Raw genomic sequence first — 144,179 nt, 5'->3', positions numbered from 1 at the left:
GATGTTTTTGAGCATATTTTAAGTTCCCTATACTTTAACTTTATATTAGAGCCTTGAAATGGGGTTAACGGGGCTTAAAAGTGCAAAACAATCAAGTTTTACAAATGCAGGGACCATTTTTGAAATTTCTGGCAGATACATTGAACTTGGTCCACTTTTGAGATTTGATGGTTTTAAACCCATGGTTTTGCAATACCATGGGCTGATATTTAATGGTTATTACAATTCTATGGGCTCATATTAGGGGCTCCCATGGTTTTACAAAACCATGGGCACATGTGTACGGTTGAGATTAAATCACGTTTTACGACGAACGATCTTAACGGTTCCATGAAATCTATAAATACCCCACACCCATTTCATTCTTCCTCACATTTGAATCTGATTCTACACTCTCTAAGTGGAAGTATATGCTTCCTACTTGAGAGTGAATCGGGTTCGAATCTTGCGGGGACCTTCTGTAAGTATTCTTTCGCGCTTATCGTTCGTTTTAGCGTTAAAGTCAAACTGCGTTTGACTTTTTGCATTGATCAGTTTATGGTCAACGCGAAGTTTGTTTGAACTTCATAACGTGAGCGTAATCACGATGGTTATGGTCCCTAGTGACTATACCCACTGATTTCCACGTTATCTAGGCTCAGTGACGAGTCGTAGTTTCGGCCAAAATGCGTTTCCTCGCGTATTTTGTAACCAAACTACTCTAGGGTATTAAAACCGTTTGTTTTAATACCAAACCTGTTTTCTAACTTTACTAAACATGTTCTAGCATGTTTAGCTCGTCGCTTTTAGATTTGTGCTTGTCTAGGGTCGTAAAGGTAAGCGATCTAAAGAATCGCTTATACTTTCGAACCCGACCCGTTTGGCCGATCATTAGGATCCGACCAAACACATTAGGTGACCATAGTTGTATAGGGAATAACCTTCCGAGGTTATGTCTTATGGTCACGTCGTTTAAGTAGTTGTATGATAAGTAGTTCTTATGCCTTAGGTAAATTACCAAAATAACCTTTTTACGCATAAATTCATTTTAAGCATATGTGACCTAAATTTTGACATCTAAACTGATTAGGCAACTATATTAGACATGTCAAGGCATATTCTACTTGTCATAGGACTAGTTAGGCGGTCCGAACGCGTTTTACGCGAACGATGCGTTAAAGTGGCATAAGCTACCTAAACGGGTCGTAACGGGTCAAAAGCACTTAGGTTAGGTTTCATTTTCGTATGTAGGCTTTGTTGAACCATATCATATAAGTTCCCATACTCATTTGGTTTACGAAACCTCATACTATCCAATCTCCCGATTTAGGTCCGGTTATTTATGTAGTTATCTATATAGGGTGCCGTTTGATTTCCGTGATCCCTCTAGCTTTGCTTGGTTGTTGTTCAAGACTTCTAAGCACCCTCAAGTGAGTACATAGACCCCTCTTTTATTGTTTTCCAAACATTTTGGGGTGAAACACATGTGCCTACTTGTTACTTTCATGATTTCATGCTTTTATATCATATACTTGCTATGTTCAATAGTACACTATTAGTACATGATTTTATTATGTTTTTGCTATGCATGCCCATTGTGTGCATACTTAGTACCTCGTTTTACATAACATTTCATGCTACGTATGTTCATCATACTTAGTACATTTTACATCACATGCTATGTATGTTCATCATACTTCGTACATTTTACATCACATGCTATGTATGTTCATCATACTTAGTACATTTTACATCACATGCTATGTATGTCCATTGTGTGCATACTTAGTACATTGTTTTACATGACATTTTATGCTATGTATGTTCATCATACTTAGTACATTTTACATCACATGCTATGTATGCCCATTGTGTGCATACTTAGTACATCGTTTTACAAGACATGTTATGCTTTGTATCATGCTATGTATGTCCATCCATCGCATACTTAGTACATTGTTTGTGCATTCTTACCTATGGTTTAGTGATTACATATTTCACTTGCCATACATGACATTTTGTTTACACATTACTCGATTGACATTTGACAACGGTTTAGACATGGGCAATTTACATTGGTGGTTTATGTGGGTAAGTGATTTGAGTAACGAGATGTGTGTAATGTGATACAAGCATGGTGGATATGCCGCTGGTACTTCCTATATATAAGTGCTTGTATTATATTACATGGCGTAGCGTTATTTAAATCATTCATTTGGATTTATACATTTTTACACAAATAACATATTTTTCACAACACATTGTTTTACAAAACAGTTTGTTTTATACAAACTCATTTTTACTTGGTTATTCATTTAACCTTACATCATTCTTTTAACTATACATATCTATTATCGATTTTCAAACGTTTTATAAAAGCAAACACTTAAACTGGATTCATGACAAGTTTTTGGTTAAACATTTTCTTAAACCTAAGTCATGGATCCTATTTTTCATAAAACCTATGTACTCGCCGGCATTTTTATGCTGACGTATTTTCACATGTGTTTCAGGTACAATAGTTGATGATATTTGATGATGATATTGATGCATGCTCACATAGGATTGGACGAGACCTAAGTGACATTAAAAGATGCAAGACTAGTTAATTTTTGTTATGTTTCTTTATTGTTAAGACATTGTAACTCATTTAATTCAATAAAACGAAATTTGTTTAATCCATGGTTGTGAAACAATGATTCTGTTACAACACCCCCCGACGTTTCCGCCACGTTTTGTTGTTTTACGTGGTTGGGGTGTGACATTTAGCTATGATTCTAAACATGCGTACCTGGCTCGGGTCAAAGCTAAAACCCGTTTTAACACCACATCAATTAAATTGCAAACTAATAGCACTGCAATTCCTTATGCTATTCACCCTGTGATCATAATACTTGGCCAAAATTCATTAGTTGAAAATGTCAAATGGTGACATCGTCACCATTCAACCCATTTGGTCTAACGACCATTTTACTCTCATGAGATGGTATTTATTTACCATCTCGTCCATCTAATCCATTCCGGTTTACACCGTTCAATCATTTTGCTAAAAAAATCTTTTCCTAATTCATTTGTCACATCATGTTTTACGCTTTTGAGCGCCTTTTTCAAAAAAAATTGTTTGTTCATTTAGCTCGTAGCAAAATTATCGTATTACCCTTTTTACTCATTTAAGTTTACGCCATAATATATCATATCGTTTCTTAAAACTCTTTGTTTATTCGGTCCACACATGACTGAATCAATGTTTTGCTACTTTTACTTATTCCGACCCGTATTGTTACGACTCGGATTACCATCACCAAGCTACCGTTTCATCTTATCCATAACTACTACAACAAGCAGGTGATCTAATAGTAAAGTATAAGCTTTACTTACCTTGCGCTCCAATACACTTTTCCTTCATTCGTGACCTTTTTGACTCGTTTCTTCTCCAAGCTTCCACCTAACTTTTCTCGCGTCAAACTGTTATTTATAATTCGCAAGACGGTTAGATTAGTCATCATTAATTTCGACTATTCGATCTTACGGATTTTACGTCGAAATTACTATTCGACTTCAATGTTGGTTAGTTTGACTTTCGAAAGTCAACTACCTTCAATCATATTATATGCACAATTAAGCTCAATCAACCTCGTTTAGAACCCATATTATGCTATATTACACGTAATTAGTCAAGTTAGCCAATTACGCGTTTCTTTCATATTCTATTTATGTCAACATTCATTTGGGCATTTTAGCAAACACCTTGCGGGCAAGATGCTTATACATCTTTTATCTAATTTATCACTAACTTTTAACGAGGTTTTTAATCATCAAAACTAAGCCCTTTGTCTAATGTTCATGAACAATATTAAGAACTTGGATCATAACATCAGTTTTTTTTTCACAATTTAATATACATCATCAAATGTTCATCACAATAATATAAAACCCACTTAGCACACATATGGGTAATCACCAAATCATTCAAGTCATAGCATCATATGTGTGATTTTCACTTAGGGTTTAGCTCCTAAGCATGTATTCATCACTAATTTAGCCATAGCTTCTCTAATCCATACATAATTCACGAATATGATGATTACTCAAATTTTACAACTTCACGAATCATCAAATTTTTACATACCTCATGATCCCCTAGTTTGGGTGATCATTAATTCACGTCCGGTTGTGAATTTGAGCTTCGTTTGGCCCTTCAATTGGATGGATTTGTTGGAAGTTAGGGTTTTGGCTCTAGAGCCTTCTCCTCTAGTCGATCACGCACACACACTTGTGTGTGTGTGTTGTGTTTTGTTTTTCTTTTAAATAAACCAACTTCCAAGTTATCCACATTAGTCCCTCGTGTTTTGGCTAGTTATTAAGTTAGCCACAACCTAATTCTTTCTAACAATATTCCCACTTGTTAACTAGGTTAAACATTCCTAGTTATCTTAGTAGGTTCAGGGAATTTATGACTTGGTATATTTTAAGTCCCGTTAACTCAGGCCTTTTATCCATTTTATTTTCTTAAAAGCTCTTATTCGCTTTTTAATTAATATTAGGATTATTTATTTGAATCCTAATATTTATTGTCACAACCCCCGATCCCTTATACAAACACAGGAACGGGCGGCCGCGAGCCAGTTTCGGTGGTATCAGGTATTGTCTAATTCGGCAGCGGAATTTTCATCAGGACCGTAGTTAGGAAATATTTGATTAGAGTAAGATACCACATTTTTATAATATTAAACACATGGGATAAAACCCAAGTTTGCAGTACACACATTTTCATAGGAATAAATCCTATTTTATTTAATAAAAACATCTATTTTATTTTAGGTAACTTTATTGCCACTTTTCCAAGCCTTCAGTGCTCTCCAGCTGCCTTTATTGGCTTCACACTAAGTTACCTGAAACAAGTGTTTAAAACATTTTATCAGCAGGAAATACTGGTGAGTGAATCCCAGTTGAATCAAGTTTAATTAAAAACCATTGTACAACATTGAGGGCGCATCCGCAATTACATTTGTTTCCAAGTTATATCAATTACCACCACACGGTACTGTCGTTCCGACTTATGGTCATGTTACTCCTATCCAAGTTGTAACAAATTTTGTATACAAAACCCCAAATTACCGACTGTAATTGTATTCTTACAAATACTCAATAACTGCTATTCGCATGGAAAGATATTTAAGGTTTTGTAAAAACAGTTCACAAAATAGGTTTACAAAAAGAGGATAAAGTCACAAAAAGGTTTATACAAAAAAGAAGGATTACTCACATTGCTATTATAGGGCCTTTCTTTGTGATTCCCTGGTTATAATCTAATTAAATAAACAATGCACACGCGTTAGTATAATAACTCATTTTAACATTAGTAATACCATCCCCGAGACGGCATTCTAACGACTACGTTGGGCAGAACCACAACAGCCGTTACGGAACCCTAGATCAATCGGGCAGAGTATATAATACGTATCCAGGGGTTATGATACTTACAATGAGGGGGGGGATTATACCCGTGTATAATGCCTACACTTTAGAATTGAGAGAAAGAAAACGATTTTGAACGAATTCCAATGAAGATCCGATGGCCTGCTTATATAGTGCTTCACCTGGGTTTTCTCGTGGCCCGCGTAAAATAAGGCAAGGCCTTACGCGGCCTGCGTCAACTCTAGTCAACGCGTAGCTGGGCTGGGTCATCGAGTAGGTTTGCCGGGTGTTGGGCCACGTGGCCGCACCGGGCTGCGCCACCTTTTTAGCCTCTCGCGGCCCGCCTAAGGGTTATGGGGTACCTTACGCGGCCCGCCTCAACTTAAATTTCATATTTTTAATTAAATTTAATAATATTTAGGGTATTCGGGGCCCGTTTTCGCGTATGGGGTGTATTTTGGGACCTATTGGGATATTTTAAAATATATTAGGGTGTCAGAAAAATATTCGGGAGGGTTGTTATATTTTGGGTATAACTCCTGGGTTATTTAATAAAATATATAGTGCACTCACATTAAGTATAGTAACCTAATTTTACTTTATCCCTACGTCACGAGACAGAACCCCAACGAATTTAGGCAAAGCCTTGACATACGTTACGGGGCCCTACGTCAATCGGACAGGGCATCAGTGATCAGGGGCTACCATACTTAAAACGGGGCAGGGCTTTATTATTATTATTATTATTATGGGTGAAAGTAATAATAATAGAATATAGACTTTGAAAGAGAGTGGGCGAGAGATGGCATAAAGTTTAAGCATCTGGGAGCTCCTATTTATACAAAATGCTAGACTTGGGGAAAAAGTTTGAATTTATTGGATGTAGACACGTATCAGAATGAATGAATTAATTGCATGGAGACACATATTGATTTATTTATGATTCATATATTGATTAAATATAATGATATTTCGTTTGGGATCCACAGGTGTTCGGTCAACAATCAAATGCATCTATATTTCAAATGAGGTTTTATATGTAAATTTTATTAATTATTATTTTATTATTATAATTAATTTATCTGCTTCACTCATTTGGCACTTATAACTTTAAAAGCATAACGATTTATAAAATGCTGAATATACCATTAGAACAAGAATAATTTTATCTACATTTTGAAGCGGGCTTCATTAAAAACAGAGCATGTTCAAATATAATGTATTTTTATCTACATTTTGAAGCGGGCTTCATTAAACGGTTCCTACGCTTGCCCAAAATATCTCATATTTCTATTGGTCAACTTACCCATGATGCATCCTTTTAATAACATAAGTTTTTATATATATTATATAAATAAAATTTTAGGGAATGTTACATTTACCGGGTTACTTTTACCACTAACAGTACTTTACCCGTCTATTAATATTAACGGGGTTTGATTACCAAACCTAATTTCGGGATGTTACACTAATGCAGTGTCTAAGGCTATAGACTAAGTCTACTCTCTAATGCAAACCTAGTTCACTATAACCATTGGCTCTGATACCAATATGTCACACCCTCAAATTCCACATGCAGAGTTCTACCACGAGGCATGTGACAAACGAGGATCACAGTCATTTTTTTTGGGTAAAGGTTAATAAGGATCAAGTCATTAGTGATATTGAACGACCACTATATGGGTTTTAAAAAAAATATTTTCCTGTTTGCTCATTCATGAGAAAATACTATTTATACAAATTAGTTGTGGAAGCGTAAACAATTACAAAATCATAATGGCTAATGTAGTTTAAAGTTGTGTCTAAATATTTGATGAAAACAATGCAACTCCAAAATGCATCCTAGTCCTGATGTGTGCTACCTTAGCAACATGAGAAAGAGATGCAAGAACAAGTGTCAACACATAATGATGAGTGAGTTCACAGGTTTCGGATTATAGTTATAAAGTAGGTTGTTTCTCAAGAATTTTCCACTGTTCCAAACCCGAAACTATAAGTCGAAGTGTTTAGCAGTTACTTGTTGTATTTGTAGGTAGCTAACCTAAGTCATGTCAACAAAGTGTTCGATCCGAAGATGACGTTGCTGCCCCTGTTGTGCCAGGTTGATGCGTGTTGTGTGTTATAGGTTTTTATATATATTTTATGCCATTTTTACACTTTTTAGCCAAGTTTTAAATTTTTAAAACATGATATTTACTCACACTAAACACACATATGGGTAAGTGCACCCATCGTGGACGTAGTATAGTGTTGGTAAGATACCGAGGTCGTCCAAGGACACAAGAGCTTTTAGTACCGGTTTATCCTCAACGTCTAATCAAATCAAAAAGGTTAGAAAAAATAAACTAGAAAAATAAAACTAACTAAAATGCTGAAAATAAAATAAAAATAAAAACAGATAGACAAGATGAATCACTTGGATCCGACTCGTGTGTAGTGTAACCTTTGATTATTTTCGCACTTTTGCACTTGTTTAAGAGATTATCTTAGTTATTGTAGTAGGCCCCTCTTTTGAAGATGACGTTACCCTCAACCCAGTAGTTTGAGTCAGCAAGGATACAATCCTAAAGGGTCAGATTATTGAAAGATAATTAATTAAGTTATTAATGCATAATGTGGTAGGCCCCTCTTTTGAAGGCGACGTTACCCTCGTCTAAGTAGTCTGAGTCAGCAAGGATACAGTCCTAAGTAACCGGGTTAAAGTTTTAATAGTAGTTTAACTTATGAGGGGATCAAAGAGTTTGGACCCCCGCCATCCAATACCGGTGGGTATTGAAGGAGGTCCTACTAAATTTGACCCAGGTCCTTTGCAGGATCCATACACTCTGAACAATGGCAAGACTCTTATCAAACCGTTCCCTTAACCCCCGACCAGGTAGCCAACATACCTCCATATAGACCGTGGAGATATGAATGGTGAAAATATTTTATTTTATATAGACAGCAAAATAATGCCAAGACACCACGGACAAACGATAAGGAAGAATCACCTTCAACATAAGAAACTAGTAATTAAAGTCATTAATACAAAACCAATTAAAAAGTGCAAAAGATTAAAAATAAAAAGTATTACACTAAACATTTGTCTTCACCAAGTGATGTAAGAGACTTAGGCAAACATGGCCTTTGATTGTCACGAACTCTTACGATCAATCTTGGATGCCAAGACGACTCACACACTCTATGATGGACAATGGATGATAGTGGTGGATGATGGTGTTGTGATGGTGGTGGGTGGTGGGTGAAGTGTGAGAGAGGTGGTGTGCCAAGGGATGAGTTGCAAGAGCTCCAAGCACTCCTATTTATAGGCTGTACAGAAGCTCGGGCACGGCCCCGTGTCCATCCTTCTCTCTTTCTTCATTAAATGCAGTTTGTCTGCATTAGTTGACCACGCCCCCGTGTCCGCTGAGCACGACCCCGTGTGCAGAAGCGTATCTGTACTATCAAGATTTGCCTGGATTCAGCGAATCTTATAGTTGACCACGGTCCCGTGTCCGCTGAGCACGGCCCCATGGTGGGCGATGGAAGCTTCTACAACTTTGTCTTTTCTGCTGACAATTGGGCACCCCTCATGCTCACTAAGCACGGGGAGTGTTCAGTCTTCTATCTTCTTGTTTTGCTTAGGAAGATGCTGTCGGGAGGTCGGGCATGCCACGTTTTCTCCTTTTCTTGCATTTATGTTAGATTTAGCTGTTTTTTTTTGCTTCTTTTGTTTATTTGAGCTCATTTAATTTAATCCTGAAAATACAAAAGGAAGACAAAAATGAAACTTTTTCCAACATTAGTACTAAAAAAGGGTTAGTTTTATACCACAATTGACATAATTTATATGTTGCATTTTGTGCACATCAAATACCCCCACACTTGAATCTTTGCTTGTCCTCAAGCAAAATTCTTTATAATGTGGCTTTTTCACTCCCAAATGGAATGGGTAGAAGAGAAGGTTTTTTTCGACTTGTCATTGAGTGTCGGGATTTCCAAGATTCTTTATTAAGCTTTATTTTTATTTATTTACAATCCAATTCGTCATGATTTATTAAAACGTTTCATAAGATAAATTACTTATTAGGGCATAACATGCCTTTTTAAAATTCCATTTATATACAAGTTCACATACCTCACGGGGGATCACTAAACACTCGGCCGAATGTGTATTTTTAGTGGATCACTCGAGAGCGGTATGGAACTTACTCCTACCATAAGCTTGCCAAGCAATCAATCCTCCTCTTTTTTTTAACTATATACCTTTGTAAATATCAAGAGTACTTTTTCGGTGAAGGGTTAGGCTTGGGCTAAAGGTGGGTGGTTGGGTTAGTGGTTAGTAAAAGGGCGAAAAGCGTAAAAAGCATCGGTTTTTGAAAGACTTTTTATTTTTGACAATTTATTTTGATGAACCATTCCTTTCAAACAAAGTTAGTTTTTTTTTTCTGATGAACTTGTTTGTTTATTTGGTTTCATCGTATCATTCATTTTTTTTCAACATAAGTCATAAGAAAAACCGAGCTTTGTTACTAAAAGAAAGGGTTAAAATAAAGAGGGTTTTGGTGGGTAAAAAGGGTGTTTGTTTTTGGGTTTAGAAATGAAAAGGTTTAGTCTCAAAGGGGTTAACTAGGGGGATTTTGGGTAGGTGGTAAAAAAAATTGAAAAATAATGGTGTAGAAAGAAAAAGGGTTAGTCCTAATTCCTCCATCATTTACTTACTCGGGTTTAAGTTGGTAAGAACCGAGAATGCATTGTCGTGGAAAGTACTAGAGTCGTAAGAACCAAGCGGCTATTCACACAAGAAACAAAAAATGAGCATTTAGTGTAAAGATATGTATTTGTATGCTCAATAAAGGCTCAAAACTCACTTTTGTGGGAATGGGTTTTTATGTGATCAAGTATATATAATCAAATTTTAACTAAGCTTATCATGCCTTTCCATAATTTTCTTATGTTGGTTCTTTTTATCACGACGCTATCGGTTGTAAATTTGTAAAAATATAACTTTGTTAGAACTTGAAGTTCCCAACTTAAACCTAGACAAGTAAAAAGAAATTGAAAATTTTTGAAAAAATTTGGGGTGATTAGCGGTTCCAATAGAGTTTTGTGTAAGGCTTGTTAATTAGGTCTTGTAAGATTCAAGGTTTTAGCATCCCCCCACACTTAAATTACACATTGTCCTCAATGTGTCCCAAAAATAAGTTTTTAGGTTGATTGAATGTGTAAAAGGGTGTTAAAAGCAAAATTTTATGTTACTGGTACTCTAGACACGGCCCCGTGGTGACCAGGCACGGCCCTGTGTTCAAGTGCCAGTAACAAAAGTTTGTAAAAAGAAACAGAAGCTTGGACATGGGGGCGTGTTTAGTGAACACGGCCCGTGTCCAGTTACCTGAACTGGGCGTTTTCTGCAGATTGTGCAGCACGGGGCCGTGTCGGGTGGACATGGGCCGTGCTGAACTTGCTGTAATGAAGAAATTTTGTCGGGAAGCTCTGTTTTCATACATGGGGTGATGTTTCTCGTTTCCCTTGTCATCCTTCACCATCCCGAGTGTATTTTATTCCTGAAAATTAAAATTAAACTAAAAATTAATCTAAGCTAAATTAAGGATAGTTCCGCGGAATGACCGGGTCATCCAAACTCGAATCAATGACCTTCATGTAATTGACCGGGTCATCGTCCTCTACTCTCTTCCCAACCCCAAACTTCACTTCCTTATCCCCAAACTTCAAAGTAAGTGTCCCGTCATTCATGTCTACCAATGCTTGTGCAGTGGCTAGAAATGGCCTCCCTAGTATGAGGGGGACTTCGGTGTCCTCTTCCATATCTAGTATGACAAAGTCGGCCGGGTAGACGAAATTCTCGACTTTGACCAATAGATTTTCAGCGACACCTTGCGGGTATTTGACGGATCTGTCGGCAAGTTGTATACTCATCTTGGTAGGGCTTGTTTTTCCTAGGCCGAGTCGTTTGAACATTGATGCAGGCATGAGGTTAATGCTAGCCCCAAGGTCGGCTAGTGCATTACGAACGGGGGATTCCCCGATCGAGCAAGGAATCGTGAAGCTTCCAGGATCAATCTTCTTTTGTGGGAGTTTGTTGAGTACAAGGGCGAAGCATTCTTCGCCTAAATTAACTAATTGCAATGATTCAATTTTCCTTTTATGAGTGAGGAAGTCCCACATGAATTTTGAGTATTTAGGCATTTGAGTTAGGACTTCGATAAATGGAATATTAACATGCAATTGTTTTAGTAAATTTTTGAATTTTGCGAATTACTCATTGGTCTTTTGGCGAATTAACCTACCGGGGTATGGAATCGAAGGAGCCTTGGTAGGCTCTTGAATTGGAGGAGAAGTCTTCTCTTGTTGGGGCGGTGTTGTGCTTCCCTCAGTTGGCGGTGGTGGAGCCTCATCGGAACCCACGGTACGATTTCTCAATGTTATGAGATGGACTTGTGCTTTTGGGTTTGTTTCGGTATTACTTGGTAACGCGCCTTGTGGTCTCTCGGAGAAATTTTGAGCTAATTGATTTATTTGTTTTTCAATGTTTTGTATACTAGCTTGTTGATTTCTAAAATTCGATTCCAATTGTTGAAATCGATCCGAGTTTTTCTTTTCAGTATCGGAGATGAGGCGAGATACAATATCTTCAAGCCTTTCTCGTCCACCTTGTTGTTGAGAGAAATTTTGTAACTCGTTTCTTCTTGGTTGTTGAAAGTTTGTTCGTTGGTTTAGGTTTTGTTGGTTACTACTATTGCCGGGTTCTCTCCAACCAAGGTTAGGGTGGTTACGCCATCCTTGGTTGTAGGTACCCGTTGGAGGACCCGACGGCCTAGGTCTGTTATCAATGTAGTTTACCAACTCCGGTTGATCATCTGTTTCTTTCATACAACTCCAACTTTCATGTGGCCCACCACACCCTTCACAAGCCATAACCGAGACTGTTTTTGTCATTTCTAACTTTTTTAGTTTTGAAGAGAGGGCCTTGATTTGGGCTTGTAAAGAAGTGCTTTCATCAACCTTCTGGGCGCCCGGGGTAATAGATTTATTGCCCCGGGGAGTGTGCCACTGAAAATTGGTTTGAGCAATTTCCTGAATTTGATTGTACATTTCATGTGGGCGGCGATTACCTAAAAGTCCCCCGGAGCTAGAGTCAAGCGTTTGTCTTGTGTGTGGCAACAACCCATTGTAGAAAGTGGATACTTGTTGCCATACCGCAAGACCGTGATGAGGACACTTTCTCAATAGCTCCTTGAACCTTTCCCAAGTTTCATATAAGGATTCCCCATCCTCTTGTGAATATGTATTAATTTCAGTCATTAATTTAGCCGTTTTAGCGGGAGGGAAGTACTTATATAGAAACTTTTGGGCTAGGTCATCCCAGGTGTTTACCGAGCCAACTGGGAGGGCATTGAGCCAAACCTTTGCTCGGTCCTTTAGTGAAAATGGAAACATTCGAAGGTGGATGGCGTCGTTTGATGCTCCATTGATCCGAATGGTATCACATATTTCTAAGAAATTAGTAATATGTAGATGGGGATCCTCGTCCGCAAGCCCATGGAAGGTTGCAGAGTTTTGAAGCATTTGTATCAAATGTGGCCGAAGTTCGAAGTTGTTAGCTTCGACATTCGGTGCATTGTAGCGGCGCCGAGATTTCCTACGGTGGGACGTAGGTAATCCATGAGGGTACGTTGATTCGCCATGGGAAGTGGGTCCCCCGAGACTTTCTCCTGGTTTTTAGCTTTGAGTCTTTTTCTGAGAAAGCGTTCGGGTTCTTCTAGAGGTTCTTTTATGTCTCTACTAGAACTGGAGCTCATACACTATGTAGAAAGTTCAGATGTGGCGCCTGGGTTCCAAGTCTTGCAGTGGAAACAAAAATGTTGGTCAGAAGGTTCACCACGGCCCCGTGCTCATCGAACACGGCCCGTGGTCGGACATACAGTGATTGTTTTCCGGATCCCTGTTACTGGGGAATTGGACACGGCCCTGTGTTGCACCGACACGGCCCCGTGCTCAACTCTCTGTAACTCGGAAAATAAAAATTGCCAGTAATAATGCTGGGCACAGCCCGTGTCCGACCAGGCATGGCCCGTGCTGAGCCCTGCAGAATCTAAAAAATCAAGAAAATCCTAAAAAAAATATAAAAATAAAAAAAATTGATTAGGCCGCTGATTCCTAACTTTCTTAAAATCCTTGTGTCCCTAGCAACGGCGCCAAAAACTTGATGTGTGTCATGTGTTATAGGTTTTTATATATACTTTAAGCCCTTTTTACACTTTTTAGCCAAGTTTTAAATTTATAAAACACGATATTTACTCACACTAAACACACATATGGGCAAGTGCACCCATCTTGGACGTAGTATAGTGAGGTCGTCCAAGGACACAAGAGCTTTTAGTACCGGTTTATCCTCAACGTCTAATCAAATCAAAAAGGTTAGAAAAAATAAACTAGAAAAATAAAACTAACTAAAATGCTAAAAATAAAATAAAAATAAAAACAGATAGACAAGATGAATCACTTGGATCCAACTCGTGTGTAGTGTAACCTTTGATTATTTTCGCACTTTTGCACTTGTTTAAGAGATTATCTTAGTTATTGTAGTAGGCCCCTCTTTTGAAGATGACGTTACCCTCAACCCAGTAGTTTGAGTCAGCAAGGATACAATCCTAAAGGGTCAGATTACTGAAAGATAATTAATTAAGTTATTAATGCATAATGTGGTAGGCCCCACTTTTGAAGGCAACGTTACCCTCGTCTAAGTAGTCTGAGTCAGCAAGGATACAGTCCTAAGTAGCCGGGTTAAAGTTTTAATAGTAGTTTAACTTATGAGGGGATCAAAGAGTTTGGACCCCCGCCATCCAATACCGGTGGGTATTGAAGGAGGTCCTACTAAATTTGACCCAGGTCCTTTGCAGGATCTATACACTGAACAATGGCAAGACTCTTACCAAACCGTTCCCTTAACCCCCGACCAGGTAGCCAACATACCTCCATATAGACCGTGGAGATATGAATGGTGAAAATCTTTTATTTTATATAGACAGTAGGACAAACGATAAGGAAGAATCACCTTCAACATAAGAAACTAGTAATTAAAGTCATTAATACAAACCAATTAAAAAGTGCAAAAGATTAAAAATTAAAAGTATTACACTAAACACTTGTCTTCAACAAGTGATGTAAGAGACTTAGGCAAACATGGCCTTTGATTGTCAAGAACTCTTACGAGCAATCTTGGATCCCGAGACGACTCACACACTCTATGATGGACAATGGATGATGGTGTTGTGATGGTGGTGGGTGGTGGGTGAAGTGTGAGTGAGGTGGTGTGCCAAGGGATGAGTTGCAAGGGCTCCAGGCACTCCTATTTATAGGCTGAACAAAAGCTCGGGCACGACCCCGTGTCCATTAGGCACGGCCCCGTGTCCATCCTTCTCTCTTTCTTCATTATATGCAGTTTGTCTGCATTAGTTGACCACGCCCCCCGTGTTCGCTAAGCACGACCCCGTGTGCAGAAGCATATCTGTACTATCAAGATTTGCCTGGATTCCGCGAATCTTATAGTTGACCACGGCCCCGTGTCCGCTGAGCACGGCCCCGTGATAGGCGATGGAAGCTTCTATAACTTTGTCTTTTCTGCTGACACTTGGGCACGCCCCCGTGCTCACTGAGCACGAGGCGTGTTAAGTCTTCTGTCTTCTTGTTTTGCTTGGGAAGATGTTGTCAGGAGGTCGGGCATTCCACGTTTGCTCCTTTTCTTGCATATATGTTAGATTTAGCTGCTTTTTTTGCTTCTTTTGTTTATTTGAGCTCGTTTAATCCTGAAAATACAAAAGGAAGACAAAAGCACATTTTTTTCCAACATTAGTACTAAAAAGGGGTTAGTTTTATGCCACAATTGATATAATTTATATGTTGCATTTTGTGCATATCACAGGTCTATCACCAACCATGGCTAAGGGTTAGGCAAATTCTACACCCGTGACCATCAACGTTCTGTCTAGCTGGCGCAACCAACTCGAGTGGGGCTTGTCGGGTCCAGTAGTACTACTAAAAATTCCCTCGCTAGAATCCAATACTAACGGTATCGTAAGGTTTAAGGGGACTAACATGTGATAAATGCTACTTTGTGACCATAACTAATATAACAAAAACTCTAACAGTTGTGACGTTACCTTACCGTAACGTTATGACATTACTTTACCGTAATGTAGTGCATGCTTTCTCTCCTTGTGTTTTAAAAACATTTAAAAGAGTAGGGGCTGTGAACTCACCTTTGATAGCTCGGTTAGACTTTAAAGTGATTATTAGTTGAGGTTGGTCAATCACGTCCTAATATGATTACCATCTAGTTTATTAGTGCGCTCACGAAGGACACGAAATCCCTACACGTATCTAACAAGTATCATGCAATCACGTTGATAACTTACATATATATGTCACATATATATTTTCATTCAAACGGTATATGTAAAGGTATATATAGATGGTCATAGCACACCACAACTTTAACAACATTCAAGTTGACATTAAACCCGTTCGATCATTCTCAGATAGCACAACTAACATTTAGATGCACACATTGCGACTTATTACGTTTCAGCTTTAATACCCAAAACTGGGCTGTTTTCGGGTATTTTTATAAAATAGTTACAGGTCAGGAAAAATTCCCAAAAAAAATACACGACATGTGAAAAGGTCTCAGTGGGTGGTTTCTGTAAAATTTTCAAAGTCTAATTCTTTGCAGATTTTACGTAAAAATTCAAGCAATGGACAGTTGTCTGAATTGTTACGATTCCTACCCCTGCCCACCGTTTATTTTATTTAAAAATCACCGAGTCTCCAAACGAGGTGATTCCAGTTGGAGAACTTCAGTTACTCGCACATTTTCTACATTTTAAATTTAGTAATTTATTTCCCATTATTCCCTTAGATATGACTTAAACCGTGACCTGCAATTTCTGCAGAAAATGGACAGCCCAGCGCACTGTAACAAAAAGAACCCATTTAAAATAGCAAACGACATCAGAAAATTATGATTCCAGCGCCATTTGAACCGTATTTAGAAACTCTATTTTGTGGACTTAAGAAAATCTTGTTTTCGATATGTTATGACCTGGTTACAGCCAAGCCAACGGAAGTTGGCTGCAAATTCCGGACAGACGCGGTTTTCAGTTATAACTTCGTAAAAGAAGTTTCCGGATCCGTTTATCATATTCTCATCTTAACATTACCCTAACTTATTAATCATAGCAGGTTTATAAGTCACTTTGTATCAAATTCATTATGCGTATCTATCAATATCATCATCATACGACATCCTAAACCCTAATATATATTTATTTCAAGACTAATCATGCATCCCTATGTATATATCATCATCAACACATGTATACAACACATAACATCAACACATATATCATCATCAACACAAACGCAGCCACATATACTCATAGAATCGCAAACCGAACAACTACCAAGAACACTAACCTTGAATCAAAGTATGAGAGGACTAGAGAGGGAGAGAGAGTAGCGATTGAGAGGGGGGGAGGTGTTCTTCTGCCGTCACACCAAGGGGGGAAAAAGGATTAGGGTTTTTTTTCTTGGAGGAGATAGAGATGGGGGCTAGGGTTTGCTAAATGACGAGGAAGAAGAGGAGTTAGACATTTAAACCTAGGGTTTTGAGTAGGTGGTTATAGGTAGGCTAGGTGCAGAATGCGTAAACGAACCCACTTAACATCACACGTCTCGATTATTTGTCGTTCATTAAATTATAAAATAACTATATTGAATAACTAGTTATTAATCCGATTAAAACGAATATATGAACTATATATATGTTATATATAAAACATATAACAATATGTAGGGTCAATACCGTTTCGCTAAAGTTGTCGGTTAAACGACTCGTTGCACGCATCGTAGTTTGGTATTACACGTTGTTATTATATATATTAAATAATAATCCATAATATTTCTACAGTTAACTTTCTATAGTTAACCGGTGTCGAAAATACCGGTTGTCACATATTATCATCTTGGACATTGTGTCATCTTGAACTTGTTCTTCGAGTCGAACGACTTCGGTCGTAACCATCACTAGATATATACATAAATGCATCAACAATAAATCATTCCAATATCGAACACATACCTCACATTTTAATTAAAAAAATAAAAAATAAATAAACATAATTTGATTATATGCATATTATTTTGTATATAAACTAGTCCCGTACCCGCGCGATGCGGCGACGACGACTTTTTGCAAGGGGGAGCCACACATCGCATTGTGATACTCGTTTTCGGTAGTTTTCTTATTCATATGATATTTTATTGTGGCATCATTGTGAACTGTTTGCATTGTTCGGTTGTTTAGATTATTATCCTCAATCGACATGGAGGTTATCGATTAGTCTATTTTATTAGCCAATCCGTTTTCGGTTATAGATTTGGTTTATTCAATTAGATTGACAGCTTTTGGTTTGATTCATCCAAATTCACGATGCAACGGAAAACACAACACTTGTTTATATTCGCTAAATTTAGAAGGTCATTATTTGAAGTTTACATTCTTTTTTTTTAACGGCAAATGACATTATATTCATCACCAATTATATACAATATTTGGTAAGTAAGATACCAGACCAATACATTATACATGAACTCCCACAATTTCTCCTACTAACTGGTGTATTATAATCATCACCAATTATATACAACATTTGAAGTTTACATTCTTCTCATCTGGATAGTTGATGACAAACTGCATGAGCAATCGAGTTAGGTATCGGTTTACTATGCAAGGTTGTGTAGATAAATATGATACTTATTGTAACTTTTTATAGCCTCTAATCACCAGTTATATCATATCCTTTAAATCTCAAACTTCCCTTTGGATTGTCAATTAATAATACCTGTCACATCTTTTTATATATTTTTCGTTTCTTTGACGATATTTAAAAGGTTATTTACGTTTGTAAATCAAACAATACAGTTTACCGTCATTAAAAAATTAAAAGCGACAAATGATAGGGAAGAGTTTTAGGATACTAATTATTACTTGTAATAAAGCAAATTAGTATACTATTAAAACCCGTTATATTTTTTAACTAGTGAACCAGTTGTAACAATTTAAAGATATGTGATTTGGTTTAAGCATTAAGTATCATATGAGTCTTTAAACAATTTATAGATATGTGATTTGGTTTAACCATTAATTTTCAGATGAGTCTTTAAACAATTTAAAATATGTGGTTTAACCATGAAGTATCAGATGAGGCACAAAAGATATCTACAATGAAATAGATAAACTGGTCATTGAGCAAGCTGGCCGAGCAAGCCTTAGCTCAAGCAGGTGGTCGAAAATAAAGTCATCTCGAGCTAACAAGTTAAATTCAAATAAGCCATTTGTTATTTTGCAAGACACAAAATAAAAGGGTTAGACATGGCAAAAGGGTCAAAAGGTCAGGAATTCAATAAACTTGTGGGGTTTTTTCTAAGCAGTTCCTCGTATATATTTATTTGATGTCGTACCGATGTGGGATAATCTTAGTTTCTCCACTCCAATCTAAAGCATCTACTGGGAAAAGATGAAGCTAGTTTCATGAAGAGCATCCACGAATTTCTAAACATACTTTTTATTGATGGCTTACACTTTCTGTATCTAAAGTTCAACTTTTACAAATGGAAAACAATTCATATTCGATTTTTTTTTTTACTGCAGTGCAACTCTTAAACATCCAGCCCAGTTCATCTTTTACAATTACAATTCAACTGTAAAATATACAAATCAAGTACAACAATTCATCTTCTACAAAATCCAATTTCGTCTTTCTATAAAGTAGGAACGCTGCGATTGCTGCGCCGCGCTCGCTACTTCAGACATCTGCATGCTGCAGTCGGACTCTTGTTGGAATACCAATGTTGTCCATTGTGGAAGAGAAAGAGGCCTGCCATTGTTTAGCTTTGACCTTTTGGTTCATGTACAATGTATGTGTATTGACGTTTGTGTTGTATGTGTATGTGTATGTGTCAGTGAATCTGCATGCTATATGGTTTGTAGTGTCACAAGTGTAAAGAAGAAGAATAGAGCCCATGTTAGGTGATTGAAACATGTTGCTGAAGCTGCAAAAACAGTGGAAAATAACATTAGAATTCACCAAATTACAAAATAACAAAATCTGTATCCCAAATTAATCCATTTTGAAATGACTTAGTTAAGAGTCTAGAAATGATGTGGCTAATTAAGAGTCTAGAAAAAAGCCTTCATGTTCATACAAGTCATGTTTAAATAAAAATGATGGACCCTTGAACCCCAAAATAGAACCTTTTGTTAAACATTTTAAAGATTTGCAGTTGCACTTTTTAATACAGTTTCCATTTCTAATAGAAGAATATAAATAAAAAAAAATCTAGAAAATATTATATACAAATAAAAACACATAGACCAAGGTCTCTAAAGAGAAAAAAGATCATTTTTAACTAATGCCTAGCTTTAAATAGAACTAAAAAGCAAACCGATGGCTAATGGGTGTGGGGCTTGTCCCCGGGACGGCGAGCCACGTCGAGGGCCAGCTACACCGCCACCTCCTGCCGCGCCGCGTCATATTCGTCCTCCCCAAGCCGTGCTCGACGTCCCTCACTTCTTTATCCAACACACAAATATACATATATACATATAGCCAACAGCAAAGACAAGAGTAACAAGTCAAAATTATAGCCATTGTATTTTAAACCCATTGTATAATGTATAACAACAAAGAAAAGGGTGACAAGTCAAAATTATAGCCAACACCAATTACAGAGCTTATTAGTCACACTTATGACTAAACAAAAACACTCAGATATGAACAAAATCAGTAAGTTTGGAATTTAAAGGAACCCTACTCTTTATCTTACTCCAGCACAATAATACTCGAGCTCGAGCTCACATTTTTAGCTCGAATAAGAAATCGAGTCAACTTGAGCCAATTTTTTTAGAAATCGAGCTAACTTGGATCCGTTTTGCAAAAGACCCTTATCGAAATGAGATGACCAAAGCCCTACTTTGCAGATGGATCCGGTTATGACGCAAACGGAAATGACAACAAAAATGACTACCAAATCTATTAGATGGAGAGATTGACAGCAAAAACAAACGACTACCAAATCTATTAGATCGAGAACGGAAATGACAGCAAAAACTTGGATCCGATTATGACGCAAACGGAAATGACAGCAAAAACCAAGATCTGTATAAAAAAATGTACAAAATACAAAATACCACTCATCAATCCATCAACCAAATCAACCCATTTTTGTTCCTGCACTTCCATCTCTATACCTTGCAAATTACATTTACACCCCTGAAATTTCAACAATTTACAGTTTCTACATAACTTTAAAAGGATAACGACTTACCAGCCCAATGCTTCTTCTTTAGGAAGATTTCGATTATACAATGGAAGCTCAAATAGAAAGCAGCTTTGACCCAAGATGGCAAGCTTCCACTGAGACAGTGGAATCCGAGGACTGAAAACACAAAAAATGCACAATATTTCTAATTTTTTAAAAAAATATCAGAAAACAATTTCTTTAGTATTTCGAAGTGAAAGATATCATTACTGAACCTTGTAGTCTTTTTATAGTGTCGGTATCCCGCCACGTTTCCATACTTTTTATCTCCAGACTCCTGATTTCATGTTCTAACAGATTTGATTAACCAATGTATGAATGATAACAATATTAAACTATATATAACAAATATTTATAAAAAAAAAAAAAAAAAACCGAACCTCGAGCAATGGTATCCCGCTAATAAAAAGAAGCAATAATTGAGATGCCAATAGACCACATAATCCACCCGATTATGTCTCGTGCTTCAATATGGGGATCCGAGTCACTCGCATTGACAATTGTCACAGGTAGACTTACTGTCCAAACCCTTATAGCCTGCCATAAAAACAATTATTGTTAGTTAATTAATTACAATAATGGGAAACATAAACCAGTTTTGCAGGAAATTACATTTATTATATAAACTCTATGAAGTTAATAATAATATAACCTGAAAAATCCAGAAAACAACCAATTTGCCAAAATTACTACGCATTTCGTCGAAACGTCGATCTTCACCCCAATTCAAGATTCTGCAAGAAATGTGAAAGAATAAAACTATAAGGATGAAAGTTAAAGAGTAGTTATACGATGTTTAACTATATAACTGCATCCATAATGCATCAGTAGAAACAATCCAAGGCGAAGACCCCATACTACTACAAGGAAACTCAAAACCACCTGAAATGCACAATAATAATATGAATATACATAGGGTGAATAAGCATGTACCCATCTCCGCCTTGATAGCTTCCATACCCAACCTCTCGGTTCCCATGTCTGTCCCAAACACTACTTTTTCTTTAAGGGCATCAAATTGTTCCTTACAGCCTCTATTTCCTGTTGAATGGCAAAGAAATAAAACTCAATATTTTAAATTATATAATCCAAAATCTAAACTGTTTTGGTTGAATAAATCTTTGTGGAATGACTTATGAAAGATTTTGGACAATTATTCAAAAACAAACTATGACATTAATGAAGTGGATTTTCATTAGAAATTACGACTTTACTACAAATTAGAACCTTGTGCAAAAATGACCATACAGCTAGAATTATAGAAATTAGGGTTACACCACCAGCTTACCCGCTATAATAATCCCTTGGCAAGTAAATGTCCTTTAAAGGACCAAAGTGTCCAAATGGCCTCCGAAGATCCTCAAGGCCTGCATTAAAAAGCACATCAGATGTCATTAACACTTGTAGCTACGCTAAGAAAAGCAAACCCAAATTCAATGTAAAAAAATTATTAACGTATCCATGAAGAGATCAGCACAGTACTAATATCCACATGTATAAAAAGACACCAAATAAAGTAAAAAAATAATAAAAAAAAAACTATTTAATACTTCCAAGTTGTTGGAAAATTAAAAAAATCTGAGAAATGAATCAAATTCAAAGCCTCACCCAATACCCATCAAGAGATATAATGTCAAAATTGTCACAATATATTATTAAATCAATACAATGCACAAAATGAACTAAGATTCCGAACCAAAAGACTTGTTGGGAGATCTCTTCCAAGACTACCACCACCGTAGCGTCATTCCTGGTCACTCCAAATAAGACTTTCCGCCTCTCACACCCCACAGCCCCAACAACCTCATGGAATCTACATACATTCCCTAAATTACGCACACGCAAAATCAATCAATCAAAAAAAATTAACAGAAAAGTTCGTACAATGTTCAAAAAGCCAAAAATAAAAACCTCAAACAATATCAAAATCAATTTGTAAAACACAAAGTCCAGAACAAAAGCACTACCTTCGAGCCCTGTTTCTTAACCAGGTTGTATCCACTCCAATTGCTGGATATGTTCCCCCTGCAACCGCTCCGACCCGTAATCTATCGTACATCTCAATTAATTGGGTTTTCAACCTCCAATTTACAAGTATAAGAATGTTTGCTGGAACAAAAATAGAATGTTTGGTGGAACAAAAATAAGAAGTTATAGGATAAACTTGTTCTCACCTTGAAGAAAGATGGTTCAATAGCTACCAATGGATCTAATTGTAAACAATAAACGGCATCCATGTTCCCAACAATGATAGTTTAGATGATGAAGATGATACCTGCACCGGTGGTTCAGCCTCCGATGGCTTTATCTTCGCCGAAATCCTAGTCTCCTCCACCAGAGCTCAGGTGTCGGAACCACTGCATTACAACCGGTAGTGGTCACAATGATTACAGAAAATTGTAATAACGAAAGATTTTCAAGATTCCTAGAACAAAGGTTGCAGACCTTCAACGATCTTGTCATGAAACGGCATCTGATGAGAGATCTGGCATGATGTTCTTGAGTCGTAGAGCGAGAGAGAGAGAGAGAGAAGATATGGAGTTTTGTGACATCTGAGTTGTGAGAGAGAAGGAATGGGAAAGGTGGATCCGTGTGAACACAAAAACAGCCGTCAGATTATGATCCGTGTGAAAAAGTGAAAGACAATGGACGGCTCTTGATGGATCCGGGTGAAGGGTAAAAGTATTGTGTTTCTTTATGCCTTAAGACTTGTACATTGTGCATTGAGGGTGTTTTCAACACATTGCCGAATTACCATTCTGTCCTTCCTATATCCTTATTAAAGTAGTATAGAATATGAAATGGTTATCAGTTATACATACTCCTTTTTTTAAAATGAATAATTATTTCAAGAGTATAAAACAAATACATATGCACAAAACCTAAAAAATATATATGCACAAAACCTCAATCAACTGAACTGAAAAACATACATTTGTGGGAATTTGTCCAATTGCGTTCTTCATTTATGCCCTAGAGAGTATAAAACATACCAAGTGAGCTTTCTTGTGACAACCCGAAATCTAGAACCTTTCGTTGTGTCGTGATGTAACTTGTTTGTACATTATGTGACTAGTGACTGACTAAACTTAATGATAACGTGAATCTTTATGTGATATGTGCTTTGTTATGTGTGCATTGGTATGTATATATGTATGTGTTATATGCGAGTCGAGACCATGACTCGCAACCGGGCGGTTGCGAGTGGGCCTTTGGGCCGTAACCGGTTTGGGCCGAAACCCCAAGCCCAACCCGAAACATCCCTTGGTATATATACCCCACCTTTCCCCACTTTCCCTCATTTCATACACAACACACAAACACACTTCTCCTATTTTCTCTCAAACTAGAAAACCCCAAAACAACATTCCATCTCTTCCTATTTTCGGACCAAGCAAGGATCTCGGACAAGGACTCGGTCAAGACCACTAACTCGGACACTCCATCTTCTCGGTTCTTTTCCTTGTTTACGGCTTCTTCTTCTCAAACCGGTTAGTGTTCTATTTTGTGTGTAGAAATTTTGTGTGATATATGAACTAGAAAATGTTTGGTTAGAAACAAGATGCATGATTCTTAGGTTGGTTTGTAAAGCTTGACAATATGTGGTAACATGTTTAAAAATGGTTAGAAAATGGTAGTCTAAGAGTATTCATGGCTAACCAATCTATGCTTCATTGTCCTTGCAAAATGATGTTGTTAAATATGAGATTTCGGCTACAAACATGTGTGTTTCTTGTTCTTACATGATGATCTTGCTAGAAATATGTGAGTTTTGGTTCAAAAATGTGTGATTATGTTGGCATGAAAACCCTAGAAAACTTTGAATATAGGATGAACTTGTTGAATATGGTTTGAAGGTTTTTTTAAAAATGGCAAAGTTTGATCTATTTTCATGGTTGGTCAGTTTAGGAAAAGTGTTAGTGGAACCTTATTGGCTGTTTCCTAATCTGGGTCTGATTGCATAGTACTTATTGGACTGATAGATCTGCATCATCACGTGTACATGAAAAAGACAGCATTCCGACTCGCAACCGCACCGTTTCGACTCGCAACCAAGGCAAGACGACTCGAGACCACGTAGTTGCGACTCGCAATCATAGCATGACAACTCGAAACCTCATGATTGCGACTCGAGACTACGACGGTTGCGACTCGCAACCACAGCATGATGACTCGAGACCACACGGTTGCGACTCGCAACCATAACGTGACAAGCCGAGATCTCCTGGTTACGACTCGAGACCATCTGGTTGCGAGTGGGCTGCTCACTTTGGTTATTGGGCCATTGTGTGTATCATGGGCTATCTGTTAAATGGACTATGTGTCACTGTGTTCTGTTTGAATGTGTGAATGTTAGGGCCGGCCCAATAACCCCATGACTGTTTGTATTGTTTTGCATATTACGTGCCAGTTATGTGTATAGTTTTTACGCGATTGCTTGTGCACCAAACCTGACCTATACCGGTAACCATGTTAGGACGTGGTGACCAGCGTGTTTGACAAGTAACATAAATCTACCGAGCAACCCAAGGTGAGTTCACAACTTAAAAGCATGCGTCCCGGTGGTTTGGGACACGAGACTAACAACCCTATCCCCTGGTAAAAGGGGATACCATTTACATACTTTCCCTGGTTATTGGGAACAAAACTTACTTTTCCTTCCCTGGTATTGGGAAACCTTTTGGACAATCCTATCCCCTGGTAAAAGGGGATACCATTTACATACTTTCCCTGGTTATTGGGAACACAACTTACTTTTCCTTCCCGGGTATTGGGAAACCTTTTGGTTAATTACTGTTTATACGGATTGCAACTAACGGCACTAAACGAAACTCTATCACTCAAGTCCCTACTACAAATACCGATTAGTCGCCGGGTTAGGCGAGCGGGTTATTAGTTGATAGCGCTATTTAGGTGTTTACCAGCCTCACACCGTGCCCTGGTTTGGGACGGGCGTGAACTAATAGACTCAGAAATCCGTCAATGATGATAGAACATTGACATCGGGGCATCCTGCGGATACGCAACGGTTACCTAGTGTTCGGTATTGGAAAAACAGTTTAGTCGCTAACTTTTGGGGTAGCTCCCCAGGGCATGTATAAACGGGTAAATTAACCGGTGAAACAAGTTTTTGGTAATTAAAACTGGACAACTAGTGAACTCACTCAGCATTATTGTTGACCCCTTACTGCATGCTTTGCAGGTAACCAATGATTCAGGAGCTGCTGCTTGGGGATGTGTAGTGTTCGTCAAACCCGTGTGTTGGGATAACTGTTTTGAACAACGAACTGTCTTTAAAACTATTTTGGTTTATGCTTCCGCTGTTTTGTTAAACTAATTACCAAACCTAAACTCTGATATTGCTAATTACTACGGATATTAAATATTTCTTAAATGCTCAGTATAATTGGTGGCTGGATCCTGGTCAGTCACGCCCCCGAAGCGGGTGTTATCCGCAGGTGGAATTTGGGGGTGTGACAGATTGGTATCAGAGCCATTGGTTATAGTGAACTTGGTTTTAAAAAGGGGAAAATCTTTTTGGAGAAAACCAGACTATAACCCGTGACTCGTGACGACACTACACTCCAAGTACAAGGCTCAACACTTTTAACCTCATAGCTCGGACCAGTGTTTACTTGTTTGCTTACTTTATGTTTCCTGTTTCGCTATACGTACTAGTATGCCTAACTAGTGAACGCCCACATACGATATTGCATGTGATTGCACGTTAGCACACCAATATGAATTCCTGAACACTTTCTCGTATCATGTGATTGATAGGGTGGTAATTCCCTAAACCTCCGTGACTTACACTACTTAATACTCTTTGAAATCTACTCGAGTGTGGGGAACCATTTGACATGAGTTAAGAGGAGCTGAGATGAACATGCAAATCACAATATTATTGTGGGTGCACACATAATAATATAGTGGGGTGGATGTAAGTCCCAGTGAGGCTTAACAAGTGAAGAAGGGGTTCCGTTTCGTTATCTGTATGATGAGAAACACAACAGTCCATAGGAACCGTAGCAGTGATTGTCTCCTACTCGAACACGGTCTTTTCACTTCTCACTGCACCCCTTTCGAACCTCGATGCTATCGAGTATTACCTGAACACCCATATGAACGCCTAGCGAACTGTGTAGAACATTAGGTGCTTGTATGAACATCCCTGGGATGGATGTTGAAACGACAATGATTGGACTATATCCTTCTCACCTTTCTTCGCTTGCTGGAACTTAACGTGTTGACGTCTTAAATCCCGAAGTGCGATCACTCCTGCAACACTATCTCAACATACCGTGTATTAATCAGTCAAGAGGATAGACGTAGTACCTTACTGGCTTCAGCATTTGAACGACCCTAGTCACCGACAACGAGCATCAGCGAATTGACTCCAATCGAACCCTTAACCCTAGTCAGCGGCTCATAGGAGCCAGCTCTTACGAATCAGTCGGGCCATAAGCGATGACAATTGACAATGGTGCGGAAACGCGTAACGGCCAGCTCAATAAGTACACCTTGGGACGCGGCACGGAAACGCGACAAGATGGACTTGTCAGTGAAGGATCGTAGCGCACCATTTCAAGCAACGACATCAGAAACAACAGTCGCGACAACATCAAGGTCAACAACCAGGGGAATGATGATAGTAATGGGAGTCCTCGCAACCGTAACAACAACATTGGAAATGATGCTCGTGGAAGGGCATTTAGGATTGGCGCAGGCGACGCCAGGCGTAGTAGCAACATGGTAGCTTGTATGGGTAGTTGTTTGCTTCATCTCTATTCTGCTTGACCCTGATACTTCTTGAAACCGAACCAGATGTGGAATCGACTGATGGCAAGTCAAATAGAATCTCAAAAGTTCGTTAGGATGTAAACACGACCTTGTGGGACGAGTGTCCGATGTCGACCTTCCTTCTACCACCCTCGATGGTTACAACGCAGTAGTTAGTGTGAATTGGTTACCCAGGAATCGCGCGAATATACCCGGTGAGGAGAAAACTTTGTGTGGAGAATCGGCAATTGTTCTAAAGCATCAGAGTAGTTCAATAGTTAGCGCCATCTCAGCTGTGGAGGCCAGAAGTGTCTACAGAGAGATTACTCCGCTGTGTTAGCAACCGCTACGGATGTTAAGGCTAAGGAAAAGTGGATCGAGGATCCACCAGTTGTTCGTTGTTTCTCTCGGCGTGCTATCCGAGGAACATTCAGTTTTTCTTCTGAAAATTTGTTAGGCGGAATCTCAGTTTGATCTCACGTCTGAGGCAGCCCTGATTACTTGTACCTTTACCATTTTGCGCCAGGAAGGTCGCAAGATCTATCAAAGCAACTATAGGAACTGTTGGACAGGAGTTTTGTAGGGTCTAGTTCTTCGCTTTGGGGGAGCCCCACTTATCCTAGGGAAGATGGGCCTTTTCGTGTGTATACTGACTATTAAGAACTCATCAAGGTGACAGCCCATAACCGTTTGTCTCGATCCCGTATTGGCAACCTGTTGACCAGTTACATGGGTCATGCTCCTATGTGAAGATTGAGTAGCGAACGAACTAACATCAGATGGAAGTCCAAATGGAGGATGTTCCTAAAACGGCATAGCGAACGCAATAAGGCCATTTCCAGGAAACACCGGATGAATCATTCCATGACCTTTTGGGGTGAACAACCCACCAGCTGCTTTATGGATCACACTGCAACTGTGTTTATCTAGTACGTTTTGAATCACTTCTAGGAGAAAGGGGCACCATGAACAACACTTGTATTCCATTGTAGAGCTTCTAGGGGAGGAGCGTCTACGTGCGAAGTCTACCTAAGTATGACTTCAGGATTCGGGAAGTACACATTTTCTTTTTATCAAACAACGAAGTGGGAATACACATGGATCTCGCTAAGATCCATTTGGTTAGGAACTGATCAACATCAAAGATCCCTTCGAGGATACAGGAGTTTCTTGGTCCCACTAGATATTATCGCAGCTTAATCACAAGATTTTCGAAGGTCGCACAGCTTAAGTCTCGTTGGCACAGCAGGGTGTTGTGTTCGTGAAAGACCAAAACAGGAGGACGTCTTTTCAGCTTTCGAATCCCAACTTTGTAATGCACTGAGCATCATCTTCACCCTAGGGTACGGGTGATCTAGCGGTATACCATGATGCTTCGAATCAGGATCCCAGTTACACACGGATGCAACGCGAGAAGGTTATTGCTTACGCCTCTCGACAACTTAGGACGCACGAAAGGAACTACACAACGCTTGATTTGGAACTGGGAGCAGTGATCTTCGCACTTAAGTTATGACGGCATTACCTATACGGAACCAAGTACGCCATCTACACCGACCACGGAAGTTTAGAACACATATTCAAGCAGAAGGAACTAAATATGCGACAGCGACGATGGGTCGGACTGCTGAATGATTACGAGTGCCAGGTATCACCCGGGCAAGGCCAATGTAGTGGCAGACGACCTCAGTCGGAAGGACACTACGCCTAAGCGCGTAAGAGCTTTACAACTCACGATCCATTCTAGTCTACCTTCGCAAATACGAGCTGCTCAGATAGAAGCACTGAAACCAGAGAACGTTAGAGCTGAAGCCCTACGCGGGTCAAGGCAACACTTAGAACAGAAGGAAGACGGTGCTTATTATGTAACAGGACGCATTTGGGTCCCACTCTATGGCGACTTACGAGAACTAGCGATGAATGAAGCGCACAAATCTCGCTACTCAGTACACCCTGGTTCGGACAAGATGTACCACGATATTAAGACTACGTATTGGTGGCCTAGCATGAAGGCCCACATAGCAACTTACGTCAGCAAGTGTTTGACTTGTGCGCGAGTCAAGACGGAATATCAGAAACCCTCAGGCCTACTCCAACAACCAGAGATACCACAATGGAAATGGGAGTAAATTTCCATGGATTTCGTTACTGGCCTACCTAGATCACAGCGCGGAAACGACACTATCTGGGTGATCGTGGATCGACTCACGAAATCCGCACACTTCTTGGCAATCGAAGACAACAGATGAATTCTCCACTCTGGCGAAGATATACCTCAAGGAAGTGGTTTCGAGGCACGGGGTGCCCACCTCTATCATCTCTGATCGAGATGCACGTTTTACTTCGGAACTGTGACAAGCAATGCACAAGTCTTTTGGCTCACGTTTAGTTATGAGCACAGCATATCACCCACAGACGGACAGGCAATCCGAACGCGCTATTCAAACATTAGAAGACATGCTTCGCGCTTGTGTAAACGACTTTGGCAACAGCCGGGAAAGGCATCTGCCACTCGTGGAATTCTCGTATAATAACAGCTACCACACCAGCATTAAAGCTGCTCCGTTTGAGGCACTGTACGGACGTAAATGCCGGTCACCTCTTTGTTGGGCAGAGGTGGGGGATAGTCAAATCACTGGTCCAGAACATGTGGTAGACACTACTGAGCGGATTGCTCAAATACGACAACGCATGGCGGCCGCTCGTGACCGTCAGAAGGCCTACGCCGATAAGGGCAGGAAACCACTTGAGCTCCAGGTTGGGGAGCGGGTATCACTCAAAGTTTCACCCTGGAAGGGTGTGGTTCGTTTTGGTAAACGAGGCAAACTCAACCCACGGTACGTTGGACCTTTCGAAATCCTTGAGAAAATAGGCAAGGTGGCCTACAGACTGAACTTACCAGCAGAACTCGGTGCAGTTCACAACGTTTTCCATGTGTCAAATCTGAAGAAGTGTCTGTCAGATGAGACGCACGTAGTTCCTCTGAAGGAACTCACGATCGACGAACAGTTGAAATTCGTCGAAGAACCTGTCGAAATCACGGACCAGGATGTTAAGGTCCTCAAGAGCACTAGAATACCCCTTGTTCGAGTTCGTTGGAACTCACGTCGCGGCCCAGAGTTCACCTGGGAGCGCGAAGATCGGATGAAACAAAAATATCCCCAACTGTTTGAGAACAGTACAAACGCTACTGAGGCTGAAGCTACGGAATTTCGGGACGAAATTCCAGATCAACGGGGGGTGGATGTGACACCCCAGGATAACCGGGAAAAACTTACAACTTGACTAGCTTCCTCAGTGAGTGCCATCAAATTTCGGGACGAAATTTCTTTCAACTTGGGGATGATGTGACAACCCGAAATCTAGAACCTTTCGTTGTGTCGTGATGTAACTTGTTTGTACATTATGTGACTAGTGACTGACTAAACTTAATGATAACGTGAATCTTTATGTGATATGTGCTTTGTTATGTGTGCATTGGTATGTATATATGTATGTGTTATATGCGAGTCGAGACCATGACTCGCAACCGGGCGGTTGCGAGTGGGCCTTTGGGCCGTAACCGGTTTGGGCCGAAACCCCAAGCCCAACCCGAAACATCCCTTGGTATATATACCCCACCTTTCCCCACTTTCCCTCATTTCATACACAACACACAAACACACTTCTCCTATTTTCTCTCAAACTAGAAAACCCCAAAACAACATTCCATCTCTTCCTATTTTCGGACCAAGCAAGGATCTCGGACAAGGACTCGGTCAAGACCACTAACTCGGACACTCCATCTTCTCGGTTCTTTTCCTTGTTTACGGCTTCTTCTTCTCAAACCGGTTAGTGTTCTATTTTGTGTGTAGAAATTTTGTGTGATATATGAACTAGAAAATGTTTGGTTAGAAACAAGATGCATGATTCTTAGGTTGGTTTGTAAAGCTTGACAATATGTGGTAACATGTTTAAAAATGGTTAGAAAATGGTAGTCTAAGAGTATTCATGGCTAACCAATCTATGCTTCATTGTCCTTGCAAAATGATGTTGTTAAATATGAGATTTCGGCTACAAACATGTGTGTTTCTTGTTCTTACATGATGATCTTGCTAGAAATATGTGAGTTTTGGTTCAAAAATGTGTGATTATGTTGGCATGAAAACCCTAGAAAACTTTGAATATAGGATGAACTTGTTGAATATGGTTTGAAGGTTTTTTTAAAAATGGCAAAGTTTGATCTATTTTCATGGTTGGTCAGTTTAGGAAAAGTGTTAGTGGAACCTTATTGGCTGTTTCCTAATCTGGGTCTGATTGCATAGTACTTATTGGACTGATAGATCTGCATCATCACGTGTACATGAAAAAGACAGCATTCCGACTCGCAACCGCACCGTTTCGACTCGCAACCAAGGCAAGACGACTCGAGACCACGTAGTTGCGACTCGCAATCATAGCATGACAACTCGAAACCTCATGATTGCGACTCGAGACTACGACGGTTGCGACTCGCAACCACAGCATGATGACTCGAGACCACACGGTTGCGACTCGCAACCATAACGTGACAAGCCGAGATCTCCTGGTTACGACTCGAGACCATCTGGTTGCGAGTGGGCTGCTCACTTTGGTTATTGGGCCATTGTGTGTATCATGGGCTATCTGTTAAATGGACTATGTGTCACTGTGTTCTGTTTGAATGTGTGAATGTTAGGGCCGGCCCAATAACCCCATGACTGTTTGTATTGTTTTGCATATTACGTGCCAGTTATGTGTATAGTTTTTACGCGATTGCTTGTGCACCAAACCTGACCTATACCGGTAACCATGTTAGGACGTGGTGACCAGCGTGTTTGACAAGTAACATAAATCTACCGAGCAACCCAAGGTGAGTTCACAACTTAAAAGCATGCGTCCCGGTGGTTTGGGACACGAGACTAACAACCCTATCCCCTGGTAAAAGGGGATACCATTTACATACTTTCCCTGGTTATTGGGAACAAAACTTACTTTTCCTTCCCTGGTATTGGGAAACCTTTTGGACAATCCTATCCCCTGGTAAAAGGGGATACCATTTACATACTTTCCCTGGTTATTGGGAACACAACTTACTTTTCCTTCCCGGGTATTGGGAAACCTTTTGGTTAATTACTGTTTATACGGATTGCAACTAACGGCACTAAACGAAACTCTATCACTCAAGTCCCTACTACAAATACCGATTAGTCGCCGGGTTAGGCGAGCGGGTTATTAGTTGATAGCGCTATTTAGGTGTTTACCAGCCTCACACCGTGCCCTGGTTTGGGACGGGCGTGAACTAATAGACTCAGAAATCCGTCAATGATGATAGAACATTGACATCGGGGCATCCTGCGGATACGCAACGGTTACCTAGTGTTCGGTATTGGAAAAACAGTTTAGTCGCTAACTTTTGGGGTAGCTCCCCAGGGCATGTATAAACGGGTAAATTAACCGGTGAAACAAGTTTTTGGTAATTAAAACTGGACAACTAGTGAACTCACTCAGCATTATTGTTGACCCCTTACTGCATGCTTTGCAGGTAACCAATGATTCAGGAGCTGCTGCTTGGGGATGTGTAGTGTTCGTCAAACCCGTGTGTTGGGATAACTGTTTTGAACAACGAACTGTCTTTAAAACTATTTTGGTTTATGCTTCCGCTGTTTTGTTAAACTAATTACCAAACCTAAACTCTGATATTGCTAATTACTACGGATATTAAATATTTCTTAAATGCTCAGTATAATTGGTGGCTGGATCCTGGTCAGTCACGCCCCCGAAGCGGGTGTTATCCGCAGGTGGAATTTGGGGGTGTGACATTTCTTTAGTAGACCATTCATCTCTAATATTAGCGCGATAATAGCACATGACAGTACCAAGAAAAATATAAACAGAAGAAATCAATTCAATCAACATGGCTCCAGTTGTGATGAAATCTGCATGCCTGGGATAATACTGATTGCTAAGCTTCCAATCAGTAATGCACCTGTTAAAAACTTTGCAGCATTTACCCACCTGCCCTAAAACAACATAAACACAGATTCAATTGCATATTCAATAGAAATCAACGTTAATTTGGGTAACAGGTCAAAATGGAAGACCTTTTAGAGGGCAAATGGGTCCGTTCGAGTTTGGACAATGATATCCACTGCTTATGTAGATGGAACAAAAGATATAGATAAATGCAGACAAACCCCAATATTCATTGGCGAAGGTATTGTGAGTAGGGTTAATGAAGATAATGCTGTTACTAGCTATACAGTTGTGAGAGTAGAAGAGCTCAACTCACCCTCAAATTATCTCAGTTTAGACATGTATTCATCTGAAACCGGGGAATGGATTGATTATAGGTTGCCTTGTCTTAATCCGGTGCAGCTCCTGTAAGATTTAATGGGACTCTTCATTGGTTTGTTTATGATCATGGTATTGTTGCTTTTGATCCTTTTAAGGATCCCAAATCTTGTCGACTAATCACGTTTCATCAATCTATGTACCTTTTGGAAAGCTAGGGACCAAATCCAAAATTTTGGTAAACCATAGGGAGTAGGGACCATCAGTGTACTTTACACTCATTTTTAATTCACCTATTTGACCCGTCAAAAATTAAACACGGCTCGAATCGACCCATTCATAAGAAAACGGGTCAAAACTGCCACCTCCTTTAAAAAGGTCGACAAATCTTCAAAACACGTAAATTTTAATTTATAAACACGAACCTTGGTGGGTCCTGCCGCATTACCCTTGTATACATCTTTGCTTATGGACTTCAACAACATCTTGGTGGGTCCTGCCGCATTACCCTTGCAGACATCTTTGCTTATGGACTTCAACAACATCACTGTGGCCCACTCGGGTGGCCCTTTTTCCAAAGATCTTTTAACTCGGTTTCTTATTTTTGCTCCCACGTTTGTTGGTTGCTTTCTTATGGGTTCTAGAAGCTTAATCCACTTAGTACATTTGTTATCATTTCTCTTTTTCTCAATGGCAGAGCTGTTAATATTAAGATCTTTTTTTATCTATGATAAAGTCGACAATTCTACTCTTCACGGAAGAAAACACTTTCTTTGATGCCTCTGCTAGAACCTGAGAACAACAATTTTTTTTTTATCTCAAATGGTAAGAATGGATGGTAGAAACCAAAAACATAAATAAATTCCAGTTAGCAAACATTTATAATATATATAGGGGGAGGATCAGATGAGAAGACAATGAATTTAAAAAGAAAAGGGTATAATGGTAACACATGAAATAGTTTAAAACTTTTACATTAATTATTTTCTCTCTAATTAATTATTTAATTTCATTTTATCCTACACACATAAAATTTTATCCTACATATGTCGAATTTTATACTATACATGTCGAAATTTATCCTACACATCTCGTAATTTATCCTACACACCTCGTAATTAATTTATCTTGCCCTCTAATTTTTTGGGAATATATATAGAGAGGGTGGAGTTCGGCTACAAAGTCCAAATTTCCTAAAAGTGTAAAAAGTTATAAAACACTATAATTTCAGCCATAAAACACACCTAAAAACCCACAAATAACATAGTGAAGATTACTAAACACTCATTTTTAATTCACTTATTTAACCCGTCAAAAATTAAACACGGCTCGAATCGGCCCATTCATAAGAAAAGGGGTCAAAACTGCCACCTCCTTAAAAAGGTCGACAAATCTTCAAAACACGTGAATTATAAACACGAACCTTGGTGGGTCCTGCCGCATTACCCTTGTAGACATCTTTGCTTATGGACTTCAACAACATCTCTGTGGCCCACTCGGGTGGCCCTTTTTCCAAAGATCTTTTAACTCGGTTTCTTATTTTTGCTCCCACGTTTGTTGGTTGCTTTCTTATGGGTTCTAGAAGCTTAATCCACTCAGTACATTGGATTTGGTAAACCATAGGATTATGCTGACAGGGATGCTCAAAGTAAGGTTAGGCATGATGGGCTTTATCGATTATGTGATGGGTGTCAAGGAAAGCTTTGGTTTTTTCAAGTGGCGCCTGATTTGATAGATTAAGAGAAAGGAGAATGGTGTTCAATTTTTACGGTGACCTGTAGTGATCTCTCATCTTCTGATCCTGAGTTGAAAAGCAGGTTGATGAAAGCTATTTTTCTCCCATTATATCTTTCCGTCTATTTGATCTGGATATTGTTTATATGAGGTGTGTGGAGCTTTCTAGCCATCCGATCACAACACTAATCAACTGTCACCATTAGGCCTTATATGAGCGCTCCGGATTGTGAGCAATAGCAACGACATTAATAATGTTGCCACTAAAAAGGTCGCCACTAATGCGCATGCTTCTTGTAGTGTCTTTGTGGCGTCATATAGTATGCAGAACAGAAGGCTGGATGTTGCTTGTAAACCTACTGGTGTTGTTGATGCCCTCTCATGGCGTGTGGTGGTGCCATTTGTGATTCCAAGATGGCCAACACCATTTCCTATTCCTCCTCTTCCATAGAAAGTGGTTATGCCAGAAGTTATTCCTAATTAATTTCTGTATTCATTTATGAGTGAGTGTTTCCGATAACTTGAGTTTTGAAATGTTGTTATGTGTTTTTATTTTACGAAAGTAAGTATTAAGGATGCTAATCATCTTAGCTGGTCATGAAAGGTTTTTATGCTTAACAGGTCATATCCAGAATTTTGATGCCCCAATTGTTATGTGTATTTGCAGTTCTTCACCAACAATGGACCATTTGGTCGTAAGCAGAGCGGTTAGCAAATTCAAAGACTGGTAAGCAAAAATAAAAAAGATAGCAAATGCGACCGTTTTGCGACCTTAAATGAACATGTTTGGTCTTAAAATGGTTGCAACAGGGATTTTCTCAATATCCTAAAGACTAGGCTGAGATTTTCTCACATGTTTGTGATTTTTTTCTCAGACTTTGTGAAATTTCTCAAACTTTTTGAAACATGTAAGAGTTTTTTTATTTGATCACAGCTGAAATTTGTGACTTTTAGGACGAATCGTGTTTGTAACCTGTTTCAAGTATTTGATGCTACTAATATTGGGATTTATAGAGCATGATTCGAACCTCATCCCCATATCTAGCCAACTTTGTGATGCAATTATGATTACTAAATGCTAATTATCAATTTTCCATAAAGGTTTGGTTATGATCATACCTCGAAACAATGGATCGGCCGATCAAGACATCTTCCACCGATCAAGACGCCGAATTGCGTCATCCAGAATTCGATGGTTGCGCTCTCGATTTCAAGCGTCAACTCTTAAATAAGTCACTTCGAATCTAAAGCTTAGGAAAACGTCATCTAAGTTGAAACGAATGAAGGTGGTGAAGTATATAGAAATCAAATGCCATGGATTACAAGCTTTCTAGGTTATTTTGCTTTCCGCCGTTATCAAACCTTAAATCTGAATAGTGGGATTTGGTAGCTGTCAAAACCCTAGAGGAGTAGATGACAAAAGCGGAACTTAGCGAGGCTTAAATAGAAGGGACTATGACTAGTTTGAACCAGGTCATTGAGCTTCTTTATTTGTGAGTTTATTAAAACCAATAATAAGATAAACTTCAGTTGAAAATTGAAAAGCGTTATATTATATAATGGGACAATAATAAAGTTAGAGACTCCATGTCACACCCCGATTTTCGGTTTAGCGGAAGCATCGCGAGGTGTGGCCAGAGCGATAATCATAGCATTCAACCAAGTAAACAACACATGTAAATTATAACAAGTTGTCCATCCATACATTTATTTAAAGCAAATTTACAACTATACGTTTGTTCGAAAAAGTACTACAGTTGACATCATTGTACCAAAACACAAGTTTCCAAATACATTATTTCAAACATAAGGACCAAACACAAGGTAACATCCCACGGCTTGACTTGACATTCCCATGAACATACTTTCCAAAGGCCATCCACTAGTTACCTGTAATACATGTTAGTTTTGAAAAACGTCAAAAAAGGTTGGTGAATTCATGTTATTAGTTTTTCGTAACAAATGAATCTTTAAAACATTTGAAATAGTAACTTCGTTATTTATAGCTTAAATGAAATCCGTGTGATCATTAGTGTTTAGCTAGGACACTAATCTGTATGCCAGAATAGGAGGCAACCAAACCTGGACTAAATTAAGTGGTGTCCGAGACACTAGTTTTAGGCACAATAGCACTCTGTAACGATCTGTTATTGTTGTCGTTCAGAGTGGGCTCGTCACACCCAATAGATCTATCCCATTGTTCCTCGGTTCTTGTTTTTTCATTAATGGCCCCTTTATTTAAAACACCTATTCGCATATGATCTAGTCGGTTTCATCATTTCCCAGTTATACAAATCATAACATGTATACATCCCCGAGCATTTAAAACTATAAAAATGTTTAAATAAAAGGGGAAAATATGAACTCACAAATTTATGTTCCAAGCAAATCTCTATTAGATTTCAGATTCTTCGTTTGTTTCTCAACCTACATGTGTTCTAACCTCATTAGACACTTAGGTTTATGTTTGTCTTTCATATAAGTAATTCATCTTCACTTTCGTTTTTGGTTGTTGTATTCGTTTGCTTTCTTTGTTTATGTTTACATATATATATATATATATATATATATATATATATGTATATATATATCTTCCACATATATATTCTATTTAGTTTAAGTTTTGAATGGGCCTAGTCCATGAGTTAGATATGAAAGTCTAACTCAAATGTTTAGTATATATGGGCCTAGCCCAATTGCCTTTGTATGTGTGTGCCTAGCCCATTTTATTCAACTAGTGTGGGCCTTGCCCAAATAAATTTGTTTAAAGTGGATAAGCCCAATTTAATTTACAAAAGTGGGCTTAGCCCAATGTGTTCTTATAAGAGTGGGCTTAGCCCAAAATAGTTTATAAAATGTGGGCTTTAGTCCAATTTTACTTAAAAAGATTAGTTAGTCCAATTTAGTTTTAAAAGATGAATTAGCCTATATGGTTAATTTATTTGGGTTGATCCATATTTATTACTTACTAGTAAAAATAATAATAATAATAAATTATAACACTTTTAGTTTAATAGAACTAATAAATATTTTGTATAAGTTACTTTTATAAATAGTAGTAAAAATAAAGTGAGTGTCGGTTCGCTTGTTTGTTTTTCATCGTTTCCTTCATGTCGTTTTGGTTCCTCTACGTCGCTCGATTCATTCGTTTTGTCCGTCTTGTTTATGTTATTTATTTCATCCGTGCCATATATCTTATTTTGTCTGATTTGTCAAAAGTGTCCGAATTGTCCAAAGTGTCTGAATTTTGTTTATGTCCAAGGATGGACATCCCATTTTTATATTTTGGTTTTTCAAGTGTTAGTATATATTTTTGTACTTTGTGTAACTGTATATTTTTGTATTTATTACTACATGAACTAAATACATAATATACATACAAAATATAAATATGATAATTGATGAACTTTTTAAGTATATATTTTTATCTAAAATATATACTGTGCCATTTTTAGTTTAGGAATCTTTATAAAATGTGAACTTATAACTTCTTGTCTGAAAATCCGTTTCATCAAATTTAAAGATCCCAAGTTGTTTTCTAGTCACCAAATCCTTCGTTTAACACCTTTTGATCGTAATTTTATAAAAATTTTGCCAAAGTTCCACTTAAACTATGGACTTTTCCCAAGTTTAAACAAACTTGTTTTTAAATCATCTTCAACTCAAAATATCATCAAGTATCAAGAATCATCCTATCTTGACAACAAAGTGTTATGAACATGTTGTAGTCTCCATCTTTTCCAAAAAGGAAACTGTATTTATGATTTTTGCCAAAAATTTGTAGATCATAATATATTTAAAAACCCATATTTTAGGTGACATATGAAGTCATTTTAAGTATATACATGGGTTCAAAACTCTTCTATTAACAAGTTTCATGTCCATGATCTTTCCAGAAATAGAAACTTTATTCATTCATTTCAACAAAAATTTAAGTTCTTGGGTTTTAAATAGTTATTCATGTCTCCTATCATGTGTGTAACTATTTTAAGAATAAAAATCCATTTTCATAACATTTTGTTGTGAATCTTGCTAGATCTAAACATGTCACACCCTGTCTTTTGCGGAAGCGTATGATGTGTGACTAGCTTGTTATCATTGCATTCAATCATAATAAACAACTACATGATTTAAAACGATGTTCATCCATTCAGAAATTTTGAGTATTACAAACACTTGATATTTAAGTTTTAAAACACAACCTTCATCTGGGTTACAATTCAACAATAGTGGATGACATCTAAACTTGTAGACTACTTCTAGTTACGACACTTGCGCCCAAGATCCATCATGTCACCTGAAATACATGTAATTTTGGAAAACATCAACATAAAGTTGAGCGAGTTCATGCGTTTTGCATACCATGTATCAAAACATGGTATGTATCTTGTTTAAATAAAGTATTCTTGTATAAATCAAGTTTTCCTGTGTACGCCACGTACTAATTGTACTAATTGAATGTTTGTACAAAGACATTAAGGCATGTGAGGACATATGGAGCATTAGTGTTGGCTCCTTTAAGGCATGTGAGGACTTATGGAGCATTAGTGTTGGCTCCTCTAAGACATGTGAGAACATATGGAGCATTAGTGTTGGCTCCTTTACTGTGTCGATTACCCTCGACTGTGTCGATTAACCTCGACTGGGACTCCGAAGCACTACTAGGTACTAGTTTTGACCATGAGTGGGGTTCGGCCATACCCGTTAGATCTAACCCTCGTCCCTAATTACTGAATGTTTTTAATGGCTTGGTACTAGTTTTCACCAAGACTTTATGGCATTTTTAGTATTAAGTCTATGCTCACATGATCTAGTATTTTCTAGGCATTTCTCAAAGCACATCATACTCGGTCCTCGTTCTCACCAAGTGTGCTTCTCGTATTTTTGTATTCTCAATTCGTATCGCACTTGGTACTCGTTCTCACGAAGAGTGCTTCTTGTATTTTTACCACTTGTAAAAATTGTAATATTTGTAACATGTGTTTCACCCCCGAGAGTTATAAAACCAAAAACAGTTAAAGAAAAGGGGGAGCATGAACTCACAACTTTGCGTTCCTTGCGTCGTAAACTTCACCGGATTTGCTTTGCTAGCGTCGTGACCTAAACGTGTTTTATTAACGTTAGTCACTAGACTTGTGTCGCACAAGTACAAGTCACTATCTTTTGTGTACGTATTCTTGTGTTAAAAATAATTTATATTTTTAACTAAGTGTCTTACTTATATTATTTTTCCGAAAAATAAATATAAGTATTTTGTATTTTGCACTTTGCACCCGAATTATGTATTTTGTCTGAATATGTTTTATGTGTATTTGCAAGTCCTGATATTCTAGCACGTATTATATATACCACATATGTCTAGCACAAAGTTTAGTAATTAACAAATATATATACTTTTCCTCAGATAACATACTCGACATTTAGACACGCAAATTACAACTTATGTCATTTCAACTTAAATATCCAAAACTGGACTGTTTTCGAGCATTTTAATAAAATAGTTAACTTATTCCAAAAATTTCCAAATTTTTACAGAATATCTCAAACGATCCAATCTTATTGTGTAAAAATACTGGAGTCCGGTTCATTGCCAGTATTTTATAAAAAATCATTTTCCGGACTGCAATCAGATTTATTATTTTCTGACTGCAGCCCACAGAATAATTCACTAAAAATTCATTGTAAGTCGGATTGACGAAATTCCAGTGGGACAATTACTACGACATCAGTATCCATCTACAATACCAGTTTCATGATCTAACTCTACAAAGAACTCAAGTTATGACAGAAAACAGAATGTATATTTTCAGCAGAAAAATGCAGCTCTAGCTGCTGTTACGGAATGACACTTTAAAAATAGTAAACAAAGTCCAAAAATTATGATTCCAGTGCCATTAGAACCGTATTTCATAATACATAAATCTAGGCTTCAGAAAATACATTTTTCGTTGAGTTACGGTCTGGTTACAGCCAGTTAAAGGCGGCTGGAAATGCAGATCAGCAAGCTGTTTTCAGTCTTTTAACATTATGAAGTGTGTTCGATTGATTCCGTTAACATGTTTAGCGATCATAATGATACTTACAGCAGATTATCACTTATATATGTTAGATTTATCATGCATTAACATATTTCATCATCATTTTTAACAATACTTTATCATATGTTAGATGATGTTCAAGACTTGCTTAAGTTCTTTAGAGTTTTTATGTGTTTGATCTTTAAGCATCATTAACCACTTAAATAACAAGTAAAATACAAGGATCTAAGTGCTTACCACTAGCACAAGGCTAGGGGAGTTCGAGTGTAGAAAAGTGGTGGATAAAAGAAAACGAGAGCGGTCCTTCAACTTCCGAAAGCTCCAAGCTTCCTAACTTAGTTCCTTTCACCTCTAGATCACCATGGAATGCATGAAGGATGGTTGAAAATGGAGGTGATGTGGTGGGGTGTTGAGGCCGTAGCCATGGAGGAGAGGAGAGAGTTTGAGGTGTGTTGAGTTGTTGGGGAATGATGGTTATGTTGTAGTTTAAGGTTTTTATAATAATCCTCCTAGCATATGGCATATGTTGTTGGAATATTCCATGGCACATCTTATAAAATATAGCAATAAAATCCCATGTGGGTCCCTTGCCTCCCAACCGTCCAACATGGGGGGGGGGGAAGATTACTAGTTACGTTTCAACTAGATAGTGATCTAGTTACAGTTTATGTAATTAGTTAGGGTTATATGTGTCATGATGTTTTAGGATGTGTTATGGTGTTTGGGGACCCTAACTAGCTTAGAAAAATAAGAACATTGCTTCTAGCAATATTTTGGTGTTCCGGGTAATATCTGGTTGTTCGGTTGGATACCGGTTCGTTAAAGTGCTAAATTGCACCGTTTAGTGTCTTTCAAGTATCTTTTGTGACACTTTCAATTCCCGACACTTAGGGAAGTATTCTGGATGATAAATCATCATTTCTGCATAATATTTCATTGTCATAATGCTGATTATAGCTGAATTTAAATAAATTCTGCACTTAAAGTGCGTTTCGTGTGCTTTTTAGTGCGTATTTTAGCTTCCGGATGGTATATATGTAAACCCTTGTATGTATTCTTGGGTTGTAGTGCATTCTTGACGTTGGACCTACACCTATGCTCCAATTCTAATGTCAGACTGCTTTCTACAGTTCTGTTGACACGATGTGTCTTACCGGTGAGTTTACTAATATTTTTGACGCAACGCTATCATAAGGTAATTCTTGTAGCATATATCATGTATGAATTCACTTGTATGGAATTCAGAAATTTATTTGTCAGGTAAACCAGATCATGCACAGTCATTAAAGCACATATCACTATTCATTTAGTGTACGGAATGTACGGAAAAGTAACGGTTGTCACAGTCCCCCCGTTAAAAGAATTTCGTCCCAAAATTCAAGCGATGCCACCGGTCGCAGGGGAGTTGGGAAACCAATATGGTCACTTAGATTCATGATTTGTCTTTTTGTTCACATGAACTCTCTGGGTCATGTCATGAATTCTATCATACTCAAGCAAATTGATCATGTCTTTTCTTTTCGGTGTCTTGTGGACTCTTGGTCCAGAACCTCAACAGGTTTCTATAGTATTGCGGACTCTTGGTCCAAAACCACAACAAGTTTCTATAGTATTGTGGACTCTTGGTCCAAAACCTCAATAGGTTTCTATAGTTTGTCATTGACGTGAATCTTATTTGTGGGAACTATGACTGTTCCTTAAGTCAGATTCCTCTAAAGACTAGACGCATGAATGTGTCGCGATCACTACTGATTTTTCCTGGAAGTTTCATCTTGTGCGCAATGGTTCTGATCCCTACACCGGGGATTCAACCTTTTCGTTTTCCAAATCACACTATGCGGCTCTCATTTTAGTCATACTTCTTGTCTCAATTTCTTACGGTTTCTGCCACTCATCGGCGTAATCTTTCTGTATCTCACGGGCTGTCTCGATATGATCACATATCTGAATGACCTTGCCTCTAGATTTTCCCGAACTATCGCGGGTCAGTAGATTGTTTATCTCCAGTCTCCATCCAACATGACGGGGGTTAACTTTTTACGTCCCATCTAAAGCTTCACATGAAGTGGTTTAGACGGCGGCGTGATAAATACTGTTGTAGGAAGACTCCACTAAGAGCTAGTGAGTGTTCCCACTTTTTATCAAAGTTTATCACACAAGCACGCATCTTGTTCATACAGTCTGCATCGTTCAACAGCACAGTTCATATTCGAGTTCTTACGATCATCGGTGTGCTGCAACCCTTGTGATCAGTAAGGATCGTGCAGCGTTTTCTTTCAGGTAATGACGTCCAGTTTGCGGCGCGTAATTACTGTATCCATCTCAAGATCTTTTCTCATGATCCCTTAATCAATGTGCCGCGTATGCAATATTGTGGTCTCGTTGCATCGGCGTACAATCGAGACTTTGTCGAGAGGCGTCACATAATTGCAACTCTAGCTCCTTAGCTCTTGGTTGCAGGGGTGGCATGAATTTCGTTCTCATCCACCATGTAACTTAAAGTTCTCACTTCGCGAATTCGAAATCCGCTTTTCGTCATCATAGCGCCTAACTGTTCTTTCTCTAAGAGTTGCAAGGTAAATTGCAGTTGTTGCTTACGACCTTCCTTGGTCGTTGGCCATATAAGAATGTAGTCAATAAGTATAATCATGATTTATCCATGTATGGCTTACACGTTCGATTCATGAGGTCCATGAATATTGAATATTGGTGATGCATGTGTTAAGCCAAATGGTACGACAAGGAACTCGTAACGTTCGAAGTGAGTCCTAAAGGTCATTTTAGGGATATTTCCTTCTTGTATTCACCGTTGCGGACATCCTGTCCTCAAGTTGATCCTTGGGTGGTAACTAGGATCTTACGATTTTGTCTGCTTTTGTTATCAGTCCTTGGCAAAGGATTCTGATTCTCAATTCTCTGGAATTTATGCAAAATGGAACTGTCAACTTTCTCCTCATATCCTTAACTAAGGGCGTCATGTCCTTAATTTCCTCTGTCTGACAGCTCTTGCTGTTATGTCCGAAGCTCATGCTTTACCTACGAAGCTAGTCGGTAAGACGTCATTCGGCATGGTGCTGCTCTTGGCACGAGGTTTATCCTAACCTCCTCTTATTGTTGCGGAGGAGCGTTCCTGGCAAGTCTTTAGAAAAGGCTACTGGAACTTCTTCCATCACGGGGATGTTCTCAGGCTCTGCAGTCTACTCGAAGGCGTTTCTATGCCTCTTCGACCAACGAAGGATGTCGTTGATCCGCCGCCTTATGGGGTCTAGCATCCTTGTGCCTATTGTAGGAAAGTTGGGTTTCATCATTCGCAAGAGGGATGCGTCTGATTTTTCTCATATCGGACGACTTCAGCTGTATACTTGGACTTCCGATCCATGTAGACTATCATATTATGACTTCACGTGTCAATGGTAACAAAAGTTCTGGCCCTTTGAGTCCCTAAGTACAATCCTTGATTGCTTCAAATGTTTAAACTAGCCTTCTATCTGCCCATTTCCGTAACCGCATCTGGATCCTGGCGTGCTTCACGAGTTTCGATCGTGAAAACCCTTCCTTGCTTGTTTCTTCTTTGGGCAATCTTTCCTAAAGTGCCCTGTTTCACCACATCTGTAGCAACCTGGTATTCTCTTATTTCTTCCATCTGGGTCCTTCGCCCAACAGGCATCCTTGTTGTGCCCTTCTTTCCCACACTTTCCACACCTAGGCCTCAGACATCGACCTTTATGGTGAAAAGTGCATTCCTCGCACCTCGGCTTAGTTCCCGAGTAAATCTTGTCACCAACTTTATTAGTGGTTCCAGAAGCTTTCCTGTCATGCAGTGGGTTCACTTTCTTTCTTTTGTTTGCTTTCGAGCTTCCACAGCTGACTTGGGTGCTCATCTTTAGATTTGACGACTTCCTCTTCTTGTTGCCGGATGACTCCACATGAGTCTCTTCCTTGTTACCCTCAAATTCTGAAAATTTTCCCGCACGTAGAGCCTCTTCAGTAAGAGTGACACTCATATCGATAGCCTCTGCGATGGTTGAGGGCTTTGAGGTAGTAACCATGCCCCTGATCTGGGGTGCAAGTCCCCAAATGAATCGTTCAATCCTTTTGAATTCCGGTTTGACTAAGTAGGGGACGACTCTAGACAAGTCGTGAAATCGATGGACGTATTCAGGAATCTTCGGTCCGTCCATTTTCAAATTCCAGAACTCCACCTCAAGCTTCTGGATTTCAGCCCTAGAACAGTATTTCTTCTCCATCATTTCTTTGAGCTCGTCCCAGCTCAGTGCATAAGCAGCATCTGCACCAAGGGTCTGAACCTGAAGGTTCCACCAGGAGAGTGCGCCATCTAGAAATAACCGTGCGATATAGGTAACACTCTGTTGGGGTGAACAGTTACTCATTCTTAGAATGGAGTCAGTCTTTTCTGTCCAACGTACAAATGCAACGGCACCTCCTGTGCCATCAAAATTCAGTGGCCTGCAGTCCAGGAATTGTTTATAGGTGCAGCCAGTTGGAGGGTTATTTCCAGTAGTGCCATCACTGTGCTTAGAGCGGAGGGCTTCATGTCGTGCAATTGCCTGTGAGATGCGTTCTTGCATCTCGGCTTCTTTTCTTGGTAGCGTACTGGTGTTTGTGTCTCGCCTGGGCGGCATTCTCTTCTGCCAACATGGTATGAAGTAGGTTAGACAACATTCCGATTGTCTATGAGGTACACAGCACCATAAGCCTTCATGTGATCACCCAATTTCACATGTAGATATAATCAATGTATGAGCGAGGAAACAGTTGCTGAGCCTTCACATAGGCTTGCCAACTTGGCTTATTGTTTGTAATAAAATGAACTTGAGGCTACATTGCCTTGGTCATTCAAGTTTTAGTTATTTCCCGCTACATTGGTTTTCTTAGGTCTTTAGCTTTACTGGTGCGTATATTTTCCCTTAGAGGGGGTTGCTAAAATGTAGGAGTGATAGAGAGTGTAAGGTCGCTGAATCTTTTGAATGTTACTCATCTTCACTTGCTTAAATGTCGTTTTCTCAAACGCCTCGTACGCAGGTAGAAGTGTCAGTCACGAAGTAGGCTGAGACAGGCTTCCTACTTTCTAACGTGCTAAAGCACTGCTCTATGTGTTGTTCTACCAGATGAAGGTGAGGACACCTATAGATTGAATTTGGTGTGGTTTTCATTAGCTTGACCCGCAGAGTCCACCAGGATTTCTGTGCACTACAAGTCGTTATTACGTGGGCCCCCGTGATAATAAATTGTCTTGCACAGTTACCCCAATTTTCTCTCGTCCAAGAAGATTCGATCTAGGAGGGGAAACTACTGTCCTTATACCTTTGTCATGGAAAGGACCATTGCGGTGGTCCATGCGCTAACATTCGTTATCGTTACGCGCGTGTGGGCACGATGATTAGATGAAATAGGAATAGAGAGAATTCCTAGTAGTTGGAGGGGCACCTTCGTGATGAATACTTCATCTCCCTTTTCTGGTCAAGTATGTCGTCAATCTTGCTTCACATAAGCCACATGGATTCTCGTCCCGTTGATTAAGAGTTCGTTCAAGGTTGCCGCCTCTGCCTCGTCATCATCACCGTAGTCTGGCATCTTCGCGTTCGAGGGAGAAGAGCAGCCATTTCCTACGGAAGCGAGCTCAGAATCTTGTCTGGTAATCACTCCCAGCCATGAGCTTTGCAAAGGATGCGAGGTCGGTAGCTTCATCGTGTGAGTTACGTATATTAATAGAAGTCGGAGTCGAAATTATCTTATTCACGTCAATAATCATTCCGTACACTTATTTGTATGTATGTATGTATATCAGTAACACATATGCTACATAGCATAATCAAGCAATTTAATGTATCATATCACGTATAACTCTCGTTTTTTTTGGGGGGTCATTTTGTCTTTGGCAAGTCTAACTCGTGTAGACTATGCCTTAATTGGCATCTTATTTTAAGGGTATTCCTCACTAATGTCCTTGCCTTGTCTCTTTTTGAAAAGTGTTTGACTCATGGATCTTGGCGCTTTCGTGAATGCAATGAAAACCTTTTTGTAAAACGTTTTCGTGAGAGAACTCTAGTGATTGTAGTCTAGACTCGAGAATGAATCCTAGTTCACTACAATCGAAGCTCTGATACCAAACTGTCACACCCTATCTTTTGCGGAAGCGTATGATGTGTGACTAGCTTGTTATCATTGCATTCAATCATAATAAACAACTACATGATTTAAAACGATGTTCATCCATTCGGAAAATTTTGAGTATTACAAACACTTGATATTTAAGTTTTAAAACACAACCTTCATCTGGGTTCAATTCAACAAAAGTGGATGACATCTAAACTTGTAGACTACTTCTAGTTACGACACTTGCGCCCAAGATCCATCCTGTCACCTGAAATACATGTAATTTTGGAAAACATCAACATAAAGTTGAACGAGTTCATGCGTTTTGCATACCATGTATGAAAACATGGTATGTATCTTGTTTAAATAAAGTATTCTTGTATAAATCAAGTTTTCTTGTGTACGCCACGTACTAATTGAATGTTTGCACAAAGACATTAAGGCATGTGAGGATATATGGAGCATTTGTGTTGGCTACTTTAAGGCATGTGAGGACTTATGGAGCATTAGTGTTGGCTCCTTTAAGACATGTGAGAACATATGGAGCATTAGTGTTGGCTCCTTTACTGTGTCGATTACCCTCGACTGTGTCGATTTCCCTTGACTGTGTCGATTACCCTCGACTGTGTCGATTACCCTCGACTGTGTCGATTACCCTCGACTGGGACTCCGAAGCACTACTAGGTACTAGTTTTGACCATAGGTGGGGTTCGGTCGTACCCGTTAGATCTAACCCTCGTCCCTAATTACTTAATGTTTTTAATGGCTTGGTACTAGTTTTCACCAAGACTTTATGGCATTTTTAGTATTAAGTCTATGCTCACATGATCTAGTATTTTCTAGGCATTTCTCAAAGCACATCATACTCGGTCCTCGTTCTCACCAAGTGTGCTTCTCGTATTTTTGTATTCTCAATTCGTATTGCACTGGGTACTCGTTCTCACCAAGAGTGCTTCTTGTATTTTTACCACTTATAAAAAATGTAATATTTGTAACATGTATTTCACCCCCGAGTTATAAAACCAAAAACAGTTAAAGAAAAGGGGGAGCATGAACTCACAACTTTACGTTCCTTGCGTCGTAAACTTCACCGGATTTGCTTTGCTAGCGTCGTGACCTAAACGTGTTTTATTAACGTTAGTCACTAGACTTGTGTCGCACAAGTACAAGTCACTATCTTTTGTGTACGTATTCTTGTGTTAAAAACAAGTTATATTTTTAACTAAGTGTCTTACTTATATTATTTTTCCTAAAAATAAATATAAGTATTTTGTATTTTGCACTTTGCACCCGAATTATGTATTTTGTCTGAATATGTTGTATGTGTATTTGCAAGTCCTAATATTCTAGCACGTATTATACATACCGCATACGTCTAGCACAAAGTTTAGTAATTAAAAATATATATACTTTTCCTCAGATAACATACTCGACATTTAGACACGCAAATTACAACTTATGTCATTTCAACTTAAATATCCAAAACTGGACTGTTTTCGAGCATTTTAATAAAATAGTTAACTTATTCCAAAAATTTCCAAATTTTTACACAATATCTCAAACGATCGAAATTTTATTGTGTAAAAATATCGGAGTCCAGTTCATTGCCAATATTTTATAAAAAATCATTTTCCCGACTGCAATCAGATTCATTATTTTCTAACTGCAGCCCACGGAATAATTCACTAAAAATTCATTGTAAGTCGGATTGACGAAATTCCAGTGGGACAATTACTACGACATCAGTATCCATCTACAGTACCAGTTTCATGATCTACCTCTACACAGAACTCAAGTTAGGACAGAAAATAGAACGTATATTTTCAGCAGAAAAATGCCGCTCTAGCTGCTGTTACGTAATGACACTTGAAAAATAGTAAACAAAGTCAAAAAATTACGATTCCAGTGCCATTAGAACCGTATTTCATAATACATAAATATAGGCTTCAGAAAATACATTTTTTGTTGAGTTACGGTGTGGTTACAGCCAGTTAAAGGCGGCTGGAAATGCAGATCAGCAAGCTATTTTCAGTCTTTTAACATTATGAAGTGTGTTCGATTGATTCCGTTAACATGTTTAGCGATCATAATGATACTTACAGCAGATTATCACTTATATATGTTAGATTTATCATGCATTAGCATATTTCATCATCATTTTTAACACTACTTTATCATATGTTAGATGATGTTCAAGACTTGCTTAACTTCTTTAGAGTTTTTATGTGTTTGATCTTTAAGCATCATTAACCACTTAAATAACAAGTAAAATACAAGGATCTAAGTGCTTACCACTAGCACAAGGCTAGGGGAGTTCGAGTGTAGAAAAGTGGTGGATAAAAGAAAACGAGAGCGGTCCTTCAACTTTCGAAAGCTCCAATCTTCCTAACTTAGTTCCTTTCACCTCTAGATCACCATGGAATGCATGAAGGATGGTTGAAAATGGAGGTGATGTGATGGGGTGTTGAGGCCGTAGCCATGGAGGAGAGGAGAGAGTTTGAGGTGTGTTGAGTTGTTGGGGAATGATGGTTATGTTGTAGTTTAAGGTTTTTATAATAATCCTCCTAGCATATGGCATATGTGGTTGGAATATTCCATGGCACATCTTATAAAATATAGCAATAAAATCCCATGTGGGTCCCTTGCATCCCAACCGTCCAACATGGGGGGGAAGATTACTAGTTACGTTTCAACTAGATAGTTAGTGATCTAGTTAGAGTTTTATGTAATTAGTTAGGGTTATATGTGTCATGATGTTTTAGGATGTGTTATTGTGTTTGGGGACCCTAACTAGCTTAGAAAAATGAGAACATTGCTTCTAGCAATATTTTGGTGTTCCGGGTAATAACCGGTTGTTCGGTTGGATACCGGTTCGTTAAAGTGCTTAATTGCACCGTTTAGTGTCTTTCAAGTATCTTTTGTGACACTTTCAATTCCCGACACTTAGGGAAGTATTCTAGATGATAAATCATCATTTCTGCATAATATTTCATTGTCATAACGCTGATTATAGCTGAATTTAAATAAATTCTTCACTTAAAGTGCGTTTCGGGTGCTTTTTAGTGCGTATTTTAGCTTCCGGATGGTATATATGTAAACCCTTGTATGTATTCTTGGGTTGTAGTGCATTCTTGACGTTGGACCTACACCTAGGCTCCAATTCTAGTGTCTGACTGCTTTCTGTAGTTCTGTTGACACGATTTGTCTTACCGGTGAGTTTACTAATATTTTTAACGCAACGCTATCATAAGGTAATTCTTGTAGCATATATCATGTATGAATTTACTTGTATCGAATTCAGAAATTTATTTGTCTGGTAAACCAGATCATGCGCAGTCATTAAAGCACAGATCACTGTTCATTTAGTGTACGGAATGTACGAAAAGTGACGGTTATCACAAAACATGCATGTGTTTAGATCATATTTTTGTACATGAACATACAAGATTCAGAATCACTACGATAAACTACTTCAAGTTCATCCAAAATCACTAAGAAATTATAAGATCATAATAATGGTTTTAGTTTTTCTTATTGTTTTTCAATTGGGTTTGTTATATATGATTCCAGATGTACTTGTTTATTAAGAAAATCAAGAGTTATGAGAATGTAGGATTTAGTTATGATTCTTACAAATTTGCTGATATAAACCAGATGAAGATATGAAGATGGTGATGATCCAAGAACTCCAAGACTTGCTAATATGCTTCAAATGTATTCTCAAGCTTCACCAAGGTCTTGAATCATCCAAGCTAGCTTGATAATAATGTGTTGTAAATTTTTGAAAGTGAAGTTGGATGTGGCGGTGTTCTGGCCGAAAATTGGAGAGAGAGAGAGAGAGAGAGAGAGAGCAAGGTGATGAAAAGGTTTTCGAGTTTGTTGGAAAATGGAAGAAGATGGATTGTTTAGAGGATTCTGCTTGATCTTGTTCTTCCACTAATCATCAAATTCGGCTTCCAACACAACAACTAGAGATGAGTGGGCAAAAGGGGGACCCACCCCAAACCGTGAATCATAAGGGGGGGGGGGTGTTTTGTATTTTTTTTAATCTTGTTTAAATTTTTAAACTTCAAGATCTTGTTTATTTTATATAACAATTTCTATAAACTTTGAATGTCCTTTCGGTGGGGTCGAGGTCCAGAAAAGCTTTGGCTCGTTCAGCGGTTCCTGGCAGCTCAGCAAGACTCGCGAAATTTTTCACTGAAAAAAGAAAGCAAATCAATAGATGGTCTGAATGTAAACAGGTGATAAACAAAAATCCCATCTCCTACCCTTTGAGATCCACCTAAGAGGCAAAGTGTCCCCCTCCGGCAAAGAATCTCTCTTAACAAAGAAAAACTGATTCTTCCAAGAAGAATCATTTTTCATAGTTTTTAAGACAGGGATTGGTTGGTGGGGCTTAGACTTGAACATAAATCAGTTAGAACCGTGGGTAACAAAGGTGTACAGATAAGCCAACTCATGGGCGTCGAACTGCAATCCCTCTTTTCCGATGACTTCTTCAATGTTAAAAAGAGCTCCCCATAGCATCGGTATCACTTGACTAAAACTCATGCCAGTGTATTCGAAGAAGCTCTGGGTTAAAGGGGGAAAAGGATATGAAACCCTAGGAGAAAAGGGAGTGCATGGAAATAAATCCATGCTTCCAAGACGGCATCGCTTCGTGCAAATGGATCAACGGGTCGGAAAACAGTTTTTAAAGGAAAGCAAGATTTCAGGTTTTGGATTTCTGGATCTGTGAACTTACAGATCTTAAGAGATAGGTCTTTTAATAGGTTTTGTGATTTGGGTGAATCATCGGACTTTCTTTCTGGAACCAGATTTTGGTGAGGAATGAGTATGCATCTTTGCCGAAATTCTAATTTTTTTAGAAAAGAGAAGAGAGAAGGAGAAAGCTATACATGAGTGATAAAACTGGTGGGGGAATTATGATGATTGATCTTCGGATTTTAAAAGAATGGGAGTTAGCAATTCCCTATAAGTCGCTATGATGTTTCATAGCCTGAGCGAGTCCAATCGTCTGCCAAAACGGCTAATTTGAATTTAAATGAATTTGCCACCTGTGACCATAATCACAACCGCCATATTGGAGGCAATTGTTAGGGCTGATTTTCATTCTTTATGGATTAGTGATCCTTATGTGTATCCGTGATATGTGATCCTTAAAATATGCAGCGGGTACCGGAAGGATCAAGGATCGTTAGCTCATATAACAGTTTCTAATAATTGTCTTCGGTATGTTGTTATAATTTTATGCAGGTAACTAGGTGGACTTGGTCAAGCTGGAATATCGTGGAATATGCTTGGAATTAAGCACGTGCAAATGTGGAATTAAACGTTATGGGCGATCATGGGAACTTACATAATTCTCGTTTAGTTAGTTATTTGATATTTCTAAATATAATTATGGGATTTTGAGCTCATTTAGATATAGACACGACACCCGCACACTCTCGCAACATTCAAACTGCTCTCAACACTCTAGTGATCGGTAGTTTCCATCACCCGAGGTTTTTTGTACCGGAGATCTTCTAAAGATCAAGGGCTTTTTCCTGGTATAAATCTCGGTATTCATTGTCATTTACACTTTAAAATCATTTACATTGTTGTTCAAACACATAAGCACTCTACCTCACAAACAAAATTTGGTTACATTATCCTTAAACTGATTTTTGACCAAAACATATTGTTCTAAACGATAGTCTTCATGTCTTCACTTCAAACGACGGTCATAGCATGTATCTTCCAAGCTATACACATGCATGCATGAGTATATAAATATCCAAAGGATGGTGTTGCATGTGAAGTTCCAAACAAGAGCATGATGTAATACAAGTGATACCCATGTACATCATTTATGCGATGGCCATTATACACTATGGTTTTGAATTACCACACCTTAAACCATGGTGTCATGTAGTTTGGTCTATTATCATCTTGGACTTTGTGTCATCTTGAACTTGTTCTTCGAGTCGAACGACTTCGGTCGTAACCGGACATCAGTAGATATATACATAAATGCATCAACAATAAATCATTCCAATTTCGAACACATACCTCACATTTTAATTAAAAAAATAAAATATAAATAAACATAATTTGATTATATGCATATTATTTTGTATATAAATTATGAAATGGTTATCAGTTATACAAACTCCTTTTTTAAAATGAATAATTATTTCAAGACATAATAATAGTAAGGTATAAAACAAATACATATGCACAAAACCTCAATCAACTGAAGTGAAAAACATACATTTGTGGGAATTTGTCCAATTGCATTCCTCATTTATGCCCTAGAGAGTATAAGACATACCAAGTGAACTTTCTTTAGTAGACCATTCATCTCTAATATTAGCGCGATAATAGCACATGACGGTACCAAGAAAAATATTAGCGCGATAATAGCACATGACTGGGATAATACGGATTGCTAAGCTTCCAATCAGTAATGCATCTGTTAAAAACTTTGCAGCATTTACCCACCTGCCCTAAAACAACATAAACACAGATTCAATTCAGTGCATATCCAATAGAAATCAACGTTAATTTGGGTAACGGGTCAAAATGGAAGACCTTTTAGAGGGCAAACGGGTCCGTTCGAGATGGACAATGATATCTAATGCTTATGTAGATGGAATAAAAGATACAGATAAATGCAGACAAACCCCAATATTCATTGGGGAAGGTATTGTGAGTAGGGTTAATGAAGATAATTCTGTTACTAGCTATACAGTTGTGAGAGTAGAACAGCTCAACTCACCCTCAAATTATCTCAGTTTAGACATGTATTCATCTGAAACCGGGGAATGGATTGATTATAGGTTGCCTTGTCTTAATCCGGTGCAGCTCCTGTAAGATTTAATGGGACTCTTCATTGGTTTGTTTATGATCATGGTATGGTTGATTTTGATCCTTATAAGGATCCCAAATCTTGTCGACTAATCACGTTTCAAGCTGACAGGGATGCTCAAAGTAAGGTTAGGGATGATGGGCTTTATCGATTATGTGATGGGTGCCAAGGAAAGCTTCGGTTTTATCAAGTGGCGCCTGATGCGAGTTCATTTTACTGTTTTAGTAAGTGGGATTTGATAGATTATGAGAAAGGAGAATGGTATTCAATTTTTACGGTGACCTGTAGTGATCTCTCATCTTCTGATCCTGAGTTGAAAAGCTGGTTGATGAAAGCTACTTTTCTCCCATTATATCTTTCCGTCTATTTGATCTGGATATTGTTTATAGGGATTTTTACATATTTCACCCTTCTAAACTGGCTTATTACGTATCTCCCCAAATAAAAAAAAACAATTACATATTTCCCATCCCTAACCCATATATATTACATATTTCCCCTTATCATTAAAAACACTCTTATTAAATGACTATTTTACTCTTAATGAACTATTAAATGAATCATATTTCCCATTTCTAGTATCATCAATTAATTACATATCTCCCCAATTCATGTAGTTTTTTTATTAATTCTTCTACTTGCTACTATTCTCAAACAATACCATAATAATCATAATAAAAATCCAAAGAATGCATTAAGAAATACCTGAATATCTCTTATGCAACCTTCACAAAACATGTGACCGCACCTTGTGGCCATCTGTTCAACTAGCGGCCCCATGCAAATTGGACACTCGAAGGTAGGTGGCTGCAGTTATAGTAATAAATCAATTTTAAATGATATGTTCATTTATAGCCAAAAAACTAAATAAAGTACTTGCAGCATTTAATCACAACGACACTAATCAAATAACAATAAATTGTTACTAAAAAGCCATAGCACACAAGCAAGACAGCCCTTTAAGCATCAATCATTATAGCATCTCCCTCAAATCAAATACACATACACACAACACATATGTTTGTTTACACACAGAGAACATTACCATTGAACTACTAGCTCCTAGTGGAAAGTAGATCATGTTGCTTTGCCTGTCAGCATACTTTTCCCTTTTGGAGAAGAACGCTAAAACTGGTTGAAGAGAGACTAAGACTAGTGTTATTTTGTCTAATTTTTGTAGATTCTAAGTTGGAGATATATGTAATTGATTGATGATATTAGAAATGAAAAATATGTAAATATTCATTTAATAGCTCATTAAGGGTAAAATAGTCATTTAATAAGAGTTTTTAATGAAAAGGGGAAATATGTAATATATATGGGTTAGGGAGGGGAAATATGTAATTGTTTTTTTTTTTTATTTGGGGAAACACGTAATACGTCAGATTAGGAGGGGGAAATATGTAAACACTAATCAACTGTCACCATTAGCCCTTATATGAGCGCTCCGGATTGTGAGCAATAGCAACAACATTAATGATGTTGCCACTAAAAAGGTCGCCACTAATGCTCATGTTTCTTGTAGTGTCTTTGTGGCGTCATATAGTATGCGGAACAGAAGGCTGAATGTTGCTTGTAAATGCCCTCTCATGGCGTGTGATGGTGCCATTTGTGATTCCAAGATGGCCAACACCATTTCCTATTCCTTCTGTTCCATAGAAAGTGGTTATGCCAGAAGTTATTCCTAATTAATTTTTGTGTTCAATTATGAGTGTGTGTTTCCGATAACTTGAGTTTTGAAATGTTGTTATGTGTTTTTATTTTACCAAAGTAAGTGTTATTAAGGATGCTAATCATCTTAGCTGGTCATGAAAGGTTTTTATGCTTGCCAGGTCATATCCAGAAGTTTGATGCTCCAATTGTTATGTGTATTTGCAGTTCTACACCAACAATGGACCATTTGGTCGTAAGCAGAGCTGTTAGCAAATTCAAAGACTGGTATGCAAAAATAAAAAAGAGAGCAATTGCAACGATTTTGTGACCTTAAATGAAAATGTTTAGTCTTAGAATGGTTGCAACAGGGAAATTGCAACCGTTTTCCGGCCTTATACGTGGTCGCAAAAGGCCAGTTTTCTAGCTGTGTGTGTATGTGGATGCGTCAAAACACAATTAGAAAGCATTGTAGAAAACCATCACCTGCTAATTAACAATTTTCCTATATTAGAATAAATATAAGCTAGATATATTAGTTAGTATAATGTATTTATTTATATAGTTTAGTTTTATTATATGTAGTGGCGGTTATGCATCCAACCGTCAAATATATATGTATGTGTGAATCATAGATATGATTTTCCAATTCGAAATATACGAACATCATTCTTTCATTCCCCAAACACCCTAATCTGCATTCTTATCTCAATAAAGTGGTATCAGAGCCACAACGATCCACACTTACTAATATTCGCTGCAATTCTTATCAATTTTTATTCTCTCTCGTTCAAATGACAACATCAAATGGTGGGATTTAAACTCAGATCCCAAAAATGTTGGGACAAAATTATTATCATTGGCACATACAGATGAAGGTTTTATTAGAATCACAAGATCTGTGGACCAGTGTAGAAGAAGGATACAATCAACTGGCGGCCGGGGCATCAGAAAATGATCAAAATGCTCACAGGGAGAAAGTGAAGAAGGACAAGAAAGCGCTTCATAAGGCATACAGACAAGAAAGCGCTTCATAAGGTAGTGAATGAAACTGTGTTTGAACGAATCGCAACGAGCAAAACATCCAAAGAAGCGTGGAACATCCTTCACAAGGCATACAGATGAGAACATAGAGTCAAAACGGTAAAATTACAAACCCTAAGATGTGAGTTTGATGCATTACGAATGAAAGACAGTGAAACTATAGAAGAATATATGAATCGGTTGTAGTAGCCATAGAAGAGTCAAAAGACATGACAGCCATGTCGACAGAAGAGTTACTAGGGATTTTCAATCTCATGAACTAAGCTTAAAACAATATGATGATGCACCTGTCAAACAAGCATTTCAAATACAAAGCCAGAACCAGAACCGATCAAGATTTTTCAGATCGGATTTCAATGGAAAAGCAAGAGGCAGGGGAAGAGGAAGGTTTAGCGGACGAATCCGCTATTATAATTGTCAAAAACTAGGGCACACGACACGTTTTTGTCAAAAAGGGGACGAGAATGATAAGAGCAACAATGCTCTGTTACATGAAGATGAGCCGGAAGAAGGGACGATGAAACTCTATTTATGATCTTTAACGTAGAAGAGATAACCAAAGAGGATTGCTGGTATTTAGATAGTGGATGTAGCAATCATATGACCGGCAACAAGAGTCTATTCATTTCACTAAATGAATCAGAAAAGAAGGAAGTAAGAACCGGAGACAACAAGAGGCTCAATGTATTAGGAAGTGGTGATGTAGCCATCAAAGTAAGAGGAGTAGAGAAAAGAGTACCAAACGTTTTCTATGTTGAAGGTCTAAAACATAACTTATTAAGTGTGGGACAACTAGTGCAAAAAGGTTATGAAGTAAACTTTCATAATCTTGAGTGTATTATCAAAGATCCAACAGGAAAGCACATGGGAACAGTTAGGATGACAGGAAACAAAATGTTTCCATTAAAGTTAAACTATGATGTTACCCCAAGAGTTTGCAATGTAATGACACAAGACATCTCAGTATTGTGGCATTGACGATATGGTCACATAAACTTCGAGACATTACACAACATGGGAGAAAAGGAAGTAGTAAAAGGTTTACCAAAGATGGCTTCCAAATCATCACAAAGCATATGTGAAGGATGCTTGTTTGGAAAACATGCTCGAAAGGCATTTCCTAAACAAGCAACATGGCATGCTACCAAGCCTTTGCAATTAGTACACTCCGATATATGTGGACCGATGAGAACTACATCTATAGGTGGATGTAGATACTTCATCACCTTTATAGACGATTTCTCAAAAACATGGGTGTATTTTTTGAAACTAAAATCTGAGGCTTTAACAAAGTTTAAGAACTTTAAAAGATTGGTAGAGAATCAAGCAGATGCTAAGATAAAGACCATACGCACAGATAGAGGAGCTTACATAATTCTCGTGGAATATTCTTGGAATTAAGCACGTGCAAATATGGAATTAACCGTTATGGGCGATCATGGGAGCTTACATAATTCTCGTTTAGTTAGTTATTTGATATTTCTAAATATAATTATGGGATTTTGAGCTCATCTAGATATAGAACACGACACTCACACACTCTCGCAACATTCAAACTACTCTACACTCTAGTGATCGGTAGTTTCCATCACCCGAGCTAGGTTTTTTGTACTGGATCTCTTCTAAAGATCAAGGGCATTTTCCTCGTATAAATCTCGGTGTTCATTATTATTTACACTTTAAAATCATTTACATTGTTTTTTAAACACATTAGCACTCGACCTCACAAACAAAATTTGGTTACATTATCCTTAAACTGATTTTTGACCAAAAAATATTGTTCTAAACGAAAGTCTTCATGTCTTCACTTCAAACGACGGTCATAGCATGTATCTTCAAAGCCATACACATGCATGCATGAGTATATAAATATCCAAAGGATGGTGTTGCATGTGATGTTCCAAACAAGAGCATGATGTAATACGTTCGTAGCTGGACTATTTGTAGATGGGGCTCTGTCATGGTGGAACTTTCAGGTTCAGGCAATGGGCGAGACTATTGCGTATGCTTTGACGTGGGACGAACTGAAGGAACTAATGCGCAAGAGATATTGCTCTAGGGCGGAAGTCCAGAAGTTGGAAACTGAATTGTGGAACCTGAAAATGGAAGGTCCAAAGATAGCCGAATATGTGCAAAGATTTGGCAAATTATCACAAGTTGCATCGCGTTTGGTGGAACCAGAATCTAGGAAGATTGAACGTTTCATCGGGGGACTGGCACCTCAGATTCTAAGCCTGGTAACAACAGCTAAGCCTCCAGCAATCATCGAAGCAATCGACCTGAGTGTCGCGCTCACTGAAGAAGCGATTAGACAAGGAGAATTTTCCACTCTGGAAGAGAAGGAGGAGACTCCTGTAGAGTCATCTGGAGATAACAAGAGGAAGCTCACAAATTTCAAAATGATTACTCGCACGAGTAACAAGAAGAAGGCCAAAAAGGGAAAAGACTACATGGGTATCCTACCTAAGTGCGACAATTGTCTACGTTATCATGTCGGGCGATGTAAGTATGGAAAATGTGATAACTGTGGTAAGAGGGGGCATCCCAAGGAGACTTGTAGACAAGGTATTGAAAGTGGAAATAAAGGTCAAGATGATAGCGATAATCACGGAGGAAGCAACGACAATGACGAAGGCGGGACGAGTGACAAACAAAAACGACGTGCTGAAGGTTGTCTTAACTGTGGGAGCAAGAAGCATTTCTGAAAATATTGCCCTAAGAAGAACCAGGCACAAGGATAAAAGCTCAGTAGCAGAGCTAGGGGAGCACATCAGGAACCCAAGCTTGGATATCGGTACGTCCCATATTACTCAACGCTATGCATTTGCGCTGCTAGATATTGTTGCAAATTTTAGTTTCGCATTTCTAGGGGTTGAAAGTATGCTTGGTTTAGTAGTAAGTAAGTTAGATAACCCGCACTCGATAGAACTAGCTAATGGGAAGCTAGTGGAGGCCAACTAAGTATTGGAAATGGCAAGATATGACCCGGAGATAGTGAGTTTACGCTTGAGCTACTGCCAGTGAATTGAGAGACTTCAACAAGGTAATTGGATGGATTGGTTGACAAATGATCAATAGGAGATTGATATCCGCACCGCGACGGCAAACGAAGAAACAATCTTGACTCATGAAGGGAGATACGCCTCTGCAAATTACTAATTGCTTGAGGGCACGAAGGATGTTGCGTAACGAATGTGTTGTTTTCTTGGTTCATGTCGGGGACAGGGGGAGCCGAAGAACCAAAACACGAAGATATTCCTGTGATAAGGAAATATCCTAAAGTCTTCCTCGAAGATTGGCTAGAAATATCTCCTCAACAACAAGTCGAACTTCACATCGATTTGATTCCAGTCACCGCATCTGTGGTAAATGCACTCTACAGACTTGCACCTTCGGAAATGCAAGGATTGACAGTGTAGTTTCAGTAATGGATAGAGAAGGAAGATAACAGACCAAAATTTCCATTTTGGGTAACCCCAGTTCTGCTTGTCAAGTGAAAAGACGATGACTCTCAAATGAACATTAAACTACCAAGAGCCGGACGAGCTAGCCAACAACAGTCAGCGACTCTTGCAAAGGATTGACGAACTACTTATTGGACTAACTGCGAGGATCCAACCCGTATTTCCCGACCGATCGATGATCGAGTAGCTGTAACTTCAGGAAGAAAGTATACCGGGGGAAAATTTGTGGGACAATATTTGTTTTAAACGTACACAAGAATGACGTTTCCTACACGATGCACAGAACGATTCTACACCGAATACGAAACTCTGAGAATCTAGGAAACCTGTACTTAGGAGCATAGGGAGCCAGTCCAGATTCACAAAGGTCGTTACTTAGAAACCACGTCCGTTAACTCAAGCAGACACCATTAACCTGACACATATGCCAGTTCCGTTGACCAAACTGAAAGTACTTGAATTTCTTTTACTTCTAGCGAGTAGACGTCTACATCTCTACTCCCCTTAATGGTAGTTGCATCATGTTAATTTTCTTCGCAATGAGCGAACACATATTTGCTTCGATATCTAGTTATTTCTTCATTTTAGCAGATACTCATTATTCCTTTTCTTGGAAGCTTATTTGCCATGCATACACCATTTCCTACGCATGCGACTTCACTTCATTTAAGTTCAAATGTTATGACGCTAAATCTAATTACCGAATTGTGAATTCGAATGACCTATATTATTGTGATTGTTGACTCTTTTGCTATCAAGTCAACACAACCTCTTGAAACTTCATTTATTTTAAGTTACATTCATGGTTTATCTTTGCGACCATGCCGAGATTTCCTTTATTGATACATACGTTTATTGTCGGATTACGTTGAAACCAAGTTCAATTGCTTGAACTTATCCATTTCGTATATTCAGTTTAAGACGTCATAGGATGTATTGAAGGCATCATATTCAACTATTTTGCAAAGATTCTTTCGTTTCGAGTCGTGGATCTACGACTCCACTAAATCGTTTGATCGATTTCGATACCTCGCGGTGATACTTACACAAAATTGAAGCTTGCGCTTATTTGGTTACTCACTTCATACACGGATTAAATTGACTATTTGATAATTTGCCCTAAATCCGTCTTGTTTATCACGATGAAATCAGTCTCAACTGTCACACCCCGAAATTATCAGAGCTGGCGTGACTGGACTGGTATCTTCATTGCACATCGGAAGCAAATAAGCTAAGACTTCAAAAAATTGAACGCCTGCTATGTACTCGAATTTCCAATGATTCTCCTATTCCAACCGTGCCATAACTTTGAAAAGTAATCTGAGAAGGAAACATGCGAAAAAGTCAACATAAAGTTGAGCAAGTTCATAGTTTGTTTGTAAAAGATTTGAAATAAATCTTTTGAACAACCGGTTTGTGAAATATGTAGAGAAAACGAATTTAGAAATCATTTTCTTGCAAAGTTATATGGAAACTTTGTATTTGTAACGCATTATGTTCGTAAAACCATGTATTTGTACTCGTATTTGTAAAATTTGTATAAACGTCAATGCCCACCCTGACCTTGACTCCATGCCCGCATAATCCTATGCTTTGTATTTATATGAGATACGGTATGTAATTTGTAAAAATTAGGTATTTTTGTAAGTATGTATGTCCCTGGTATATAGCAATAAGGAAAAAGAGATCACCAATGGTTTGCAAAGCCATTGATATGTGTGAAGTGATGCAGGAAGACTCAAACCTAGCAGATTTGTGCGTCGGGCACTTAGTCACCACATGGTCCACTCGGCGGACTCAGGAGTGGGGCTCGCTACACCCAAATAGATCTATCACTAATGTCCCTCGGTCCTACAACGAGGATTAATGGCCTTTAGTTCTACCTATCCACTCACATGGTCTGAACGTCCCAACCCTCCTTAAGCTAACCATACCATGTATAAAAATGTTTGTATTAATTGTAACATGTATTTACCCTAGTCTCTAAGGCTGAACCTCCCCAGCCACTAAGGCTGAACCTTCCCAGCCACTAAGGCTGAACCTCCCCAGTCTCTAAGGCTGAACCTCCCCAGCCACTAAGCCTGAACCTCCCCAGCCACTAAGGCTGAACCTTCCCAGCCACTAAGGCTGGACCTTCTCAGCCACTAAGGCTGAACCTCCCCAGCCACTAAGGCTGAACCTCCCAAGCCTCTATATTATCACCAGACGATCCATCCCTAGTTATGGAAATCATTCACGTTTCGAAAATACGCATTTGTTTTGTAAAAACCGATATTTTAGTATAAACCTTTCGTAAATCATTTGAGTTCCTCGAAATCCATTCGTAATATGATTTAGAAATACGAGTTTTGCGTTTGTTCAAAACTGTGTATGTTCTTGCAAGACGTGCTTTGTCTAAAAATATACAGTCTTTGTTTATGGAAAACTTTGTATGTTTTCTGAAAAACGTGCATGTCTTTCCACCCCCGAAAACATTTATAAAAATGTAAAATAGTAAAAAGTGGGGGTTATGAACTCACCTGAATATTCCTGTGCAAAGCTAGCTAAATACGACTTTGCGATGTCGTTTCCAAGACGAGACTCGCTAGCGTGCATTCTGCAATATTCCAAACAGGGAATATCTAATAAGTTTCTAAATATACGCAGTAACTAAACCACGTGTCACCGAGCTCTACCGAATCGTTAATCGAACGATTCGACGGTTTTAACGAAAATGACTAAGTTAAACTATGTTTAGCTCACATAACGTCGTTAAGGATTAACAAGTCTTGGGAAGACTTAGTTTTCATGAGCTTTATAGTATATAAATATTTAATAAATATTTATATAAAAACATATAAATATATCGTCTTGCAAAATTGTACGTGTATAAAAAGAATATTCATCTGAAAATTGCATATAACAGACTTGTATATGTCGAAATATATGTAGATGCCGTTTAAGCGTTTTAAAATAAACATAAAAAGTTATATTTATTTAGTAAAAGAATTGTTTATTTGAAGTCTGAAATAAATAGATAATCTATATCTATTTTATAAAAGGATTCGTGATGTGCGAACTTTAAAATAAATATATAAGTTATATTTATTTTTATAAAACAAATGCTTGTCGTTTGATGTTTCAAATAAATATATAAACTACATTTATTTTAGTAAAACAATTGTTGTGTCATTTGATATTCGAAATAAACATATATTCTATATGTATTTTTATAAAAGAAGTCGTGTTATTTGACGTTTGAGATAAATAAGCAAGCTATATGTAAATGGGATAAACGAAAGCGGGTTTTGGCGTTTAAAAAAAAACAATATAAGTAATTATATTGATTTTTATAAAAGATTTACGAAATTTTCAAGCTTAAAAATAAATATAATAACGATATTTATTTGCTTTAAAATGATTTCCGAATAGTTGTTTTCGTAAGTTGCAAAGTGTTGTCGAAAGTAATTATTTAGTTGTATTCGTTCTTCATAAAAGGTTACTTTAATCCGATAGTTTGAATTATTTTACGGATTTTCTCGAAAAACGGGCAGAGTTTCCTCTATTTTTGGACGCCCTCGGCAACACATGTTGTTGTTATTTTTCAAAAACCAATCAACAATTCAAACAGTAATCATTTCAACAGTGTATTGGTATGTTTAAGTGACTTATATGCTCCAGTTAAATATACGATTCCGCAAAGTTTATATATAACAATTTTATTATATGATTTGGTTTGAGAGCTCGGTTCCACAAGTAAAATAATCTCTAAATATCATCAACATAAACTATAAACGTGACGTTATTATTTACCAAATCCTCGTGCCGTTCCGTCGATTAGTATGACTGAGTTGACCCACGGTTTGACTGAGTCGACCGGCTGAGTTGACCAGGTTTGACCCAGGTTGGCTCGGTTTGACTGAGTCTAACAAGAACCGTACTGTTCCACGAACTCTGACCCGAAGCCACTTGACCCGGACCGAACCGTTGACCTTGCTGCAGGGCCGGCCCAATGGGCTTTGGCCCCTAGGCACAAGCCTAGGGCCACCCAAATTAGAAGGCCTGAGTTTTCTATATAATAGGCCCATTTCTAGTTTTAAAGGAAATAGCCCAAACATGTAAGGCCCGTTTTCAGATTCAATTTTAAAGAAACCCACACAAAAAGGCCTCAACAGACAAACACACGCAGTCACGCACACGCAGTCACGCACACGCGACTTCAACCTTGAAGAACCAAACGTCAGCCGTTGCTGTACATCGATCCGGCGCAGATGATGAACTTGAAGAACGAATCGTCGGACCTCGGTAAGTAATTACTAACGGCTATTTTCCCTTTTTTTACATCTATATCTTCGATTACATCTGTACAGACTGTACCTTCGATTACTAGATATCTGTTTAAATCAATTCCAATGTGCAGTCGATTCAGTCTTCTGTTTAATCAGTTCTTCTGTTGTTCAATCTTCGATTATTAAATATCTGTTCATCTGTTGTTCAATCGATTCAGTCATTGTTCTTCGATTTGGGGCAGTGGCGGCAAGCGTTGTTTGTCGATTTGGGGCAGTGGCGGCAGGCTTATTCAGTTCTTCGATTTGTGGCAGTGGCAAGCGTTGCCGCGTTGATTCGATTTGTGGCACTGGCAGTGTGGTGTGGCACAGGTTAGATCTTCTTTCATAAGTTGCTAAATTTTTTATTCAATTAGTGCTTATTTGTTGAACTAATCTTGTTATTTAGGCACTAGGCTTGATTGTTTGTCTATTTAATTTGTTGTTTAGTAAATTAGGGCTCATTACCAATGTCAAATCGAATTAGAACTTTTGAATCCGGTCATTCAAAAAGGCAAAGAAAATGTAAACAAGAAGCTTTAATTGAATCACAAAAGGGAGCACTTCTAAAATTTTGTACACCTACAACAAGTCAACCTACAAACGATGAACCTACAAATGAAAGTGATACACCTACAACTAATGAACCTACAAATGAAAGTGATACACCTACAACTAATGAACCTACAAATGATACACCTTCAACTAATGAACCTACAAACGATACACCTACAAATGATGAATTTACAACCGATGAAATACCTATGAATTTTGTTGATCCAAGTCAATGGAATAATATTAGTATTGATCTAAGAGATATGCTCGTAGAAAAAGGTCCGATTAAAATTCATGATTACGATTTTCCACAAGATGAACACTCTAGAAGCTTTAATACATCTCACTATATGCGAACATTACCAAATGGAAAAACGTTAGAAAGAAAATGGTTGATTTATTCTATAGATTTAGATAGAGCATTTTGTTTTTGTTGTAAACTGTTTAACGTGAATCAATGTACAAGCAGCTTAGCTAAAGAAGGTAATAATGAATGGGAAAATATTAGTAGTAAATTAAAGGAACATGAAAGAAGTAAAGTACATATTAACAATATGAGAACATGGATGGAATTAGAGATAAGATTGGCGAAAAATAAGACAGTTGATAAACAAGCTCAAGATCAAATAAACAACAACAACAACAACCATACCCAGTATAATCCCACCTATAGCAGAGCTATTGATAGGGTCTGGGGAGGGTAGGATGTAGGCAAGCCTTACCTCTATCCCAGGGATAGAGAGACTGCTTCTAGTGAGACCCCCGGCTCTATAAACCATAATCAAGACATAAGCTTCTGGGACATTATATAAGCACACAACTACTAAAAAGGGGGGAATAAAAATAAACACATAAATGAATAAGTACGTGTTAGTAAATTACGACACCGGGACTATGTGAGAACTTATAAAAGCTATATCACACCTTATACAAACTGAAAAATTAAACTCATAAGACGAGAACCTAAACCAAAAACCAGGCCACAATCCTAAAAATCCTTAACCTTAATCCTACGTCTCCACGAAGTTCTGTCCTCGACCATGTCCTCAGAGAGGTGCAAATCTAGCAAATCTTGCCTAATCCGCTCATCCCAAGTCATTTTCGGCCTGCCTCTACTCCTCCTTCCATCTACAGTGAGTGTTTCAACTATTCTACTCGGGTCTGTCGTCTGCCTCCTCCTGACATACCCAAACCATCTCAATCTCAATCAAATAAATAAAGAAAAAGAACATTGGAGAAACGTGCTAAAAAGAATTATTTCCCTTGTTAATGGTTAAGATTTATTTGAAGAACTAAAAATGCTAAGAGATATAATACATGTAGAGTCTGACACACTTATTAATATATTAACTTATATTAAAAACTTTAATTCTTTTCCAAATGCATATATTGCTTATAGAATTATGTTAACCATTCCTGTAACCGTTGCTTCAGCAGAACGCAGTTTTTCCAAATTAAAACTAATAAAAAATTATTTAAGATCTACAATGTCAAAAGAAAGATTAAACGGTTTAGCTATTATGTCAATTGAAAGAGATTTTTTTAGAAGAACTTGATTACGATTCTTTCATCAAACAATTTGCCTCGGTTAAAGCTAGAAAAATCAATTTTATTTAAACGTATACTTAATTTATACAAAACATACAACTTTCAACAAAAAAAAATTTTTAACTTCGCCAACTATAAACTTTTTAGTTTATAATTGCCGGTCCCAAGCTCGGGTAAAGGAGGAGGGTTTTGTTACTAAATATGTTAAAAGGGTAATTTTGCAAAAAAAAAAAAAGGCCTCCACTTCGAAGTTCGCTTAGGGTCTCCAAAAACCTAGGAACGGCCCTGCCTTGCTGAACTTGATCCGAACATGTGAACAGAAGCCGTGACCCGAACCGTCTGACCCGTACCCGCTGTGTTGACTCGCACCGAGCTGAGTTGACTCGCATTGTCTGAGTTGACCGAGTTGACTCGAACCACATCTGAAATTGACCATTCTGACCGAATCGAACCCGATCTGAGCCGAGACCCGAATTCCGAACCCGAATCTATCCCAAAATTTGAACCACATCAGAACCTACATACTACACGAACAAAACAAAACCCGAATCGAACTATATATAACCTGAGCTGAACCCGAGTCGGACACCCCTATCGTCTTCGGACTCCACAACCGTCGCCGGCGATTTCATCGAGCACCATCACCGCTGACCTCATCAGCATCATCACCTTCGACCCAGTAGCCGTAACATCACAAATCGACCCATCAGTTCATCAGATCTCATATAAACATAAGAAAGGAAATCGGTGAGAGGGGGTTTACCGGTGAAGCCTGTCGGATAAAGACAAGGACCGCCGGTCCTTGACGCCGACCGTCGGACCGGGTCTCTGACCGCCAGGTCAAGACGCCGACCGCCGGACCGAGTTGTTTACCAGTGCTGCCATTGCTGATGTTCATCGGAGGGGGGGAGTCTGTCGCCTGAGAACCGAGCCGAAGTGATGAGGTTTCCCGAGTGGTCTGCCGGAATACGACCAGCACCAGCCGGCATGTCGCGGGCGCTGTTCATCAGAAAAAGAGGACCAGGAGAAGTGGGTATGTGTGAGGGGAGTGAGGTGCCGGAAACCGGCACCGGCCGGCCAGATTCTGCTCCGGTCGCCGGAGTTTAGTCGAGAGGGAGAGAGAGGGCCAATGAATATGTGTGTGTTTGTTGTCTGGTATCAAAATGAACGAAGATAAGGTTCAACACTTATTATATATATTTAGAGTTTTAGTTAATGGACGTTGGGCTTGGGCCCAAGGCCCACAAGCCCAATCGCGTGTTTTGTGTGGCCCGTTAATTCCAACGAAACCCGTTATCATAACCCGATTATCGTAAAAATATCGTGAATTATAAATATTTTTTTTAGTTAAAAATATAAAATAGTGTCGGTATTCGATGTTGGACGCTTTCGTTAGTCGGTTGCGGTAAAAATCGCGAAGAATTACCTCGTTGCCGTTTCTAATTCGTTTTCTTCTCCAGTTTCGACTGTAGTTACTAAAATTTGATTGCGAAGCTAAAATATATCGTAAAAATTTTATATTTGTCGGCGTTATCAGTATTTTGTACGGTGTCAGTTCGTTGTCGTTTATCGTTGCGCAGTTGTTCCGAAAATCACCATATATGCACTGTAGCGTCCGACAAGCGTTCCTAGGCACTCCAGAGGCCTAATTAAGTTAATCTACATCATAAACAATATTTATCATCGTTTTAAACATCTGTTAATCGCTTAATTAAGCTCCGTAAATCACCGGTTGTCACATTCTCCCCCTGTTACAGAAATTTCGTCCTCGAAATTTAGACTATGTTATCCCCTCGTAATTGTGTTGTTCACAGGTAAGTCCGAATAATAACAAAGTGAATGAGTGCGTAATCGAAACAAGACTTATTCGAATCATGTGAATTTAATGACATTACTCAACAATAAGAACCCAACGGTTTAAAGGAAATGTGTCTCAGTAATTGATGTCAAAGGAAACGAGACGTATAGGTACAGTCACTAATGTGGCTAAGTTAACTGGAATTCAACAATGAACAGGAACTTCGACCAATCGAATTCCATATGAACGTTTACAATGTGTAAATGAGTTCTAGAAGCAATAACATCCACTGGACGAACTTAGAATCAACAACCTCAAATATAATAGTTTGCATGAAACGCTCGATTGTGATCAGCACAAGCTGCAAGTTATATCGACGCCACAAGGTGTCGCAATGAATGAAACAATTCAATAATAGAGGTGATCGAACAAGTATCACCTGTGTTTTACAGTCAATTGAAAGCGCAGTGAAGTAAATATGAAAATTTGTTTCAAATGACATTATAGAATTTTCAATTGAAAATGGAACATCAAAGAAATAATGTTTTCGATCGAAGACGAAGAAGCAATGAATTTCGCAAAACATTCGATCGATAAATGAATGTACCATTAGTAGGTACACCGGAATTTAAAATGAACTGGTGTACCATTGTCTTAACACACGATTGTGTTAAGACTGCTGTAATATGATAAATCAAAGCGGATTTTAAGCAAATCAATAAATAAATAGTTAAATCTGTGCATGAGACATGTAAACGAGTTTAGCTCCGGCTTCAGACAAGTGAAAATACCACCACAAGGTGTCGAAATCAACAAACAATTTAATGGAGTCGAATGCCCAACAAGTTTACTTCAACTTGGAACAAATGAAACACTTGTTAAAACGAATTTGACTATGATGTCTTCAATACATCATATGGTATCTTGAATTGAATGAGTGAAATGAAGAAGTTCAAACAATCGAACCTGGTTTCGGCGCAAGCCGACAATAAATACATGTATCGACAAGAAAACTTTCGGCATGGTCGCAATGAAAACCATGTATGTAACTTTAAAGAAAAGAAATTTCAAGAAAATGTGTTGACTTGATAACAAGGGAGCCAACCATTACAATAATGCGAGTCATTCGAATCACAAATCAATAATTAGGTTTAGCGAATCAATATTTGAACTTTTGATGAAACGCTCATTCGAAACGAAACCACATGCGCAACAAACGATGCATGCGTAGCATATGAATTTTCAAGAAATGAAGCCTATGAATATTCGCTATACTGAAGGAAATGATCGTGATACAATGACCATTAAGAGGAGTAGAGATACGAAAATCTACTCAGTAAGTGTGAAAGTCGAAATTTTAACAAAAGAAATTTGAGGACTTTACCTGGGGTTTCGTGTGACGGTCGGTTATTAGTTGACATTACCATGGAATGTCGAACTTAGCGTATTCGTCGTTAACTGAAATAGGGGGATGTGGAGGCATACGTCTTTTCCTTGGAGTGATCCGTGTCGTTGCAGGGTCGCGTGACAAGTTGTCGTGTTTTCTGGTCATTAGTCCTCCTGCTCACAGGAATCTAGCGTCGTCATTGAATTACGCCATCGTGTCTTTTAAAAGGCCTCGCCTCGATAGTCGTATGTGTCGTACTTCCACCTCCGTTGACATATAGCTTAAGTTTCACGTATACCTGTGCACTAGCGTTATGTTTCGCGTAAGACGTGATGTACTCCGACATCCGTTGACGTAAAGACTGAGTTCCATGTATTCTCGTGCACTAGCGTTTTTGTTATGCGTAGGCTGCCTGCTCGGGAAGTTAGAATATCATAGACAATATGGATAATAATATGTGCCCGAGTTAATATTCGCGGTTCCTACGTGATGACCTTTAATGAACTTAGACATAAGTTTCCGAAGGTCTTAAATGCATGTTTCCTAAACTCTCAGAGTTTTGTTTACCGTGCGTATTTGTTTTGTGAACCGTGTATGAAGCACCACAATAGCGTATGTTTAAAAATCAAAATTCTGACCTTTTTGTTTTCGGCAACGGTTGGAGACCATATTCGAGTACTAGGCGTTCTGTACGTATTAATAGTCTAAGTCCCAGAGAAAAGTGAGGTTAGAGCCTAGGTATTCCTACAGAAACCTAATTCGTTGTAACCTATAGCTCTGATAACAATCTGTCACACCCCAAAATTATCAGAGCTGGTGTGACTGGACTGGTATCTTCATTGCACAGCGGAAGCAAATAAGCTAAGACTTCTAAAAATTGAACACCTGCTAAGTACTCGAATTTCCAATGATTCTCCTATTCCAACCGTGCCATAACTTTGAAAAGTAACCTGAGAAGGAAACATGCCAAAAAGTCAACATAAAGTTGAGCGAGTTCATAGCTTGTTTGTAAAAGATTTGAAATAAATTATTTGAACAACCGGTTTGTGAAATAATATAGAGAAAATGAATTCAGAAATCATTTTCTTGCCAAGTTATATGGAAACTTTGTATTTGTAACGCATTATGTTTGTAAAACCATGTATTTGTAAAATCTCGTATTTGTAAAATTTGTATAACCGTCAATGCCCACCCTGACCTTTACTCCATGCCCGCATAATCCTATGCTTTGAATTCATATGAGATACGGTATGTAATTTGTAAAAATCAGGTATTTTTGTAAGTATGTATGTCCCTGGTATGTAGCAATAAGGAAAAAGAGATCACCAATGATTTGCAAAGCCATTGATATGTGTGAAGTGATGCAGGAAGACTCAAACCTAGCAGATTTGTACGTCGGGCACTTAGTCACCACATGGTCCACTCGGCGGACTCAGGAGTGGGGCTCGCTACACCCAAATAGATCTATCACTAATGTCCCTCGGTCCTACAACGAGGATTAATGGCCTTTAGTTCTACCTACCCACTCACATGATCTGAACGTCCCAACCCTCCTTAAGCTAACCATACCATGTATAAAAATGTCTGTATTAATTGTAACATGTATTTACCCCACTAAGGCTGAACCTCCCCAGCCTCTATATTGTCACCAGACGATCCATCCCTAGTTATGGAAATCATTCACGTTTCGAAAATACGCATTTGTTTTGTAAAAACCGGAATGTTTAGTATAAACCTTTCGTAAATCATTTGAGTTCCTCGAAATCCATTAGTAATATGATTTAGAAATACGAGTTTTGCGTTTGTTCAAAACTGTGTATGTTCTTGCAAGACGTGCTTTGTCTAAAAATATACAGTCTTTGTTTATCGAAAACTTTGTATGTTTTCTGAAAAAATGTGCATGTCTTTCCACCCCCGAAAACATTTATAAAAATGTAAAATAGTAAAAAGTGGGGGTTATGAACTCACCTGAATATTCCTGTGCAAAGCTAGCTCAATACGACTTTGCGATGTCGTTTCCAAGACGAGACTCGCTAGTGTGCATTCAACAATATTCCTAACAGGGAATATCTAATAAGTTTCTAAATAAACGCAGTAACTAAACTACATGTCACCGAGCTCTACCGAATCGTTAATCGAACGATTCGACGGTCTTAACGAAAATGACTAAGTTAAACTTTTTTAGCTCACATAACGTCGTTAAGGAGTAACAAGTCTTGGGAAGACTTAGTTTTCATGAGCTTTATAGTATATAAATATTTAATAAATATTTATATAAAACATATAAATATATGGTCTTGCAAAATTGTACGTGTATAAAAAGAATATTCATCTGAAAATTGCATATAACAGACTTGTATATGTCGAAATATATGTAGATGCCGTTTAGGCGTTTTAAAATAAACATAAAAAGTTATATTTATTTAGTAAAAGAATTGTTTATTTGAAGTCTAAAATAAATAGATAATCTATATCTATTTTATAAAAGGATTCATGATGTGCGAACTTTAAAATAAATATATAAGTTATATTTATTTTTATAAAACGAATGGTTGTGGTTTGTCGTTTCAAATAAATATATAAACTATATTTATTTTAGTAAAACAATTGTTGTGTCAGTTGATATTCGAAATAAACATATACTCTATATGTATTTTTATAAAAGAACTCGTGTTATTTGACGTTTGAGATAAATAAGCAACCTATATGTAAATGGGATAAACGAAATCGGGTTTGGCCGTTTTTAAAAAAAAAAACAATATAAGTAATTATATTTATTTTTATAAAAGATTTACGAAATTTTCAAGCTTAAAAATAAATATAATAACGATATTTATTTGCTTTAAAATGATTTCCGAATAGTTGCAAAGCTTGTCGCAAGTAATTATTTAGTTGTATTCGTTCTTCATAAAAGGTTACTTTAATTCGATAGTTTGAATTATTTTACGGATTTTCTCGAAAAACGGGCAGAGTTTCCTCTGTTTTTGGACGCCCTCGACAACACATGTTGTGGTTATTTTTCAAAAACCAATCAACAATTCAAACAGTAATCATTTCAACATTGTATTGGTATGTTAAAGCGAGTTATATGCTCTAGTTAAATATACGATTCCGCAAAGTTTATATATAATAATTTTATTATATGATTTGGTTTGAGAGCTCAGTTCCGCTAGTAAAATAATCTCTAAATATCATCAACATAAACTATAAACATGACGTTATTATTTACCAAATCCTCGTGCCATTCCATCAATTAGTATGACTGAGTTGACCCACAGTTTGACTGAGTCGACCGGCTGAGTTGACCGGGTTTGACCCAGGTTGGCTCGGTTTGACTGAGTCTGACACGAACCGTACTGTTCCACGAACTCTGACACGAAGCCGCTTGACCCGGACCGAACCGTTGACCTTGCTGAACTTGATCCGAACATGTGAACAGAAGCCGTGACCCGAACCGTCTGACCCATACCCGCTGTGTTGACTCGCATCGAGCTGAGTTGACTCGCATTGTCTGAGTTGAACGAGTTAACTCGGTTGACAGAGTTGACTCGAACCACATCTGAAATTGACCATTCTGACCGAACTGGACCCGATCTGAGCCGAGACCCGAATTCCGAACCCGAATCTGTCCCAAAATTTGAACCACATCAGAACCTACATACTACATGAACAAAACAAAACCCGAATCGAACTATATATAACCTGAGCTGAACCCGAGTCAGACACCCCTATCATCGTCGGACTCAACAACCGTCGCCGGCGATTTCGTCGAGCACCATCACCGCTGACCTCATCAGCATCATCACCTTCGACCCAGTAGCCATAACATCACAAATCGACTCATCAGTTCATTAGTGGGGGTTTCCCATGTGTTACTAGACCACGCGTATCGATTGCTACGAAAATATAAGAGGTGCCCTAAGTCAATGTCTATCAGCATTGACCCTTTGCCCATAGTCCATTAGTACACGCCCGTCCGACTGGCACAGTGTGAGGTTTGTTAAACCTAATAGCGCTATTAACTAATGACCCGCTCGCCATAGGCCTCGGCGATTAAGTCGGTAAATGAGGGACTTAAAGTGATAGAGTTGATGGTCTTATGATCGTGTACGTAGGTTTTACGTACGTGCCCTTCAATCCGAGGACAGTAAAAAGTAGTCTAATAGAAATGATAGTACAAGTAGTTAATCAATCCCATTCCAAACCCCTGGGAATCCCATGCCTTAGAAAGAGTGTGAACTCACCTCGGTTTGCTCGGTTAGATTCTCAATATAGCTAACAGTCAAGGTCGGTCAATCACATCCTAGTATGATTTACCAGTTAGTCATTTAGTGGCTTTCAAATAGAACACAAAGTTCCTACACGTATCTATCACATAACATGCATCACTTTAACAGTTTATGCCCTCTAAGTTTCCCATCCATTCCCCACTCAAAATCAAACATACGATAATGCACATAACATATATAACATGTTAGATCATTCACGGATAGCATACTCGACATTTAGACACGCAAGTCACAACTTATCTCAATTCAGCATTTATATTCAAAACCGGCTGTTTTCGGACATCTTAATAAAATAGTTATATTATTCCAAAAATTCCCAAATTCCTACAAGATGTCTTAAACGTTCCATATTTTATTGTGTAAAAATATTGGAGTCCGGTTCACTACCAATATTTTATAAAAAATCATATTCCGGACTGAACTCAGATTTATGTATTTCTGACCACAGTCCACGGAACAATTTATTAAAAATTCATCGAGTGTCCGATTTACGAAATTCCAGTGGGGTAATTACACATGCATCGGTTGTCATCTACTGTATAAATTTCATGGTCCGATTCCTCACAAAACTCAGGTTACGACTGAAAGTATGACACCCATTTATTGCTGGTCAAAATTCAGCTTAAGTTGCTGTTACAAATTAACACTTTAAAAATAGTAAACGGAGTCCAAAAATTACGATTCCGGTGCCATTAGAACCGTATTTCCTAATATCACATTTTAGACTCAAAATATCAGTTTTTTTGTTGAGTTTATGACCTGTTTACAGCCTGTTAAAGGCGGCTGAAAATACACATCAGCAAGCTGTTATCAGTCTAAAGGCTACTAAAACGCACACATATGATTACCATACATTCTAATAATGATTTACAACAGGTTATAAGTTATTTACAGCAAACTAATACTCATATATTTCAGATTTATCTTGTATTACCATGTTTCATCATTATTTACTCTTTAACCAACAAGTTCATCACTCTAGCAAGACTTTTTAGTTTTGATTTTTAGTGTTCACGATTTATCCGACAAAACTCTTATTAACCACTCTAGACAAGATCAAGAAGAGGTTTAGAGTCACTTACTACTAGCTCGAGGCTAGGGAAGATCAAAGGCGTAAAAGTGGTGGATAAAAGCGAATAGAGAAGGTCCTTCCACTTCCGAACGCACCGAGCTTCGTTGTATGCCTTCTAACACCTATGTGTGCACTTAGAATGCTTCAAGATGATCAAGTGATGGTGGTGGTGGTGTTCTTGGGGTTGGCCGAGTTCAAGAGGGGAAGAGAGGAGAGTAGTGTGTGTTTAAGTGTGTGTTGAAATGAGACTAGAACCCAAGGTGTCTTCTTATAACCCATCCATCCATTTTAACCCTTGTATAATGTGTCCATTATGGGGGAACAAGATCCATTTAACAATTGAAATAAAATCAATTGTGTAAGGGCCATGTTGGCCGTAGACTAGGTGGGGGGGGGGTCTAGGTGTAGGTCTTAACCAACTAATTAGTTTGTAGTTGAATTTCAAGTGCTAGTTAGGGATTTAGTTACTAGATATTTATGTAGTGTGTGATATGATATTCGGGGATCATAACTAGTTCAGAAAAATAAAAACGATGCCTCTGGTAATATTTTAGTGTTCCGGGTAATGTCCGGTTGTTCGGTTTGATACTGTTCCGTTAAAGTGCTTAATTAATCCGCAAAGTGTCTTTTATATATATTTTTGTAACCCTTTTAATTTCTAACACTTAGGAAATTATAACGAACTATTTAGTGACCTTTCTGTACAGTATTAGTATATTAACAAGTACATGTAAGCATAACATAGATATCAGAAAGCAGTTAAGTAATTTCACACAGTCGTCAAGCACATTAATTATTATTAATAAATTGTACGGAATACATGGGATTTTGAGGGTTGTCACATTCTCCCCCTGTTAAGAGAATTTCGTCCTGAAATTTAGCGCGTGGTTACTGAGGAAGCTAGTTAAGTTGCGTTGTTTTCCTGGGGTGTCACATCATCCCCCCGTTGATTTGGAATTTCGTCCCGAAATTCTGCAGTAGCTTCAGTCTCAGTAGTGGTTGTGTGTTTATTAAACAACTGGGGATACTTGAGTTTCATTTGGTCTTCTCGTTCCCAGGTGTACTCTGGGCCACGACGGGAATTCCAATGAACTCGGACGAGAGGTATTCTGGTGTGCTTGAGAATCTTAACGTCTTGATCCGTAATCTACTGGTTCCTCAACGAATCGCAGCTTGTCGTCGATTGTGAGCTCTTTGAGAGGAACTATGAGGGTCTCATCTGACAGACACTTCTTCAGATTCGACACATGGAATACGTTGTGAACTCCACTGAGTTCTTCAGGTAGGTTCAGCCTGTAAGCGAATTTGCCAATTCTCTCAAGGATCTCGAACGGTCCGACATAACGCGGATTGAGTTTGCCTCGTTTGCCAAATCGGACTACACCTTTCCAAGGTGAGACTTTGAGCAGCACTCAATCCCCAACCTGGAACTCGAGTGGTTTTCTTCGCTTATCGGCATAGCTTTTCTGACGGTCACGAGCTGCTGCCATTCGCTGTCGTATCTGAGCAATCTTCTCGGTTGTATCTACTACAAGTTCTGGACCAGTGATTTGACTGTCACCAACTTCTGCCCAACAGAGAGGTGATCGGCACTTGCGTCCATACAATGCCTCGAACGGAGCAGCCTGGATGCTGGTGTGGTAGCTGTTGTTATATGAAAACTCCACTAATGGAAGATGCTTTTCCCAGCTGTTGCCGAAGTCGATCATGCATGCCCTAAGCATGTCTTTGAGAGTCTCAATGGTGCGTTCAGATTGCCCATCCGTTTGTGGATGATAAGCGGTGCTCATGTCTAATCATGAGCCAAAAGACTTATGCATAGCTTGCCATAGTTCAGAGGTAAAACGAGCGTCACGATCAGAAATGATGGAGGTTGGCACTCCGTGCCTTGATACCACTTCTTTTAGGTAGATGTCTGCTAGAGTAGAAAACTGATCCGTTTCTTTGATAGGCAGAAAATGTGCAGACTTGGTCAGTCGATCCACGATCACCCAAATGGTATCATTTCCGCGTTGAGATCTGGGCAGACCAGTAACGAAATCCATGGAAATTTGCTCCCATTTCCATTTCGGGATCTCTGGTTGTTGAAGTGGGCCTGATGGTTTCTGGTATACGACCTTGACTCTAGCACAAGTCAAGCATTTACTAACGTAGGTCGCTATGCTGGCTTTCATACCAGGCCACCAGTATGTAGTCTTGAGATCATGGTACATCTTGTCCGAACCAGGATGTACTGAGTAACGAGACTTATGCGCTTCATCCATCACAAGCTCGCGCAAGTCTCCATACAATGGAACCCAGATGCATCCGTTAACATAGTAGGCGCCGTTTTCTTTTTGTTCTAGCCGTTGCCTCGATCCTCTTAGGGACTCAGCTCTGATGTTCTCTGCCTTCAATGCTTCAACCTGAGCATCGCGAATCTGAGCTGGAAGGTTAGATTGGATGGTAAGCTGTAACGCACGTACACGCCTAGGTATAGTATCCTTTCGACTGAGGGCGTCGGCCACAACATTGGCTTTGCCCGGATGATACTTGATAGCGCATTCGTAATCATTCAAGAGCTCTACCCATCGGCGTTGTCGCATGTTTAACTCCTTTTGCTTGAAGATATGCACGAGACTCCTGTGATTGGTGTAAATGGTGCACTTGGTACCGTACAGGTAATGTCTCTATATCTTAAGCGCGAAAACAACTGCTCCCAGTTCCAGATCGTGAGTAGTGTAGTTCCTTTCGTGAACTTTAAGTTGGCGTGATGCATAGGCAATGACCTTGTCGCGTTGCATCAAAACACGCAACCAAGTCCGGATGGAAGCGTCGCAATAAACCACAAAATCATCTGTGCCTTCAGGCAATGAGAGGATAGGTGCGCTACAGAGTCTATCCTTCAAGTGCTGAAATGCGGACTCCTGTGCCTCACCCCAACGATAGGTGACACCCTTCTGAGTCAGTGAAGTGAGAGGTTGCGCAATCTTGGAGAAATCTTTGATAAACCTTCTGTAATATCCTACCAAACCCAAGAATTGGCGGATCTCTGTTGGTGTGCGGGGTGCAGGCCAGTTCTTGATCGATTCAACCTTGGACGGATCAGACGGATCAGCATGAATCCCATCCTTGTTTACCACATGGCCCAGAAAATGGACTTCGCGAAGCCAGAAGTCACATTTCGAAAACTTGGCATACAGCTGCTCTTTACGAAGTAGTTCCAGAATAAGCCTCAGGTGTTGCTCGTGTTCCTCCTGACTCTTAGAATAGATCAGGATGTCGTCGATGAAGACTATGACAAATTTATCCAAGTAAGTCTTGCACACTCGATTCATGAGGTCCATGAATACCGCTGGTGCATTCGTCAGCCCGAATGGCATAACCAGAAACTCGTAATAGCCGTAACGAGTCCTGAATGCTGTTTTGGAGACGTCCTCCTCTCTGACTCTTAGCTGATGGTAGCCTGACCTTAGGTCAATCTTAGAATAGAAACTCGACCCTTGCAATTGATCGAATAAGTCATCAATGCGTGGAAGAGGATAACGATTCTTCACGGTCACCTTGTTGAGTTCGCGGTAGTCAATACACATCCTGAAGGTACCGTCTTTCTTCTTTACGAATAACACTGGAGCTCCCCATGGCGAAGAGCTAGGACGTATGAAACCCTTTTTCCAAGAGTTCTTGTAGTTGCGTGGACAGTTCTTCAAGTTCCGATGGAGCTAGACGATAAGGGGCTCGAGCTATGGGCGCTGCTCCAGGAGCTAGCTCGATTTGAAACTCAACTTGGCGATGAGGCGGAAGACCAGGTAATTCCTCAGGAAATACCTCAGGAAAGTCGCGCACAATAGGAATGTCTTCTATCTTCCTTTCTTCTGCGGATGCCTCAGTAACGAGGGCTAGGATAGCGGTGTGGCCCTTCCGTAAACACTTCTGGGCTTTAAGGAAAGAGATGATGCCTACAACAACACCACTCTTGTCGCCACGAATCACGAGGGGTTCTTTACCAGGGCGAGGGATGCGGACGATTTTCTCCTTGCAAATAATCTCCGCTTGGTGTTGAGATAACCAATCCATTCCAATGACAACGTCGAAACTACCCAGAACGATAGGAATAAGATCGATGGAGAAGGTCTGACCAGCTAGGACGAGGTTACAGCCCTTAACTATGTGGGTGGCTTCAAGACTTTTACCGTTTGCTATTTCTACCGTGTGCTTGGTGTTCAAAAGTGTTGGAGTGCGCTTAAGCATTTGGCTAACTTCTAAGGACACGTAGCTAGTATCGGCACCCGAATCAAATAAAACAGTAACAAAGAAATCATCCAGAAGAAACTTACCCATCACAACGTTGGGATCGTTCCTTGCATCACCCTGACCAATCACGAAAGCACGACCTCTTGCTCCATTACCATTGTTGTTACCCCCGTTTTTACCTCCATTGTTGTTCCCGTTTCCCTGGTTGTTGTTCTGATTTTGGTTAAGCTGGGGACAGTTCTTCTTAAAGTGGCCTTCAGCGCCACACTGAAAGCTTCCCCTGTTGCCCTATTGCTGTTGTTGATTTTGCGGTGCTTGCTGTTGCTGCTGGCGATTCTGATTTGCAGGCCGTGAGCTCCTGCAATCCTTGGCTTCGTGACCCATCTTGAGACACCTCTGACAACGTCCTTTCTTGCATTGACCACTATGGTGTCTGTTACATTTGTTGCACTTCGGGTGGTTTCCTCGATACCCACCCTGTCCTTGATTACCGGAGGATTGCTGACCAGGACTCTGGTAGCCATCAGTCTTTCTCTGCTGAGACTGAACCGAAGCAGAACCCTTACTGGAGTTTCCATCCCATTTTCGCTTGTTGTCGTTGGGAGCATCAGAAGTAGTGGCGCTAATACGTTTGGGCAGTTTGTTCTGCTCAACCGCCTGATCAGTGAGACGATGAGCCAACTTGACGATTTGTTGTATAGTGCCAAGGTTAGCTGAGGTTACGTGGCTTTGAATTTCTGGCACCAAGCCCTTAAGGTACAGCTCAATGTGTTTGTAGGGAGGGTCCACCATAGTGGGGCACAGGATGGCCAGCTCGTTTGACCTCTTCGTGTATGCCTCGATTTCAGATCCCGTCATTTTCAGATTGTAAAATTCCACTTCTAGCTTGTGGATGTCATCCCGACTACAGTACTCCTCCTTGATCAGCTCTTTAAAACCATTCCAGGGTGTGGCATTAGCAACTGTCAGTCCTAGTAGTTGAACCTGCGCCTTCCACCAGGTTAACGCAGCTCCTTCAAGTGTTCCAGTAGCATATTTCACCCTTCGATCTTCGGGGCATTCACACATCTCAAAACAGACTCAAGCTTCTCGAACCAGTGAAGAAGGCCTACAGCACCTTCTAAGCCGCTGAAAGTGCTTGGTCGGCAATCCATGAAGGTTTTGAACGTGCACACAGGAGGCTGAGCATGTTGACCTGTGGTGCGAGAATAAATGACAAGGTTAAGCACGAGGGTAGGTTTGCGAAGGTAAGGTCTAAACGTCCTAAGATAGGTCGAAGTAGTAGGTTATACCTCCTGCAGGAACATCTGCGAGTGCCTCAGCAACTCGTTCGTTGATCAGAGCCGTCAACTGGGCTTGAGTAAGGTTGATACGTCCTCCGCGTCCGCTCATGATCTTCATAACGAAGCAACGTAAGTGAGAAAAGTGTCATGAAAGTGCGTAAGTGTGGGACGTCAGTAGAGAGTAAGCACACAAGGTTCAAGTAGCAGTTATCACGTTAACTAATGCACAGTGTAAACTATCTAACCGACAATATAACATAGATCATACCACTTATGGTGTCGAGTCTTGCACGTGGAGCAAAGCGTCGTTGTGGATCGTTGAGCACTGTACAGGTTATAGTCTGGTTTTATCGAAAAGCTTTTCCCTTTTTAAAACCAAGTTCACTATAACCAATGGCTCTGATACCAATCTGTCACACCCCCAAAATCCACCATGCGGAGTACCACTGCTTGGAGGCGTGACATGACCAGGATCGAGCCACCAATCATACTGAACAACGTATTTAAGTAAATAAAGCCAACCACAATACGATTGGTGACCAAAAGCTAGTTAACCGAGTTTTAAATTAAACAGCGGAAGCATAATACGTGATACCAAAATATGAGTCCATAGTTTATAAGTTAAAGTTCAAAAGTCAATTTTATAAGTTCATAAGGATTTCAAATATTAAGCACGGAACATAACAGTCCGTACACCACAACGACTCCTTCCACGTGCAAGCTCCAAGCATTTAGCGACCTGTAAGGCATGTAACAACGAGTCAACAACAAAGTTGAGTGAATTCACAGTTGGTTGTTTAGTTATAGCATTTGTTTCGTAAATCATCTGTTCGTTTTGAAAACCATGTATCGTATAAGTTTGCATCGCGGTCTTTCTGACATGTTTGCGAAGATTAGTGGGGGTTTCCCATGTGTTACTAGACCACGCGTATCGACTGCTACGAAAATATAAGAGGTGCCCTAAGTCAATGTCTATCAGCATTGACCCTTTGCCCATAGTCCATTAGTACACGCCCGTCCGACTGGCACGGTGTGAGGTTTGTTAAACCTAATAGCGCTATTAACTAATGACCCGCTCGCCATAGGCCTCGGCGATTAAGTCGGTAAATGAGGGACTTAAAGTGATAGAGTTGATGGTCTTATGATCGTGTACGTAGGTTTTACGTACGTGCCCTTCAATCCGAGGACAGTAAAAAGTAGTCTAATAGAAATGATAGTATAAGTAGTTAATCAATCCCATTCCAAACCCCTGGGAATCCATGCCTTAGAAAGAGTGTGAACTCACCTCGGTTTGCTCGGTTAGATTCTCAATATAGCTAATAGTCAAGGTCGGTCAATCACGTCCTAGTATGATTTACCAGTTAGTCATTTAGTGGCTTTCAAATAGAACATAAAGTTCCTACACGTATCTATCACATAACATGCATCACTTTAACGGTTTATGCCCTCTAAGTTTCCCATCCATTCCCCACTCAAAATCAAACATACGATAATGCACATAACATATATAACATGTTAGATCATTCACGGATAGCATACTCGACATTTAGACACGCAAGTCACAACTTATCTCAATTCAGCATTTATATTCAAAACCGGCTGTTTTCGGACATCTTAATAAAATAGTTATATTATTCCAAAAATTCCCAAATTTCTACAAGATGTCTTAAACGTTCCATATTTTATTTTGTAAAAATATCGGAGTCCGGCTCACTACCAATATTTTATAAAAAATCATATTCCGGACTGAACTCAGATTTATGTATTTCTGACCACAGTCCACGGAACAATTTATTAAAAATTCATCGAGTGTCCGATTTACGAAATTCCAGTGGGGTAATTACACATGCATCGGGTGTCATCTTCTGTATAAATTTCCTGGTCCGATTCCTCACAAAACTCAGGTTACGACTGAAAGTATGACACCCATTTATTGCTGGTCAAAATTCAGCTTAAGTTGCTGTTACAAATTAACAATTTAAAAATAGTAAACGGAGTCCAAAAATTACGATTCCGGTGCCATTAGAACCGTATTTCCTAATATCACATTTTAGACTCAAAATATCAGTTTTTCGTTGAGTTTATGACCTGTTTACAGCCTGTTAAAGGCGGCTGAAAATACACATCAGCAAGCTGTTATCAGTCTAAAGGCTACTAAAACGCACACATATGATTACCATTCATACTAATAATGATTTACAACAGGTTATAAGTTATTTACAGCAAACTAATACTCATATATTTCAGATTTATCTTGTATTACCATGTTTCATCATTATTTACTCTTTAACCAACAAGTTCATCACTCTAGCAAGACTTTTTAGTTTTGATTTTTAGTGTTCACGATTTATCTGACAAAACTCTTATTAACCACTCTAGACAAGATCAAGAAGAGGTTTAGAGTCACTTACTACTAGCTCGAGGCTAGGGAAGATCAAAGGCGTAAAAGTGGTGGATAAAAGCGAATAGAGAAGGTCCTTCCACTTCCGAACGCACCGAGCTTCGTTGTATGCCTTCTAACACCTATGTGTGCACTTAGAATGCTTCAAGATGATCAAGTGATGGTGGTGGTGGTGTTCTTGGGGTCGGTCGAGATCAAGAGGGGAAGAGAGGAGAGTAGTGTGTGTTTACGTGTGTGTTGAAATGAGACTAGAACCCAAGGTGTCTTCTTATAACCCATCCATCCATTTTAACCCTTGGATAATGTGTCCATTATGGGGGAACAAGATCCATTTAACAATTGAAATAAAATCAATTGTGTAAGGGCCATGTTGGCCGTAGACTAGGTGGGGGGGGTCTAGGTGTAGGTCTTAACCAACTAGTTAGTTTGTAGTTGAATTTCAAGTGCTAGTTAGGGATTTAGTTACTAGATATTTATGTAGTGAGTGATATGATATTCGGGGACCATAACTAGTTCAGAAAAATAAAAACGATGCCTCTGGTAATATTTTAGTGTTTCGGTAATGTCCGGTTGTTCGGTTTGATACTGTTCCGTTAAAGTGCTTAATTAATCCGCAAAGTGTCTTTTATATATATTTTTGTAACCTTTTAATTTCTAACACTTAGGAAATTATAACGAACTATTTAGTGACCTTTCTGTACACTATTAGTATATTAACAAGTACATGTAAGCATAACATAGATATCAGAAAGCAGTTAAGTAATTTCACACAGTCGTCAAGCACATTAATTATTATTAATAAATTGTACGGAATACATGGGATTTTGAGGGTTGTCACAGAGTAAACTCATTGCATATTGCAATCGATCGTTTGAGAATCTTATTAGCCAAAACTCCTCTTTTGTGGAACCCCTGCTGGATGGATTACACTAGACTATATGTCAATTACGTCTTGTACCTTTGACATCAAAGGTCATGTTAGGCCCTAAAGTGTGAGACTGACGCATCAAATTAACAATAACGGGCTATGGTTATGAACTGGGTCTTACAGGGTTAGTTGGTATTAGGTTTTGGACCTTTATAGGTCACTTGCGCCAAGCTTTAGGCCATGGGGCCAAGCAGGCCCAAGGGGAGCCCGTGTAGGGAATTGGGTTTGTCTATGTATATAAACAAGTTTTTAACTTGTTTTAGTCTTTGAACCTGTGGAACCTCATTGTCACAATATTCTAGAGAGCTAGAGAGGGAGGCGATTGATTGGTAGTGGTGTACTCATACAAGACGTTTTTGCTTGTTAAAGTAATCAAAACGTGTGTGAGTTAAAAGTTATTTCAGTGTTCTTGTTTGTTTTCATCTTATTTCTTGAATCACCTATTGATTGGATTCCGCACAATCGATAGGTTGTTTGATATCATTGAAAGATCCGTTTTACGGTGTCACACCCCCAAAATCCACCTGCGGAGTATCACCGCTTGGGAGCGTGACTGACCAGGATCAAGCCACCAATCATATAGAACAATGTATAAAGTAAAAGTAATTGCAATTTAACCAAACCAAACCATATGAAAGGTGTTCCAAAACATAAATATGTTATCACTGTTTAGCGGAAGCGTATAAGTAAAACCCAACATAATAAAGTGTGAAATGTCATAAGTGTTTAATGAAACAATCACGATCCAAGCCCACAACGACCAGCTCCTCCCTGTGCAAGCTCCATGTATCTAACGACCTGCAAGGCATGTAACAGAGGATCAACAACTAGTTGAGCGAGTTTACAGAAAGTAAATGCGTAATGGTAAGTTCGTATGTAACATGTGGCTCTACTGGGCCGATAGTACGTTCTATTGGTGGGGGCTTCCCATGTTGTATAACCACTAGACTATTCGTAACCATAGGTGTTCTACATATCTCGAGAACAGTAACACGTACAAGTTTACGTAGGTTTTATGTAAGTAATCCTTCACAACCGAGGATAGGGGTACGCAGGGGTTTACGTAGGTTTTACGTAAGTGCCTGACACAACCGAGTCAGTAGTGAGTATAATTTCACGTAGGTTTTACGTGAGTATCCTTCACAACCGAGGATAGCGAGTAGCATAAGTATACGTAGGTTTTACGTATGTGTCCTGCACAACCGAGGACGATGGTATGGTAGTCTAGTAACAGTGTCAGTACGGATCTATTCAACCTTATTTCTTTAAAACCCAATTCCCATGCCCTGGGAATCCCATGCCTTAGTAAAAGTGTGAACTCACCTTGGTTTGCTCGGTATGCTAAACTATGTGCTCAAAGTAGTCAATCCCGTCCTAAAGTACTCACGTATACATAATCAGTTTTGTTCCGAAATATTTCACATGAAATCTATGTCGTAAAGTGCTTAGCAAATAACGTCATGTATCACGTAAGCAGTTAAATCAATTAACAGGTTTAACAGAGTTAATGTACCACAGAATTGACGTATCAACAGAGTTATCATTCTAACAGGGTTATATAACTTAACCGAGTTAACAGAGTTAATAGAGTTACTAAACTAGTAATGTTATAAACTTAACAGTGTAATCATGTTTGTCATAATCAAGTAATCTAACAAGAGTTAACAACTTAACAAGGTTAATGACTTAACAAAGTTTGTACCATTAACAGAGTTACAACTAACAGAGTTAATAAATTACTAGAGTTTGAGTAAACTAACAGAGCAAATCAAGTAATTAACTTAATTAAATCACATAGTTAATGGCGTTAATAGTTAACAGTATACAATGTGACGAAATCGCCTAAGTGGCGAAAATCCTTTGGGCCAAAATCCCTAGGGCCGAAAACACTTGGAGCCGAAAACACTATATGGGCCGAAATCACCTTAGCCAAAATCACGTAAGGTGATTTCGTTTATGTGGGGATTTCGTTGGGTGGGGGGTTTCGTCGAAGGCATCATCATCAACAGCAACTACGAATAATCCAAGTAATCATATCACAGTTATATCTCTTGCAACATAGGATCGTTCAAACATCAATCATTATTCAATGGTAGCAGGTTGACATATATCCAATCTAAAAGCACATGTAACAAGCACATGATTACTGACAATCCTATTTAAATATGATAACAATGGCCGACATAATTAATTATAAGGGATCCTTATCATGCAATTCAATCACATAGATGTGACATGTAAACATTATCATCATATAAATCAAAATCGCAGTTTATGTATCTTGTGGACAGTCTTTAGTTTGCATTGCCCTAAGTATGATGATATCCTGACATCATATAACTCAAGATTGCACACACATTAACAACTCAACGCACATCATCACATAATCGTTTCATTCAAAACTAATCGTATAAAATCATCATAGCATTAATATGGAGGCATAACAAACATCAACATTCGATTAAATATACACATACAGACCTGTGATCATGCAAGAATCAAACAACAGTAAAAACTAGCCTAGATGAAGAGGTCACTAACTGATCGAAGGAAAGGAGGAGGAAAAGACTTGAAGGGTTGTGGCTGCCGTCGCACGGTAGGGCTCTAGGGTTTGCCGATTGTAAAACTTCCCGTAAAGGTTATGATAAGTATCAAAAATATATATAATTCACCACTGGGCCTAAAGCCCCCCTTTTTTTTTATTTCGTTGAGTCCATGTTGGACGAAAACACTCAAAGTGTTTTCATGAGTGAGTGATTTCGTGGGTGACGGTTTTTCAGCTAGGTTCCATGTTTTAATTAAACAATCATAATGCTAATTCAATATATATCATAATATACTCACTTATATTGCCACCACATATAAATACAAAACACACGTTGCAAGTAAGCACAAACATAAGTCGAATAGAGACCTTGAAAACTCGGGTTGTCACATTATCCCCAACTTGAAAGAAATTTCGTCCCGAAATTTAGCATGCGGTTACTGAGGAAGCTAGGTAAGTTGTATCGTTTACTGGTTTTCCTGGGGTGTCACATCATCCCCCCGTTGATTTGGAATTTCGTCCCGAAATTCTGCAGTAGTAGCTTCAGCCTCAGTAGTGGTTGCATTGGTTCCGAATAACTGGGGATACTTTTCTGTCATCTGGTCTTCGCGTTCCCAGGTGTACGCTGGGCCACGTTTGGAGTTCCAACGAACTCGGACAAGAGGGATTCTCTTGTGTTTGAGGACCTTAACATCCCGGTCCGTGATTTCAACTGGCTCCTCGACGAACTGCAACCGCCCGTCGATGGTGAGTTCCTTAAAAGGAACTATGAGGGTCTCGTCTGACAGGCACTTCTTCAGATTCGACATGTGCAATACATTGTGAACTGCACCGAGTTCAGTTGGTAGGTTTAGCTTGTAGGCCACTTTGCCTATTTTCTCAATGATCTCGAACGGTCCGACATACCGCGGATTTAGTTTGCCCCGTTTGCCAAAACGAACCACACCCTTCCAGGGTAAGACTTTTAGTAAAACCCGGTCCCCGACCTGAAATTCCAACGGTTTCCTACGCTTATCCGCGTATGCTTTCTGGCGGTCGCGTGCTGCCGCCATGCGTTGTCGTATTTGTGCAATCTTTTCTGTGGCGTCCACTACAATCTCCGGACCCGTGATCTGACTATCCCCCACTTCTGCCCAACAGAGAGGTGACAGGCATTTACGACCGTACAATGCCTCGAATGGAGCGGCTTGTATGCTGGTGTGATAGCTATTATTGTATGAGAACTCCACCAAAGGGAGATGTTTTTCCCAGCCGTTGCCGAAGTCGATAACGCAAGCCCGAAGCATGTCTTCGAGAGTCTGAATCGTTCGCTCAGACTGCCCATCCGTCTGAGGATGATATGCTGTGCTCATGTCTAACCGTGAGCCGAAAGATTTATGCATCGCTTGCCATAGCTCTGACGTGAATCGTGCATCCCGATCCGAAATGATGGAGGTGGGCACTCCGTGCCTCGAAACAACTTCTTTAAGATAGATGTCTGCGAGAGTGGAGAACTTATCCGTTTCCTTTATAGCCAGGAAGTGTGCGGACTTGGTGAGTCGATCCACGATCTCCCATATGGTATCATTCCCACGCTGAGATCTAGGCAGGCCAGTAACAAAATCCATAGAAATTTCTTCCCATTTCCACTGTGGTATCCTGGGTTGTTGAAGTAGGCCCGCTGGTTTCTGATACTCCACTTTGACTTTTGCACATGTCAAACACTTGCTGACGTAGGTAGCGATGTGGGCTTTCATGCTAGGCCACCAGTATGTAGTTCTGATGTCGTGGTACATTTTATCCGACCCTGGATGTACCGAGTAGCGGGACTTGTGAGCTTCGTCCATTACCAGCTCGCGTAAACCGCCAAAAAGTGGGACCCAAATACGCCCTGTTACATAGTAGGCGCCGTCTTCCTTTTGTTCTAATCGTTGCCTTGAGCCGCGTAAGGCTTCAGCCCTGACGTTTTCTGGTTTCAATGCTTCCACCTGAGCATCTCGTATTTGTGTAGGAAGACCAGACTAAATAGTGAGCTGTAAGGCTCGTACACGCCTAGGTAGAGTGTCTTTCCGACTGAGAGCGTCAGCTACAACATTGGCTTTGCCTGGATGGTACTTGATGGCGCATTCGTAATCATTAAGTAACTCGACCCATCTTCGTTGACGCATGTTCAATTCCTTCTGCTTGAAGATATGCTCGAGACTCCTGTGATCGGTGTAAATTGTGCACTTGGTACCGTACAGGTAGTGTCGCCATATCTTGAGCGCGAAAACAACAGCTCCCAGCTCTAAATCGTGCGTCGTATAATTCCGTTCATGAACTTTGAGTTGCCGCGAAGCATAGGCAATAACTTTATCACGCTGCATCAATACACAACCAAGCCCCTGTATCGATGCGTCACAATAGACCACAAAATCATCTGTGCCCTCTGGCAATGAAAGAATAGGTGCGCTGCATAGCCTATCCTTTAAGTACTGAAAAGCCGTTTCCTGTGTATTACCCCAACGATAGGTAACACCTTTCTGTGTCAACATTGTAAGCGGCTGTGCGATCTTTGAGAAGTCTTTGATGAATCTTCTGTAGTACCCCGCCAAACCCAAGAATTGGCGTATTTTCGTCGGTGTACGCGGTGCAGGCCAGTTCCTGATCGAATCTACCTTGGATGGATCGACATGAATCCCATCCCTGTTCACCACATGGCCTAGGAAGTGGACTTCACGAAGCCAGAAGTCGCATTTTGAAAACTTGGCGTACAGTTGTTCCTTTCGAAGAAGTTCCAAGATGAGACGTAAGTGCTGCTCGTGTTCCTCCTGACTCTTGGAGTAGATCAGAATGTCATCGATGAAGACAATGACGAACTTGTCTAGATAGGGTTTGCACACCCTGTTCATAAGGTCCATAAATACGGCAGGCGCGTTCGTTAACCCAAATGGCATGACAAGAAACTCGTAGTGACCGTAGCGAGTTCTGAAAGCGGTTTTAGAGACGTCCTCATCCCGGACTCTCAGCTGATGATACCCTGACCTCAAGTCTATCTTGGAGTAGTAACTCGACCCTTGTAACTGGTCGAATAAGTCGTCAATACGCGGGAGAGGATAACGGTTCTTCACTGTGACCTTGTTCAGTTCGCGGTAGTCTATGCACATCCTGAAAGTGCCATCCTTCTTTTTCACAAATAGTACTGGAGCTCCCCAAGGCGAAGAGCTTGGACGAATGAAGCCCTTATCCAAGAGCTCTTGTAGTTTCTTAGACAGTTCCTCCAGTTCAGTTGGAGCTAAACGATAAGGTGCGCGGGCTATTGGTGCTGCTCCTGGAGCTAGTTCAACTTGAAACTCGACCTGGCGATGAGGCGGTAGACCAGGTAAATCTTCAGGAAACACCTGAGGAAATTCGCGTACAACTGGAATATCCTCTATTCTTTTCTCTTTCGAAGCTGCATCAGTAACTAGTGCCAAGATAGCCGTATGACCCTTTCGTAAACATTTCTGAGCCTTCAGGAAAGAGATGATGCCAACCACTGCACCACTCTTGTCGCCTTGAACTTCGAGAGGTTCCTTACCCGAACGAGGAATACGAATAATCTTCTCCTTACATAGAATCTCTGCCTGCTGCTTAGATAACCAATCCATGCCGATGACGATGTCGAAACTACCCAGAACTATAGGAATAAGGTCGATGGAGAAAGTCTGACCAGCTAAGACAATGCTACAACCCTTTTAACTATCTGTGTGGCCTCTACACTTTTACCGTTTCCTAACTCTACGACATGTTTGGTGTTTAGGGGTGTGGGTGCACGTTTTAACAATTTACTCATTTTCAAAGACATATAACTCTTATCCGCACCCGAATCAAACAAAACAGTAACATAAATATCGTCGAGAAGAAACTTACCCATAACTACGTTGGGATCATTTATGGCATCACCCTGCCCCAACACAAATGCACGACCCCTTGCTTCATTGCCGTTGTTGTTCCCACCATTGTTGTTGTTGTTGTTGCCATTTCCCTGGTTGTTATTATTGTTGTTGTTCTGGTTCCTGTTTAGCTGAGGACAGTGCCTTTTGAAGTGCCCTTCTGCGCCGCAATGAAAACACCCCTTGTTGCCCTGTTGCTGATTCTGCTGTGCTTGTGGCTGCTGCTGATTCTGGTTCGCAGGCCGAGGGCTTCTACAATCTTTGGCCTCATGACCCATCTTGAGGCATCTTTGACAGCGACCCTTGTTACACTGGCCACTGTGGTGTCTGTTGCAGTTGTTGCACTTTGGGAGGTTCCCTCGATATCCCCCCTGCCTGTGACTGCCTGAAGAATGCTGACTGGGACTCTGGTAACTGTCAGTCTTTCGCTGCTGAACCTGTGACTGAACTGAAGCTGACCCCTTGCTAGAATCCCCATCCCATTTTCTCTTGTTGTCACTGGGAGTAGCAAGTGTAGCAGAAGTAGTAGCGGTAGCAGTAGCGCTGATACGTTTAGGCAGTCTGTTCTGATCCACTGCCTGATCTGTGAGGCGATGCGCAAGGCGTTGAATAGCCTGGATGTTGTCAAGATTAGCCGATGTCACATGGCTCTGAATCTTTGGTGCTAATCCTTTGAGATACAACTCGATACGCTTAATTGGAGGGTCCACCATAGTTGGACACAGCACGGCCAGCTCGTTCGACCTTTTAGTATAAGCTTCGCTTTCTGACCCAGTCATTTTCAAATGGTAAAGCTCATCTTCCAACTTGTGGATGTCTTCCCGTGTACAATATTCCCTTTTAATCAGTTCCTTGAAGTCATTCCAAGGGGTGGCGTTAGCAGCTGCCAACCCTAAGATCTGCACTTGCGCATTCCACCAAGTTAGAGCAATCCCCTCTAAAGTACCAGTGGCATACTTGACCCTGCGAGCCTCAGGGCATTCACACATCTCGAACACAGACTCGAGCTTTTCAAACCAGTGGAGGAGTCCAACCGCTCCTTCAGTGCCACTAAATGTGCTAGGACGACAATCCATAAAGTTCTTGAAAGTGCAGACAGGCTGCTGAGCGTGTTGACCTATTGTGTACGAATAGGACAAGGTTAAACACAAGAGTTAATGTAGGATCTAAAGATCCTAGTGTGAGTCTAAACTGCAGGGTATACTACCTGCTTGAGCAGCTGCAAGTGCCGCAGCAACTTGTTCATTAACAAAAGCCGTCAACTGAGCTTGTGTCATGTTAATTCGTCCGACCATTGATCTTCACATCAAAGGCAACATAAGTGAGAAAGGTTCGCGGATAGTGCGATGACAGAAGAGTGTAAGCACATAGGTGTTCTCAAGCAATAACAAGTAATGAGCAGTGTAATCTAAGCATACTACGAGCAAAGTTTTATGCAATTCTAGCATGGAGGCAATAAACATAAACCTTATTACCTAGTATGTTGAGTCTTGCACGTGAGCGAAGCGTCGTTGTGGATCGTTGAGAGCACTGTTCTGGTTATAGTCTGGTTTTAATAAAAACGTTTTCCCCATATTAAAACCAAGTTCTCTATAACCAATGGCTCTGATACCAATCTGTCACAACCCCAAAATCCACCCGCGGAGTATCACCGCTTGGGAGCGTGACTGACCAGGATCAAGCCACCAATCATATAGAACAATGTATAAAGTAAAAGTAATTGCAATTTAACCAAACCAAACCATATGAAAGGTGTTCCAAAACATAAATATGTTATCACTGTTTAGCGGAAGCGTATAAGTAAAACCCAACATAATAAAGTGTGAAATGTCATAAGTGTTTAATGAAACAATCACGATCCAAGCCCACAACGACCAGCTCCTCCCTGTGCAAGCTCCATGTATCTAACGACCTGCAAGGCATGTAACAGAGGATCAACAACTAGTTGAGCGAGTTCACAGAAAGTAAATGCGTAATGGTAAGTTCGTATGTAACATGTGGCTCTACTGGGCCGATAGTACGTTCTATTGGTGGGGGCTTCCCATGTTGTATAACCACTAGACTATTCGTAACCATAGGTGTTCTACATATCTCGAGAACAGTAACACGTACAAGTTTACGTAGGTTTTATGTAAGTAATCCTTCACAACCGAGGATAGGGGTACGCAGGGGTTTACGTAGGTTTTACGTAAGTGCCTGACACAACCGAGTCAGTAGTGAGTATAATTTCACGTAGGTTTTACGTGAGTATCCTTCACAACCGAGGATAGCGAGTAGCATAAGTATACGTAGGTTTTACGTATGTGTCCTGCACAACCGAGGACGATGGTATGGTAGTCTAGTAACAGTGTCAGTACGGATCTATTCAACCTTATTTCTTTAAAACCCAATTCCCATGCCCTGGGAATCCCATGCCTTAGTAAAAGTGTGAACTCACCTTGGTTTGCTCGGTATGCTAAACTATGTGCTCAAAGTAGTCAATCCCGTCCTAAAGTACTCACGTATACATAATCAGTTTTGTTCCGAAATATTTCACATGAAATCTATGTCGTTAAGTGCTTAGCAAATAACATCATGTATTACGTAAGCAGTTAAATCAATTAACAGGTTTAACAGAGTTAATGTACCACAGAATTGACGTATCAACAGAGTTATCATTCTAACAGGGTTATATAACTTAACCGAGTTAACAGAGTTAATAGAGTTACTAAACTAGTAATGTTATAAACTTAACAGTGTAATCATGTTTGTCATAATCAAGTAATCTAACAAGAGTTAACAACTTAACAAGGTGAATGACTTAACAAAGTTTGTACCATTAACAGAGTTACAACTAACAGTGTTAATAAATTACTAGAGTTTGAGTAAACTAACAGAGCAAATCAAGTAATTAACTAAATTAAATCACATAGTTAATGGAGTTAATAGTTAACAGTATACAATGTGACGAAATCGCCTAAGTGGCGAAAATCCTTTGGGCCAAAATCCCTAGGGCCGAAAACACTTGGAGCCGAAAACACTATATGGGCCGAAATCACCTTAGCCAAAATCACGTAAGGTGATTTCGTTTATGTGGGGATTTCGTTGGGTGGGGGGTTTCGTCGAAGGCATCATCATCAACAGCAACTACGAATAATCCAAGTAATCATATCACAGTTATATCTCTTGCAACATAGGATCGTTCAAACATCAATCATTATTCAATGGTAGCAGGTTGACATATATCCAATCTAAAAGCACATGTAACAAGCACATGATTACTGACAATCCTATTTAAATATGATAACAATGGCCGACATAATTAATTATAAGGGATCCTTATCATGCAATTCAATCACATAGATGTGACATGTAAACATTATCATCATATAAATCAAAATCGCAGTTTATGTATCTTGTGGACAGTCTTTAGTTTGCATTGCCCTAAGTATGATGATATCCTGACATCATATAACTCAAGATTGCACACACATTAACAACTCAACGCACATCATCACATAATCGTTTCATTCAAAACTAATCGTATAAAATCATCATAGCATTAATATGGAGGCATAACAAACATCAACATTCGATTAAATATACACATACAGACCTGTGATCATGCAAGAATCAAACAACAGTAGAAACTAGCCTAGATGAAGAGGTCACTAACTGATCGAAGGAAAGGAGGAGGAAAAGACTTGAAGGGTTGTGGCTGCCGTCGCACGGTAGGGCTCTAGGGTTTGCCGATTGTAAAACTTCCCGTAAAGGTTATGATAAGTATCAAAAATATATATAATTCACCACTGGGCCTAAAGCCCCCCTTTTTTTTATTTTGTTGAGTCAATGTTGGACGAAAACACTCAAAGTGTTTTCATGAGTGAGTGATTTCGTGGGTGACGGTTTTTCAGCTAGGTTCCATGTTTTAATTAAACAATCATAATGCTAATTCAATATATATCATAATATACTCACTTATATTGCCATCACATATAAATACAAAACACACGTTGCAAGTAAGCACAAACATAAGTCGAATAGAGACCTTGAAAACTCGGGTTGTCACATTATCCCCAACTTGAAAGAAATTTCGTCCCGAAATTTAGCATGCGGTTACTGAGGAAGCTAGGTAAGTTGTATCGTTTACTGGTTTTCCTGGGGTGTCACATCATCCCCCCGTTGATTTGGAATTTCGTCCCGAAATTCTGCAGTAGTAGCTTCAGCCTCAGTAGTGGTTGCATTGGTTCCGAATAACTGGGGATACTTTTCTGTCATCTGGTCTTCGCGTTCCCAGGTGTACGCTGGGCCACGTTTGGAGTTCCAACGAACTCGGACAAGAGGGATTATCTTGTGTTTGAGGACCTTAACATCCCGGTCCGTGATTTCAACTGGCTCCTCGACGAACTGCAACCGCCCGTCGATGGTGAGTTCCTTAAAAGGAACTATGAGGGTCTCGTCTGACAGGCACTTCTTCAGATTCGACATGTGCAATACATTGTGAACTGCACCGAGTTCAGTTGGTAGGTTTAGCTTGTAGGCCACTTTGCCTATTTTCTCAATGATCTCGAACGGTCCGACATACCGCGGATTTAGTTTGCCCCGTTTGCCAAAACGAACCACACCCTTCCAGGGTAAGACTTTTAGTAAAACCCGGTCCCCGACCTGAAATTCCAACGGTTTCCTACGCTTATCCGCGTATGCTTTCTGGCGGTCGCGTGCTGCCGCCATGCGTTGTCGTATTTGTGCAATCTTTTCTGTGGCGTCCACTACAATCTCCGGACCCGTGATCTGACTATCCCCCACTTCTGCCCAACAGAGAGGTGACAGGCATTTACGACCGAACAATGCCTCGAATGGAGCGGCTTGTATGCTGGTGTGATAGCTATTATTGTATGAGACCTCCACCAAAGGGAGATGTTTTTCCCAGCCGTTGCCGAAGTCGATAACGCAAGCCCGAAGCATGTATTCGAGAGTCTAAATCGTTCGCTCAGACTGCCCATCCGTCTGAGGATGATATGCTGTGCTCATGTCTAACCGTGAGCCGAAAGATTTATGCATCGCTTGCCATAGCTCTGACGTGAATCGTGCATCCCGATCCGAAATGATGGAGGTGGGCACTCCGTGCCTCGAAACAACTTCTTTAAGATAGATGTCTGCGAGAGTGGAGAACTTATCCGTTTCCTTTATAGCCAGGAAGTGTGCGGACTTGGTGAGTCGATCCACGATCTCCCATATGGTATCATTCCCACGCTGAGATCTAGGCAGGCCAGTAACAAAATCCATAGAAATTTCTTCCCATTTCCACTGTGGTATCCTGGGTTGTTGAAGTAGGCCCGCTGGTTTCTGATACTCCACTTTGACTTTTGCACATGTCAAACACTTGCTGACGTAGGTAGCGATGTGGGCTTTCATGCTAGGCCACCAGTATGTAGTTCTGATGTCGTGGTACATTTTATCCGACCCTGGATGTACCGAGTAGCGGGACTTGTGAGCTTCGTCCATTACCAGCTCGCGTAAACCGCCAAAAAGTGGGACCCAAATACGCCCTGTTACATAGTAGGCGCCGTCTTCCTTTTGTTCTAATCGTTGCCTTGAGCCGCGTAAGGCTTCAGCCCTGACGTTTTCTGGTTTCAATGCTTCCACCTGAGCATCTCGTATTTGTGCAGGAAGACCAGACTAAATAGTGAGCTGTAAGGCTTGTACACGCCTAGGTAGAGTGTCTTTCCGACTGAGAGCGTCAGCCACAACATTGGCTTTGCCTGGATGGTACTTGATGGCGCATTCGTAATCATTAAGTAACTCGACCCATCTTCGTTGACGCATGTTCAATTCCTTCTGCTTGAAGATATGCTCGAGACTCCTGTGATCGGTGTAAATTGTGCACTTGGTACCGTACAGGTAGTGTCGCCATATCTTGAGCGCGAAAACAACAGCTCCCAGCTCTAAATCGTGCGTCGTATAATTCCGTTCATGAACTTTGAGTTGCCGCGAAGCATAGGCAATAACTTTATCACGCTGCATCAATACACAAACAAGCCCCTGTATCGATGCGTCACAATAGACCACAAAATCATCCGTGCCCTCTGGCAATGAAAGAATAGGTGCGCTGCATAGCCTATCCTTTAAGTACTGAAAAGCCGTTTCCTCTGTATTACCCCAACGATAGGTAACACCTTTCTGTGTCAACATTGTAAGCGGCTGTGCGATCTTTGAGAAGTCTTTGATGAATCTTCTGTAGTACCCCGCCAAACCCAAGAATTGGCGTATTTTCGTCGGTGTACGCGGTGCAGGCCAGTTCCTGATCGAATCTACCTTGGATGGATCGACATGAATCCCATCCCTGTTCACCACATGGCCTAGGAAGTGGACTTCACGAAGCCAGAAGTCGCATTTTGAAAACTTGGCGTACAGTTGTTCCTTTCGAAGAAGTTCCAAGATGAGACGTAAGTGCTGCTCGTGTTCCTCCTGACTCTTGGAGTAGATCAGAATGTCATCGATGAAGACAATGACGAACTTGTCTAGATAGGGTTTGCACACCCTGTTCATAAGGTCCATAAATACGGCAGGCGCGTTCGTTAACCCAAATGGCATGACAAGAAACTCGTAGTGACCGTAGCGAGTTCTGAAAGCGGTTTTAGAGACGTCCTCATCCCGGACTCTCAGCTGATGATACCCTGACCTCAAGTCTATCTTGGAGTAGTAACTCGACCCTTGTAACTGGTCGAATAAGTCGTCAATACGCGGGAGAGGATAACGGTTCTTCACTGTGACCTTGTTCAGTTCGCGGTAGTCTATGCACATCCTGAAAGTGCCATCCTTCTTTTTCACAAATAGTACTGGAGCTCCCCAAGGCGAAGAGCTTGGACGAATGAAGCCCTTATCCAAGAGCTCTTGTAGTTTCTTAGACAGTTCCTCCAGTTCAGTTGGAGCTAAACGATAAGGTGCGCGGGCTATTGGTGCTGCTCCTGGAGCTAGTTCAACTTGAAACTCGACCTGGCGATGAGGCGGTAGACCAGGTAAATCTTCAGGAAACACCTGAGGAAATTCGCGTACAACTGGAATATCCTCTATTCTTTTCTCTTTCGAAGCTGCATCAGTAACTAGTGCCAAGATAGCCGTATGACCCTTTCGTAAACATTTCTGAGCCTTCAGGAAAGAGATGATGCCAACCACTGCACCACTCTTGTCGCCTTGAACTTCGAGAGGTTCCTTACCCGAACGAGGAATACGAATAATCTTCTCCTTACATAGAATCTCTGCCTGCTGCTTAGATAACCAATCCATGCCGATGACGATGTCGAAACTACCCAGAACTATAGGAATAAGGTCGATGGAGAAAGTCTGACCAGCTAAGACAATGCTACAACCCTTTTAACTATCTGTGTGGCCTCTACACTTTTACCGTTTCCTAACTCTACGACATGTTTGGTGTTTAGGGGTGTGGGTGCACGTTTTAACAATTTACTCATTTTCAAAGACATATAACTCTTATCCGCACCCGAATCAAACAAAACAGTAACATAAATATCGTCGAGAAGAAACTTACCCATAACTACGTTGGGATCATTTATGGCATCACCCTGCCCCAACACAAATGCACGACCCCTTGCTTCATTGCCGTTGTTGTTCCCACCATTGTTGTTGTTGTTGTTGCCATTTCCCTGGTTGTTATTATTGTTGTTGTTCTGGTTCCTGTTTAGCTGAGGACAGTGCCTTTTGAAGTGCCCTTCTGCGCCGCAATGAAAACACCCCTTGTTGCCCTGTTGCTGATTCTGCTGTGCTTGTGGCTGCTGCTGATTCTGGTTCGCAGGCCGAGGGCTTCTACAATCTTTGGCCTCATGACCCATCTTGAGGCATCTTTGACAGCGACCCTTGTTACACTGGCCACTGTGGTGTCTGTTGCAGTTGTTGCACTTTGGGAGGTTCCCTCGATATCCCCCCTGCCTGTGACTGCCTGAAGAATGCTGACTGGGACTCTGGTAACTGTCAGTCTTTCGCTGCTGAACCTGTGACTGAACTGAAGCTGACCCCTTGCTAGAATCCCCATCCCATTTTCTCTTGTTGTCACTGGGAGTAGCAAGTGTAGCAGAAGTAGTAGCGGTAGCAGTAGCGCTGATACGTTTAGGCAGTCTGTTCTGATCCACTGCCTGATCTGTGAGGCGATGCGCAAGGCGTTGAATAGCCTGGATGTTGTCAAGATTAGCCGATGTCACATGGCTCTGAATCTTTGGTGCTAATCCTTTGAGATACAACTCGATACGCTTAATTGGAGGGTCCACCATAGTTGGACACAGCACGGCCAGCTCGTTCGACCTTTTAGTATAAGCTTCGATTTCTGACCCAGTCATTTTCAAATGGTAAAGCTCATCTTCCAACTTGTGGATGTCTTCCCGTGTACAATATTCCCTTTTAATCAGTTCCTTGAAGTCATTCCAAGGGGTGGCGTTAGCAGCTGCCAACCCTAAGATCTGCACTTGCGCATTCCACCAAGTTAGAGCAATCCCCTCTAAAGTACCAGTGGCATACTTGACCCTGCGAGCCTCAGGGCATTCACACATCTCGAACACAGACTCGAGCTTTTCAAACCAGTGGAGGAGTCCAACCGCTCCTTCAGTGCCACTAAATGTGCTAGGACGACAATCCATAAAGTTCTTGAAAGTGCAGACAGGCTGCTGAGCGTGTTGACCTATTGTGTACGAATAGGACAAGGTTAAACACAAGAGTTAATGTAGGATCTAAAGATCCTAGTGTGAGTCTAAACTGCAGGGTATACTACCTGCTTGAGCAGCTGCAAGTGCCGCAGCAACTTGTTCATTAACAAAAGCCGTCAACTGAGCTTGTGTCATGTTAATTCGTCCGACCATTGATCTTCACATCAAAGGCAACATAAGTGAGAAAGGTTCGCGGATAGTGCGATGACAGAAGAGTGTAAGCACATAGGTGTTCTCAAGCAATAACAAGTAATGAGCAGTGTAATCTAAGCATACTACGAGCAAAGTTTTATGCAATTCTAGCATGGAGGCAATAAACATAAACCTTATTACCTAGTATGTTGAGTCTTGCACGTGAGCGAAGCGTCGTTGTGGATCGTTGAGAGCACTGTTCTGGTTATAGTCTGGTTTTAATAAAAACGTTTTCCCCATATTAAAACCAAGTTCTCTATAACCAATGGCTCTGATACCAATCTGTCACAACCCCAAAATCCACCCGCGGAGTATCACCGCTTGGGAGCGTGACTGACCAGGATCAAGCCACCAATCATATAGAACAATGTATAAAGTAAAAGTAATTGCAATTTAACCAAACCAAACCATATGAAAGGTGTTCCAAAACATAAATATGTTATCACTGTTTAGCGGAAGCGTATAAGTAAAACCCAACATAATAAAGTGTGAAATGTCATAAGTGTTTAATGAAACAATCACGATCCAAGCCCACAACGACCAGCTCCTCCCTGTGCAAGCTCCATGTATCTAACGACCTGCAAGGCATGTAACAGAGGATCAACAACTAGTTGAGCGAGTTCATAGAAAGTAAATGCGTAATGGTAAGTTCGTATGTAACATGTGGCTCTACTGGGCCGATAGTACGTTCTATTGGTGGGGGCTTCCCATGTTGTATAACCACTAGACTATTCGTAACCATAGGTGTTCTACATATCTCGAGAACAGTAACACGTACAAGTTTACGTAGGTTTTATGTAAGTAATCCTTCACAACCGAGGATAGGGGTACGCAGGGGTTTACGTAGGTTTTACGTAAGTGCCTGACACAACCGAGTCAGTAGTGAGTATAATTTCACGTAGGTTTTACGTGAGTATCCTTCACAACCGAGGATAGCGAGTAGCATAAGTATACGTAGGTTTTACGTATGTGTCCTGCACAACCGAGGACGATGGTATGGTAGTCTAGTAACAGTGTCAGTACGGATCTATTCAACCTTATTTCTTTAAAACCCAATTCCCATGCCCTGGGAATCCCATGCCTTAGTAAAAGTGTGAACTCACCTTGGTTTGCTCGGTATGCTAAACTATGTGCTCAAAGTAGTCAATCCCGTCCTAAAGTACTCACGTATACATAATCAGTTTTGTTCCGAAATATTTCACATGAAATCTATGTCGTAAAGTGCTTAGCAAATAACGTCATGTATCACGTAAGCAGTTAAATCAATTAACAGGTTTAACAGAGTTAATGTACCACAGAATTGACGTATCAACAGAGTTATCATTCTAACAGGGTTATATAACTTAACCGAGTTAACAGAGTTAATAGAGTTACTAAACTAGTAATGTTATAAACTTAACAGTGTAATCATGTTTGTTATAATCAAGTAATCTAACAAGAGTTAACAACTTAACAAGGTTAATGACTTAACAAAGTTTGTACCATTAACAGAGTTACTACTAACAGAGTTAATAAATTACTAGAGTTTGAGTAAACTAACAGAGCAAATCAAGTAATTAACTTAATTAAATCACATAGTTAATGGCGTTAATAATTAACAGTATACAATGTGACGAAATCGCCTAAGTGGCGAAAACCCTTTGGGCCGAAATCCCTTGGGCCGAAAACACTATATGGGCCGAAATCACCTTAGCCGAAATCACCTAAGGTGATTTCGTTTATGTGGGGATTTCGTTGGGTGGGGGGTTTCATCGAAGGCATGATCATCAACAGCAACTACGAATAATCCAAGTAATCATATCACAGTTATATCTCTTGCAACATAGGATCGTTCAAACATCAATCATTATTCAATGGTAGCAGGTTGACATATATCCAATCTAAAAGCACATGTAACAAGCACATGATTACTGACAATCCTATTTAAATATGATAACAATGGCCGACATAATTAATTATAAGGGATCCTTATCATGCAATTCAATCACATAGATGTGACATGTAAACATTATCATCATATAAATCAAAATCGCAGTTTATGTATCTTGTGGACAGTCTTTAGTTTGCATTGCCCTAAGTATGATGATATCCTGACATCATATAACTCTTGGTCCAGAACCTCAATAGGTTTCTATAGTATTGCGGACTCTTGGTTCAAAACCACAACAAGTTTCTATAGTATTGTGGACTCTTGGTCCAAAACCTCAATAGGTTTCTATAGTTTGTCATTGACGTGAATCTTATTTGTGGGAACTATGACTGTTCCTTGAGTCAGATTCCTCTAAAGACTAGACGCATGAATGTGTCGCGATCACTACTGATTTTTCCTGGAAGTTTCATCTTGTGCGCAATGGTTCTGATCCCTACACCGGGGATTCAACCTTTTCGTTTTCCAAATCACACTATGCGGCTCTCATTTTAGTCATACTTCTTGTCTCAATTTCTTACGGTTTCTGCCACTCATCGGCGTAATCTTTCTGTATCTCACGGGCTGTCTCGATATGATCACATATCTGAATGACCTTGCCTCTAGATTTTCCCGAACTATCGCGGGTCAGTAGATTGTTTATCTCCAGTCTCCATCCAACATGACGGGGGTTAACTTATTACGTCCCATCTAAAGCTTCACATGAAGTGGTTTAGACGGCGGCGTGATAAATACTGTTGTAGGAAGACTCCACTAAGGGCTAGTGAGTGTTCCCACTTTTTATCAAAGTTTATCACACAAGCACGCATCTTGTTCATACAGTCTGCATCGTTCAACAGCACAGTTCATATTCGAGTTCTTACGATCATCGGTGTGCTGCAACCCTTGTGATCAGTAAGGATCGTGCAGCGTTTTCTTTCAGGTAATGACGTCTAGTTTGCGGCGCGTAATTACTGTATCCATCTCAAGATCTCTTCTCATGATCCCTTAATCAATGTCCCGCGTATGCAATGTTGTGGTCTCGTTGCATCGGCGTACAATCGAGACTTTGTCGAGAGGCGTCACATAATTGCAACTCTAGCTCCTTAGCTCTTGGTTGCAGGGGTGGCATGAATTTCATTCTCATCCACCATGTAACTTAAAGTTCTCACTTCGTGAATTCGAAATCCGCTTTTCGTCATCATAGCGCCTAACTGTTCTTTCTCTAAGAGTTGCAAGGTAAATTGCAGTTGTTGCTTACGACCTTCCTTGGTCGTTGGCCATATAAGAATGTAGTCAATAAGTATAATCATGATTTATCCATGTATGGCTTACACGTTCGATTCATGAGGTCCATGAATATTGTTGATGCATGTGTTAAGCCAAATGGTACGACAAGGAACTCGTAACGTTCGAAGTGAGTCCTAAAGGTCATTTTAGGGATATTTCCTTCTTGTATTCACCGTTGCGGACATCCTGTCCTCAAGTTGATCCTTGGGTGGTAACTAGGATCTTACGATTTTGTCTGCTTTTGTTATCAGTCCTTGGCAAAGGATTCTGATTCTCAATTCTCTGGAATTTATGCAAAATGGAACTGTCAACTTTCTCCTCATATCCTTAACTAAGGGTGTCATGTCCTTAATTTCCTCTGTCTGACAGCTCTTGCTGTTATGTCCAAAGCTCATGCTTTACATACGAAGCTAGTCGGTAAGACGTCATTCGGCACTGGTGCTGCTCTTGGCACGAGGTTTATCCTAACCTCCTCTTATTGTTGCGGAGGAGCGTTCCTGGCAAGTCTTTAGAAAAGGCTACTGGAACTTCTTCCATCACGGGGATGTTCTCAGGCTCTGCAGTCTACTCGAAGGCGTTTCTATGCCTCTTCGACCAACGAAGGATGTCGTTGATCCGCCGCCTTATGGGGTCTAGCATCCATGTGCCTATTGCAGGAAAGTTGGGTTTCATCATTCGCAAGAGGGATGCGTCTGATTTTTCTCATATCGGACGACTTCAGCTGTATACTTGGACTTCCGATCCATGCAGACTATCATATTATGACTTCACGTGTCAATGGTAACAGAAGTTCTGGCCCTTTGAGTCCCTAAGTACAATCCTTGATTGCTTCAAATGTTTAAACTAGCCTTCTATCTGCCCATTTCCGTAACCGCATCTGGATCCTGGCGTGCTTCACGAGTTTCGATCGTGAAAACCCTTCCTTGCTTGTTTCTTCTTTGGGCAATCTTTCCTAAAGTGCCCTGTTTCACCACATCTGTAGCAACCTGGTATTCTCTTATTTCTTCCATCTGGGTCCTTCGCCCAACAGGCATCCTTGTTGTGCCCTTCTTTCCCACACTTTCCACACCTAGGCCTCAGACATCGACCTTTATGGTGAAAAGTGCATTCCTCGCACCTCGGCTTAGTTCCCGAGTAAATCTTGTCACCAACTTTATTAGTGGTTCCAGAAGCTTTCCTGTCATGCGGTGGGTTCACTTTCTTTCTTTTGTTTGCTTTCGAGCTTCCACAGCTGACTTGGGTGCTCATCTTTAGATTTGACGACTTCTTCTTCTTGTTGCCGGATGACTCCACATGAGTCTCTTCCTTGTTACCCTCAAATTCCGAAAATTTTCCCGCACGTAGAGCCTCTTCAGTAAGAGTGACACTCATATCGATAGCCTCTGCGATGGTTGAGGACTTTGAGGTAGTAACCATGCCCCTGATCTGGGGTGCAAGTCCCCAAATGAATCGTTCAATCCTTTTGAATTCCGGTTTGACTAAGTAGGGGACGACTCTAGACAAGTCGTGAAATCGATGGACGTATTCAGGAATCTTTGGTCCGTCCATTTTCAAATTCCAGAACTCCACCTCAAGCTTCTGGATTTCAGCCCTAGAACAGTATTTCTTCTCCATCATTTCTTTGAGCTCGTCCCAGCTCAGTGCATAAGCAGCATCTGCACCAAGGGTCTGAACCTGAAGGTTCCACCAGGAGAGTGCGCCATCTAAAAATAACCGTGCGATATAGGTAACACTCTGTTGGGGTGAACAGTTACTCATTCTTAGAATGGAGTCAGTCTTTTCTGTCCAATGTACAAATGCAACGGCACCTCCTGTGCCATCAAAATTCAGTGGCCTGCAGTCCAGGAATTGTTTATAGGTGCAGCCAGTTGGAGGGTTATTTCCAGTAGTGCCATCGCTGTGCTTAGAGCGGAGGGCTTCATGTCGTGCAATTGCCTGTGAGATGCGTTCTTGCATCTCGGCTTCTTTTCTTGGTAGCGTACTGGTGTTTATGTCTCGCCTGGGCGGCATTCTCTTCTGCCAACATGGTATGAAGTAGGTTAGACAACATTCCGATTGTCTATGAGGTACACAGCACCATAAGCCTTCATGTGATCACCCAATTTCACATGTAGATATAATCAATGTATGAGCGAGGAAACAGTTGCTGAGCCTTCACATAGGCTTGCCAACTTGGCTTATTGTTTGTAATAAAATGAACTTGAGGCTACATTGCCTTGGTCATTCAAGTTTTAGTTATTTCCCGCTACATTGGTTTTCTTAGGTCTTTAGCTTTACTGGTGCGTATATTTTCCCTTAGAGGGGGTTGCTAAAATGTAGGAGTGATAGAGAGTGTAAGGTCGCTGAATCTTTTGAATGTTACTCATCTTCACTTGCTTAAATATCGTTTTCTCAAACGCCTCGTACGCAGGTAGAAGTGTCAGTCACGAAGTAGGCTGAGACAGGCTTCCTACTTTCTAACGTGCTAAAGCACTGATCTATGTGTTGTTCTACCAGATGAAGGTGAGGACACCTATAGATTGAATTTGGTGTGGTTTTCATTAGCTTGACCCGCAGAGTCCACCAGGATTTCTGTGCACTACAAGTCGTTATTACGTGGGCCCCCGTGATAATAAATTGTCTTGCACAGTTACCCCAATTTTCTCTCGTCCAAGAAGATTCGATCTAGGAGGGGAAACTACTGTCCTTATACCTTTGTCATGGAAAGGACCATTGCGGTGGTCCATGCGCTAACATTCGTTATCGTTACGCGCGTGTGGGCACGATGATTAGATGAAATAGGAATAGAGAGAATTCCTAGTAGTTGGAGGGGCACCTTCGTGATGAATACTTCATCTCCCTTTTCTGGTCAAGTATGTCATCAATCTTGCTTCACATAAGCCGCATGGATTCTCGTCCCGTTGATTAAGAGTTCGTTCAAGGTTGCCGCCTCTGCCTCGTCATCATCACCGTAGTCTGGCATCTTCGCGTTCGAGGGAGAAGAGCAGCCATTTCCTACGGAAGCGAGCTCAGAATCTTGTCTGGTAATCACTCCCAGCCATGAGCTTTGCAAAGGATGCGAGGTCGGTAGCTTCATCGTGTGAGTTACGTATAGTAATAGAAGTCGGAGTCGAAATTATCTTATTCACGTCAATAATCATTCCGTACACTTATTTGTATGTATGTATGTATATCAGTAGCACATATGCTACATAGCATAATCAAGCAATTTAATGTATCATATCACGTATAACTCTCGTTTTTTTAGGGGGGTCATTTTGTCTTTTGCAAGTCTAACTCGTGTAGACTATGCCTTAATTGGCATCTTATTTTAAGGGTATTCCTCACTAATGTCCTTGCCTTGTCTCTTTTTGAAAAGTGTTTGACTCATGGATCTTGGCGCTTTCGTGAATGCAATGAAAACCTTTTTGTAAAACGTTTTCGTGAGAGAACTCTAGTGATTGTAGTCTAGACTCGAGAATGAATCCTAGTTCACTACAATCGAAGCTCTGATACCAAACTGTCACACCCTATCTTTTGCGGAAGCGTATGATGTGTGGCTAGCTTGTTACCATTGCATTCAATCATAATAAACAACTACATGATTTAAAACGATGTTCATCCATTCGGAAAATTTTGAGTATTACAAACACTTGATATTTAAGTTTTAAAACACAACCTTCATCTGGGTTCAATTCACCAAAAGTGGATGACATCTAAACTTGTAGACTACTTCTAGTTACGACACTTGCGCCCAAGATCCATCCTGTCACCTGAAATACATGTAATTTTGGAAAACATCAACATAAAGTTGAACGAGTTCATGCGTTTTGCATACCATGTATGAAAACATGGTATGTATCTTGTTTAAATAAAGTATTCTTGTATAAATCAAGTTTTCTTGTGTACGCCACGTACTAATTGAATGTTTGCACAAAGACATTAAGGCATGTGAGGACATATGGAGCATTTGTGTTGGCTACATTAAGGCATGTGAGGACTTATGGAGCATTAGTGTTGGCTCCTTTAAGACATGTGAGAACATATGGAGCATTAGTGTTGGCTCCTTTACTGTGTCGATTACCCTCGACTGTCGATTTCCCTTGACTGTGTCGATTACCCTCGACTGTGTCGATTACCCTCGACTGTGTCGATTACCCTCGACTGTGTCGATTACCCTCGACTGGGACTCCGAAGCACTACTAGGTACTAGTTTTGACCATGAGTGGGGTTCGGCCGTACCCGTTAGATCTAACCCTCGTCCCTAATTACTGAATGTTTTTAATGGCTTGGTACTAGTTTTCACCAAGACTTTATGGCATTTTTAGTATTAAGTCTATGCTCACATGATCTAGTATTTTCTAGGCATTTCTCAAAGCACATCATACTCGGTCCTCGTTCTCACCAAGTGTGCTTCTCGTATTTTTGTATTCTCAATTCGTATTGCACTGGGTACTCGTTCTCACCAAGAGTGCTTCTTGTATTTTTACCACTTATAAAAAATGTAATATTTGTAACATGTATTTCACCCCCGAGTTATAAAACCAAAAACAGTTAAAGAAAAGGGGGAGCATGAACTCACAACTTTACGTTCCTTGCGTCGTAAACTTCACCGGATTTGCTTTGCTAGCGTCGTGACCTAAACGTGTTTTATTAACGTTAGTCACTAGACTTGTGTCGCACAAGTACAAGTCACTATCTTTTGTGTACGTATTCTTGTGTTAAAAACAAGTTATATTTTTAACTAAGTGTCTTACTTATATTATTTTTCCTAAAAATAAATATAAGTATTTTGTATTTTGCACTTTGCACCCGAATTATGTATTTTGTCTGAATATGTTGTATGTGTATTTGCAAGTCCTAATATTCTAGCACGTATTATACATACCGCATACGTCTAGCACAAAGTTTAGTAATTAAAAATATATATACTTTTCCTCAGATAACATACTCGACATTTAGACACGCAAATTACAACTTATGTCATTTCAACTTAAATATCCAAAACTGGACTGTTTTCGAGCATTTTAATAAAATAGTTAACTTATTCCAAAAATTTCCAAATTTTTACACAATATCTCAAACAATCGAAATTTTATTGTGTAAAAATATCGGAGTCCAGTTCATTGCCAATATTTTATAAAAAATCATTTTCCCGACTGCAATCAGATTCATTATTTTCTAACTGCAGCCCACGGAATAATTCACTAAAAATTCATTGTAAGTCGGATTGACGAAATTCCAGTGGGACAATTACTACGACATCAGTATCCATCTACAGTACCAGTTTCATGATCTAACTCTACATAGAACTCAAGTTAAGACAGAAAACAGAATGTATATTTTCAGCAGAAAAATGCCGCTCTAGCTGCTGTTATGTAATGACACTTGAGAAATAGTAAACAAAGTCAAAAAAATATGATTCCAGTGCCATTAGAACCGTATTTCATAATACATAAATATAGGCTTCAGAAAATACATTTTTTGTTGAGTTACGGTGTGGTTACAGCCAGTTAAAGGCGGCTGGAAATGCAGATCAGCAAGCTGTTTTCAGTCTTTTAACATTATGAAGTGTGTTCGATTGATTCCGTTAACATGTTTAGCGATCATAATGATACTTACAGCAGATTATCACTTATATATGTTAGATTTATCATGCATTAGCATATTTCATCATCATTTTTAACACTACTTTATCATATGTTAGATGATGTTCAAGACTTGCTTAACTTCTTTAGAGTTTTTATGTGTTTGATCTTTAAGCATCATTAACCACTTAAATAACAAGTAAAATACAAGGATCTAAGTGCTTACCACTAGCACAAGGCTAGGGGAGTTCGAGTGTAGAAAAGTGGTGGATAAAAGAAAACGAGAGCGGTCCTTCAACTTTCGAAAGCTCCAATCTTCCTAACTTAGTTCCTTTCACCTCTAGATCACCATGGAATGCATGAAGGATGGTTGAAAATGGAGGTGATGTGATGGGGTGTTGAGGCCGTAGCCATGGAGGAGAGGAGAGAGTTTGAGGTGTGTTGAGTTGTTGGGGAATGATGGTTATGTTGTAGTTTAAGGTTTTTATAATAATCCTCCTAGCATATGGCATATGTTGTTGGAATATTCCATGGCACATCTTATAAAATATAGCAATAAAATCCCATGTGGGTCCCTTGCATCCCAACCGTCCAATACGGGGGGGGGGGAAGATTACTAGTTACGTTTCAACTAGATAGTTAGTGATCTAGTTAGAGTTTTATGTAATTAGTTAGGGTTATATGTGTCATGATGTTTTAGGATGTGTTATTGTGTTTGGGGACCCTAACTAGCTTAGAAAAATGAGAACATTGCTTCTAGCAATATTTTGGTGTTCCGGGTAATAATCGGTTGTTCGGTTGGATACCGGTTCGTTAAAGTGCTTAATTGCACCGTTTAGTGTCTTTCAAGTATCTTTTGTGACACTTTCAATTCCCGACACTTAGGGAAGTATTCTGGATGATAAATCATCATTTCTGCATAATATTTCATTGTCATAATGCTGATTATAGCTGAATTTAAATAAATTCTTCACTTAAAGTGCGTTTCGGGTGCTTTTTAGTGCGTATTTTAGCTTCCGGATGGTATATATGTAAACCCTTGTATGTATTCTTGGGTTGTAGTGCATTCTTGACGTTGGACCTACACCTAGGCTCCAATTCTAATGTCTGACCGCTTTCTGTAGTTCTGTTGACACGATTTGTCTTACCGGTGAGTTTACTAATATTTTTGACGCAACGCTATCATAAGGTAATTCTTGTAGCATATATCATGTATGAATTTACTTGTATCGAATTCAGAAATTTATTTGTCTGGTAAACCAGATCATGCGCAGTCATTAAAGCACAGATCACTGTTCATTTAGTGTACGGAATGTACGGAAAAGTGACGGTTATCACAAAACATGCATGTGTTTAGATCATATTTTTGTACATGAACATACAAGATTCAGAATCACTATGATAAACTACTTCAAGTTCATCCAAAATCACTAAGAAATTATAAGATCATAATAATGGTTTTAGTTTTTCTTATTGTTTTTCAATTGGGTTTGTTATGTATGATTCCAGATGTACTTGTTTATTAAGAAAATCAAGAGTTATGAGAATGTAGGATTTAGTTATGATTCTTACAAGTTTGCTAATATAAACAAGATGAAGATATGAAGATGGTGATGATCCAAGAACTCCAAGACTTGCTAATATGCTTCAAATGTATTCTCAAGCTTCACCAAGGTCTTGAATCATCCAAGCTAGCTTGATAATAATGTGTTGTAAATTTTTGAAAGTGAAGTTGGATGTGGCGGTGTCCTGGCCGAAAATTGGAGAGAGAGAGAGAGAGAGAGAGAGAGAGAGCAAGGTGATGAAAAGGTTTTCGAGTTTGTTGGAAAATGGAAGAAGATGGATTGTTTAGAGGATTCTGCTTGATCTTGTTCTTCCACTAATCATCAAATTCGGCTTCCAACACAACAACTAGAGATGAGTGGGCAAAAGGGGGACCCACCCCAAACCGTGAATCATAAGGGGGGGGGGTGTTTTGTATTTTTTTTAATCTTGTTTAAATTTTTAAACTTCAAGATCTTGTTTATTTTATATAAAAATTTCTATAAACTTTGAATGTCCTGTCGGTGGGGTCGAGGTCCAGAAAAGCTTTGGCTCGTTCAGCGGTTCCTGGCAGCTCAGCAAGACTCGCGAAATTTTTCACTGAAAAAAGAAAGCAAATCAATAGATGGTCTGAATGTAAACGGGTGATAAACAAAAATCCCATCTCCTACCCTTTGAGATCCACCTAAGAGGCAAAGTGTCCCCCTCCGGCAAAGAATCTCTCTTAACAAAGAAAAACTGATTCTTCCAAGAAGAATCATTTTTCATAGTTTTTAAGACAGGGATTGGTTGGTGGGGCTTAGACTTGAACATAAATCAGTTAGAACCGTGGGTAACAAAGGTGTACAGATAAGCCAACTCATGGGCGTCGAACTGCAATCCCTCTTTTCCGATGACTTCTTCAATGTTAAACAGAGCTCCCCATAGCATCGGTATCACTTGACTAAAACTCATGCCAGTGTATTCGAAGAAGCTCTGGGTTAAAGGGGGAAAAGGATATGAAACCCTAGGAGAAAAGGGAGTGCATGGAAATAAATCCATGCTTCCAAGACGGCATCGCTTCGTGCAAATGGATCAACGGGTCGGAAAACAGTTTTTAAAGGAAAGCATTCAGGTTTTGGATTTCTGGATCTGTGAACTTACAGATCTTAAGAGATAGGTCCTTTAATAGGTTTTGTGATTTGGGTGAATCATCGGACTTTCTTTCTGGAACCAGATTTTGGTGAGGAATGAGTATGCATCTTTGCCGAAATTCTAATTTTTTTAGAAAAGAGAAGAGAGAAGGAGAAAGCTATACATGAGTGATAAAACTGGTGGGGGAATTATGATGATTGATCTTCGGATTTTAAAAGAATGGGAGTTAGCAATTCCCTATAAGTCGCTATGATGTTTCATAGCCTGAGCGAGTCCAATCGTCTGCCAAAACGGCTAATTTGAATTTAAATGAATTTGCCACCTGTGACCATAATCACAACCGCCATATTGGAGGCAATTGTTAGGGCTGATTTTCATTCTTTATGGATTAGTGATCCTTATGTGTATCCGTGATATGTGATCCTTAAAATATGCAGCGGGTACCGGAAGGATCAAGGATCGTTAGCTCATATAACAGTTTCTAATAATTGTCTTCGGTATGTTGTTATAATTTTATGCAGGTAACTAGGTGGACTTGGTCAAGCTGGAATATCGTGGAATATGCTTGGAATTAAGCACGTGCAAATGTGGAATTAAACGTTATGGGCGATCATGGGAGCTTACATAATTCTCGTTTAGTTAGTTATTTGATATTTCTAAATATAATTATGGGATTTTGAGCTCATTTAGATATAGACACGACACCCGCACACTCTCGCAACATTCAAACTGCTCTCAACACTCTAGTGATCGGTAGTTTCCATCACCCGAGGTTTTTTGTACCGGAGATCTTCTAAAGATCAAGGGCTTTTTCCTGGTATAAATCTCGGTATTCATTGTCATTTACACTTTAAAATCATTTACATTGTTGTTCAAACACATAAGCACTCTACCTCACAAACAAAATTTGGTTACATTATCCTTAAACTGATTTTTGACCAAAACATATTGTTCTAAATGATAGTCTTCATGTCTTCACTTCAAACGACGGTCATAGCATGTATCTTCCAAGCTATACACATGCATGCATGAGTATATAAATATCCAAAGGATGGTGTTGCATGTGATGTTCCAAACAAGAGCATGATGTAATACAAGTGATACCCATGTACATCATTTATGCGATGGCCATTATACACTATGGTTTTGAATTACCACACCTTAAACCATGGTGTCATGTAGTTTGGTCTATTATCATCTTGGACTTTGTGTCATCTTGAACTTGTTCTTCGAGTCGAACGACTTCGGTCGTAACCGGACATCAGTAGATATATACATAAATGCATCAACAATAAATCATTCCAATTTCGAACACATACCTCACATTTTAATTAAAAAAATAAAATATAAATAAACATAATTTGATTATATGCATATTATTTTGTATATAAATTATGAAATGGTTATCAGTTATACAAACTCCTTTTTTAAAATGAATAATTATTTCAAGACATAATAATAGTAAGGTATAAAACAAATACATATGCACAAAACCTCAATCAACTGAAGTGAAAAACATACATTTGTGGGAATTTGTCCAATTGCATTCCTCATTTATGCCCTAGAGAGTATAAGACATACCAAGTGAACTTTCTTTAGTAGACCATTCATCTCTAATATTAGCGCGATAATAGCACATGACGGTACCAAGAAAAATATTAGCGCGATAATAGCACATGACTGGGATAATACGGATTGCTAAGCTTCCAATCAGTAATGCATCTGTTAAAAACTTTGCAGCATTTACCCACCTGCCCTAAAACAACATAAACACAGATTCAATTCAGTGCATATCCAATAGAAATCAACGTTAATTTGGGTAACGGGTCAAAATGGAAGACCTTTTAGAGGGCAAACGGGTCCGTTCGAGATGGACAATGATATCTAATGCTTATGTAGATGGAATAAAAGATACAGATAAATGCAGACAAACCCCAATATTCATTGGGGAAGGTATTGTGAGTAGGGTTAATGAAGATAATTCTGTTACTAGCTATACAGTTGTGAGAGTAGAACAGCTCAACTCACCCTCAAATTATCTCAGTTTAGACATGTATTCATCTGAAACCGGGGAATGGATTGATTATAGGTTGCCTTGTCTTATCCGGTGCAGCTCCTGTAAGATTTAATGGGACTCTTCATTGGTTTGTTTATGATCATGGTATGGTTGATTTTGATCCTTATAAGGATCCCAAATCTTGTCGACTAATCACGTTTCAAGCTGACAGGGATGCTCAAAGTAAGGTTAGGGATGATGGGCTTTATCGATTATGTGATGGGTGCCAAGGAAAGCTTCGGTTTTATCAAGTGGCGCCTGATGCGAGTTCATTTTACTGTTTTAGTAAGTGGGATTTGATAGATTATGAGAAAGGAGAATGGTATTGAATTTTTACGGTGACCTGTAGTGATCTCTCATCTTCTGATCCTGAGTTGAAAAGCTGGTTGATGAAAGCTACTTTTCTCACATTATATCTTTCCGTCTATTTGATCTGGATATTGTTTATAGGGATTTTTACATATTTCACCCTTCTAAGATGGCTTATTACGTATCTCCCCAAATAAAAAAAAAACAATTACATATTTCCCATCCCTAACCCATATATATTACATATTTCCCCTTATCATTAAAAACACTCTTATTAAATGACTATTTTACCCTTAATGAACTATTAAATGAATCATATTTCCCATTTCTAGTATCATCAATTAATTACATATCTCCCCAATTCATGTAGTTTTTTTATTAATTCTTCTACTTGCTACTATTCTCAAACAATACCATAATAATCATAATAAAAATCCAAAGAATGCATTAAGAAATACCTGAATATCTCTTATGCAACCTTCACAAAACATGTGACCGCACCTTGTGGCCATCTGTTCAACTAGCGGCCCCATGCAAATTGGACACTCGAAGGTAGGTGGCTGCAGTTATAGTAATAAATCAATTTTAAATGATATGTTCATTTATAGCCAAAAAACTAAATAAAGTACTTGCAGCATTTAATCACAACGACGCTAATCAAATAACAATAAATTGTTACTAAAAAGCCATAGCACACAAGCAAGACAGCCCTTTAAGCATCAATCATTATAGCATCTCCCTCAAATCAAATACACATACACACAACACATATGTTTGTTTACACACAGAGAACATTACCATTGAACTACTAGCTCCTAGTGGAAAGTAGATCATGTTGCTTTGCCTGTCAGCATACTTTTTCCTTTTGGAGAAGAACGCTAAAACTGGTTGAAGAGAGACTAAGACTAGTGTTATTTTGTCTAATTTTTGTAGATTCTAAGTTGGAGATATATGTAATTGATTGATGATATTAGAAATGAAAAATATGTAAATATTCATTTAATAGCTCATTAAGGGTAAAATAGTCATTTAATAAGAGTTTTTAATGAAAAGGGGAAATATGTAATATATATGGGTTAGGGAGGGGAAATATGTAATTGTTTTTTTTTTTTTTATTTGGGGAAACACGTAATACGTCAGATTAGGAGGGGGAAATATGTAAACACTAATCAACTGTCACCATTAGCCCTTATATGAGCGCTCCGAATTGTGAGCAATAGCAACAACATTAATGATGTTGCCACTAAAAAGGTCGCCACTAATGCTCATGTTTCTTGTAGTGTCTTTGTGGCGTCATATAGTATGCGGAACAGAAGGCTGAATGTTGCTTGTAAACGCCCTCTCATGGCGTGTGATGGTGCCATTTGTGATTCCAAGATGGCCAACACCATTTCCTATTCCTTCTGTTCCATAGAAAGTGGTTATGCCAGAAGTTATTCCTAATTAATTTTTGTGTTCAATTATGAGTGTGTGTTTCCGATAACTTGAGTTTTGAAATGTTGTTATGTGTTTTTATTTTACCAAAGTAAGTGTTATTAAGGATGCTAATCATCTTAGCTGGTCATGAAAGGTTTTTATGCTTGCCAGGTCATATCCAGAAGTTTGATGCTCCAATTGTTATGTGTATTTGCAGTTCTACACCAACAATGGACCATTTGGTCGTAAGCAGAGCTGTTAGCAAATTCAAAGACTGGTATGCAAAAATAAAAAAGAGAGCAATTGCAACGATTTTGTGACCTTAAATGAAAATGTTTAGTCTTAGAATGGTTGCAACAGGGAAATTGCAACCGTTTTCCGGCCTTATACGTGGTCGCAAAAGGCCAGTTTTCTAGCTGTGTGTGTATGTGGATGCGTCAAAACACAATTAGAAAGCATTGTAGAAAACCATCACCTGCTAATTAACAATTTTCCTATATTAGAATAAATATAAGCTAGATATATTAGTTAGTATAATGTATTTATTTATATAGTTTAGTTTTATTATATGTAGTGGCGGTTATGCATCCAACCGTCAAATATATATGTATGTGTGAATCATAGATATGATTTTCCAATTCGAAATATACGAACATCATTCTTTCATTCCCCAAACACCCTAATCTGCATTCTTATCTCAATAAAGTGGTATCAGAGCCACAACGATCCACACTTACTAATATTCGCTGCAATTCTTATCAATTTTTATTCTCTCTCGTTCAAATGACAACATCAAATGGTGGGATTTAAACTCAGATCCCAAAAATGTTGGGACAAAATTATTATCATTGGCTCATTCAGATGAAGGTTTTATTAGAATCACAAGATCTGTGGACCAGTGTAGAAGAAGGATACAATCAACTGGCGGCCGGGGCATCAGAAAATGATCAAAATGCTCACAGGGAGAAAGTGAAGAAGGACAAGAAAGCGCTTCATAAGGCATACAGACAAGAAAGCGCTTCATAAGGTAGTGAATGAAACTGTGTTTGAACGAATCGCAACGAGCAAAACATCCAAAGAAGCGTGGAACATCCTTCACAAGGCATACAGATGAGAACATAGAGTCAAAACGGTAAAATTACAAACCCTAAGATATGAGTTTGATGCATTACGAATGAAAGACAGTGAAACTATAGAAGAATATATGAATCGGTTGTAGTAGCCATAGAAGAGTCAAAAGACATGACAGCCATGTCGACAGAAGAGTTACTAGGGATTTTCAATCTCATGAACTAAGCTTAAAACAATATGATGATGCACCTGTCGAACAAGCATTTCAAATACAAAGCCAAAACCAGAACCGATCAAGATTTTTCAGATCGGATTTCAATGGAAAAGCAAGAGGCAGGGGAAGAGGAAGGTTTAGCGGACAAATCCGCTATTATAATTGTCAAAAACTAGGGCACACGACACGTTTTTGTCAAAAAGGGGACGAGAATGATAAGAGCAACAATGCTCTGTTACATGAAGATGAGCCGGAAGAAGGGACGATGAAACTCTATTTATGATCTTTAACGTAGAAGAGATAACCAAAGAGGATTGCTGGTATTTAGATAGTGGATGTAGCAATCATATGACCGGCAACAAGAGTCTATTCATTTCACTAAATGAATCAGAAAAGAAGGAAGTAAGAACCGGAGACAACAAGAGGCTCAATGTATTAGGAAGTGGTGATGTAGCCATCAAAGTAAGAGGAGTAGAGAAAAGAGTACCAAACGTTTTCTATGTTGAAGGTCTAAAACATAACTTATTAAGTGTGGGACAACTAGTGCAAAAAGGTTATGAAGTAAACTTTCATAATCTTGAGTGTATTATCAAAGATCCAACAGGAAAGCACATGGGAACAGTTAGGATGACAGGAAACAAAATGTTTCCATTAAAGTTAAACTATGATGTTACCCCAAGAGTTTGCAATGTAATGACACAAGACATCTCAGTATTGTGGCATTGACGATATGGTCACATAAACTTCGAGACATTACACAACATGGGAGAAAAGGAAGTAGTAAAAGGTTTACCAAAGATGGCTTCCAAATCATCACAAAGCATATGTGAAGGATGCTTGTTTGGAAAACATGCTCGAAAGGCATTTCCTAAACAAGCAACATGGCATGCTACCAAGCCTTTGCAATTAGTATACTCCGATATATGTGGACCGATGAGAACTACATCTATAGGTGGATGTAGATACTTCATCACCTTTATAGACGATTTCTCAAGGAAAACATGGGTGTATTTTTTGAAACTAAAATCTGAGGCTTTAACAAAGTTTAAGAACTTTAAAAGATTGGTAGAGAATCAAGCAGATGCTAAGATAAAGACCATACGCACTGATAGAGGAGCTTACATAATTCTCGTGGAATATTCTTGGAATTAAGCACGTGCAAATATGGAATTAACCGTTATGGGCGATCATTGGAGCTTACATAATTCTCGTTTAGTTAGTTATTTGATATTTCTAAATATAATTATGGGATTTTGAGCTCATCTAGATATAGAACACCACACTCACACACTCTCGCAACATTCAAACTACTCTACACTCTAGTGATCGGTAGTTTCCATCACCCGAGCTAGGTTTTTTGTACTGGATCTCTTCTAAAGATCAAGGGCATTTTCCTCGTATAAATCTCGGTGTTCATTATTATTTACACTTTAAAATCATTTACATTGTTTTTTAAACACATTAGCACTCGACCTCACAAACAAAATTTGGTTACATTATCCTTAAACTGATTTTTGACCAAAAAATATTGTTCTAAACGAAAGTCTTCATGTCTTCACTTCAAACGACGGTCATAGCATGTATCTTCAAAGCCATACACATGCATGCATGAGTATATAAATATCCAAAGGATGGTGTTGCATGTGATGTTCCAAACAAGAGCATGATGTAATACGTTCGTAGCTGGACTATTTGTAGATGGGGCTCTGTCATGGTGGAACTTTCAGGTTCAGGCAATGGGCGAGACTATTGCGTATGCTTTGACGTGGGACGAACTGAAGGAACTAATGCGCAAGAGATATTGCTCTAGGGCGGAAGTCCAGAAGTTGGAAACTGAATTGTGGAACCTGAAAATGGAAGGTCCAAAGATAGCCGAATATGTGCAAAGATTTGGCGAATTATCACAAGTTGCATCGCGTTTGGTGGAACCAGAATCTAGGAAGATCGAACGTTTCATCGGGGGACTGGCACCTCAGATTCTAAGCCTGGTAACAACAGCTAAGCCTCCAGCAATCATCGAAGCAATCGACCTGAGTGTCGCGCTCACTGAAGAAGCGATTAGACAAGGAGAATTTTCCACTCTGGAAGAGAAGGAGGAGACTCCTGTAGAGTCATCTGGAGATAACAAGAGGAAGCTCGCAAATTTCAAAATGATTACTCGCGCGAGTAACAAGAAGAAGGCCAAAAAGGGAAAAGACTACATGGGTATCCTACCTAAGTGCGATAATTGTCTACGTTATCATGTCGGGCGATGTAAGTATGGAAAATGTGATAACTGTGGTAAGAGGGGGCATCCCAAGGAGACTTGTAGACAAGGTATTGAAAGTGGAAATAAAGGTCAAGATGATAGCAATAATCACGGAGGAAGCAACGACAATGACGAAGGCGGGACGAGTGACAAACAAAAACGTGCTGAAGGTTGTCTTAACTGTGGGAGCAAGAAGCATTTCTGAAAATACTGCCCTAAGAAGAACCAGGCACAAGGATAAAAGCTCAGTAGCAGAGCTAGGGGAGCACACCAGGAACCCAAGCTTGGATATCGGTACGTCCCATATTACTCAACGCTATGCATTTGCGCTGCTAGATATTGTTGCAAATTTTAGTTTCGCATTTCTAGGGGTTGAAAGTATGCTTGGTTTAGTAGTAAGTAAGTTAGATAACCCGCAGTCGATAGAACTAGCTAATGGGAAGCTAGTGGAGGCCAACTAAGTATTGGAAATGGCAAGATATGACCCGGAGAGCGTGAGTTTACGCTTGAGCTACTGCCAGTGAATTGAGAGACTTCAACAAGGTAATTGGATGGATTGGTTGACAAATGATCAATAGGAGATTGATATCCGCACCGCGACGGCAAACGAAGAAACAATCTTGACTCATGAAGGGAGATACGCCTCTGCAAATTACTAATTGCTTGAGGGCACGAAGGATGTTGTGTGACGAATGTGTTGTTTTCTTGGTTCATGTCGGGGACAGGGGGAGCCGAAGAACCAAAACACGAAGATATTCCTGTGATAAGGAAATATCCTAAAGTCTTCCTCGAAGATTGGCTAGAAATATCTCCTCAACAACAAGTCGAACTTCACATCGATTTGATTCCAGTCACCGCATCTGTGGTAAATGCACTCTACAGACTTGCACCTTCGGAAATGCAAGGATTGACAGTGTAGTTTCAGTAATGGATAGAGAAGGAAGATAACAGACCAAAATTTCCATTTTGGGTAACCCCAGTTCTGCTTGTCAAGTGAAAGGACGATGACTCTCAAATGAACATTAAACTACCAAGAGCCGGACGAGCTAGCCAACAAGAGTCAGCGACTCTTGCAAAGGATTGAAAAACTACTTATTGGACTAACTGCGAGGATCCAACCCGTATTTCCCGACCGATCGATGATCGAGTAGCTGTAACTTCAGGAAGAAAGTATACCGGGGGAAAATTTGTGGGACAATATTTGTTTTAAACGTACACAAGAATGACGTTTCCTACACGATGCACAGAACGATTCTACACCGAATAAGAAACTCTGAGAATCTAGGAAACCTGTACTTAGGAGCATAGGGAGCCAGTCCAGATTCACAAAGGTCGTTACTTAGAAACCACGTCCGTTAACTCAAGCAGACACCATTAACCTGACACATATGCCAGTTCCGTTGACCAAACCGAAAGTACTTGAATTTCTTTTACTTCTAGCGAGTAGACGTCTACATCTCTACTCCCCTTAATGGTAGTTGCATCATGTTAATTTTCTTCGCAATGAGCGAACACATATTTGCTTCGATATCTGGTTATTTCTTCATTTTAGCAGATACTCATTATTCCTTTTCTTGGAAGCTTATTTGCCATGCATACACCATTTCCTACGCATGCGACTTCAATTCCTTTAAGTTCAAATGTTATGACGCTAAATCTAATTACCGAATTGTGAATTCGAATGACCTATATTATTGTGATTGTTGACTCTTTTGCTATCAAGTCAACACAACCTCTTGAAACTTCATTTATTTTAAGTTACATTCATGGTTTATCTTTGCGACCATGCCAAGATTTCCTTTATTGATACATACGTTTATTGTCGGATTACGTTGAAACCAAGTTCAATTGCTTGAACTTATCCATTTCGTATATTCAGTTTAAGACGTCATAGGATGTATTGAAGGCATCATATTCAACTATTTTGCAAAGATTCTTTCGTTTCGAGTCGTGGATCTACGACTCCACTAAATCGTTTGATCGATTTCGATACCTCGCGGTGATACTTACACAAAATTGAAGCTTGCGCTTATTTGGTTACTCACTTCATACACGGATTAAATTGACTATTTGATAATTTGCCCTAAATCCGTCTTGTTTATCACGATGAAATCAGTCTCAACTGTCACACCCCGAAATTATCAGAGCTGGCGTGACTGGACTGGTATCTTCATTGCACAGCGGAAGCAAATAAGCTAAGACTTCAAAAAATTGAACGCCTGCTATGTACTCGAATTTCCAATGATTCTCCTATTCCAACCGTGCCATAACTTTGAAAAGTAACCTGAGAAGGAAACATGCGAAAAAGTCAACATAAAGTTGAGCAAGTTTATAGTTTGTTTGTAAAAGATTTGAAATAAATCTTTTGAACAACCGGTTTGTGAAATAATGTAGAGAAAACGAATTTAGAAATCATTTTCTTGCAAAGTTATATGGAAACTTTGTATTTGTAACGCATTATGTTCGTAAAACCATGTATTTGTACTCGTATTTGTAAAATTTGTATAACCGTCAATGCCCACCCTGACCTTGACTCCATGCCCGCATAATCCTATGCTTTGTATTTATATGAGATACGGTATGTAATTTGTAAAAATTAGGTATTTTTGTAAGTATGTATGTCCCTGGTATGTAGCAATAAGGAAAAAGAGATCACCAATGGTTTGCAAAGCCATTGATATGTGTGAAGTGATGCAGGAAGACTCAAACCTAGCAGATTTGTGCGTCGGGCACTTAGTCACCACATGGTCCACTCGGCGGACTCAGGAGTGGGGCTCGCTACACCCAAATAGATCTATCACTAATGTCCCTCGGTCCTACAACAAGGATTAATGGCCTTTAGTTCTACCTACCCACTCACATGGTCTGAACGTCCCAACCCTCCTTATGCTAACCATGCCATGTATAAAAATGTTTGTATTAATTGTAACATGTATTTACCCCAGTCTCTAAGGCTGAACCTCCCCAGCCACTAAGGCTGAACCTTCCCAGCCACTAAGGCTGAACCTCCCCAGTCTCTAAGGCTGAACCTCCCCAGCCACTAAGGCTGGACCTTCCCAGCCACTAAGGCTGGACCTTCCCAGCCACTAAGGCTGAACCTCCCCAGCCACTAAGGCTGAACCTCCCAAGCCTCTATATTATCACCAGACGATCCATCCCTAGTTATGGAAATCATTCACGTTTCGAAAATACGCATTTGTTTTGTAAAAACCGATATTTTAGTATAAACCTTTCGTAAATCATTTGAGTTCCTCGAAATCCATTCGTAATATGATTTAGAAATACGAGTTTTGCGTTTGTTCAAAACTGTGTATGTTCTTGCAAGACGTGCTTTGTCTAAAAATATACAGTCCTTGTTTATCGAAAACTTTGTATGTTTTCTGAAAAACGTGCATGTCTTTCCACCCCCGAAAACATTTATAAAAATGTAAAATAGTAAAAAGTGGAGGTTATGAACTCAGCTGAATATTCCTGTGCAAAGCTAGCTAAATACGACTTTGCGATGTCGTTTCCAAGACGAGACTCGCTAGCGTGCATTCTGCAATATTCCTAACAGGGAATATCTAATAAGTTTCTAAATATACGCAGTAACTAAACTACGTGTCACCGAGCTCTACCGAATCGTTAATCGAACGATTCGACGGTTTTAACGAAAATGACTAAGTTAAACTATGTTTAGCTCACATAACGTCGTTAAGGATTAACAAGTCTTGGGAAGACTTAGTTTTCATGAGCTTTATAGTATATAAATATTTAATAAATATTTATATAAAAACATATAAATATATCGTCTTGCAAAATTGTACGTGTATAAAAAGAATATTCATCTGAAAATTGCATATAACAGACTTGTATATGTCGAAATATATGTAGATGCCGTTTAGGCGTTTTAAAATAAACATAAAAAGTTATATTTATTTAGTAAAAGAATTGTTTATTTGAAGTCTGAAATAAATAGATAATCTATATCTATTTTATAAAAGGATTCGCGATGTGCGAACTTTAAAATAAATATATAAGTTATATTTATTTTTATAAAACAAATGCTTGTCGTTTGATGTTTCAAATAAATATATAAACCACATTTATTTTAGTAAAACAATTGTTGTGTCATTTGATATTCGAAATAAACATATATTCTATATGTATTTTTATAAAAGAAGTCGTGTTATTTGACGTTTGAGATAAATAAGCAAGCTATATGTAAATGGGATAAACGAAAGCGGGTTTTGGCGTTTTAAAAAAAAACAATATAAGTAATTATATTGATTTTTATAAAAGATTTACGAAATTTTCAAGCTTAAAAATAAATATAATAACGATATTTATTTGCTTTAAAATGATTTCCGAATAGTTGTTTTCGTAAGTTGCAAAGCGTTGTCGAAAGTAATTATTTAGTTGTATTCGTTCTTCATAAAAGGTTACTTTAATCCGATAGTTTGAATTATTTTACGGATTTTCTCGAAAAACGGACAGAGTTTCCTCTATTTTTGGACGCCCTCGGCAACACATGTTGTTGTTATTTTTCAAAAACCAATCAACAATTCAAACAGTAATCATTTCAACAGTGTATTGGTATGTTTAAGTGACTTATATGCTCCAGTTAAATATACGATTCCGCAAAGTTTATATATAACAATTTTATTATATGATTTGGTTTGAGAGCTCGGTTCCACAAGTAAAATAATCTCTAAATATCATCAACATAAGCTATAAACGTGACGTTATTATTTACCAAATCCTCGTGCCGTTCCGTCGATTAGTATGACTGAGTTGACCCACAGTTTGACTGAGTCGACCGGCTGAGTTGACCGGGTTTGACCCAGGTTGGCTCGGTTTGACTGAGTCTGACAAGAACCGTACTGTTCCACGAACTCTGACCCGAAGCCACTTGACCCGGACCGAACCGTTGACCTTGCTGAACTTGATCCGAACATGTGAACAGAAGCCGTGACCCGAACCGTCTGACCCGTACCCGCTGTGTTGACTCGCACCGAGCTGAGTTGACTCGCATTGTCTGAGTTGATCGAGTTGACTCGAACCACATCTGAAATTGACCATTCTGACCAAACCGAACCCGATCTGAGCCGAGACCCGAATTCCGAACCCGAATCTATCCCAAAATTTGAACCACATCAGAACCTACATACTACACGAACAAAACAAAACCCGAATCGAACTATATATAACCTGAGCTGAACCCAAGTCGGACACCCCTATCGTCTTCGGACTCCACAACCGTCGCCGGCGATTTCATCGAGCACCATCACCGCTGACCTCATCAGCATCATCACCTTCGACCCAGTAGCCATAACATCACAAATCGACCCATCAGTTCATCAGATCTCATATAAACATAAGAAAGGAAATCGGTGAGAGGGGGTTTACCGGTGAAGCCTGTCGGATAAAGACAAGGACCGGCCGGTCCTTGACGCCGACCGTCGGACCGGGTCTCCGACCGCCAGGTCAAGACGCCGACCGCCGGACCGAGTTGTTTACCAGTGCTGCCATTGCTGATGTTCATCGGAGGGGGGGAGTCTGTCGCCTGAGAACCGAGCCGAAGTGATGAGGTTTCCCGAGTGGTCTGCCGGAATACGACCAGCACCAGCCGGCATGTCGCGGGCGCTGTTCATCAGAAAAAGAGGACCAGGAGAAGTGGGTGTGTGTGAGGGGAGTGAGGTGCCGGAAACCGGCACCGGCCGGCCAGATTCTGCTCCGGTCGCCGGAGTTTAGTCGAGAGGGAGAGAGAGGGCCAATGAATATGTGTGTGTTTGTTGTCTGGTATCAAAATGAACGAAGATAAGGTTCAACACTTATTATATATATTTAGAGTTTTAGTTAATGGACGTTGGGCTTGGGCCCAAGGCCCACAAGCCCAATCGCTTGTTTTGTGTGGCCCGTTAATTTCAACGAAACCCGTTATCATAACCCGATTATCGTAAAAATATCGTGAATTATAAATTTTTTTTAGTTAAAAATATAAAATAGTGTCGGTATTCGATGTTGGACGCTTTCGTTAGTCGGTTGCGGTAAAAATCGCGAAGAATTACCTCGTTGCCGTTTCTAATTCGTTTTCTTCTCCAGTTTCGACTGTAGTTACTAAAATTTGATTGCGAAGCTAAAATATATCGTAAAAATTTTATATTTGTCGGCGTTATCAGTATTTTGTACGGTGTCAGTTCGTTGTCGTTTATCGTTGCGCAGTTGTTCCGAAAATCACCATATATGCACTGTAGCGTCCGACAAGCGTTCCTAGGCACTCCAGAGGCCTAATTAAGTTAATCTACATCATAAACATTATTTATCATCGTTTTAAACATATGTTAATCGCTTAATTAAGCTCCGTAAATCACCGGTTGTCACATTCTCCCCCTGTTACAGAAATTTCGTACTCGAAATTTAGACTATGTTATCCCCTCGTAATTGTGTTGTTCACAGGTAAGTCCGAATAATAACAAAGTGAATGACTGCGTAATCGAAACAAGACTTATTCGAATCATGTGAATTTAATGACATTACTCAACAATAAGAACCCAACGGTTTAAAGGAAATGTGTCTCAGTAATTGATGTCAAAGGAAACGAGACGTATAGGTACAGTCACTAATGTGACTAAGTTAACAGGAATTCAACAATGAACAGGAACTTCGACCAATCGAATTCCATATGAACGTTTACAATGTGTAAATGAGTTCTAGAAGCAATAACATCCACTGGATGAACTTAGAATCAACAACCTCAAATATAATAGTTTGCATGAAACGCTCGATCGTGATCAGCACAAGCTGCAAGTTATATCGACGCCACAAGGTGTCGCAATGAATGAAACAATTCAATAATAGAGGTGATCGAACAAGTATCACCTGTGTTTTACAGTCAATTGAAAGCGCAGTGAAGTAAATATGAAAATTTGTTTCAAATGACATTATAGAATTTTCAATTGAAAATGGAACATCAAAGAAATAATGTTTTCGATCGAAGACGAAGAAGCAATGAATTTCGCAAAACATTCGATCGATAAATGAATGTACCGTTAGTAGGTACACCGGAATTTAAAATGAGCTGGTGTACCATTGTCTTAACGCACGATTGTGTTAAGACTGCTGTAATATGATAAATCAAAGCGGATTTTAAGCAATAAATAAATAGTTAAATCTGTGCATGAGACATGTAAACGAGTTTAGCTCCGGCTTCAGACAAGTGAAAATACCACCACAAGGTGTCGAAATCAACAAACAATTTAATGGAGTCGAATGCCCAACAAGTTTACTTCAACTTGGAACAAATGAAACACTTGTTAAAACGAATTTGAATATGATGTCTTCAATACATCATATGGTATCTTGAATTGAATGAGTGAAATGAAGAAGTTCAAACAATCGAACCTGGTTTCGGCGCAAGCCGATAATAAATACATGTATCGACAAGAAAACTTTCGGCATGGTCGCAATGAAAACCATGTATGTAACTTGAAAGAAAAGAAATTTCAAGAAAATGTGTTGACTTGATAACAAGGGAGCCAACCATTACAATAATGCGAGTCATTCGAATCACAAATCAATAATTAGGTTTAGCGAATCAATATTTGAACTTTTGATGAAACGCTCATTCGAAACGAAACCACATGCGCAACAAACGATGCATGCGTAGCATATGAATTTTCAAGAAATGAAGCCTATGAATATTCGCTATACTGAAGGAAATGATCGTGATACAATGACCATTAAGAGGAGTAGAGATACCAAAATCTACTCAGTAAGTGTGAAAGTCGAAATTTTAACAAAAGAAATTTGAGGACTTTACCTGGGGTTTCGTGTGACGGCCGGTTATTAGTTGACATTACCATGGAATGTCGAACTTAGCGTATTCGTCGTTAACTGAAATAGGGGGATGTGGAGGCATACGTCTTTTCCTTGGAGTGATCCGTGTCGTTGCAGGGTCGCGTGACAAGTTGTCGTGTTTTCTGGTCGTTAGTCCTCCTGCTCACAGGAATCTAGCGTCGTCATTGAATTACGCCATCGTGTCTTTTAAAAGGCCTCGCCTCGATAGTCGTATGTGTCGTACTTCCACCTCCGTTGACATATAGCTTAAGTTTCACGTATACCTGTGCACTAGCGTTATGTTTCGCGTAAGACGTGATGTACTCCGACATCCGTTGACGTAAAGACTGAGTTCCATGTATTCTCGTGCACTAGCGTTTTTGTTATGCGTAGGCTGCCTGCTCGGGAAGTTAGAATATCATAGACAATATGGATAATAATATGTGCCCGAGTTAATATTCGCGGTTCCTACGTGATGACCTTTAATGAACTTAGACATAAGTTTCCGAAGGTCTTAAATGCATGTTTCCTAAACTCTCAGAGTTTTGTTTACCGTGCGTATTTGTTTTGTGAACCGTGTATGAAGCACCACAATAGCGTATGTTTAAAAATCAAAATTCTGACCTTTTTTGTTTTCGGCAACGGTTGGAGACCATATTCGAGTACTAGGCGTTCTGTACGTATTAATAGTCTAAGTCCCAGAGAAAAGTGAGGTTAGAGCCTAGGTATTCCTACAGAAACCTAATTCGCTGTAACCTATAGCTCTGATAACAATCTATCACACCCCAAAATTATCAGAGCTGGTGTGACTGGACTGGTATCTTCATTGCACAGCGGAAGCAAATAAGCTAAGACTTCTAAAAATTGAACGCCTGCTAAGTACTCGAATTTCCAATGATTCTCCTATTCCAACCGTGCCATAACTTTGAAAAGTAACCTGAGAAGGAAACATGCGAAAAAGTCAACATAAAGTTGAGCGAGTTCATAGCTTGTTTGTAAAAGATTTGAAATAAATTATTTGAACAACCGGTTTGTGAAATAATATAGAGAAAACAAATTCAGAAATCATTTTCTTGCCAAGTTATATGGAAACTTTGTATTTGTAACGCATTATGTTTGTAAAACCATGTATTTGTAAACTCTCGTATTTGTAAAATTTGTATAACCGTTAATGCCCACCCTGACCTTGACTCCATGCCCGCATAATCCTATGCTTTGAATTTATATGAGATACGGTATGTAATTTGTAAAAATCAGGTATTTTTGTAAGTATGTATGTCCCTGGTATGTAGCAATAAGGAAAAAGAGATCACCAATGATTTGCAAAGCCATTGATATGTGTGAAGTGATGCAGGAAGACTCAAACCTAGCAGATTTGTACGTCGGGCACTTAGTCACCACATGGTCCACTCGGCGGACTCAGGAGTGGGGCTCGCTACACCCAAATAGATCTATCACTAATGTCCCTCGGTCCTACAACGAGGATTAATGGCCTTTAGTTCTACCTACCCACTCACATGATCTGAACGTCCCAACCCTCCTTAAGCTAACCATACCATGTATAAAAATGTCTGTATTAATTGTAACATGTATTTACCCCACTAAGGCTGAACCTCCCCCGCCTCTATATTGTCACCAAACGATCCATCCCTAGTTATGGAAATCATTCACGTTTCGAAAATACGCATTTGTTTTGTAAAAACCGGAATGTTTAGTATAAACCTTTCGTAAATCATTTGAGTTCCTCGAAATCCATTAGTAATATGATTTAGAAATACGAGTTTTGCGTTTGTTCAAAACTGTGTATGTTCTTGCAAGACGTGCTTTGTCTAAAAATATACAGTCTTTGTTTATCGAAAACTTTGTATGTTTTCTGAAAAAATGTGCATGTCTTTCCACCCCCGAAAACATTTATAAAAATGTAAAATAGTAAAAAGTGGGGGTTATGAACTCACCTGAATATTCCTGTGCAAAGCTAGCTAAATACGACTTTGCGATGTCGTTTCCAAGACGAGACTCGCTAGTGTGCATTCAACAATATTCCTAACAGGGAATATCTAATAAGTTTCTAAATAAACGCAGTAACTAAACTACATGTCACTGAGCTCTACCGAATCGTTAATCGAACGATTCGACGGTCTTAACGAAAATGACTAAGTTAAACTTTTTTAGCTCACATAACGTCGTTAAGGAGTAACAAGTCTTGGGAAGACTTAGTTTTCATGAGCTTTATAGTATATAAATATTTAATAAATATTTATATAAAACATATAAATATATCGTCTTGCAAAATTGTACGTGTATAAAAAGAATATTCATCTGAAAATTGCATACAACAGACTTGTATATGTCGAAATATATGTAGATGCCGTTTAGGCGTTTTAAAATAAACATAAAAAGTTATATTTATTTAGTAAAAGAATTGTTTATTTGAAGTCTAAAATAAATAGATAATCTATATCTATTTTATAAAAGGATTCGTGATGTGCGAACTTTAAAATAAATATATAAGTTATATTTATTTTTATAAAACGAATGGTTGTCGTTTGTCGTTTCAAATAAATATATAAACTATATTTATTTTAGTAAAACAATTGTTGTGTCAGTTGATATTCGAAATAAACATATACTCTATATGTATTTTTATAAAAGAACTCGTGTTATTTGTGTTATTTGACGTTTGAGATAAATAAGCAACCTATATGTAAACGGGATAAACGAAATCGGGTTTGGCCGTTTAAAAAAAAAAAAAAACAATATAGGTAATTATATTTATTTTTATAAAAGATTTACGAAATTTTCAAGCTTAAAAATAAATATAATAACGATATTTATTTGCTTTAAAATGATTTCCGAATAGTTGCAAAGCTTGTCGCAAGTAATTATTTAGTTGTATTCGTTCTTCATAAAAGGTTACTTTAATTCGATAGTTTGAATTATTTTACGGATTTTATCGAAAAACGGGCAGAGTTTCCTCTGTTTTTGGACGCCCTCGACAACACATGTTGTGGTTATTTTTCAAAAACCAATCAACAATTCAAACAGTAATCATTTCAACAGTGTATTGGTATGTTTAAGCGAGTTATATGCTCTAGTTAAATATACGATTCCGCAAAGTTTATATATAATAATTTTATTATATGATTTGGTTTGAGAGCTCGGTTCCGCTAGTAAAATAATCTCTAAATATCATCAACATAAACTATAAACATGACGTTATTATTTACCAAATCCTCGTGCCGTTCCATCGATTAGTATGACTGAGTTGACCCACAGTTTGACTGAGTCGACCGGCTGAGTTGACCGGGTTTGACCCAGTTGGCTCGGTTTGACTGAGTCTGACACGAACCGTACTGTTCCACGAACTCTGACACGAAGCCGCTTGACCCGGACCGAACCGTTGACCTTGCTGAACTTGATCCGAACATGTGAACAGAAGCCGTGACCCGAACCGTCTGACCCGTACCCGCTGTGTTGACTCGCATCGGGCTGAGTTGACTCGCATTGTCTGAGTTGAACGAGTTAACTCGGTTGACCGAGTTGACTCGAACCACATCTGAAATTGACTATTCTGACCGAACTGAACCCGATCTGAGCCGAGACCCGAATTCCGAACCCGAATCTGTCCCAAAATTTGAACCACATCAGAACCTACATACTACATGAACAAAACAAAACCCGAATCGAACTATATATAACCTGAGCTGAACCCGAGTCGGACACCCCTATCATCGTCGGACTCAACAACCGTCGCCGGCGATTTCGTCGAGCACCATCACCGCTGACCTCATCAGCATCATCACCTTCGACCCAGTAGCCATAACATCACAAATCGACCCATCAGTTCATCAGATCTCATATAAACAAAAGAAAGGAAATCGGTGAGAGGGGGTTTACCGGTGAAGCCTGTCGGATAAAGACAAGGACCGCCGGTCCTTGACGTTGACCGCCGGACCTGGTCTCCGACCGCCGAGTCGAGACGCCGACCGCCGGACCGAGTTGTTTACCAGCACTACCATTGCTGATGTTCATCGGGGGGGGGGGGTCTGTCAGTGATGAGGTTTCTCGAGTGGTCTGCCGGAATACGACCAGCATCAGCCGGCATGTCGCTGGCGCTGTTCATCAGAAAAAGAGGAGCAGGAGAAGTGGGTGTGTGTGAGGGGAGTGAGGTGCCGGAAACCGGCACCGGCCGGCCGGATTCTGCTCCGGTCGCCGGAGTTTAGTCGAGAGGGAGAGAGAGGGCCAATGAATATGTGTGTGTTTGTTGTCTGGTTTCAAAATGAACGAAGATAAGGTTCAACACTTATTATATATATTTAGAGTTTTAGTTAATGGACTTTGGGCTTGGGTCCAAGGCCCACAAGCCCAATCACGTGTTTTGTGTGGCCTGTTAATTCCAACGAAACCCGTTATCATAACCCGATTATCGTAAAAATATCGTGAATTATAATTTTTTATTTAAAATTATAAAATTGTGTCGGTATTCGATGTTGGACGCTTTCGTTCGGTTGCGGTAAAAATCGCGAAGAATTACCTCGTTACCGTTTCTAATTCGTTTTCTTCTCTGGTTTCGAATTTAGTTACTAAAATTTGATTGCGAAGCTAAAATATATCGTAAAAATTTTATATTTGTCGGCGTTATCAGTATTTTGTACGGTGTCAGTTCGTTGTCGTTTATCGTTGCGCAGTTGTTCCGAAAATCACCATATGTGCACTGTAGCGTTCGACAAGCGTTCCTAGGCACTCCAGAGGCCTAATTAAGTTAATCTACATCATAAACATTATTTATCATCGTTTTAAACATCTGTTAATCGCGTAATTAAGAGCGGTAAATCACCGGTTGTCACATCAACACGGTTGTGTGTTGAGGCAAAGGTACATAGATTCATTTCATATCACGATGTACCTCCTCACAATTCTTTCATTACAAATTGAGAACCTTGCAGTGTTTATTGCTTTTCATCTTCAATAAGAAACAGTGGTTCTTTGATGTTCCGTATTCAACTGAAAACTCTATGACATTGTGTAACTCAAATCTTCTGGCTTGTTTAGGTACGTGTTCATTTGATTTCCAACACGGTGCTTGTTCCATCACCACTATACTTGAATTATGTCGGTACGACGCCTTGTGGTGTCATTACAAACTTGTAGCGCGTGCTAATCATGGTCAACCGTTTCATCCACAACTGCATATACTTTCGTTTGACCTGTCATTTAAACATTTCTGATGCAACTACGAATCACCACAATGATATACCAGATTCGCTTGTATTTCATTCGGTGTACTTTCGAAATTTAAGAATGTCAACACACTAAACCTTACCATTCATTTATTCGGAAGTTGACAGATCATTTTCACGTTACTATCACATTTGAGTTATTGATTTCTTTTGAACTCATATAGCGGACGCTATGGTTTGTGTATGTCACACCCCCAAAATCCACCATGCGGAGTACCACCGCTTGGAGGCGTGACATGACCAGGATCGAGCCACCAATCATACTGAACAACGTATTTAAGTAAATAAAGCCAACCACAATACGATTGGTGACCAAAAGCTAGTTAACCGAGTTTTAAATTAAACAGCGGAAGCATAATACGTGATACCAAAATATGAGTCCATAGTTTATAAGTTAAAGTTCAAAAGCCAATTTTATAAGTTCATAAGGATTTCAAATATTAAGCACGGAACATAACAGTCCGTACACCACAACGACTCCTTCCTCGTGCAAGCTCCAAGCATTTAGCAACCTGTAAGGCATGTAACAACGAGTCAACAACAAAGTTGAGTGAATTCACAGTTGGTTGTTTAGTTATAGCATTTGTTTCGTAAATCATCTGTTCGTTTTGAAAACCATGTATCGTATAAGTTTGCATCGCGGTCTTTCTGACATGTTTACGAAGATTAGTGGGGGTTTCCCATGTGTTACTAGACCACGCGTATCGATTGCTACGAAAATATAAGAGGTGCCCTAAGTCAATGTCTATCAGCATTGACCCTTTGCCCATAGTCCATTAGTACACGCCCGTCCGACTGGCGCGGTGTGAGGTTTGTTAAACCTAATAGCGCTATTAACTAATGACCCGATCGCCATAGGCCTCGACGATTAAGTCGGTAAATGAGGGACTTAAAGTGATAGAGTTGATGGTCTTATGATCGTGTACGTAGGTTTTACGTACGTGCCCTTCAATCCGAGGACAGTAAAAAGTAGTCTAATAGAAATGATAGTACAAGTAGTTAATCAATCCCATTCCAAACCCCTGGGAATCCCATGCCTTAGAAAGAGTGTGAACTCACCTCGGTTTGCTCGGTTAGATTCTCAATATAGCTAACAGTCAAGGTCGGTCAATCACGTCCTAGTATGATTTACCAGTTAGTCATTTAGTGGCTTTCAAATAGAACACAAAGTTCCTACACGTATCTATCACATAACATGCATCACTTTAACGGTTTATGCCCTCTAAGTTTCCCATCCATTCCCCACTCAAAATCAAACATACGATAATGCACATAACATATATAACATGTTAGATCATTCACGGATAGCATACTCGACATTTAGACACGCAAGTCACAACTTATCTCAATTCAGCATTTATATTCAAAACCGGCTGTTTTCGGACATCTTAATAAAATAGTTATATTATTCCAAAAATTCCCAAATTTCTACAAGATGTCTTAAACGTTCCATATTTTATTGTGTAAAAATATCGGAGTCCGGTTCACTACCAATATTTTATAAAAAATCATATTCCGGACTGAACTCAGATTTATGTATTTCTGACCACAGTCCACGGAACAATTTATTAAAAATTCATCGAGTGTCCGATTTACGAAATTCCAGTGGGGTAATTACACATGCATCGGTTGTCATCTACTGTATAAATTTCATGGTCCGATTCCTCACAAAACTCAGGTTACGACTGAAAGTATGACACCCATTTATTGCTGGTCAAAATTCAGCTTAAGTTGCTGTTACAAATTAACACTTTAAAAATAGTAAACGGAGTCCAAAAATTACGATTCCGGTGCCATTAGAACCGTATTTCCTAATATCACATTTTAGACTCAAAATATCAGTTTTTTTGTTGAGTTTATGACCTGTTTACAGCCTGTTAAAGGCGGCTGAAAATACACATCAGCAAGCTGTTATCAGTCTAAAGGCTACTAAAACGCACACATATGATTACCATTCATTCTAATAATGATTTACAACAGGTTATAAGTTATTTACAGCAAACTAATACTCATATATTTCAGATTTATCTTGTATTACCATGTTTCATCATTATTTACTCTTTAACCAACAAGTTCATCACTCTAGCAAGACTTTTTAGTTTTGATTTTTAGTGTTCACGATTTATCCGACAAAACTCTTATTAACCACTCTAGACAAGATCAAGAAGAGGTTTAGAGTCACTTACTACTAGCTCGTGGCTAGGGAAGATCAAAGGCGTAAAAGTGGTGGATAAAAGCGAATAGAGAAGGTCCTTCCACTTCCGAACGCACCGAGCTTCGTTGTATGCCTTCTAACACCTATGTGTGCACTTAGAATGCTTCAAGATGATCAAGTGATGGTGGTGGTGGTGTTCTTGGGGTCGGCCGAGATCAAGAGGGGAAGGGAGGAGAGTAGTGTGTGTTTAAGTGTGTGTTGAAATGAGACTAGAACCCAAGGTGTCTTCTTATAACCCATCCATCCATTTTAACCCTTGTATAATGTGTCCATTATGGGGGAACAAGATCCATTTAACAATTGAAATAAAATCAATTGTGTAAGGGCCATGTTGGCCGTAGACTAGGTGGGGGGGGGTCTAGGTGTAGGTCTTAACCAACTAGTTAGTTTGTAGTTGAATTTCAAGTGCTAGTTAGGGATTTAGTTACTAGATATTTATGTAGTGCGTGATATGATATTCGGGGACCATAACTAGTTCAGAAAAATAAAAACGATGCCTCTGGTAATATTTTAGTGTTCCGGGTAATGTCCGGTTGTTCGGTTTGATACTGTTCCGTTAAAGTGCTTAATTAATCCGCAAAGTGTCTTTTATATATATTTTTGTAACCCTTTTAATTTCTAACACTTAGGAAATTATAACGAACTATTTAGTGACCTTTCTGTACACTATTAGTATATTAACAAGTACATGTAAGCATAACACAGATATCAGAAAGCAGTTAAGTAATTTTACACAGTCGTCAAGCACATTAATTATTATTAATAAATTGTACGGAATACATGGGATTTTGAGGGTTGTCACATTCTCCCCCTGTTAAGAGAATTTCGTCCCGAAATTTAGCGCGTGGTTACTGAGGAAGCTAGTTAAGTTGCGTTGTTTTCCTGATTTTCCTGGGGTGTCACATCATCCCCCCCGTTGATTTGGAATTTCGTCCCGAAATTCTGCAGTAGCTTCAGTCTCAGTAGTGGTTGTGTTTTTATTAAACAACTGGGGATACTTGAGTTTCATTTGGTCTTCTCGTTCCCAGGTGTACTCTGGGCCACGACGGGAATTCCAACGAACTCGGACGAGAGGTATTCTGGTGTGCTTGAGAATCTTAACGTCTTGATCCGTAATCTACTGGTTCCTCAACGAATCGCAGCTTGTCGTCGATTGTGAGCTCTTTGAGAGGAACTATGAGGGTCTCATCTGACAGACACTTCTTCAGATTCGACACATGGAATACGTTGTGAACTCCACTGAGTTCTTCAGGTAGGTTCAGCCTGTAAGCGAATTTGCCAATTCTCTCAAGGATCTCAAACGGTCCGACATAACGCGGATTGAGTTTGCCTCGTTTGCCAAATCGGACTACACCATTCCAAGGTGAGACTTTGAGCAGCACTCAATCCCCAACCTGGAACTCGAGTGGTTTTCTTCGCTTATCGGCATAGCTTTTCTGACGGTCACGAGCTGCCGCCATTCGCTGTCGTATCTGAGCAATCTTCTCAGTTGTATCTACTACAAGTTCTGGACCAGTGATTTGACTGCCACCAACTTCTGCCCAACAGAGAGGTGATCGGAACTTGCGTCCATACAATGCCTCGAACGGAGCGGCCTGGATGCTGGTGTGGTAGCTGTTGTTATATGAAAACTCCACTAACGGAAGATGCTTTTCCCAGCTGTTGCCGAGATCATGCATGCCCTAAGCATGTCTTTGAGAGTCTGAATGGTGCGTTCAGATTGCCCATCCGTTTGTGGATGATAAGCGGTGCTCATGTCTAATCGTGAGCCAAAAGACTTATGCATAGCTTGCCATAGTTCAGAGGTAAAACGAGCGTCACGATCAGAAATGATGGAGGTTGGCACTCCGTGCCTTGATACCACTTCTTTTAGGTAGATGTCTGCTAGAGTAGAAAACTGATCCGTTTCTTTGATAGGCAGAAAATGTGCAGACTTGGTCAGTCGATCCACGATCACCCAAATGGTATCATTTCCGCGTTGAGATCTGGGCAGACCAGTAACGAAATCCATGGAAATTTGCTCCCATTTCCATTTCGGGATCTCTGGTTGTTGAAGTGGGCCTGATGGTTTCTGATATACGACCTTGACTCTAGCACAAGTCAAGCATTTACTAACGTAGGTCGCTATGCTGGCTTTCATACCAGGCCACCAGTATGTAGTCTTGAGATCATGGTACATCTTGTCCGAACCAGGATGTACTGAGTAACGAGACTTATGCGCTTCATCCATCACAAGCTCGCGCAAGTCTCCATACAGTGGAACCCAGATGCATCCGTTAACATAGTAGGCGTCGTTTTCTTTTTGTTCTAGCCGTTGCCTCGATCCTCTTAGGGACTCAGCTCTGATGTTCTCTGCCTTCAATGCTTCAACCTGAGCATCGCGAATCTGAGCTGGAAGGTTAGATTGGATGGTAAGCTGTAACGCACGTACACGCCTAGGTATAGTATCCTTTCGACTGAGGGCGTCGGCCACAACATTGGCTTTGCCCGGATGATACTTGATAGCGCATTCGTAATCATTCAAGAGCTCTACCCATCGGCGTTGTCGCATGTTTAACTCCTTTTGCTTGAAGATATGCTTGAGACTCCTGTGATCGGTGTAAATGGGGCACTTGGTACCGTACAGGTAATGTCTCTATATCTTAAGCGCGAAAACAACTGCTCCCAGTTCCAGATCGTGAGTAGTGTAGTTCCTTTCGTGAACTTTAAGTTGGCATGATGCATAGGCAATGACCTTGTCGCGTTGCATCATCACGCAACCAAGTCCTTGGATGGAAGCGTCGCAATAAACCACAAAATCATCTGTGCCTTCAGGCAATGAGAGGATAGGTGCGCTACAGAGTCTATCCTTCAAGTGCTGAAATACGGACTCCTGTGCCTCACCCCAACGATAGGTGACACCCTTCTGAGTCAGTGAAGTGAGAGGTTGCGCAATCTTGGAGAAATCTTTGATAAACCTTCTGTAATATCCTACCAAACCCAAGAATTGGCGGATCTCTGTTGGTGTGCGGGGTGCAGGCCAGTTCTTGATCGATTCAACCTTGGACGGATCAGACGGATCAGCATGAATCCCATCCTTGTTTACCACATGGCCCAGAAAATGGACTTCGCGAAGCCAGAAGTCACATTTCGAAAACTTGGCATACAGCTGCTCTTTACGAAGTAGTTCCAGAATAAGCCTCAGGTGTTGCTCGTGTTCCTCCTGACTCTTAGAATAGATCAGGATGTCGTCGATGAAGACTATGACAAATTTATCCAAGTAAGGCTTGCACACTCGATTCATGAGGTCCATGAAGACCGCTGGTGCATTCGTCAGCCCGAATGGCATAACCAGAAACTCGTAATAGCCGTAACGAGTCCTGAATGTTGTTTTGGAGACGTCCTCCTCTCGGACTCTTAGCTGATGGTAGCCTGACCTTAGGTCAATCTTAGAATAGAAACTCGACCCTTGCAATTGATCGAATAAGTCATCAATGCGTGGAAGAGGATAACAATTCTTCACGATCACCTTGTTGAGTTCGCGGTAGTCAATACACATCCTGAAGGTACCGTCTTTCTTCTTTACGAATAACACTGGAGCTCCCCATGGCGAAGAGCTAGGATATATGAAACCCTTTTTCCAAGAGTTCTTGTAGTTGCGTGGACAGTTCTTCAAGTTCCGATGGAGCTAGACGATAAGGGGCTCGAGCTATGGGCGCTGCTCCAGGAGCTAGCTCGATTTGAAACTCAACTTGGCGATGAGGCGGAAGACCAGGTAATTCCTCAGGAAATACCTCAGGAAAGTCGCGCACAATAGGAATGTCTTCTATCTTCCTTTCTTCCGCGGATGCCTCAGTAACGAGGGCTAGGATAGCGGTGTGGCCCTTCCGTAAACACTTCTGGGCTTTAAGGAAAGAGATGATGCCTACAACAGCACCACTCTTGTCGCCACGAATCACGAGGGGTTCTTTACCAGGGCGAGGGATGCGGATGATTTTCTCCTTGCAAATAATCTCCGCTTGGTGTTGAGATAACCAATCCATTCCAATGACAACGTCGAAACTATCCAGAACGATAGGAATAAGATCGATGGAGAAGGTCTGACCAGCTAGGACGAGGTTACAGCCCTTAACTATGTGGGTGGCTTCAAGACTTTTACCGTTTGCTATTTCTACCGTGTGCTTGGTGTTCAAAAGTGTTAGAGTGCGCTTAAGCATTTGGCTAACTTCTAAGGACACGTAGCTAGTATCGGCACCCGAATCAAATAAAACAGTAACAAAGAAATCATCCAGAAGAAACTTACCCATCACAATGTTGGGATCGTTCCTTGCATCACCCTGACCAATCACGAAAGCACGACCTCTTGCTCCATTACCATTGTTGTTACCCCCGTTGTTACCTCCATTGTTGTTCCCGTTTCCCTGGTTGTTGTTGTTGTTGTTCTGATTTTGGTTAAGCTGGGGACAGTTCTTCTTAAAGTGGCCTTCAGCGCCACACTGAAAGCTTCCCCTGTTGCCCTATTGCTGTTGTTGATTTTGCGGTGCTTGCTGTTGCTGCTGGCGATTCTGATTTGCAGGCCGTGAGCTCCTGCAATCCTTGGCTTCGTGACCCATCTTGAGACACCTCTGACAACGTCCTTTGTTGCATTGACCACTATGGTGTCTGTTACATTTGTTGCACTTCGGGTGGTTTCCTCGATACCCACCCTGTCCTTGATTACCGGAGGATTGCTGACCAGGACTCTGGTAGCCATCAGTCTTTCTCTGCTGAGACTGAACCGAAGCAGAACCCTTACTGGAGTTTCCATCCCATTTTCGCTTGTTGTCGTTGGGAGCATCAGAAGTAGTGGCGCTAATACGTTTGGGCAGTTTGTTCTGCTCAACCGCCTGATCAGTGAGACGATGAGCCAACTTGACGATTTGTTGTATAGTGCCAAGGTTAGCTGAGGTTACGTGGCTTTGAATTTCTGGCACCAAGCCCTTAAGGTACAGCTCAATGTGTTTGTAGGGAGGGTCCACCATAGTGGGGCACAGGATGGCCAGCTCGTTTGACCTCTTCGTGTATGCCTCGATTTCAGATCCCGTCATTTTCAGATTGTAAAATTCCACTTCTAGCTTGTGGATGTCATCCCGACTACAGTACTCCTCCTTGATCAGCTCTTTGAAACCATTCCAGGGTGTGGCATTAGCAACTGTCAGTCCTAGTAGTTGAACCTGCGCCTTCCACCAGGTTAACGCAGCTCCTTCAAGTGTTCCAGTAGCATATTTCACCCTTCGATCTTCGGGGCATTCACACATCTCAAAAACAGACTCAAGCTTCTCGAACCAGTGAAGAAGGCCTACAGCACCTTCTGAGCCGCTGAAAGTGCTAGGTCGGCAATCCATGAAGGTTTTGAACGTGCACACAGGAGGTTGAGCATGTTGACCTGTGGTGCGAGAATAAATGACAAGGTTAAGCACGAGGGTAGGTTTGCGAAGGTAAGGTCTAAACGTCCTAAGATAGGTCGAAGTAGCAGGTTATACCTCCTGCAGGAACATCTGCGAGTGCCTCAGCAACTCGTTCGTTGATCAGAGCCGTCAACTGGGCTTGAGTAAGGTTGATACGTCCTCCGCGTCCGCTCATGATCTTCATAACGAAGCAACGTAAGTGAGAAAAGTGTCGTGAAAGTGCGTAAGTGTGGGACATCAGTAGAGAGTAAGCACACAAGGTTCAAGTAGCAGTTATCACGTTAACTAATGCACAGTGTAAACTATCTAACCGACAATATAACATAGATCATACCACTTATGGTGTCGAGTCTTGCAGGTGGAGCAAAGCGTCGTTGTGGATCGTTGAGCACTGTACAGGTTATAGTCTGGTTTTATCGAAAAGCTTTTCCCTTTTTAAAACCAAGTTCACTATAACCAATGGCTCTGATACCAATCTGTCACACCCCCAAAATCCACCATGCGGAGTACCACCGCTTGGAGGCGTGACATGACCAGGATCGAGCCACCAATCATACTGAACAACGTATTTAAGTAAATAAAGCCAACCACAATACGATTGGTGACCAAAAGCTAGTTAAGCGAGTTTTAAATTAAACAGCGGAAGCATAATACGTGATACCAAAATATGAGTCCATAGTTTATAAGTTAAAGTTCAAAAGCCAATTTTATAAGTTCATAAGGATTTCAAATATTAAGCACGGAACATAACAGTCCGTACACCACAACGACTCCTTCCTCGTGCAAGCTCCAAGCATTTAGCGACCTGTAAGGCATGTAACAACGAGTCAACAACAAAGTTGAGTGAATTCACAGTTGGTTGTTTAGTTATAGCATTTGTTTCGTAAAACATATGTTCGTCTTGAAAACCATGTATCGTATAAGTTTGCATCGCGGTCTTTCTGACATGTTTGCGAAGATTAGTGGGGGTTTCCCATGTGTTACTAGACCACGCGTATCGACTGCTACGAAAATATAAGAGGTGCCCTAAGTCAATGTCTATCAGCATTGACCCTTTGCCCATAGTCCATTAGTACACGCCCGTCCGACTGGCACGGTGTGAGGTTTGTTAAACCTAATAGCGCTATTAACTAATGACCCGCTCGCCATAGGCCTCGGCGATTAAGTCGGTAAATGAGGGACTTAAAGTGATAGAGTTGATGGTCATATGATCGTGTACGTAGGTTTTACGTACGTGCCCTTCAATCCGAGGACAGTAAAAAGTAGTCTAATAGAAATGATAGTACAAGTAGTTAATCAATCCCATTCCAAACCCCTGGGAATCCCATGCCTTAGAAAGAGTGTGAACTCACCTCGGTTTGCTCGGTTAGATTCTCAATATAGCTAACAGTCAAGGTCGGTCAATCACGTCCTAGTATGATTTACCAGTTAGTCATTTAGTGGCTTTCAAATAGAACACAAAGTTCCTACACGTATCTATCACATAACATGCATCACTTTAACGGTTTATGCCCTCTAAGTTTCCCATCCATTCCCCACTCAAAATCAAACATACGATAATGCACATAACATATATAACATGTTAGATCATTCACGGATAGCATACTCGACATTTAGACACGCAAGTCACAACTTATCTCAATTCAGCATTTATATTCAAAACCGGCTGTTTTCGGACATCTTAATAAAATAGTTATATTATTCCAAAAATTCCCAAATTTCTACAAGATGTCTTAAACGTTCCATATTTTATTGTGTAAAAATATCGGAGTCCGGTTCACTACCAATATTTTATAAAAAATCATATTCCGGACTGAACTCAGATTTATGTATTTCTGACCACAGTCCATGGAACAATTTATTAAAAATTCATCGAGTGTCCGATTTACGAAATTCCAGTGGGGTAATTATGCATCGGTTGTCATCTACTGTATAAATTTCATGGTCCGATTCCTCACAAAACTCAGGTTACGACTGAAAGTATGACACCCATTTATTGCTGGTCAAAATTCAGCTTAAGTTGCTGTTACAAATTAACACTTTAAAAATAGTAAACGGAGTCCAAAAATTACGATTCCGGTGCCATTAGAACCGTATTTCCTAATATCACATTTTAGACTCAAAATATCAGTTTTTTGTTGAGTTTATGACCTGTTTACAGCCTGTTAAAGGCGGCTGAAAATACACATCAGCAAGTTGTTATCAGTCTAAAGGCTACTAAAACGCACACATATGATTACCATTCATTCTAATAATGATTTACAACAGGTTATAAGTTATTTACAGCAAACTAATACTCATATATTTCAGATTTATCTTGTATTACCATGTTTCATCATTATTTACTCTTTAACCAACAAGTTCATCACTCTAGCAAGACTTTTTAGTTTTGATTTTTAGTGTTCACGATTTATCCGACAAAACTCTTATTAACCACTCTAGACAAGATCAAGAAGAGGTTTAGAGTCACTTACTACTAGCTCGAGGCTAGGGAAGATCAAAGGCGTAAAAGTGGTGGATAAAAGCGAATAGAGAAGGTCCTTCCACTTCCGAACGCACCGAGCTTCGTTGTATGCCTTCTAACACCTATGTGTGCACTTAGAATGCTTCAAGATGATCAAGTGATGGTGGTGGTGGTGTTCTTGGGGTCGGCCGAGATCAAGAGGGGAAGAGAGGAGAGTAGTGTGTGTTTAAGTGTGTGTTGAAATGAGACTAGAACCCAAGGTGTCTTCTTATAACCCATCCATCCATTTTAACCCTTGTATAATGTGTCCATTATGGGGGAACAAGATCCATTTAACAACTGAAATAAAATCAATTGTGTAAGGGCCATGTTGGCCGTAGACTAGTGGGGGGGGGGGTCTAGGTGTAGGTCTTAACCAACTAGTTAGTTTGTAGTTGAATTTCAAGTGCTAGTTAGGGATTTAGTTACTAGATATTTATGTAGTGCGTGATATGATATTCGGGGACCATAACTAGTTCAGAAAAATAAAAACGATGCCTCTGGTAATATTTTAGTGTTCCGGGAAATGTCCGGTTGTTCGGTTTGATACTGTTCCGTTAAAGTGCTTAATTAATCCGCAAAGTGTCTTTTATATATATATTTTTGTAACCCTTTTAATTTCTAACACTTAGGAAATTATAACGAACTATTTAGTGACCTTTCTGTACACTATTAGTATATTAACAAGTACATGTAAGCATAACACAGATATCAGAAAGCAGTTAAGTAATTTCACACAGTCGTCAAGCACATTAATTATTATTAATAAATTGTACGGAATACATGGGATTTTGAGGGTTGTCACAGAGTAAACTCATTGCATATTGCAATCGATCGTTTGAGAATCTTATTAGCCAAAACTCCTCTTTTGTGGAACCCCTGCTGGATGGATTACACTAGACTATATGTCAATTACGTCTTGTACCTTTGACATCAAAGGTCATGTTAGGCCCTAAAGTGTGAGACTGACGCATCAAATTAACAATAACGGGCTATGGTTATGAACTGGGTCTTACAGGGTTAGTTGGTATTAGGTTTTGGACCTTTATAGGTCACTTGCGCCAAGCTTTAGGCCATGGGGCCAAGCAGGCCCAAGGGGAGCCCATGTAGGGAATTGGGTTTGTCTATGTATATAAACAAGTTTTTAACTTGTTTTAGTCTTTGAACCTCTGGAACCTCATTGTTACAATATTCTAGAGAGCTAGAGAGGGAGGCGATTGATTGGTAGTGGTGTACTCATACAAGACGTTTTTGCTTGTTAAAGTAATCGAAACGTGTGTGAGTTAAAAGTTATTTCAGTGTTCTTGTTTGTTTTCATCTTATTTCTTGAATCACCTATTGATTGGATTCCGCACAATCGATAGGTTGTTTGATATCATTGAAAGATCCGTTTTACGGTGTCACACCCCCAAAATCCACCTGCGGAGTATCACCGCTTGGGAGCGTGACTGACCAGGATCAAGCCACCAATCATATAGAACAATGTATAAAGTAAAAGTAATTGCAATTTAACCAAACCAAACCATATGAAAGGTGTTCCAAAACATAAATATGTTATCACTGTTTAGCGGAAGCGTATAAGTAAAACCCAACATAATAAAGTGTGAAATGTCATAAGTGTTTAATGAAACAATCACGATCCAAGCCCACAACGACCAGCTCCTCCCTGTGCAAGCTCCATGTATCTAACGACCTGCAAGGCATGTAACAGAGGATCAACAACTAGTTGAGCGAGTTCACAGAAAGTAAATGCTTAATGGTAAGTTCGTATGTAACATGTGGCTCTACTGGGCCGATAGTACGTTCTATTGGTGGGGGCTTCCCATGTTGTATAACCACTAGACTATTCGTAACCATAGGTGTTCTACATATCTCGAGAACAGTAACACGTACAAGTTTACGTAGGTTTTATGTAAGTAATCCTTCACAACCGAGGATAGGGGTACGCAGGGGTTTACGTAGGTTTTACGTAAGTGCCTGACACAACCGAGTCAGTAGTGAGTATAATTTCACGTAGGTTTTACGTGAGTATCCTTCACAACCGAGGATAGCGAGTAGCATAAGTATACGTAGGTTTTACGTATGTGTCCTGCACAACCGAGGACGATGGTATGGTAGTCTAGTAACAGTGTCAGTACGGATCTATTCAACCTTATTTCTTTAAAACCCAATTCCCATGCCCTGGGAATCCCATGCCTTAGTAAAAGTGTGAACTCACCTTGGTTTGCTCGGTATGCTAAACTATGTGCTCAAAGTAGTCAATCCCGTCCTAAAGTACTCACGTATACATAATCAGTTTTGTTCCGAAATATTTCACATGAAATCTATGTCGTAAAGTGCTTAGCAAATAA

At 39.6% G+C, this 144,179-nt stretch overlaps 4 protein-coding genes, 3 long non-coding RNA genes and 1 other non-coding gene across 18 annotated transcripts; 2 read left to right on the top strand and 6 right to left on the bottom strand.

The window, feature by feature from the left end:
* The first annotated feature begins 12,598 nt into the window (after positions 1-12,598).
* On the top strand, positions 12,599-12,705 carry LOC118483387. Its single transcript, XR_004870675.1, has one exon. It is a non-coding gene; the product is annotated as a small nucleolar RNA R71 (small nucleolar RNA).
* A 6,301-nt stretch (positions 12,706-19,006) lies between these two features.
* On the bottom strand, positions 19,007-22,173 carry LOC110882453. Its single transcript, XM_035978180.1, is given in 9 exon segments — positions 19,007-19,509; positions 20,785-20,895; positions 20,994-21,055; positions 21,159-21,194; positions 21,196-21,315; positions 21,431-21,514; positions 21,601-21,660; positions 21,722-21,819; positions 22,110-22,173. Coding segments are annotated over 9 exon segments (882 nt in total). The 3' UTR covers positions 19,007-19,262.
* Positions 22,174-23,349, bottom strand: LOC110885620. Its single transcript, XR_002562334.2, has 3 exons — positions 23,224-23,349; positions 22,746-23,135; positions 22,174-22,604 (listed from the first exon to the last, which is right to left on the bottom strand). It is a non-coding gene; the product is annotated as an uncharacterized LOC110885620 (long non-coding RNA).
* Positions 23,350-53,823: 30,474 nt separating this feature from the next.
* Positions 53,824-63,327, bottom strand: LOC118483050 (TNF receptor-associated factor 6-like). Of its 3 annotated transcripts, none has more exons than XR_004869516.1 (3): positions 63,272-63,327; positions 55,300-55,401; positions 53,824-54,232 (listed from the first exon to the last, which is right to left on the bottom strand). XR_004869516.1 is itself a non-coding variant. In XM_035978614.1 (3 exons), exons 1-3 carry the CDS (start codon positions 55,673-55,675, stop codon positions 54,038-54,040), a joined length of 333 nt encoding a protein of 110 aa, XP_035834507.1. In that variant the 5' UTR covers positions 55,676-55,684; the 3' UTR covers positions 53,824-54,037. The 3 variants fall into 3 exon arrangements, 2 of the variants coding, with proteins under 2 accessions (XP_035834507.1, XP_035834508.1); XM_035978614.1 differs by lacking the exon at positions 63,272-63,327 and adding an exon at positions 55,640-55,684; XM_035978615.1 differs by lacking the exon at positions 63,272-63,327 and adding an exon at positions 55,640-55,684 and having other exon boundaries at positions 53,824-54,227.
* Positions 63,328-65,526: 2,199 nt separating this feature from the next.
* LOC110882450 (zinc finger MYM-type protein 5-like) lies at positions 65,527-66,315 on the top strand. The gene has a single exon (XM_022130468.1). It carries the CDS (start codon positions 65,527-65,529, stop codon positions 66,313-66,315), a length of 789 nt encoding a protein of 262 aa, XP_021986160.1.
* A 1,137-nt stretch (positions 66,316-67,452) lies between these two features.
* LOC110882486 lies at positions 67,453-68,410 on the bottom strand. Its single transcript, XR_002560106.2, has 3 exons — positions 67,923-68,410; positions 67,725-67,828; positions 67,453-67,647 (listed from the first exon to the last, which is right to left on the bottom strand). It is a non-coding gene; the product is annotated as an uncharacterized LOC110882486 (long non-coding RNA).
* A 5,656-nt stretch (positions 68,411-74,066) lies between these two features.
* LOC110884972 lies at positions 74,067-130,725 on the bottom strand. Of its 8 annotated transcripts, none has more exons than XR_004869511.1 (8): positions 130,342-130,725; positions 130,144-130,247; positions 129,672-130,066; positions 128,400-128,487; positions 124,015-127,381; positions 123,817-123,920; positions 123,362-123,739; positions 120,523-120,910 (listed from the first exon to the last, which is right to left on the bottom strand). It is a non-coding gene; the product is annotated as an uncharacterized LOC110884972 (long non-coding RNA). The 8 variants fall into 8 exon arrangements; XR_004869510.1 differs by lacking the exon at positions 120,523-120,910 and adding an exon at positions 121,545-122,175; XR_004869512.1 differs by lacking the exon at positions 120,523-120,910 and adding an exon at positions 121,545-122,164.
* Positions 112,660-114,756, bottom strand: LOC118483048 (TNF receptor-associated factor 6-like). Of its 2 annotated transcripts, none has more exons than XM_035978613.1 (3): positions 114,476-114,756; positions 114,136-114,237; positions 112,660-113,063 (listed from the first exon to the last, which is right to left on the bottom strand). In XM_035978613.1, the coding sequence occupies exons 1-3, from the start codon at positions 114,509-114,511 to the stop codon at positions 112,971-112,973; spliced, it is 231 nt and encodes a 76-aa protein (XP_035834506.1). In that variant the 5' UTR covers positions 114,512-114,756; the 3' UTR covers positions 112,660-112,970. The 2 variants fall into 2 exon arrangements, with proteins under 2 accessions (XP_035834506.1, XP_035834505.1); XM_035978612.1 differs by having other exon boundaries at positions 112,660-113,068; positions 114,476-114,749.
* Positions 130,726-144,179: the final 13,454 nt, after the last annotated feature.

This window comes from Helianthus annuus, chromosome 10 (genome assembly GCF_002127325.2).
Source record: "Helianthus annuus cultivar XRQ/B chromosome 10, HanXRQr2.0-SUNRISE, whole genome shotgun sequence".
Classification (NCBI taxonomy): Eukaryota; Viridiplantae; Streptophyta; class Magnoliopsida; order Asterales; family Asteraceae; genus Helianthus; species Helianthus annuus.
This window is presented reverse-complemented; position numbering and strand designations above follow the sequence as displayed.

Excerpts from the sequence above, each read along its gene's own strand:
- LOC118483050 (XM_035978614.1), bottom strand. The coding sequence starts at position 55,675 with ATGATCTACTTTCCACTAGGAGCTAGTAGTTCAATG. Across the intron at positions 55,402-55,639 it reads TAGGAGCTAGTAGTTCAATG|CCACCTACCTTCGAGTGTCC; the intron begins GTAATGTTCTCT and ends CTATAACTGCAG. Across the intron at positions 54,233-55,299 it reads GTTGCATAAGAGATATTCAG|GGCAGGTGGGTAAATGCTGC; the intron begins GTATTTCTTAAT and ends ATGTTGTTTTAG.
- LOC110882450 (XM_022130468.1), top strand. The coding sequence starts at position 65,527 with ATGTCAAATCGAATTAGAACTTTTGAATCCGGTCATTCAAAAAGGCAA.
- LOC118483048 (XM_035978612.1), bottom strand. The coding sequence starts at position 114,511 with ATGATCTACTTTCCACTAGGAGCTAGTAGTTCAATG. Across the intron at positions 114,238-114,475 it reads TAGGAGCTAGTAGTTCAATG|CCACCTACCTTCGAGTGTCC; the intron begins GTAATGTTCTCT and ends CTATAACTGCAG. Across the intron at positions 113,069-114,135 it reads GTTGCATAAGAGATATTCAG|GGCAGGTGGGTAAATGCTGC; the intron begins GTATTTCTTAAT and ends ATGTTGTTTTAG.